This window comes from Stegostoma tigrinum, chromosome 32, assembly GCF_030684315.1.
Source record: "Stegostoma tigrinum isolate sSteTig4 chromosome 32, sSteTig4.hap1, whole genome shotgun sequence".
Lineage (NCBI taxonomy): Eukaryota > Metazoa > Chordata > Chondrichthyes > Orectolobiformes > Stegostomatidae > Stegostoma > Stegostoma tigrinum.
In genome coordinates, this window is record NC_081385.1 from 31,455,975 (window position 1) to 31,600,153 (window position 144,179).

A 144,179-nucleotide genomic window follows, 5' to 3' on the forward strand; every position below is an offset into this window, starting at 1 on the left:
GTTGGGAAAAGCCCATCTGGTTCTCTAATACCTTCTGGGAAGGAAACCGCAGGTCTACATGTGAGTCCAAAACCAGTTACATGATTGACTCCTAACGGTCTTATGGACAATGTAGCAACGCCTGTGAATGAATTAAAAACAAAAAGATTCTGGATCCGTTTCTTTCCAAACACACACAATGCTCTGAGAGTAAAACAAAAAGTTTCCCTATCCTTCATATCCCAGAGAATATAGGTTTAGCCCATCTTGCCTTTCCTCATAAGGCAATCCGCTCATTCTAGCCTAGTTAACCTTCTCCGAACTCCTTCCAACACATTCCTCTGTAAGTACACTGACGAGTCTTGTATCAGTGTGCCAGATGCAGTGTTACCAATGCCCTGTATAACTGATGCATTGTCTCCCTACTCTTGCATTCAATTCCTCTCACAATAAACCATAACATTCTATTAGCTTTCCTGATTACTTGCTGTATCTTTTGTTACATTTGTTATAATAACAAGTGTTATTGCTTTCTTGTTCGTTGACAAAACCTTGTGAGTTTCTTTTAGATTAGTTAGGGTCACAGTTAGATGTTAACCATTCTAAAGAATAAATTGGTTATATTTTCCACATGCGGCAATTCCTCAAACCACAGTGTTTACTCTCCATGCAAACATGTTCCAGACTTTTTCAGCTTCACCTCTTGGGAAATAAAGTGCAGCTTTCACAGCTTCTCTTTAAGCACTAAAGGTCTGTGGTATTTTGTATAAATATCAAGTCTCTCAAAATATTTTTAGCTTCTTTCTCAAACTGATGTTGGCCAAATTTTCTTCATTTTAACATTTTGAGCCTACAAAAGGCAATGTTATAGTCATACAAACTATGTCCTCTCACAGGTCCAGAGGAGTTTAAAAATTGCTTGGCAGACATTCACAAATCTATGTCTTGGCTAAACTTCCCATTCTAATTTCCTGTTCTGAAACCCACAATACATCCAGTTCTTAAATCAAAGCCCAGGCTTCCCATCAATGTTCCATTCAATGACTCAGCACAGAACATGTGCACAGCCAGTTTACATTCGATGACCTGGGTGAAGAATGCCACTTGATTGAAAGTGATTCAATCAATGTAAGACTACACAATGCAATATCTAACAGAGCTTTGTGTGTGTGACTCTGTGCTTCCACATATGTGTGTCTGTAGGTGAAAGTGTCTATATATGTTTGTATGTGTGTGTCTGAGTGTATGTGTGCCCCTGTCTGTGTGTGTGTGTGTGTGTGTGTGTGTGTGTGTGTGTGTGTCTGTGTTTGCGTGTCTGTCTGTTTGTTTGTGCGTGGAATTATGAATTAAACAGGATAAACATTTCTTGACACTGACTTAGTTGTACAGTTTCACTGTTTTCGGGTGAAATGCTCATTGCAACGCTGATGGATTTTGTACATCTCACACTGATTTCACCACAGCTTGCCTCAACCTGTAACCAGCTGATCACAGCCACTGTTTTTAATAATCACTTTAGTCCATGAAGGTCTCCAGTTTTAAAAGTCAGATGTTGGAATTTGTAGATCCACAGTCCATGTTTAACATTACAATTGTAACATCTTGCATCCCAAAATGTTTTTATCTCTAATCTGTTTGATCCAATGCCACCTGGCACACAGTTTGATCAGGAAGCAATTCAAATAATGACTCTTCACTTCTGGCAGAGTATCCGTGCATATATGTGTGTGTGTGTGTGTGTGTGTGTGTGTGTGTGTGTGTGTGTGTGTGTGTGTGTGTGTCTATGTGCTGCATAATCTCTGTGCCTGTGTGTTGTGTGTCTGTGTGCATATGTAGTGTGTCTGTGTGTGTTGTGCATGCCTGTGTGTCTCTGTGTCTGTGTGTGCGCATGTATGTCTGTGTGTGTATATGTGTGCGTGTGGGCATGTGTCTATGTGTGTTGTGTGTCTGTGTATGCGTGTGTATGTGTGTGTCAGTATGTCTGTGTATATGTGTGTGTATGGATGTCCATGTCTGTGTGTGTGTGTGTGTGTGTGTGTGTGTGTGTGTGTGTGTGTGTGTCCGTGTGTGTGCGCGCAGGTGCCTCCTGGGTTTTGTGCATAGGTACACATCCTTCATCTCTTTCACACCAAACTCCAATTATTTCCATCTATTGCTAACTCCCTCTATATCTATCTCTACCTCTACCTCTATCTGTCTCACTCTCCTCTGTCCGCTTACATGTGTTGTGTTTGGTATTAATCTTTTTAAGGATGTAAATACATTGGAAGCACTTTAGAGAAGTTACACACACACACACACACACACACACACACACACACACACACACACACACATACATACACAGACACAGAGATACACAACACACACAGACAGGCTAGACATGCATACAGACACAACACACACAGATGCAGAGATATGCAACACACAGACGCACAACACACATAGACACACACCCACGCACACACACATACTCACACACACAGACATACATGCACACACACAGACACAGAGACACATAGGCAGGGTCTAGGCCCGAAACGTCAGCTTTTGTGCTCCTAAGATGCTGCTTGTCCTGCTGTGGTCATCTAGCTCCACACTTCGTTATCTTAGATAGGGTGAGGTTGTTTCCTCTCTTGGAAGTTCTAGAAATAGGGAATTCTGTTTATAAATACATTGGGTGCCTGTCTAAGACTGAGATGTGAAGGATTTTTTTCTCACATTTGGTGGACAATCTTTGCAGCTTTGCTCCTCAAAAGGCAGTGAAATAAAGTCATGAATCATTAGTGAACTTAGAAAGTAGGAGCAAAAGTTGGGAAATTGGCCCTTTAATCAAAATGCTGTGTCATCTCCATTGGTCTAAGGCTTTTAGAAGAGGAAATGCAACTGGTGACCTGACCAGCTGTTTCCGGTTTGGCAGAAAATAAGGCTACACATTGACAGCTAAAAATACTGAGACACAGCAAGAGCAAATTTGATCCTCCAACATGGATGAGAAGTTTGTGCTTTAAATTCCACATTTCAATCTAACCTATGTTCTGTCTACAAAAATGACAATAAACTTCCTGTTTCTGGCTATTTCAAGACACTGCTATATTCGCACACCAACGTTTCTGTCTCAGGCCTAAGTCAGAATTTGAACTAAGTTTATTGTCACATGGCTCACATGAGTACTGTGAAAAATTTACAAGTCACCACTTATGGTGCCATCTTCGGTGCAAGGATACCTAGGTACGGATTCTTCACTTACAAATTCCTAGGGGAAAAATAAAACAAGAAAAATAAACAAATAAAAGATCCTGCATTACCAAACATAGGAATAAATTTAAAAAATAGAGAAATAATAAAAATGTTCAGAATAATAATCCTTCCACCCAAGTCCACGCTGGCACCTAGCCTCCTGTCCACACCAGGCCAGATGGTGCCTGGCTTCACCCTGAAGGTGCCCAGGCTGGGAGATCGTCTTGGAATCAACTCGAGGCTGGAATTCAACGGCAGACTGAGAGACTGCCACACCAGGGCCAAAAGACCACCTTATCCGGTCTGCCATCAGGCCAAGAATCTGAGTCCAAACTGAGGCCAGAAGTTCAGGACATCCCAAGGAAAAAAGAAGAGAAAAAAAACAACTCAAAAGAGGGAGGGAAAAAAGAGAAAATGTAGAAAAATAAGTGGAAGACGCTCTGGCTGAAGTGCCCTAGCCTATGCCAGCTTACTTGCTGCAGTGCTCTCGCAAAGCTCAATGCAAACTGGAAGAACAACACTTTGTAGGGACCCTGCAGCCTTCAGAACTCAATATTGAATTAAATACTTTTAGGGCCTCAATAATTTGCTTTACCCCACCCCCACACAAAATGTTATCTGGGATTTAGAATCGTAGAACACCCATAGTGTAGATAGAAGCTACATCTTGTCTGCACCAACCCTGTGAAGAGTATCCCACTCGGACCCACCCCCCTTCTCTATCTTTGTCATTCCATACTTCCCAAGGCCAATCCACTCTAACCTGCACATCTTTGGACTGTGGGAAGAAACCGGAGCACCCAAAGGAAACCCATACAGACAAAGGGATAATGCACAAACTCCACACAGCCTGAGGATGAAATCAAACCTGGATCCCTAATGTTGCAAGGTAGCAGTGCTGATCACTGAGCCACCAAAAGGACTTTAATGTTTGCTGAATTCAGTGCCTTCTTTATATCATACAAAGTGAATTAAATTGGTTAAAGACATATCAACTGTTGTGTCGAGGACTCAGTAAGAGGCTGAGATGAAATCACCCACAAGCTATTTGTAACTGAATATGGTTGCAACACTAAAAGGCTGTTAAATCTGCCTTTCCTACCACTTAATTGACTCCGAATTTGGCACAAATGTTTGATTCATTTTCTTTGGAGGGGGAGAGGTGAGAGAACCAAAAGTAATGTTTCCAGACTTGACTTCTCCTGCAGGAACTGCCTGTCAATAAAATTCAAATGCCCTTGAGGTTTTTGCAGTTCCTGTTTCTCTGTGCAAAGTGTGAAGCAGTGAATAAACGTGAATTGCTGCAGCAAATCAGCAAAGCAGAAGTGCAAGGTCATATTCTGCTAACATGGGTTCAAAGTCTCATCATTGCAGCTGGCTGAATTTAAATGCAGTATTTGAAAGTTGGTCTTGTAGCAGCGACCATGAAGCCATCATTGATTGTCACACGGCCCAGCTTGTTCACTAATGTTCTTTACAGAAGTTAGAGGATGAATAGTCACATAGCTCATCAAGCCTGCTCTGTCAGTCAACATGATCATGGCTAATCCTCTGTCTCCCACCATACTCCCATACTCTCCCCATACCCCTTGACACCTTTAGCTTCCAGAGGTCTATCCATTTATTTCCAAAATACATTTTGTGGTTTCACCTCCAAAACCTTCTGCATTAGAGAAGTCAGGAATGGAGGGGTGCCAAAGTAATTTCATGAGATTGGTAATTCAGAACTCCAGGTTCAAGGGGCATTGGTTTGAATGCCACTATGGCAGAAGGTGAAATTTGAATTCAATAAAAATCTGGAATTAAAAAGATACCCTAATGGCAATCACGAAACTACTCTCAAAATCTGGTTCACAAATTTCCTTTAGGGAAGGAAATCTCCCATCCTCACCCAAAATAGCAAACATGTGACTCCAGATGCACAGCGATGTGTTTGACTCGTTTCTGCTCCTCTGGGCAAGTAGAATGGGCAATAAATGCTAGCCTAGCCAGTGATCAAGTGTACAAATAATTTTTAAAAATCCACAGATCACCACCCTCCTCACTTCAGTTCAAATTGTACAGGGAAAGATGTTGTTAGACTTGAAAGGGTTCAAAAAAGATTTACAGGAATGTTGCCAGGATCGGAGGGTTTGAGCAAGAGACAGAGGCTGAATAGACTGGAGTTATTTTCACTGGAGTCTCAGAGGCTGTAGGGTGATCTTATAGAGGTTTTGGGACAGCACAGTGGCACAGTGGTTTGCACTGCTGTCACACAGCACCAGGGACCCAGGTTCGATTCTAGCCTCGGGTGCCTGAATGTGTGGAGTTTGCACATTCTCCTTGTGTCTGCTTGGGTTTCCTCCAGGTGCTCTGGTTTCCTCCCACAGTCCAAAGATGTGCAGGTTAGGTGGATTGACTATGCTAAATTGCCCTTAGTGTTCAGGGATGTGTAGCTTAGGTGGGATGCACTGAGGTTCGGTGTGGACTAGTTGGGCCGAAGGGCCTGTTTCCACACTGTAGGGATTCTATAACAACTTCTATTCTACAAAGTCATGAGGGTCCTGGATAGGATGAGTAGCCAACATCTCAGAATATTTCAAAGGATTTGCCATCAACAAATTCTAACCAATCAACAGATCAATATCTGACAGAAACATTCAATTCATCAGGACTTGGATATATCAGTCTTTCATTGAGAGCATTCAGTCTAGTTTGTAACTGCTTGCTCCATGAATACTGTTCTTTTCATCCACCCTGTAGATGTTCCCAAAATCTAAATCTCTGTTCTGTAATCTTTCTGTTTTAATCATTCACAGGATGAGGGCATCACTGGCTAGGCAGCATTTATTGCCCATCCCTAATTGCCCAGAGGGCAGTTAAGAGTCAACTACATTGCTGTGGGTCTGGAGTCACATGTAGGCGAAACCAGGTAAGGATGGCAGTTTCCTTCCCTAAAGGACATTATTGAACCAAATGGGTTTTTCCCCTGACAATCAACAATGGATTCATGGTCATTGTTAGATTCTTACTTCCAGATATTTAATGAATTCAAATTCCACCATCTACTATAGCAGGATTTGAACCTGGGTCCCCAAGATGTTCTCTGGGTCTCTGGATTAACAATCCAGCAATAATACCTCTAGGCCATCGCCTACCCACAATTTATGATAATCGATACTAAACATTTTTTTCACTTACTTTCTCTAAGCCAATCAGTGGCTTTTATAGCTCAACAAAATCCACCAACCCATTTGTCCAAACTAACCTTGCAACTAAAATGTCTCATTCTCTTAAACCATTGTGGTAAATCTCCTCTTTCCCCAATCTCTGTGACCCTGCAGTCCATCATAATGTGTGGTGATCCGCTTTGCACAGACCCAGATGCTCTATGTTTCTATGTCTGATGTCATAGCGCATTGGACCATGGCAGTTCCACCCTCTCCCTTCCCTTTCCCTTGCAGCCCAGTGTTTTCTCTTCAGCCAGTTATCAGGTTTCCTTCCGACAGCCTTTGTCACTTTAGTTTGAGCTAGAGTGGAAATGGAGGACAAGCTGCTGGGTATAATCCTGAGGATATCGAAACCCAATTAAACGCAGCTATTTTTCATTGTCAAAGGGAGGTGGATGCAATTCCCATTGATGAAGGAATGGTAATCCGTGTCCAAGTCAATAACATGGAAATGATGAAATCTCTCCCCAGTGTGAGCTCCCTGCTGTGACTCTTGGAGGTGTTGCTTTACCCATGCAACAGCTTCTCCTGGATTTCTAGATTGTTGGGATTGTACTGTAAAAACTCTAGGAATCTGTTGACCCATGAAGGTGTTCTTACTGAGGACACGAGATGCTCTCACTGCAGGACTCACCTTAGGTGATTCTCTCACCTCACCCGCAAATTCACACTGAGGAAAGGCTGTTCACCTGCTTTAAGTGGGGGAAAGGATTCACTCAGTCATTCTACCTGTTGACACACCAGCAAAGCCAGCCGTAACAGCAAATGTCAGGATCTACAGTTATTGCTACTGATGTTAATCGTATCCAGGACTGAAAATTTTTCACTCAGTCAGTGGGGGTTTAATCCTGATCTCAGTTTTCCCTGTTCATTCGCAGTGTCACCACAATGTCTCTCATAACATGTGAATATACCATTATGTTCACAAAACATCATTTTTAAATTGAAATCCACTTAGAATCAAAATTGAACAGAGGGTCAACAAAAAACTACCATAGTCCAATTCTGCAGCTCTATATTGACAGGACAAAGTCTGTTTTGTAATTGGAAGATGAGTCTCTGTAACGTCTGAATGTTGGGAATCTCAGCCTGATCTTTTTGATAGCCAGGCTGTTTATATCTGTGCGACATTTCAGGAATTCCTCCTCAAGGAACTTCACCAATTAATCTGAGATAATGGGAACTGCAGATGCTGGAGAATCCGAGATAACAAAGTGTGGAGCTGGATGAACACAGCAGGCCAAGCAGCATCTTAGGAGCACAAAAGCTGACGTTTCGGGCCTAGACCCGTCATCTGATGAAGGGTCTAGGCCTGAAACGTCAGCTTTTGTGCTCCTAAGATGCTGCTTGGCCTGCTGTGTTCATCCAGCTCCACACTTTGTTATCTCACCAAGTAATCACCTCAGACTCTGCTCCATGCTATGAATACTCAGCATCCATTGGTGCTAATTTACAGTGAATCACTGACTGACCTGTAGCTTATTGTTCCCCGTTTTATGAATTCACCATTAGAGCTGAACTGCTGGGTAACTCTGAATACACTCACATCTTTAAAAAGAAACTGCCCACATTTAATTCTTAAATTGTAAACAGCATTTATGGCATGATTTTGTAGGCTCATAGTGATTTCACAGGAAAGATTAAATCCTACATGCAGCATGGACGAATTTGAATTCAGAATATGGGGTTAATGGATGGATTCACAGCAGTGTGGAGGAACATCGGGATCTTGGGGTCCACGTCCAAAGATCCCTCAGAGTTGCTAACCAAGTTGATAGGGTTGTAAAGAAGGCATATGGTGTGTTGGCTTTCATTGGCACGGGAATTGAGTTTAAGAGCTGCAGGGTTATGCTGCAGCTCTATAAAATTCTAGTTAGACCACACTTGGAATGTTGTGTTCAGTTTTGGTTACCTCATTATAGAAAGGACGTGGAAGCTTTAGAGAAGATGCAGAGGAGATTTATCAGGATGCTGCCTGGACTAGAGGGCAGGTTTTATGAGAAAAAGTTGAGGGAGCTAGGGCTTTTTTCATTGTAGTGAAGAAGGATGAGAGGGGACTTAAGAGAGGTGTACAAGATGATGAGAGGCACAGATAGAGTGGATAGCCAGAGACGTTTTCCCTGGGCGGAACTGACTACTATGGGGGGCATAATTTTAAGGAATTTGGAGGCATGTATAGGGAAGATGTCAGAGGTAGGTTCTTCACACAGAGTGTGGTGGGTGCATCAAATGCACTGATAACAGTGGTAGTGGAGTCAGATACTTTAGAGACTTTTAAGTGACGCTTGCATATGCACATGCAGGATAGTAAAATGTAGGGTATGCAGGGTAGATCGATCTTAGTACGATAATAGGTTGGCACAATATCATGGGCTGAAGGGCCTGTACTGTGTTGTACTGTTCTATGTTTATGAAGTATCTAGACTGAGGTTTAGTGAACAGCAGAAATAGAAGCAGAAACATCCATTCAGCCCTTCCAGCTTGTTTCTCCTGTATTCTACCTCAGTGCTCCCTTCTCAAACTATCCTCATTTCCGATGTACAAAAGTCTGTCAATGCCTGATTTGGAAACACTAGGTGACTAAGAATTCACAGTTCCCTGGAACAGAGAATTCCACAGATTTACAGCTGTGTGAACAAAGAAATTGCTCCTCACCTCAATCTGAAATGATCACACCCTTATTCTGAGACTGCTACCCCATGTCCTAGATTTCCCAGCCAGAGGAAACATTTGCTCAGCATTGTTCCTGTCAAACATCTTCATTAAAAAGATAATTCAATTTGATCACTCTCTATCTCTATATCCCACAGTTTGGTGGTCAGTTAGTTCAGTTGGCTGGGCGCCTGATTTATGTTGTGGTGTGGTACCAACAGTGTGGGTTCAATTCCTTCACCAGCTGAGGTGACCATGAAGGACTGTCCTTCTTGACTTCTTCCCTTGCCTGACCGTCTGGTTAGCCACCACCATTTGTCTCTTTCTAATGAGAGGCAACCTGGTGTGCAGTAGCACTATGGTGACTTTTATTTTATCCCACAGAATATAAACCCTGTTTACTCAATTTCTCCTCCTCATAAATCCCCTCTTCCCAGGAACCAGTCTGGAGAACCTTGGTTACACTCACTCCAGCTTATGTCAGTCCAGTGATCGGAAACTGCTCACACAACGCCACAGGGGTTCACTCTCATTCTTCAAACTGCTTTGTAATAAAAGCTTACCTACTATTTGCTGTTTGGTTGCTGCATCTTCTGTCACTTTCTTTCATCTATGTTCAAGTGCACCCAGTCCCTCTGATGACACTTCCACACATGAGAACATCAGTTCCGAGGAAAGGTCACTGGACCCAAAACATTAACTGCGTTTTCTCCTCCAAAGATGCTGCCAAATCTGCTGAGCTTTTCCAGCAACTTTGTTTCTGTGACAGTAAAGATGCTGAGCCCTGGGCACAGTGAAGGTGCTGATCCCTGCCCTGGGCACAGTGGAGGTGCTGGGAGCAATTGTACAAGAGTGCAAACTAGAGTCAAAATCAGAAAGAAAAGTAAAATACTTAAGATGCTGCAGATCAAAGTAAAACAGAAAGTGGTATGGAAACTCCTCCAGTCTGGCATCTGCAGAGACAAACACAGAGTAAATGTTTTGAATTCAAAGTCACTCAGAGTCAGCTGAACTTGAAATGATAAATCAGCTTCTCATTTCAGAGAGGGTGTTTTCAGTTCAGTAGGATAGACTAAAACAATGGGCTGACTGTAACAACCTGAGATGGAGGTGAATCCTTTGTTGAGCATGCTGAATTGCTATCATTTAGTGTGAAAAGCTCTATATTTGAGAAAATTATACATAGATCACTTGAGGCTGCGTGGTGTCACAGAGGTCAGCACTGCTGTGTCACAGCACCAGGGACCTGGGTTTGATTCCAGCCTCGGGAGAATGTCTGTGTGGAGTTTGCACATTCTCCCTGTGTCTCTGTGTGGGTTTCCTCCAGGTGCACCGGTTTCCTCCCACAGGCCAAAAATGTGCAAATTAGGTAGATTGACTACGCTAAATTGCCCGTAGCATCTTGCGTGCAAAATGCAGGAATACAGTAGGGGGTGGAACTGGGTGGGATGCTCTTTGCAAGGTTGATGTGGACCCGATGGGACGAACAGCCTGCTTCCACACTGTAGGGATTCTATGATGATCTTTTTCCCAGGACAGACAAGTCTAAAAGTAGAGGCTGTCGGTTTAATGTGAGATGGAAAGATTTAAAAGAGGCCTAAGGGACAACATTTTCATACAGACGGTGGTGCGTGATTGGAATGAGGGGTAGCGGTGGAGGTTGCTACAATTACAACATTTAAAAGGCATCTGGATGGGTTTCTGAATAGGAAGGGCTTAGAGGGATATAGGCCAAATGCTAATAAGATGAATGTTAATTAATTAATCATATTATTGGTAACAATAATGTTAATGTAATTGCCAAATTGTGGCTAATCCTCAACATTTGATTAAACCAGCACCCCTGATTCATATGATAATAGTAACTGCAGATGCTGGAGAATCTGAGATAACAAGGCATAAAACCGGAATGAACACAGCTGGTCAAGCAGCATCAGAGGAGCAGGAAAACTTTATCAAGACCATTGTCAGTACATGAGCAGTAGTCAAGGGGTGGAAGATGTGACTATGAATCAGACAGAAAAGGAGTTCAAGAAGGTGCAGATGGATGAATCTCAATTCTTATGGTTGAACAGCATGTTCAGAGTTCTTGCAGTCTGTATCAGCATTAAACAAGGCTACCATAGCATTATGGTATGAGAAGCCAGTCAAGTGAAGAATGCAACAGGGAATGCAGTGGCTGCAGGTGACAGACTATTCAAAGGAATAAGAACAGTCCTGTGCAGCCAAGAGTCTGAAATGTGTTGCCTTCCTGGTGCCAGGGATCAATATATCAACTCAAAACTGGAGAGGAACTCGTGGTGGGAAAGGGGAGATCCCAGATGGGTAACAAAGACATGGGTAAAACAAAAAGGATGCTGGGAATAGGGAATATGAGGACCTGAATCAAAAAGCAGAACCTCAAGCACGGTAATTTCTGGACTACCACATGAATCATATGCAAATTCATATTGGTTAAATATGATTAGATTCCCTACAGTGTGGAAACAGGCCCTTTGGCCCATCAAGTCCACACCACCCCTTGAAGCATCCCACCCAAACCCATCCCCCTATAACCAACACACCCTGAACACTACGGGCAATTGAGCATGGCCAATCCACCTAGCCTGCACATCTTTGGACTGTGGGAGGAAACCAGAGCACCCAGAGGAAACCCATACAAACAGGGGGAGAATGTGCAAACTCCACACAGACAGTTGCCCGAGGCTGGAATCGAACCCAGGTCCCTGGCGCTGTGAAGCTGCAGTGCTAACCACTCAGCCACCGTGCTGCCCATAAGGACTATGGGAATTTAAAAGGGGAGTGAGATTGACTGGATTGTGTTGCTGATAGTGTTCAGTGACCAGTGATAGTGTTGAAAGTTTTCCCACCTGCAGCGGTGTCTTGGAATTTGGTACGAAACGTGCTGAATGAGAGACCAATGAAGGCATGTAGGCTTCACAGAAGTTTGTGAAACAAGTAAACCACAAAACTCCTCATGAAAGGACCTTTAAGGGAAAGGAAAGGCAATGGCCTAGTCGGATTTTTGAGAGACTATTAATTTAGAAACTCAGTTAATGTTCGGGGGACCTGGATTCAATGGCAGATGGTGGAATGTGAATTCAATACATCTGGAATTTAGAATCTACTGATGACCATGAAACCATTGGACATTGTCAGAAAAATTCATCTCGTTCACAAATGCCCTTCAGGGAAGGAAATTTGACACCCTCACCTGGTCTGGCCTACATGTGACTCTGGGCCCACAACAATGTGGTTGGATCTGAACTGCCCTCTGAAATGGCCCAGCAAGTCACTCGGTTGTATTAATCGCTATGAAGTCTCAACAAAGAAACGAAACTGTACGGATCACCTGGCATTGACCTGAGCACCAGAAAATGCATCAGCAGAAACAATCCTGTTAACCCTGCAAAGTCCTCCTCACTAACACCTGGGAGCTAGTGCCAAAATTAGGAGCGCAGTCTCACAGACTGGCCAAGTAACAGCATGACACAGTCATACTCACAGAATCATACCTTACAGACAATGCCCCAGACACCACCATCACCATCCCTGGATATGTCCTGACCCACCGGTAGGACAGGCACAGCAGAGAGGGTGACACAGTGGTATACAGTCGGAGGGTGTTGCTCTATGAGTCCTCAACATTGACTCTGGACCCCATGAAGTCTCATTGCTTCGAGTTAAACATGGGCAAGGAAACCTGCTAATTACCACATACCGTCCTCCCTCAGCTGATGAAACAGTGCTCCTCCACGTAAGAGAGCGCTTGGACAAAGCACTGAGGGTAACAAGTGCACAAAAAAGTGCTCTGGGTGGGGGATTTCAATGTTCACCACCAAGAGCTGCTCGGCGGCAGTACTACTGATCGAGCTGGTAGACTGGGTCTGCAGCAGGTGGTGAGGGAACCAACAATTAATATTAATACCTTAATAACAAACAATTACAAGAATATTAAAAACAAATTATTTCAGAATAATATTTTTGGAAGAGATTTTCTTTCTGAAATTCTCAGCTTTAGCTTCACTCCATGTGTACATCCCAATCTCTTTTTTTGCTACATAAAATCTTTGAGTATGTGTCCCCCATTGCTTTTTTACCTGTCTATGAAAATATTTAACCTGATTTGCTGATCGGACAGCCTGCAGTCATTTCCACTGCAGTACCACACTGGCAATGCACATTAACGAATCCTGCCATCCAACTCGTTGGGAGAAATAAAGTAGTATTCTCATCACAGACATCACAAGATTCCTGCACTGAGAGAATGCCCGCAGGTTAACGCTGAGACAGGAACAGATCCTGGGCTGAGATTGCGGGAAGAGGTTACAATCTCAAACCGTTACCGAGCTGCGAACTGCAACACGTACACGACGGTTAGGAAGAGTCACACTGGACTGCAAACATGAACTCAGCATCTCCCGGCACAGCTGCTGCTAACTTTCTGCAGGACGTTAGATAGTTATGACACATCACAACACAAGTCACACCACCGAACCCCAACCGCTCCCACACCTCCCAACACGATGGGAGCAGACCGCCTCCGCCTGCACTACAGAGCGGCCCGAGAGCCGCGCTCTCCCCGGAGCTGATGCAGCTGGCGGCAGTCCCTCCCGAAGCTTCACCTCCGGGTCTGACCGAGCCCGCATTGGGGGTGCCTGGCCACAACCGGACTCGCCTCACAGCCAACACTCCCCTCCCCAAACACTCCCTACCCCCAAAACACTCACGCCAACCCAACTCCTCCCAAAACACACTCTCCCCGCAAAATACACCCCACCAAACCCCACTCCCCCAACACACTCAAGCCAACCCAACTCCCACTAAACCACATTCCCTCCAAAATGCACACCCCCAAAACACACTCCCTAAAACACACACTCCCCAAAAACACACTCCCCAAAACACTCATGCCAACCCAATTCCCCACCAAAACACACACTCCCCCAACACACACCCCAACCAAACACACTCCCCCCAAAACACTCATGCCAACCCAAATACCCCCAAAACACACTCCCCCCCCAAAAGACTCATGCCAACCCAATTCCCCCAAAACACACACTCCCCGCAACACACACCCCAACCAAACACACTTCCCCCCAACCAAACTCTCCCCAATACACATCCCCACAAAACTCTCACCCCAGCCCAACTCCCCCCAAAACACACCCTCCCCAACACACTCACGCCAACCCATCTCCCGCCAAAACACATTCCCCCCAAAACACAGTCTCCCCAACACTCTTCTCCCAATACACTCCCCCAAGCAATCCCGCCCAAACACACCTCCCCCAAGACACACTCCCCCACAAAACACACTCCCCCCAACATACTCATGCCAACCCAATTGCCCGCAAAACACACACCTCAAAACACGCACCCCACCAAACACATTCCCCCCAAAACACACTCTCCCCAACACACTCCCCCAAAACACACACCCCCCCAACACTCTGACACCAACCCAAATCCCCCCAAAACACACTCCCCCAACACTCTCACGCCAACCCAACTCCCACCTAAACACACTTCCCGCAACGCGCACTCACCCCAACCCCCAACCAGGAAACCCCCTCAATCCCATGCCCCCAACCCCACTCCCCAAACCCCTACCACCCCACTACTCCACCCTCACATCACTAGAACCCCACTCACCCCTTCCTCCAACCCCACAGCCCTACAACCCCGCTCCCCCAACCCCACACTCCTACAACTCCACTCCCACAACCCCACACCCTAACAACCCCACTCCCCGAATCCCACACCCCTACAACCCCACTCCTGCAACCCCGCTCCCCCAACCACACACCCTACAATCCCACTCCCCCAATTCCACACTCTGACAACTCTAATCCCCTAACCCCACTCCCCCAACCTCACACCCCTACAACCCCACTCCCCCACCCTCACACCCCTACAACCGCACTCCCCCAACCCAACACCCGTACAACCCCACTCCCCCAACCCAACACCCGTACAACCCCACTCCCCCAACCCCTCACCCCTACAACTCCTCTCCCCCACCCTCACACCCCTACAACTCCACTCCCCCATCCTCACACCCCTACAACCCCACTCCCCCATCCTCACACCCCTACAACCCCACTCCCCCAACTCCACACCCCTACAACCCCACTCCCTCAACCCCACACCCCTACAACCCCACTCCCCAAACCTCATACCCCTACAGCCCCACTCCCCAAACCTCACACCCCTACAGCCCCACTCCCCCAACCTCACACCCCTACAACCCCACTCCCCCACCCTCACACCCCTACAACCGCTCTCCCCCACCCTCACACCCCTACAACCCCACTCCCCCAACCCCACATCCCTACAACCCCACTCCCCCACCCTCACACCCCTACAACCCCACTCCGCCCAACCTCACAACCCTACAACCCCACTCCCCCACCCTCACACCCCTACAACCGCACTCCCCCAACCCAACACCCGTACAACCCCACTCCCCCAACCCAAAACCCGTACAACCCCACTCCTCCAACCCCTCACCCCTACAACTCCTCTCCCCCACCCTCACACCCCTACAACCCCACTCCCCCATCCTCACACCCCTACAACCCCACTCCCCCACCCTCACACCCCTACAACCCCGCTCCCCCAACCCCACATCCCTACAACTAAGACTGTCCAGGAGATCGCAATCCCGTGCCCTTAGAGTCTAGAGCCATACAGAACGGAAAAAAACTCTTCGGTCCAGCCAATTCATGCCAAACCTAACCCAAACCAAACTAGTCTCACTTCCCCACTCCATTCTACTAGTATCCACCACATACTGTCGACCAACATATTTAACATTACAGTCGAGAATTTAGTTTCTTCTGAATAAAATGTGCATTCAAACAGGAAGCCAAGACAAACAAGCAGTAGTGTCTGCACACACAGTAGTATTCCCGGATGGAGCGTAAGTCCCTAAATGAAATCATCAACACTAAATTGTTTCACTGTTTCCCAGATGATTTGGGATTTCATTTAGGGTCTTTCTCCACAGTAGAGTTGAAATGGTTCAAAAGCTTTCCTCGTTTGCATTAGTTTTGTGACTGTTAAAAAGCGCAGCTCACTGAAACCAGGATTGGTGCAAATGCTTTCAGATTACTTTTCTGATTGCTCTCCTTTTTGTAATGCAATTGCATATCTTCCCTGTTTAACTCTACAATGTTCAAGTAAGTCCCTGACACACAGGAGATGAAGGTACCCCTGGTTGCATCACACTGTGCGATAATAATGCTGGGGTCTTTTGGCATTGGAAATATCCCAATGTTTGGCCTTGTGGCAGCAGTGAGTGTGCCCAGCATGGACTCCAGCGAGCCCTTACTTACTTTTCGGAATGAGCGCAGGACCTGGTACTGGAATCAGTTATTTCAGCAGAGTGCCGTGGGGGAGTTGGGGGACGGGGTGGTTGACGTTGGCAAAGTAGGCCCAGAGGCAAAAGATGGCACCTGGGGATCAGCGACTTTTGTCATCGGCTGTGCGTCCAGCAGACATCACAGTAATATCGATGAGGTGGGCCCAGCAGGCAGAGATGTGGCTCTGAAGTTGGCAGAGATGGCAGCGAGGCAGAGGAGAATCAGCCCAGAGGCAAAAGATAGCACCTGAGGATCAGAGACTTCAATGTTGGTTGTGTCCGGTATAGATGGCAGAGAGGCACTGGAGGGAGGAATGTTGGTACAGGTATCGATGATGAGTTGGCTCAGGACTGATGGATTCTCTTAAAGCTCGATCTTTCTGTTTCTTTCTTAAACTTTTCAAATGTCGCCCAATCATGACGACAGTGGAAAAGCTTTTCACTGTATTTTTTCCGGTTTTCTCAATGTAAAATACATGTAGCAATAAAATCATTCATTTCCTAACAGGTTGGAGTGTCCCCATGGGATGTGATAGCCACGGAGCCTCTGAAATGTCCACCTTCTTCCTCAACCGAGGATTCCCCAGCTCCGTTTTTGACAGGGCTCCCAATCGGGTCCAACCCATTTCCCGCACTTCTGCCCTCACCCCTTCCCTTCCTTCCCGCAACAGCGATAGGGTCCCCCTTATCCTCACCTACCATCCCACCAGCATCCACATCCAGAAGATCGTCAGATGCCATTTCCACCACCTCCAGCAAGATGCCATCACCAGACACATATTCCCTGCCCCTCCATTGTCTGCCTTCCGCAGGGACCGTTCCCTCCGGGACACCCTGGTCCACATTTCCATTACCCCCAACACCTCCCCACAGCCCTACAGCACCTTCCTCTGTAACAGGTGAAGGTGCAACACCTGCCCATTTACTTCCTCCCTCCCCATTATCCAAGGGCCAAAACATAGCTTCCAGGTGAACTTCACCTGCACTTCCAGGAACCCAGTCGACTGCATTCGCTGCTCACAATGCGGTCTCCTCTACACTGGGGATCTGAAGCGTAGACTTGGTGACCGCTTTGCAGAACATCTATGTTCTGCTCGCAAAAAAGACGCTGAACTTCCTGTTGCCTGCCACTTCAATGCACCACCTTGCTCCCTGGCCAACATCTCTGTTTCCGGCTTGCTACAGTGTTCCAGTGAATCCCATCGCAAGCTGGAGGAGCAACACCTCATTTTCCTCTTGGGGACCCTACAGCCCTCCGGACTCTATATTGAGTCCAATAATGTTAGGGCCTAAACTCCCCCATGCCCCAGCCCCCCACCCTACACACCAGGCCTTGTTACCACATAGCCTTCCACTACACACCCTCTGTTGTTAGTCACTAACAGTCCCTATTAACAACTACTCACCCTCCCAGCCTGATCGTTAGCAACTCCTTTATCTGTCCAACCGTCTTTCTCTCTCTTTGGGCTCTATCCAATCGTTTACTCCCTCCCCCACTCACCTCCCTATTTACTGCATATAAACTGACGTTTTCGCAGTCACCGTCGGTTCTGAGGGAGGGTCACTGGACCCGAAACATTAACTCTGTTTTCTCCTCCACAGATGCTGCCAGACCTGCTGAGCTTTTCCAGCAACTTCGTTTTTGTTCCTGATCTACAGCATCCACAGTTCTTTTGGTTCTTGTTGAGGTGTCTCATAACATGTCCAACAGGTTAGTTAAATATTTTGCTTTTGAATGATCCAGGCAAAATAAAACATTGTTACAACCGCAACCAACTACACAATCCAAACTGAATTATTACAATAACTAAGGCCTGTATACAGTATAGAGATAAATTGTGAGAGTATAATTAGATTAGAGATTAGAGTTTTGAGGGAGGTGGCTGTGGAAATAGCAGAGGCTTTCGTTGTGATCTTTCAAAAGTCACTGGAGTCTGGAAAAGTCCTAGATGATTGGAAAATTGCTGATGTAACCAACTTGTTTAAGAAAGGATCAAGACAAAAGATGGAAATTTTTAGGCCGATTAGCCTAACCTTGGTTGTTGGTAAAATTCTAGAATCCATTGTTAAGAATGAGATTTCTAAATTCTTGGAAGTGCAGGGTCCAGTTAGAACAAGTCAGCATGGATTTAGTAAGGGGAGATTGTGCCTGACAAACCTGTTAGAATTCTTTGAAGAGGTGACAAGTAGGTTAGACCAGGGATACCCAGTGGATGTTATCTATCTAGACTTCCAAAAGGCCTTTGATAAGGTGCCTCACATGGGGCTGCTGAGTAAGGTGAGGGCCCATGGTGTTCGAGGTGAGCTACTGGCTTGGATTGTGGATTGGCTGTCTGACAGAAGGCAGAGAGTTGGGATAAAAGGCTCTTTTTCGGAATGGCAACCAGTGATGAGTGATGTCCCGCAGGGTTCCGTGTTGGGGCCGCAGCTGTTCATGTTATATATTAATGATCTGGATGAAGGGACTGGGGGCATTCTGGCGAAGTTTGCCGATGATACAAAGATAGATGGACAGGCAGGTAGTACTGAGGAGGTGGGGATGCTGTAGAAAGATTTAGACAGTTTAGGAGAGTGATCCAGGAAATGGCTGATGAAATTCAACGTGAGCAAATGTGAGGTTTTGCACTTTGGAAAAAAGAAAACAGGCGTGGACTATTTTCTAAACAGTGAGATAATTCGTAAAGCAGAAGTACAAAGGGATCTGGGAGTGTTGGTCCAGGATTCTCTAAAGGTTAACTTGCAGGTAGAGTCCATGATTAAGAAAGCCAATGTAATGTTGTTGTTTATGTCAAGAGGGTTGGAACATAGAACATAGAAAAGTACAGCACAGTACAGGCCCTTCAGCCCACGATGTTGTGCCGTGGAATAATCCTGATCCAAAAATAAAATAACCTAACCTACATTCCCCTCAATTCACTGCTGTCCATGTGCATGTCCAGCAGTCTCTTAAATGTCACTAATGACTCTGCTTCCACGACTACCACTGGCAAAGTATTCCATGTGCTCACAACTCTCTGGGTGAAGAACCTCCCTCTGACATCTCCTCTATACCTTCCTCCTAGCACCTTAAAACTATGACCCCTCGAGTCAGTAAATCCTGCCCTGGGGAAAAGTCTCTGGCTATCGACTCTATCCATGCCTCTCATTACCTTGTACACCTCGATCAGGTCACCTCTCTTCCTCCTTCTCTCCAGAGAGAAAAGTCCAAGCTCAGTCAACCTCTCCTCATAAGACAAGCCCTCCAGTCCAGGCAGCATCCTGGTAAACCTCCTTTGCACCCTCTCCAAAGCCTCCACATCTTTCCTATAATAGGGCGACCCGAACTGGACACAATATTCCATGTGTAGTCTCACCAGGGTTTTGTAGAGCTGCAGCATAACCTCGCGGCTCTTAAACTCGATCCCCCTGTTAATGAAAACCAAAACACCATCTGCTTTCTTAACAACCCTACCCACCTGAGTGGCAACTTTGAGGGAGCTATGCACTTGAACACCAAAATCCCGCTGTTCCTCCACTCTGCCAAGAATCCTGCCTTTAATCCTATATTCAGCATTTAAGTTCGACCTTCCAAAATGCATCACTTCGCATTTATCCAGGTTGAACTCCATCTGCCATTTCTCAGCCCAGCTCTGCAAACTGTCAATGTCTCACTGAAGCCTGCAATAGCCTTCGATACTATCAACGGCACCTCCAACCTTTGTGTCATCTGCAAGGGTTGGAATATAAAGGCAGCGATGTGCTTCTGAGGCTTTATAAAGCTCTAGTTAGGCCCCATTTAGAATACTGTGTCCAATTTTGGGCCCCACACCTCAGGAAGGACATACTGGCGCTGGAGCATGTCCAGCAGAGATTCATGCAGATGATCCCTGGAGTGGTAGGTTTAACGTGTGATGAATGGCTAAGGATCCTGGGATTGTACTCATTAGAGTTTAGAAGGTTGAGAGGAGATCTAATAGAAACTTACAAGATAATGTATGGCTTAGAAAGGGTGGACACTGGGAAGTTGTTTCCGTTAGGCGGGGAGACTAGGACCCGTGGGCACAGCCTTAAAATTAGAGGGGGTAAATTTAAAACGGAAATGAGGAGACATTTCTGCAGCCAGAGAGTGGCGGTCCTGTGGAATTCATTGCCACGGAGCGCAGTGAAGGCCGGGACGTTAAATGTCTTCAAAGTAGAGATCGATAAATTCTTGATCTCACAAGGAATCAAGGGCTACGGGGAGAGTGCAGGGAAGTGGTGTTGAAATGCCCATCAGCCATGATTAAATGGCGGAGTGGACTCGATGGGCCAAATGTCCTTACTTCCACTCCTATGTCTTATGGTCTTATAACTGTTATTACATAATCTCTGTTTGGATGTAATGCTCGGCCCTGAGCACAGATTGAGCTATTGCACCTGAGATTGTCATTAATGACTCATGCCTTTAACCGTCCATGTTTACTTTTGTAATCCTAAAGTAAAACTAATCGCACTAAGCAAAGATGGTAATGATAAATAAACAGTTCTGTATCATGTTTTTAAAACTCTTAGTGATGTTGCAGTTGGGAAAGTGGGCCATTTAATAAACAAACTTTACTTTGTGAGAATCTGGAAAATGCCCTTTTACTGAGGTGTTTATGAGTGCCAATAAAACTCAGCAATGACTTCCTATTTTGTTTTCCATTATCTTTGGAATTTGCAGTTCTTCAGATATTGCATTTTTGAGTTTCAAAAATGCCATCATTATATCACTTTCAAGCAACTAATGCAGAAAAAGTCCTGAAATTTGGAGCACACGCTACATTCAGCATAACTCCAGTTTCCACAATGTTTTGCACTCGATTAAAAGATTTGCTGGCAAACATTGGCTGTCCTACTGAATGAATCATGTAATTGTGCTGTACTCCTGTTTGATTTCAGCCAGGACACATATCGTAAGCATCTAACATATTATATAAAAATGATTAGCCTACCTGTCAGAAGGGAGTGGATATTACTTTAATTTAGTTTAATACCCAGATGATTACATTGCTCAATTGCACTGGGGTATAGAGCATATGATTTTGATATATAAATATGTGAAAATACATCTTTATACATAGATAGTTTTGTGGTCAACTTAATAGTGGGGTTTATGTGAAATGGTTTTGGGACAGCTTGTCATGAAAAAAACATAAACAAATACAAGATTGACCTTAAATAATAACATTCTGGTTTCTCTTCACTGATGCTTCCAGATCTGCAGTTTCTCTAGCAATTTTTGTCTTTGTGTGACAAAACTTGTTTCCTTTTTCTCCCTTGCCCCCTCCAATCACTCTGCCTTCACACCCCAAATCTTCATTCTCAATACCCTGTTGTACTGACCTCCACAATCTAGGGGTCTGCCCACAGAGAGAGCCAGATCTCAACAGCACCCCCAACCTTGTCTCTATCACACAACTCAGAACCACAAAAATCACATTCACAACAAGATCTGTGCAAATATTGGGATGGCTCTGCTTTGAATAATCACCTTTAGGACTGAAATTTCACTTTGAGGGTGGGAAGCAGAAGCCAGACTGTGTGCCTCAAAGAACATCTGTTGTAAATCAAGACATGAAAATGTTTTGAGGCACCTCAGCGTGAAAAATAGATAACACAGTATGGAGCTGGAGGAACACAGCAGGCCAAGCAGCATCAGAGGAGCTGAAAAGTTGACATTTCAGGTTGGGACCCACTTACGATCTCAGAGTTAAACATGTTGGAGAGGGAACTTTATACTGATTGCAGTATTTGTAAGTTGAAGAGCCTTGCAATTGGGCTACACATCTGGTTTGGAATATTTTTGGCAAACATGACAACTCTTAAAATCTGAGATAACAAGGTGTAGAGCTGGATGAACACAGCAGGCCAAGCAGCATCAGAGGAGCAGGAAAGCTGACATTTTGGGCCAAGACCCTTCTTCAGAAAAGGCCCAAGCTGTTCATCCAGCTCTACACCTTGTTATCTCGGATTCTCTAGCATCTGCATCTCCGAAACTCTTAAAATCACACAAATTGAATTTTCTTGCAAGTCGTATATTGTTTAAGTCAAAACGTTTTTGCCTGAATATTTAATGAAGGAAGTAAATAGTCGGAAAGGAGCCAGGATTGTTTGCCACCCCACAGTCGGGGGAAAGCAGTCCTTCTACAAAGGAACCTGTATAAGGAAGCGGGGAGGTGAGGAGGGGTGTGGGGTAGGCCTATCTAGATTGTTGGCGCTGGATATCCACATCAGGCCTGTGGAACTGCGTCCTGTCACATTATCAAATGCAGCCTTCCAGTCTGTCCCCTATCACATAGCTTTAATAAAGCTGTTAACAATCCCGGCTTGGTGTTTAAATGTCCAGAGAGAACCCAAGCCCCAAACCTACATTCCCAGTGCCAGGAATGACTTTGGGAAACTGGCACACTGGCTGCTTCAGTTCTCCAGATTAAGGTTGGAGTTCTGCCTGTAATGTATATTTTTTCATTCTGGATTCTTTAAAAGATGGTGAACTGGAAAATTTCTCCCTGATTTTGAACATACTCTGAAAGGCACATACATACACACCCTCACACACACCACACATACACTCACAGACAAATACACACATTGAGACAAACACTCTCTTTCTCACAACACATACACACACCACACATACACACACACCCTCTCACCCACCACACATACACTCACACACAATATAAACACTCAAACAAGCACACACTCTCACACATATATTCACAGACAGATATACACACTCACAAACACACACATACATACACACACTCCCACACACACCACAAAGACACTCACACACCCCCACACTCACCACACAAACACACACACACACCCAAACACACCACACATACATACTCATCCTCACACATATCACACATACACACAAACATACGCATACACGTACACACACCCATACGCTCACACGCAAATACACACACTCTCACACATACATACACTCACAAACACACACATGTACAGAAGTGTCTCTGCTGCCAGTTACTGAAGTGGCCATTCTTAACTAATGCTAACTGGCAAAGGAAATCTGTGGATATTTTAGGGAAAGCATTATAGACGAGCCTGATGGTTCTTATGAGGCTACCTTTCAGCCAGGAGGCATGGGTTCAATTCCCTGTTCCAAGGGTATGTAATAATGTCAGGTTGATTAGAATTTATCTGTACTGGGAAGGCAATTGCCTAGTCATATTGTCACTGAGCAGGTAAGCCAGAGACCGTAACGTATTAGAGAGCTGGGTTCAAAACTCACCATGGCAGATAATTTAAAGCCAATTAAAAATCTACCGACAAGGCGCAGTGGTAGTGTCTCTATTCCTGAGCCAGGTTCAGGTGCCACCTGCTCCAGAGGCATATTGTAACATTTCTGAACAGTCGATTAAACTATATCTACTGACACAGCCGGCCGCCTTCCTTCACTTCATGGATCTTTAATTTCCGATAAAGTGACATCTCCAGAAAACTATTCTCGGAAGCAGCGCGCACCCACCTTCCCAATTACACCTTAATCAAATGAACAGGCACATAGGAGAAAACTCGCTCGTAAGCACCACGAGTCAAATATATACCCGTGCCAAGAAAAACAGGTCGAGATAGTCGTAATATCTGTTCATTGGTCTATTGCTGTGTGAGTCACTTCGAGAAAGCGGACACGCCTAAAAACTTTTGCTTAAAAACTGAGCTATCGTGATCTTCATATTTGCCGCAGGACAGCTGCACAGTGACCTTTTTCCGTAAGTACACGGACTTAATAAAAAAAAATTATTTGTGTTTAGAAATTTAATAACGAAAATTGCTATTCGTGACAAGGAATACAGTTTAGAGTCACTAAATCAATCACAAAAGGTAACAGAAATTAGATGTTATAACTTTCCCGTTCTTTCTGTAACGCGAGCTGTTTTGTATATGTCTGTTGAACGTGTTGCAAGTTCTCAAGCTGGATTGAGCCGGGCGGCTGAGCGGGACTTGTCCCTAGGTTTTGATCCAGTTTATAGGATGTAATGATAGACCGCAACGCTGAAGCCTTCCGTGTGCCGGACGCAGCGCAGTCCACACACACACACACACACACACACACACACTGTCCCTCGGTCGCTGTCTCTCTCTGTTGTCGGTCTGACGGGGCAGTAGATGAAGTCTTGTATGTGCTTCATTTCCCACACGTAACAATTCAAACAGGGACTTTATAAAATGCGCTAAGTCCCAAAGTCTCCATGTGTAGTAGGCAATGTTATAGCTGGCCAATGGTTTCACTGAAACAAAAACTGTAAATTGTGGGAGTCTAGCTTTGCAGAAGCATTCATGTTGAAATGTTGGTACAAATTTCTGTGTGGTATTCAGTTTGATGCGTCTGTGATTTAGACCATGTCAATGTAAATAACTGGACTCTGTTTCAGTTCCCTGAGAAGATACAGACCGACTTCGTGTGTTCTCAGCTTGAAGGTGCCAGTTTCTTGGATAGAGACGATGTCTCTGACCTCCTTGAGTCCGCGGCCATTCCTGATAGCAAAACTTTGATCACATCAAACACTCTCTCTTTGATAAAGGGGTCGAGCTGGAGGAACACAGCAGGCCAAGCAGCATCAGAGGAGCAGGAAAGCTGACTTTTCGGGTCTACACCCTTCTTCAGAAATAGGGGAGGGAAGGGTGATTCCGGAGAGAGGGGGAGGCAGATTGAAGATGGATAGAGGAGAAGATAGGTGGAGAGGAGGCAGACAGGTCAAAGAGGTGGGGATGGAGCCAGTAAAGGTGATGTGTAGGTGGGGAGGTAGGGAGGGGATAGGTCAGTCCAGGGAGGGTGGGCAGGTCAAGGGGGTGGGATGAGGTTAGTAGGTCGGAGATGGGTGGGGCTTGAGGATGGAGGTGGGGGTAGGTGGGAGGAAGGACACGTTAGGGAGGCGGGGACAAGCTTGGCTGGTTTTGGGAATAAGCTCGTCCCCGCCTCCCTAGCTATCCTTTCTCCCACCTATCTCCTACTCCCACCCCAAACCCCAGTCCCATCTCCTACCTATTAACCTCATCCCACCCCCTTGACCTGTCTGTCCTCCCCGGACTGACCTATCCCCTCCCTACCCACACTCACCTTTACTAGCTTCATCCCCGCCTCTTTGACCTGTCTGTCTCCTCTCCACCTATCTTCTCTATCCATCTTCGATTCGCCTCCCCGTCTCTCTATTTATTTCAGAATCCTCTCCCTCCCCTGTTTCTGAAGAAGGGTCTAGGCCCAAAACATCACCCTTCCTGCTCCTCTGATGCTGCTTGGCCTGCTGTGTTCATCCAGCTCCACACTGTGTTAGGTTAGATTTTCCAGCATCTGCAGTTCCCAGTATCTCTCTGTCTCTTTCCCTTGTTCCAACTTCCCTGGGAGTGTGTGGGGCTCCCCTGCACTGAGAATGCCCGCAGGTTAACGCTGAGACAGGAACAGATCCTGGGCTGAGATTGCGGGAAGAGGTTACAATCTCAAACCGTTACCGAGCTGCGAACTGCAACACGTACACGACGGTTAGGAAGAGTCACACTGGACTGCAAACATGAACTCAGCATCTCCCGGCACAGCTGCTGCTAACTTTCTGCAGGACGTTAGATGGTTATGACACATCACAACACAAGTCACACCACCGAACCCCAACCGCTCCCACACCTCCCAACACGATGGGAGCAGACCGCCTCCGCCTGCACTACAGAGCGGCCCGAGAGCCGCGCTCTCCCCGGAGCTGATGCAGCTGGCGGCAGTCCCTCCCGAAGCTTCACCTCCGGGTCTGACCGAGCCCGCATTGGGGGTGCCTGGCCACAACCGGACTCGCCTCACAGCCAACACCCCCCGCCAAAATACTGTCCCCAAACACACTCGCGCCCCCAAACACACTCACTGTCCCCAACTCGCCCCCCCCAAACCACAGTCATTCCTCAAACATACTCCCACAACCACACTCCTTCCCAATCCAACTAACCTCAACCACACTCCCCTTCAACCCCAGTTCCCCCACTCCATTCCTCCCAACTCCACACGCCCCAAACACCTCTATCCCCACCCCACTAACCCCCCAAACACACCCTCCATCAACACCACTCCCACAAAAACCACTCCCCCCGAAATGTACTCCCCCACCAACTCCACATCCCAAATTGTATTCCCCCAACCACACTTGCGCAAACCCCACTACCCCAAACCCACTCACCCCCAACTCTACTTCCTCCAATCCCTCTGTCCAACCCCACTAACCTCAACCCCCTGACCCAACCCCACTCCCTCGACTCCCACATCCCTAGCCACACTCTTTCCCCCCCACAAAACCAATCCCCCAACCCCAAACACCCTAACCCCACTGCCCCCCAACCCCACTCCCCACAATCGCATTCCCCACAACCACATTCCTGCAGCTACACTGCCTGCCCCACCACACACAACTCACTCCCACTGCCACCAACCACACTCCAACCAACCCCAGAACCCCCAACCACACTTGCCAAAACCAACTCCCCCCACTCACACTCCCCAAACCCCAACCCCAACACCACTGCACCCCAACCATACTCCCCGAGGTGCATTCCCCACAACCACTCACAACCCAACCCCACTGCCACCAACCACACATCCCCCCAACTCCCCTCCCACACAACCAAGCTTCCACCGCCAAGTGCATTCCCCCCCAAACACAATCCCCCCACCCCCACTCACCCTGTTTTCACACAATACCACTCCCCAGCACCATTAACCTCAACCCCGCTCCCCTTCAGCGCCCAAAACCTCGCCTCCAAACTGGCAAATTCTGTTATTATTTTGTGGTTTGACTTCCCCCTGACTATCCTGCTACTTTGAAGGACCAGTTCAAAATTAAGTATACTCTGCATTTCGCAGTGAGTCAAAATCCTGTAAATCCCTACCCAACAGCACTGTGGATGTCCCTATACCACCTGGACTGCAGTGGTTCCAGTGGACAACTAGCGATGGGCAATAAATGCTGAATCAGAAAACAGCTACAACATTTTAAAGACATTTAAACAGGTACAAGAATAAGAAATATTTGGAGGGACGTGAACCAAGTAGGGATAAGTGGAGTTACTTTAGTTTGGGATAATTGTTGGCATGGATAATTTTGGGATAATTGTTGGCTAGACTAACGGGCCTATTTCTGTGCTGGAGGACTCTATGGCTCTGTAATGCCGTCAGTATTGGAGGGGTGAAACCACAATGCTGTAGCCCCTAATCTGTGTTCTTTTAAGGGTAGTCCACTTGGAAAGATACTGTTGGAGAATTTAAACTTCATTTGCAGTCCAGGCTTGACTCTAAAGCTATTCTATGTGTGAGCAAGTGTCTTAAATATTTTATACAGATGAAAATTAAACAAGGTTGCAGCATCCAGGGTGAATATACAATGCCATATACTAAAATTGTAATTCTGATTAACTGTCTTTTCACTTCCTCCCTTGCATTCTCACTATTTCTTTTCTTATCCCTATCTCCAGTAAACATTTTTTGCATTATCTTTGTCATTCACTGCGTCAAATTTTCACCCCAAGATAGGCATACAGAGTTGAGAAGTGTTTAAGCCTCATTATTCAGTGCTATTTGTCTCCCACTCCCTTTCCCCTTCTTCTCTTATGCCCTCCTCTATCACAATCCACCCACTAATAGTGAACTGGAGACAGTAAGGTGTGCAGATGCTGGAAGCCAGAGTCAATAATTGTGGAGCTGGTAAAGCACAGGAGGTCAGACAGAGGAGCAGGAAAGTCAATGTTTCGGGCCGAAACCCTTTGTCAGGACTTGGGAGGGGGAAGGGAGCCCAGAAATAAATGGTTGGAGAGGGGTGAGGCCGGGGGAGGGGAGGTGAGAAGGAGGCAGGTGCATGCAGGCAGGGGATTATTGTGGTTTTGGGGTTGACACTAAAAGCGAGCTGTCGCCTTCCAGGGGCCTTCACTAACTTTGAGGTTAGGACCACATCAAGGAGAATGCAGTGCGCCACCTCAATAACTGAGCCTTTGACAAGAGGTTATTCGAGGGCACCATGCCATGGTTCTAGCAGCTGAATCACATCTTCCGAAGTCAATAATCTCACCCTAGGCCCTTCTGGTCACCCTGCTATAGGAATCATTGTGAAATTGGAAAAAGTGCAGAAAAAATTACCAGGATGTTACCCGCACTGAAGGGTTTCAATTATAAGGAGAGGCTGGGACCTTTTTCCCTTGGGTTGTAGGAGATTGAGGGGTGACCTTCTAGATGCTTATAAATTCATGAGGGGCGTAAATGAGGTGAATAGCCACGGTCTTTCCCCTAGGATAGGGGCATTCAAAACTAGAGGGCATAGCGGGTTTAAGGTGAGAGGGGAAAGATTTTAAAAAGGACCTGAGGTGTAACTTTTTCACAACAATGGTAGTGCGTATATGGAATGAGCTGCCGGAGGAAGTGGTAGAGGCAGGTACAATTATAATGTTTAAAAATATATTAGGAAAGGTCATGAGTAGGAAAGGTTCAGAGGAATCTGGGCTAAATGCAGGCAAGAGGACTTGTATAGCTTGAGAAATCTGGTCAGCATGCACAAGTTTGACTCAAGTGACTGTTTCTGTGAAATTGATAGTATCATCTTTTGTGTGGGGATTCCACAGAGGCATCAGTAGCCATCATTCCAAGGCATTTTCTTGGTTCCCTTGGATCAGCCATCACAGTTTACCGATTGGAGTGAAGATCTGAGGCGGTGTGTACTGGCAGGGAATGAAGCAGTCATGACAGTTACCAGGCAACTGATTGCTCACACGGAGAAAGTTCATGTTGTGGCTACAGACCATGCTGGATGTTAAAGTAAATGGAAGTCCTTTCTGTTGATGGGTATTATTGGCTAATTGCTGACTGCCCGGTGACCAAATGAATCCAATCAATGATGTCCTGTACTGGAGGGGATCAGTGATGGAGTGAACCAAGTGCCTTATGGCTCTGAAAGGTCCTCTCTCTTGTTAAACTGGTGTTTCTATCTCTGGCAAAGAGAGTATCAGTGAGATGCAGACATATCTATGCTGCTCCTAACCTTTGGAGGAGGTAGGAGTGAAGAAACTCAAGTAGACATTGATAGCCCATGGCAGGGCATTGGTGGCCAGCACTGCAAGAAGCTATGTCTGTGGCGATGTGGGCACAAGTGGCTGTGAATCATCCAGCTGGAGAATCACAGTCTCCTGTAACACTTCATGGTTCTTGGTCATTTCCAATTATCTCCGTCTTCAGCAGTCCAAACCGTGTGCTGAATGTTAGGCTGCTCCCGTAATCACTACCTGATGTTCATGATGTTAGCCTTGTTGTGAAGTGTGTCATTTCTCATTATCTCCACAGGGGGCCAAAAGCTGACAAATATCTTCCTGTTGCCAGCTGGAGTCCATCTCCTGGGCTTCTCTGCTTTATTTCCCCCACAATGGCAGGGAAAGGGAGAGAGTGTGAGCTATTTTTTGTGTTGACATCCAGCTGGCATGATGTTACCTTCTGATACCTAGGCACCAACCACTGGCAGCTTGCTTCCTACACCAGTTTTAATGGTTGTTTGGCTGTTAATAGCGGAAGGTCCTGAAATTTCCCATTGATCGACAATACAATACGCACGCCTGTTATTGACACAATGTACATTACTTTCAGTTTATTCAGTATCCTAGATCAGTGTCTGACAACAGACCACAGTACACTGTTGAATGACTTAAAGATGTGTAAAAACTGGGGAGTGATCCACATCTTATTGTTAGCTCACTATCCACCCTCACGTAAATGATCTAGCAGAACATACGGTACAGATTATCAAATCAATGATCATTGCATGTTGAGTAGGGAAGCCAGATTTTCACATTGCATTGTTACATTTTTGTGGAACATCAATGGAGAAGGGATTGCCATGCCCAGAACAAGATATAAGCAAATGCAAGCAACTTTGCCCAGCAACCATTGTGAAACAATTCTGGGGCACAGGACATTCTTCTTCAAAAACATAGGAGAATGAAAGCAGTGATGAGAAGGCAGAGGAGAATTACCGAATCTGTGCACTAGGCAGACTGTGTGAGTTAGAACCACATATAAATATGTGAATATCCACAAAGGTCTCTCACATGTGCAACCAACCCAGATAATACAAAATCAAAAACAAAAATACAAGATCATTCCTGATCAAAGTACTACATTATGAAGAAGCCGATTAATGAATGGCATACCAATCACCCATGAAGAGAGTATGGAAGAACACGATAATGATAATAATTGCGGAGTGATGACAAGTGCCAGCAGCCAGCACTGAGTCAACCAAATTGCCAAACAAGCACAGCACAGAACAATAGATACCTCTCCAAATCAGGACGAGTTGCTAAATGTTGAAAGGCTGGTCTTTAAAATTCTGTTTCCCTTATTTGTATAATTATCTAATTAACAACAAGTGTCTGTGTACATTCCCTGTTTGGAATAAGTTCTTTTCATTGGGGAAAAAGGGGGATGGTGTGCTGCATTCCATGACCAGTATGTCTTTAAGAGACATAACCATGACATCATCATGTGACCTGAGGGCACAAAGGTTTTATATTCCATCTTCCCCAGGGATCACTTAAAACATGACACACTACTGGAAGCATGCCGTTTAACGCTTACTATTGTAGCCTAACACCTTTGCGTGTATATATAGTTATAATAGGCATATGTTGAAATCCTCAATCCCACAATATCCATGTCCAGTTTCTTGTTTTATTGGAGATGGCATACACATTGCCATATCAGGTAAAATACCATAATCAGAGGCAAACTCATCAATACCTGCTTTGGGATTGCAAAATTCATCACTTGGTCTCTGCCTCTCTTTATCAGTCTCTCATTCTCTCTCTGTTGCCATGTTTAATTTCTCAATTTACTTGTATCCCAAAGATTTTTCAAGTCAGATTAATCAGAGCAGTCATAAATCAAGGGAAATGCAGGGCAGCTTACTTTCAGTCAGCGTGACCTACTGTATGCTGGAACACTGCTAGTCCATTAGAGAACTGGGATTCCTCCAAATAACTGGGGCATCCTACTGAGACAATCCTGCTAGCTCATTTAAAATAGAACTTGCATTTATATTGTTCCTTTCTCAACCTCCACAAATTAAACCAATCCCTTCTGCCTGCCGTTGGTTCATATTCATGTGTTTATCTAAAAGTTCCTTAAATGTCCCCATTGTATCTGCCTCCAACACTACCCAGGCAGCACATTCCAGACACCTACCATTCCCTGTGTAAAAAAACTTGCTCCTCACATTTCCTTTGAACTTTCCCCCTCACCTTAAAAGCATGTACCCTACCGTTAGACATTTCAGCTATAGGAAAAAGATTCTAATTGTCAACCGTAGCTATCCACCTAAGAATTTTATACACTTCTATCAAGTCTTCTATCTAATGTGTTCAGAGTGGTTCACAAATTCTAATTGTTCTTTAAATCTTTCACCTCTAGTTGAGTGATTAAATGGGACCAGTGGGTTTAATGCATCTTTGAAAACCTTAAGTTCATTTTCCACGTGTTTTTTTTGGAAATTTTAATACTTTGTCTGTAATTCCCTCATTGAGCATTCAGTTTACAAAATATCTAAAGTGCTCCACAAAAGTGACAATCTCCCTCTGACTCTTTATTTAATAGATTTCTGCTAACCAGTGGTACTAAACAGAAGGCACACTGCAGCATTTCATATTCTAAGGGTGAACTATGTTCATCAATCTAACCGCCTTGAAGTGAAGGAGAGGTTTGACACTTAGTCACAGTTTCTGGGTGAAACATACAGATCGGTGGGGCCGCCTGCAGTGAAGGGGTTTGATGTTTAGGAAATGGATGAGCTGCGAATCAAGAAAATTGCTTTGACCTGGATAATGAACTTCCATTCCCCAAGCGGGAGTAAAATTATCAGTGGAATTATAGCACAGGAAACTTGTGAATTTCCTGTGATTTCTGTCAATCTGCAATATCGCTTCCCGTCCTCTATCAAAAGTTTATTTTAGCGTAATCAAGCCAATGAGTGAACAGGCACGCCACAGTCAGACATTACACCCTCTTAGTCTCACATTAAACCAAAAAAATGTTGAATCATGTCACCAGTTAACTCAGTGTCATCCAGCTCAACATGCTTCCTTCTAAATATACAACATCTCATATCCATTCTGAAGGAGGTATAATTGATCAAGTTGGAAAGGTCTATCTATGAAGTCATAGTTTAGATCTGTCTGTCATATTCAAAGACGTAGAAATATAATTCATTGCATTTAAGTTGATGAGCAAATTATGTAATCTAAATTGAAACTAGTTTGCATTATGGTTGGCCACCTAAAGCAATTCTCGCGAAATTAAATGACAGATATCGCCGGAAGTGATATTACTCACAATAATTCTTGTTTAACCTCACTTCCATCAGATTTTAGTAAGTGTCTTGAGGTGCATTTAAACTTTCTTCTGAAGATTTCCACCAATCTAACAGGTATGCCAAATATCTATAATACAACAGATAAAACCAGGGGTGGATGTTTCCACCATTTTAAAATTAATCTGAGTAACATGGTTTTCCATTACTAAAGCTTACCTTTAGAAAACAAAATTTTGTCAACGAGATAGTTCCAAACAGTAAAACTGAAACAAACCAGTAAACAACAATGAGGAACTAACAGAAAATTTGACAATATCGTACCTGCTATGATTTATTTCCACTCTTTTAATTATAAGTAGGCAGCTAAATAAAGAAACCTTTTCAAGTATCATCGTCATTGAATTGAGAAATTTGGTTAATTATCTGCAGCTGTGTTGTCCAACATATTTGACATAAGCTACACTAAAAAGGGGAGTTGATTGTTTAGTGGCATTATTATTGCTAAACTATTACTCTGGGGACCCAAGTAAAGAACTGGAGACAGGTTCAAAGCCCACTATGACTGAAGGTGGAATTTGAATTCAGAAAGATAAAATCTAAAATTAAAATGCTAATTATGACTGTGAAACTATTGTCAATTGTCAGGAAAGACTAAACTGGTTCACTGATGTCCATTAGAGCCATCTTCACCTGTGTCTCAATATGTGGATGACTCTCAAGCCCATCTCCTCTAGGCAAGAAGGAATGGGTAATGAACACAGGCCTGGCCAGTGATGCTCATATTTCCATGAATGAATACACAAAGTTGGTCCCTAGCATGTGAAAAATTGATATTATTCATTTTTAGAACCACAAAAAAACTGTGTTGTGATAAACTTGCAGTGATGGCTAAAAATATGTCAATCAGTAGACTGCCATTATCCCCAACCTACAATTGAACAAGGAAATATCAGTCAGAGTGCTGTTAGACAGAATTATCAGACTATCAGAACATAGTTCAATTGCTAGGTTCCTGGTGTACTGGAAGCTGAACAGTGATTTGAGAGAAAAAATATTCAGATATCTTTTGCTGTCTCTTCCCTTTTCCCTTCAATACGTTTAAATGATGATTGCATTTAGATACAGGAAAGCTAATATTTCGGGTTCATACCGTTCATCAGGACTGTCCTGATGAAGGTTTGTAAAACTGAAAAGTTGACTTTCCTGCCCCTCTGTTGCCTAGTCAACTGTGTCCCTCCAGCTCCACACTGTATTGTCTGACTCCAGCATCTGCTGTTCTTGCTATTTCTGATTGCATTCAGATACTCGGAAGTGTACTGTGACAGACATGTGGGTTTTCAATTGTTCTTGAGATTTTCTTGGGAAACCTATTGCTTCAGGGCTGCTGATTGAGGATCTTGGTTTTGTTCAGCTAGTGGTTGGCAGGACATGCCAAAATAGTTGAGATGCATGCATGATGGGTAACACTAAGTGGCCACCAATGAGGATTGAAAAGTGCAAAAAACCATTGAGAGGAATAGGGAAATATTTGCATTAATAAAAAATTGCGGGAGGCCAGTTATTAGCTATCGATAGATTAATTGTCTGGATGCTATATGTGGAAATGGTACAGGATAGAGTGTAAGCATGACAAGAAAGTGTAGATGCCAATATGTAGAGTTTTGTGTCTCTTCTTTTCTCCAGACTCCTAATGTATTAATTCTGATAAAATCCTTTACACTAAAGGAAAATGCTTTTTGGAAATTAACTGGACACTGCTGTCAGAGACAGATGTGTCCAGAAGTGAGGGTGAGAGTGACTGTCCTCAAAATCAAAGCTATATTTGACCAAATGTGGCTTCCATCAGCTGTAATAAAACTAATGTCAGTGGCAAAACTCTCTGTTGGTTAGAATGATACAAAGAAAGATAATTGTTGGAAGTCAATCATCTCAGTTCTGGACAATCCTGCAGGAGTTCTTCAGGATAGTATCGTAGGCCAAATCATCTTCAGCTGTGATATGGATGACCTTCCTTCCATCATAAGAGCAGAAGTGGGGATGTTCGCAGATGATTACAATATGTTCTGCAACATTCGTGACTCTTCATATATTGAAGCACTCTATGTTCAAATGCCGCAAGGTCTGGACAAAATCCAGGCTTGGGCTGAAAAGTGGCTAGCAACATTTGTGCCAAACAAATGCCAGTCAATTACTATCTCCAATAAGAGACAATCTGACCATGCACCTTGAAATTCAATGGCATTGCTGTCACTGAATCTCCCACTTTCAACATTCTAGGGATTACCATTGACTAGGAACTAGCCATATATAAACAGTGACGACAAGAGCAAGTGAGAGGCTAGGAGTCCTGCTGGGAGTAGCTCACCTTCTAATTCCCCAAAGGCTGTCCACCATCGATAAAGCACAAGTCAGGTGTGTGATGGAATACTCCCCACATGGCTGAATCAGTGCAGCTCCAACAATAGTCGAAGCTTGATACGACTCAGAACAAAGCAACCCAGTTGACGCCACATCCACTCCACCACTGACGGTCAGTAGCAGCAGTGTGTACTATCTACAAGATGCGCTGCAGAAAATCACCAGGGCTCCTCGGACAACACCTTCCAAATGAACAAAAAAAATCAGATTCTAACCATCGACGTGGGGATGTCACTGCCTGGTCAGCATTTATTGCCTGTCTCTAGATGCCCTTGAGGAGGTAGTGGTCACATGCCTTCTTGAACCGCTGCCACCCACATGCTACACACAAGTACTACGAAAATGTTATTCCTAAGGCAAGGGACATTATACGAAGCCAAATTACCTTCAGGCACAGCTTGAGTATCTAATTACAGCAAAGTTACTCACCTTGACATTCATTGGAAAATAGCCACCTTTGCTGACGTGGGGTAATCATTGAAGGTAGGGGGTTCCTGGAATTGGTCGTTCAATTGAGTGGCATAAGTCCATTCTTTCTCATGCCCAGTCCTGCTCTACATGATGGCATCTTCGCTGGTACCCCAACTTTTGCATAATCTGTCAACTACCAGAGAAACAAAACCCAGCTCTCCAATTAGCACCTCATATCAATAGATTTACCAAGAAAATCTCAACAGCAGTTGAAATCTGGTGCACCTTTCATACTATACACCCATGGATATAAATGCAATCATCATTTACCCACATCGAAGAGAACAGTAACAAATGTTGACTAATTTTTTTTTGCTTCATTAAGCCAATGATTGCTTTCTTCAATTGGGAACAGCAGCAGCAATGGAGGGGTTCGACTCTCATTTATATTGAGTATTTAAAATTAGTATTTGTGTATTTAAAACCCACAGGTGCACCCACACCTGCTTGTCACCAATTCAGGATCTTTGCAGACTGAAATGTTTGACTTTTCACTTATTTATTTCTATTTTTGCATTAATACTGAGAAGAAACTGTAGTGCAGAGCTCCTTCTTAAACTTATTTATTTCTTTTCCTATTTCTGTTCCAAAAATTTTGTACTTAAGATGGTGCTGGGAATGGCGACATTGTACACTTTTCACTCTTTACTTGAGTACACATGACACTAAACCTAAATCAAGAAATCAAATCAAATGTTTGCCTGATTTAAATTTTTTTAGTGGTTTAAATGAGCTGATCCTGACATGTCAGAGATGTGATGAGATACGTCTAACTGCAGTCAGTATTGATCCCATTCTGATGAATACACTTTGCTACAGTGAAGACATAGGGATGTCTGGCATTCCTGAGATGTTTCTGAGATGCTCAATGTAGTGACAGGCTGTCCCTGCTGATAACCAGAACTGGTTTCATATGAACGAGAATGAACCATTCAGCTCCTTCAGCCTATTCCACCATGAGATCCTGGAGGATCTGCATTTCAACGTCAACAACCTGCCCTGGTTCTTTACTGCATTTTACTGATCAAAACTCTATCATCAGAGTTCTGAAATTTTCAATCGGCTCCAGCCACTGCAGATTTTTGATGGAGAGAAACTCGCAATCTTCCACGACACTTTTTGTGTGATATGCTTCCAGGCATCATCCTAGTTTTAAGGCTCTGCTTCCTTATTCTGGTCTCTTTCTCCCCCCGCCCCCCCAGAGAAAATAGCTTTCCTTTATTAACCTTCTTAAGTTCATTTAAACATTATAAAAATCTTAAACCTCTTGTATTCAAGAGAATGCAAATCTAGTCTAAGCAACCTAATCACACCCTCCAGCAGTAAAGTTAGTGACAGCAGTTATACAATCACTAAACTCCTTAGGCAGTACCTTCCATGCCCTCAGCCACTTCCATCAGGAATGACAAGAGCAGCAGATACATGGGGACACCACCTCCTGCAAGTTCCCCTCCGAAACATTCACCATCCTGACTTGGAAATATTTCAGCATCGAATACTTCAACATCATCAAGCAAGTTACTATGTAATTTGAATGATTCAACACAACACTTACTTAAAGATGAACTGAACGGAGAGTGTCAGCAGATTTGCAAAATGAAAATCATATCTCGAAAACCTGTTGGAAATTTTTGAGGGGGTGTTCGAAAAGGCCGAATACTGCTGATGTTATTTCATTGGACATTGTGAAGGCATTAAAGTCATTGTCACTTTTTAATGATAAAATCAGTGAGATTTTCACAATTCTGGCTAAGCCAGCATTTATTGCCCATTACACAGAAGGCAGTTAGCAGTCAGGGACATTTCTGTGGATCTAGAATTACATGTAGGCCAGACCACATAAGGACAACAGATTCCCTTCCCTAAAGGGCATTAGTGAAACTAATGGGATTTTTGTTCAAAACAGTTAATAATGGCGACTGTCACCATTAGACCAGCTTTTTATTCTAGATCTTTATTGAAATCAAATCTCATTTGCTACATTTGTATTCAGATCCAAATCACTAGAATATTAACCTGAGGGCCTTAAGCATTGGTCTGGTAACATTAGCATTATACCACTAACTCCACTTAAGAGGCCACAAAAAAAAATCTGTCAGAACACAATGAGTTGGAGGTACCCTGATACATGATAAGGAATTGGATTGTCGGTCGAAAACAAAAGCTGCAACATTTGGCTCTAATAGTGCTGGTGATGGCACTGCAGAGTAACTGGAACAGATTATGTTGACTGTCAATAGGGAAGTTTGAAAGTGTTTGTCATGTGGTGTTGGGCTTCGAGAAGGACATCAGAGGAGTTAACAGGTCTATCACATTTTTGGTTCACAATGTGAGCTACAGCTGCTATCCCTCATAGACTGCAGCATTATAGCAACATGGAGCACAGCTACAGCAAGAAGAAACTGTAAATGTCATTTAGATGAGGCATATAGATGTCTTCTCCTGGCAAGAGTCTTCGGAGCCATCTCCTCCCTTCACCTCAGCCAAAAGTAGTGTTCGAGCTGGCTACACTTCACTACACAGGTATATCTAGCCCCACTGGTTCCCTGGGACTTCTTGCAGTTGTCTGTGATCATATACGAAGGAGATAGAGAAAAGCATCAGTGAGTGTGCTTGGGTGATGAGCCTGCTGTAGCCTCATTCTTGAAAGTTTGTGGAATTTGCATTGATGTGGGAATGAGGTTAACGGCATTGGTTAGTGTGTGAGGTCAAGGTGAAGTATCTGAGTGTTGGGCATGAACCTTGTTTGCTGATGGGGTGTGATGGGCCTGTGACACTGAGTGAGAATGGTTGATGGTACTGTGAGTTAAATCGTTGACTTCACTATTCATGCAAAGTCTTTGAACTAGCTTCAGCAGGTCAGAGTCAAGTGCAGGCTCTCCAGAATAGTTCTGGGGTTAGGAGAATTAAACATGAGGCTACATGCAAATGCTAGATTTGTGTTGCCTTGAAGATAAAAGATTATGTGAAAATCTAACTGAGGTGTTTCAGACGATTAAAGAAACTAGTAGTTTAGCCACCCTATCTCTCCTGCTCGCTATCAAGGGAACCTTGAAATAAAAGCTAGGTCATCTGGATTAATATTAAGAGCCACTCCTTCACACAATGAGCAATGAAAATCTGAAACTCTGTCTCCCAAAAATTTATTGATGCTGAGTTTCATTTAAATGTTTCAAACCAAAAATTGATGGACTTGTTCAGGCAATAATACCAAGGCTTAAAGTACTAAAGTGCTTAGATTGAAATAAGGCACAGATCAATCTAATCGAAAGACAGAACGGACTGAGGGGGCTCAATGACTCTTCTTTGTGTAACTTCCTGATTGTTTAAAAAAATTATGCTATGGAAGCTTTTCAAGTTAAGGTGGGCTTTAGACTTCAACTTTGAGTTTGCCTTAAATTTAGGTTAGGATTAGGATTTACTTGGTTAGGATTATGGTTAGGTTTAGATTGGGATTGGCATTAGGTTAGAGTTAAGATTAGGGTTCGGGTTAGGTCTAGGATTGGGATTAGGGTTAGGATTTGCATTCAGTTTAGGGTTCAGGTTCTGGTTTGTGTTCAGATTAGGTTAGGATTAGGGCTCGGGTTAGGATTAGGTTTAGGATTGGGATTAGGGTTAGGATTTGCATTCAGTTTAAGGTTCAGGTTCTGGTTTGTGTTCAGATTAGGTTAGGATTAGGGTTCGGGTTAGGATTACGTTTAGGACTGGGATTAGGGTCAGCATTAGATTCAGTTTAGGGTTCAGGTTCTGGTTTGTGTTCAGATTAGGTTAGGATTAGGGTTCGGGTTAGGATTAGGTTTAGGATTGGGATTAGGGTTAGGATTAGATTCAGTTTAGGGTTCAGGTTCTGGTTTGTGTTCAGATTAGGTTAGGATTAGGGTTCGGGTTAGGATTAGGTTTAGGATTGGGATTAGGGTTAGGATTAGATTCAGTTTAGGGTTCAGGTTCTGGTTTGTGTTCAGATTAGGTTAGGATTAGGGTTCGGGTTAGGATTAGGTTTAGGATTGGGATTAGGGTTAGGATTAGATTCAGTTTAGGGTTCAGGCTCTGGTTTGCGTTAGGATTGTGTTAGAGTTAGGATCACATCACATTTTTTTAATACTGGGTGGAAAATAAACAAGTTGTCCCTTATGTTTATTTCTTCCTTTCCTTGAGCTTTTCGGTCACATTGCCTCTGCCACTTTTTTGGTCATACATTCAACATAATTATAACTGGAGATCATGTTAACTTTAATTCTTGCATTGTGGTTCATCTGGGATTGTATTCCTGAGGTTAGGGATAGTGTTAGGGTTCACCAAGGTGAAAGCTGGAACCTGAGCTTCATGGTGTTCTCATAAAATGATCCTCTGGCAGTGCAGCAGTCCCTCAGCACTGCAATGGATTGTCCAACTTGATGCCATGCACTGGAGTGAGGCTCAAACAAACGATTTCAGAATCTGCAGCAAGAGTGCAACCTCTTAGGCAGTGTGCAGGAGCTATTAGGAATAAAACAAACAACACAGCCAATACAAAGTACAGTTTATACCCAAATCTCTTCAGCGGGAACGGGTTTGAGTTGGCCCAGTTTCTAGTGATCTGCATGAAAGAAAATTGGATAAACACCACATTTTGACAGACAACTGACAGAGGGTGGGATATCTAACTTCTGATTCCATCTTGCGCTAATTAAACTGTGGAGGGACATGAATTGCACATGAAACATTGCAAAAGAAATATGGGCTAGTGTGAAGCCAGTTACAGCCAGCTCACATGTAATGTGTTAATAAATTGGTGACATTTTCCAATACTGGGCTACCTTGTTTTAGAACCAACCCTGGATTTAAATTCCTGGTATTATAATCCAACCACCTCTCTCCTCGAAATGTATTGCAGAGCTACATTTTGGTGGCTATTGATGTGGGTAAGGTACAAACGTTTTGCTAGTTTTAAGCCTGGCTTTCCACGAACTATAAATCCTGCTGCTTTCAATGATGCCTTAAATTTTAAATGCCAGTTGAGTAATTTTGTGCATTTCTCTGCTGTGTCTGTTAGAAAGAGAATCGAAGTGGAAATGTCAAAATTAAATGATGTAAGGATATCAACATATTCACAGATATCATGGTGAAATTATTTTCCGCAAACCCTTACTTATTTGTTTCATTTCAAATTATCAGCAAAATGGTATTAAACAATTTGAGTATATTATCACGAGGAAGTAATTTGCTTTCCTCCTTCTCCTTAATTTTGTTTATTCGTTCATGGGATGTGGACAGCATTGGCTAGGCCAGCATTTATTGACCATCCCCAATTGCCCAGAAGATTGCTGTATTTGTAGACCAGACCCCATAAGAGTGGCAGATATCCTTCTCCAAAGGGCATTAGTGAACTAAATGTGATTTTCCTGACAATCAACAATGGTTTCATGGTCAACCCTTAATTCCAAATTTTACTTTATTGAATCTGAATTCTAAGGTGGCATTGAAGCGTGTGTTCCCAGAACATTAACTGGCTCTCTAGATTAATAGTTGAAAGATAACACCACAAGACCATTGCCTCCACAAAATAGATAGCTCCTGTTGAAGCCTAAATATAAATTCTGTGAACATCTGAAATAAAGCAAGTACTGAAAATACTCAGCAGATCTGGCAGCAACTATGGCAAGAGAAACAGAGTTAATGTCTCAGGCCAAAACTTTTAATCAGAAGTGTAAAAAGCTGGAAATATAATATATTTGAAGCAAGTGGAAAGAAAACAAGGAGGAAAAAGACCTAAATGAAAGGTTGTGCATTGATGGTAAACAAGAGACGTTAATGGGTTGGAGGAACAGGGAATAAAGAAATGATAAGGTGAGTAAAGCAACAAATGACATTTCAAGATGTGGTATGAATGTCAGAAAGATAAATATCTATGTAAAGTCAAAAGCAAGAGAAACTAATTGTAAATTTGAAACTTGCAAAGGAAACATTACAAAATAAGGGAGAGATTACTAAAACCACTAAACTCGGTGTAGTATGTGGACACCGATAAATTGCCTAATGAAAAGGATGGTGCATTGCTCCAACAAAGCTCAACTTAAGCTTGAAAACGGCACCCTGTCTTTCAATTTACACTATACAGCCTTCTGAACTCAACACAGAGTTGAACAACTTCAGAAAGTGCTCTCTGCTATATATTGTTTCCTTACCTTTTACAGATTTGTGTTTTACCCTCACTTCTCTTCTGGTTTCTTATTTTGACAGGAGCTGTTCCTCATTCTTCTGTTAACACCTCCTCCAGGCACATTTTTTTATGTAAGACAAAAACAGAAGCTCAGCAGGTCTGGCAGCATCTGTGGCGAGAGAAGGAGAGTTAACATTTCAATTCCAATGACCTTTCATCAGAGCATCTTTTATGTTTTTTATGTACCATTCCCACTCCATTGACTTTGCATCACCAAACATTTTTTGTCATTTAATTTCTCCTACCTCCCACCCTATCAGAGATTTTTCTTTTTTGCTTCTTTTCCATCTTCACTGCCTCCTTGTTTAAAATCTATTATATAAAACCTGTAATATATTATAGTTCTGATTGGACTGAAAAGTTAACTCTATTTTTCCTCTCTTCACAGATCAATTGAATATATTTCTTTATTTTAATTTTTTTCCTAAGTGCCTTTGAGATGCTTTCAAATTACTCCGACTTATCACTGTATTATTTCATTTCCCTATAATTCCCTTTGTCTGATATGATTTGTTCCTTTTACCACTGTATTGTAGAATAGTGGTTATGTGACCAGACTAACAATCATAGAGGATGTAACTTCATGCTCAGGGCAGTCTGAGTAGTGCTGTTATTCCGTTGCCTTGTGCCTCCATCGCTCACAATGCAGTGCCACATATTGGATCTCTGCTTTGATATTTAACCTAGGCATAAACTAGAATCATAGAATCATTAAATCCTTACAGTGCAGAAGCTGGCTGGTTGGCCCATCAAGTCCACACCAACCCTTCAAAGAGTATCCCACCCAGCATCCCTCATGATATTATCGTTTGTCTGTTAAACAAGAGACCATGGCAGATGCTCGAATTTGAATTCTATACAAAAAAAATCTGGAAGTAAGTGTCTAATCATGGCCATGAATCCATGATGTTGATTGTTGAAAACGGCCATCTGGTTCACAAATGCCCTTTAGGGAAGGAAATCTGCCATCTGTACCTGGTCTGGCCTACACATGACTCTAGACACACAGCAATGTGGTTGACTCTTAGGCAATTAGGGATGGGCAATAAATGTTAGCTTAGCCAGCGGTGCTCTCATCCTGTTAATGCATTCAAGAAAAAGATCCACTCCCCTATCCCTGTGAGTCTGCATTTCCCATGGCCAATGCACCTAACCCACTCATCTTTGGGCAGTGGAAGGAGACCCACGTAGACACAAGGAGAATGTGCAAACTGCACACTGATAGTCACCCGAGGGTGGAATCCAACATGGGCCCCTGGTGCTGAGAGTCAGCAGTGCTAACCACTTGGCCACCATGCCAAAAGTTGACACACGAGGAAAATGCATCTCAGCAAAGGTATCAGATCCCATCAGTGCCTTCAGAAGCATTAACCACAGTGAAACAACAATGTGGGGTGAGGCAGAAAAAGTCATTCTGAAAATTACACTTACACATCCACTTGAATGAGTTTTTAAATATTGTGGAGATTGTAAACTGATATAATTTCTTATGATCAAGCCAAAACACAAAAATAGCCATGACTTATTGGTGTTTGCAATGGGTTTATGCTGCCTATGAATCATGAAACAGCCATTCCTAATCAAACATGGGAAATCTTCTTAGTGAGGTGAGAAACAAGATTTTAAATAAGACAGGTGAATTACAAGGGAAAGGCTGAAACGGTTCTTTAACATACATCCCCTCCACCCTCCCAACTCACATTAGACAGTCAAAAACTAGTCCTGGTGCTCCCTCTGGCCATGAAAAATGTGATGTAATATCTAAATTGATGATTGGTATTATGTACCCCAGTGGGTTGAGGATGCTTCATTGCTGCTGAAATAACTCCACAGAGACTGCGATTCCATCATCAAGTAACCCTTCATTTACACATACATTATAGCTGGACTCTGGCCATCCAGCTCACAGCCAGTCCCTAGAATGAGGAGAATCCCTAATACTCCTGTTATATCTGTCAGCCAGGACTCCTTGATCAGCCCCAGGCTAACAGCCCCAAACAGGCAACTCATACTCATTGAGATCCACCTGGCCAATCTCATTGCATTCACTGTGTACTAAGAGCAATATATTGTTGGTCAGTCTCAGAGAATCAAGGCGTATGGGACTGAACAGTAAAATGGAACTGAGATGAAAGGTGTAGTCACAATGAGGGGCCTGATGACCTGTTCCTGGTTCAGTTTGTTATGCTCTTGTCACATCCTCAGGCAGCTCTTGCTTGAAGAAGTTTTCTGCATGTATTGCTGTTCTCCTCAGATCACTACCATTTGGAAAGAGGACTAACTCTTAATGTCTACAGTTAACATTGAATCTATTTCTGGCCTGGCATATCTCGAGATTGTGAACTCTCCTACCTTATGCAATGGAAACATTTTATTGAAATAAACACATTCTCCTTTCACCATCTGTTAATCAAATCACTACCAAGTGTTTCTCTAAACTATAGGAGCCTGACTGTTTCAGCTGGGGGTTTCTCCTGGGGATTAATCCTGTAATCCTCCTCTGAACCTTTTTCCACAGTCTCAACATCATTCACAGTCAACAACAGAGATTCCCAAAGTTGGGATAGGACTTCAAGTGAGGCCAATAGTTGAAATTCCACAGTGATGGCTGCCTTGTAGATCTGCTAATGTAGTTCCACAGCCTATCTTTTCCCTCATCCCTTGGTCTCAGATCTTCTAGCCCCTCACACCACACCCATAGTTCTCACTAAGGGGTCATGAGGATTTCCAAGCCTTAAAAAAATGGGACACACTGGAAAAACATTTGGAAGGCACTGGTCTCCAATATATGAAGTATTCCACAAATATCAAATATCCATAACTATCATGCTAGCCTATGTCTTACTTGTGTTGATCTTCCAATATTGTATTAAATTGTATTGTACCTTCCAATATCGTACCAAAATCTGCCTCGCTAACACATCCTCAAATATGATACTATAAATCTCTCAATGTGCAGGTTCAGACTTACTGGTGTTCAATTATCTCTGAGAACATTAAATTTAGTTTCTTGAAAGTGAAAGTGCTACAGAAATAATATTAAGTAACATTGAAATACCCCTCATGTTTTTGACCAAACTTCAACTACACCCAAAAACGGTAATAGTCCTGACTGTCTGTGTATGACTGCATCAGACTTTAACAAGCTGGGCTATAGCAAGGAATACTGAAGAAACTACACCCATACTCACAGCTAGACATAATTCACTAGGACTCCTTCACTCGTGATGACTGGTGATTCATGCAAATTAATTATCATGCAATCCCCTCTCCTGCCTCCCAATTCTCCCTCTTCCCCCACTCCCCTCACCAATTCCAGCAGCTATTTAGTCCCTTGGGAGAGGCAATTTGACAGAGACTAGTCAGGGACAGTAAGGGGGAGCAGCACTATAGAAATGTCCTGTTCGATGATCCCATCCCTTGCCCTCACCAGCCCAGGGAGATCTCCCACAGCCGGGGCTGCATTTTCATGTTGGAGTCAAGAAACAGGAGGCAGGAGTGTTACAGAGTCTTCAACCCACCCCCGACGATTGTAGCATTGGGGCTGTTGGGGGGCAGAGAGGGGTGACAGAAGGGTAGAATCTTGATTGGGACACCCCTTTGGTCAGAAAGAATCATTGCCCATCCAATCAGGGTCAGCAATTAGCCTCTGAAAGGGATCAACATGAGATCATCCATCCGGAGAGAAGCAGCCAGCTGCGATACAGGGTATGTAGCTGGCTGGATGCATGAAGTCATCGGGGTGAGCAAGGAATTCTTCAATATAGTGGCCTTTGGCCGCACCCTCTTGTGGTCAGGCTGGGAGGACCTGTGGACTTACCTGAAGCAATAGCACATAGGCATGCTGGCAGAAGTCCACCTCCAGGCAATTAAACTCCCCCCATCTTCCCTTTTCCTTTGCAATGTGCCAGAAAACCAGCAAGTGATGGAAAATCCTGCAGAGGCCAGCACCTTGACAAGTCCAAGGCCACAACAGTCAGAATGGTTGCTATCGGATACGGGGGGGTCAGGAAACCGCCAATGCCAGCATGTGCCAGTCTTTTGGGTCCTACCCACTTCCATTCCCAGCCTTGGAGGGTCTCAAAATTCCTGTCCTGTTTACTATCCATCAGGCTTCATTCTGCATGCAATAACATCTGACTGTGTTACCATGGCAACATGCCAGAAATGACAAAGTTATCCATGATAAAAGTTGCTTTGTAATAATTTTTCTCTATTCTCCTAGGGGATGCACACTGAAGAGGATTTGAGTGCAAGGTACCTTGACATTGTTATTATTAGTTAAAATTATTATGAGAACAATGTAAGGACATGGATTGATTTTTTTTTTAATGAAGCATTGGTGCATTGTTAATTTAATTCAATGTCCAAAACATTGAACCAATCCCAGCAAGATTAAAAGACTTGCAATTATACAGCCCCTTTCTTGATCCCTGGAAGTAGGGAATGCAAATGAAATGCTGGCCTTTATTTGTAAGGGGATAGAGGATAAAAGTAGGGAAGTCTTGTGAAAACTCTACAAGGCACATGTTATTACCACAACTAGAATACTGGAAAGTTTTACCCCCTTATGGAGGAACAACATACTGGCGTTGGAGGCAGTCCAGAGAAGGTTCACCAGGATGACCCCAAGTTTGGAGGGACTGACTTTGAGTAGGTTGGGCCAGTACTCATTGGAGTTTAGAAAAATAACAGGCAACCTTATTGAAACATGCAAGATTCTTAAGGAGACTTGACAGCGGAGATGTGGAAAGGTTGTTTCCCAGGGTGAAAAAGTCTATGATCAGACAGTGTAATCTCAGAATAAAGGGTCGCCCATTTAAGACAGAGTTAGAAGGAATTTTTTCTTTCAGAGGGTAGTGAACTTGTGAAATTCTTCACTGCAGAGGGTTGTTGAAGTTGAGTTGTTTAGTATCTGCAAGGCTGAGACAGATGTTTAATCGGAAAAGCACCAAAACTGCTGATGCTGAAAAACACAAAATACTGGAAAAACATAGCAGGTCCGGTAGTATCTGTGGAGAGAGAAACAAAGTTAATAACACCTCTTCAGAACAGTTGTTTAATCAGTAAGGCAATCAAGGATTATGTGGGAAAGACAGGAAGCTGGAGCTGAGGATTATCAGTTCAGCAGTGATTTCAATGAATGGTAGCGAAGACTCGATGGGCTGAATGGCCTATTTATGCTCCAACATCTTATGGCCTGATTATCTTTTAAATCTTAAAGCATTTTATGAGGAAACATGGTTTGAATTTTAGTTGCTGCTATTATGTAAGAAATTTAGCAACACTTGCAGTCAGCAAGCCAACACGTAAAATACTGAAATAAATGACTTGAAGGAGTTTGGAACAAAGAAAATCTTGTTAAAAACAAAACTGCTTCCCATTAAAACGAATAAACAGAAAATCTCTATGGGATTTTCTTCTGGAATTGAATGTAAACCTGACAAAATGTAAAATTCATCCTTTCTTGCTTTGAGATTTATCAAATTTGTCTCCTCAGCTAACAAACTTCTAACTTTGGAAGAGGGTGTGAAGAGATTGCCAAGTTCGGTTACTTGGTATGTCAGGATATAATTACATATATAGAGAGTAGACCTCAGCCTGTTTCCTGGTTTCATCTGCTTTTACTACAGTTTGATTTCATCTATTTTACAGGACTTCTGTGCAAGAACAAGGTTGCATGGGGAATCCTCAGGCAACTTATAATTCTACTCAGTAAGTAAATGGCTTTGAATTTGTTATGGTAGCGAAGTAGAGTGTGCCTACACCAGAGCTGCCAATTCTGATTGGATCTATGACTAGACATTTCATCAACACGACCAACAATGACCTAATCTGACAACCCACCCATGCTTCCACCATTGTTTCTACAGCCTCCCCACCAACATTGAACTTTCCAATGCATCAACATCCCAAATCGATTGTAAATTGAGCAAGTTAACCAACAGAATGATATTAATATAGAAACATAAAAAGTTTGTTTCTATAAGGAATTGATCATTGTTCCTTCAAAGCCTACTCGGCCATTCAGTGTGATCATGGATGATCATCCAATTCATCCCTAGTTTCTGCTTTGATCCATTTAGCCCCAAGAACTATATCTAACTCTTTTTTGAGTATATTCAATGTTTTGGCCTCAACCACTTTCTGTGACAGTGAATTCCAAAGGTTCACCACTGTCTGGGTGAAGAAACTTCTCCTCAACTTCATCTCAGAACAATTAAACTTCTAATTCTGTTTTCAGTATGTTTATGACCCATAAGAAAATGAGAAATATCGCATTTTAAATGGAGGGATCATTGATGCGTAGATCCGTTCATTCTCATTGGGAGAAACATGGGTAAATAACCGACAGCTAGTGTATATTTGCCACAGATCTTGTCTGAGGCATATATTTGAGTCCTTTGTTGAAGTAATATCATGGTGAAAGACCGAACAGTAAATGTACAGGTGGACTTCAAAGATATTTGTGAAAATGCCACAGCAATACACTTACTGAGAATATTGACGCACGTAGTGTGAAAAAGACAACATTAACTTGGTTTCGTAATTGGTGAACAGAAGTGAGGCAGGGAGTAGTGAGTGATAAAGGAATATTTTTTCTGACTGGTGAGAAGTAGGCAGCAGGACCCACCCCCCCACCCCAGGGATCAGTATTAAGATTGCTGCTTTTCTTGTTTCATCCAAATGGCCCCCCAGGATTTGTGATCGAGAAGACAACTTTGAAATTTGCAGAAAACAGATAGTGAGACAGTGGTCAGAAATGCCCTAGAGTAGGGCAATCATCTAACATCACCCCTTCCCATCCCCAACCCCTCCTGGGACTGTAGTTACCTACAGTTAAAATATATTGGGGAAAGGATTGGGCGGAGGAGAAGGGGGGGGGGAAAAGATCTGCCAAGAGAGGCCATGGAAAGGTCCCTCATGGAGGATGGCCAATCAGTGAGGTGTTGCCCAGTGTACATATATCACAGGAATAGTGAGGTAGAGAAGCCAGAAACAGGAAGTGGAGCAGAAGGATCTAAACAGCGATTTGTTCTGGGATGGGGTGGAGGCACACTGTGCGATTTACCCTTAGGGACAGAGTCAGGTAGGTAATGGTGTGGTGGGGGCAACATGTAATTTGCCCTGGGGAGCGGGTGGCTTGACATAGTGTGATTTGCCCCAGACCCCACACCCAACAATGGACATCTCTGACAGTATTAGGATTTTGAACAGCCTAATGGAATGAGCAAATGCAAATGTATGGAGAAGCAGTTTAAAATCATAGGCATTATTTTACCTGGAGTATGAGAGTGTAGGAGTGCATATTCATAAACCTTGGTTGATAAGAGAGTTAAGAAATCAATTGAGATGCTTGGTTTACTAAATTAGGGCATTGGTGATAAAAGCAAGGAAGTCATTGTAAACTTTTACAGGTGTCTGCTGAGGCGTCAGATGGAATATTGTATATAATTCCAGGTTCAACATTTCAAGAAGCAGCATCAAAGTCATGCAGAAGATACAAAGGAGGTTGAACTGGGATTATGCCAGAACTGAGGGAGTCTAGTTTGGTAGAAAGACTAGAAAAGCTGGACTTGTCATTAAAGCTGAGAAGACTAATAGATTAGATTAGATTAGATTAGATTCCCTACAGTGTGGAAACAGGCCCTTCGGCCCAACAAGACCACACCACCCCTTGAAACATCCCACCCAGGCCCATTCCCCTATAACCCACACACCCCTGAACACTACGGACAATTTAGCATGGCCGATCCACCTAGCTTGCACATCTTTGGACCGTGGGAGGAAACCGGAGCACCCGGAGGAAACCCACACAGACACGGGGAGAATGTGCAAACTCCGCACTGACAGTCGCCCGAGGCTGGAATCGAACCCGGGATATTAGTGTTAATGGATGAATTTAAAATGATTTACAAAGTAGACAGTGACTGTGTCCACTGGCATGTGAGCATAACCAAAGATTATAGGTTCAAAATGTTTGACAAGAGGAACAGAGGAAATGTTGGAAGAGAATTTTTACACAGAGGAATATTGAGACATTAACTAATAATGTTAGTTAAAACATAATAATGTTATGTTTTAGGCACATTTTGTTGCTCTTTCCTAATTGAATCGCTTAATTAACTACAGGGAACTGATGATGCATAATAATGGCATCCAAGGAAATTTGGAAACATTTCTCAACTGTCTCCATGTCGCACTTCAGTAAGTACAATAATCTAATGGGGGTTAAGATTTGCTCTGGCTAGTTTACAATTACTATTAATTAATTAATTGTTTGAAAAAATATACGTAGGATGTGGGTGTCGCTGTCAAGCCAGCTGTTATTACCTATCCCTAATTGCCCTTGAGAAGGTGCTGGTGAGATGCTTTCTGGTACCACTGCTATCCATTTGATGACTTACTTTGAGTTTTTCACTCTTAAAGCCTTAGCACCTCACTTGTTCTGATCTTGTACCTTATAATGTGAAGACAGATACACAATATTTGTTAAATATTCTGCCATTTAGTTATTCTGCATTATAGTTTCTCAGTCTCTAAGGTTCCCAGGTCTATGTTCACTTTTCTCTTCCTTTTTTTATATTTCTAGAAAAACTTACAAACCGTTTTCAATTACTGAACAACTTACTGTCATTGTATTCTTTCTGTTTTATCAATGATTTGGTCATCATCCATCAGGATCTCAAGCTATCCAAATCCATGGGCATACTAATCTTCTTGGTTTCATTATAAATATCCTTTTTTAAGCTGCTATTATCCTTAACTCCTTCAGTTACCCACTGATTTAATTACTATGCATGGAATTATTTACTTCTCAGTGGAAGGTAAATTCATTGAAAGCTATGAAATATTTATTTAAATGTTTTTCATTGCTCAAATACCATATCACTTAATGTATTGCTCTTGGCTACTCACATCTAGCAATTGTCTTTATTTAATCGAATACTTTTGTACGTACTTTTGACTTTATGTATATCACTCTCAAACTCCACATAGAACTTTGTAAGGTTATGATCACTATTTCTCACTAGTTCACTGCTATGAGATTATTAATTAACTGTCTTTTATATAAATCTAAATTAGAACAGGGTCAAACAGATTAGTAAATTGAATGTGTGTCTCAAAGAATAGTGTTGGAAACAAAGATTTTACTTCATGAGGCACAGGCACCAGTAGTGGGGACTGGTATTTTATTAGGATATGCTCAAAATGCTTCTCCAGCCACAAGATTAAGTTTTAACTGTGGCCCTAGATAGGCACATTAGCCTTTGGAACTAGCAAGCACAACTGCAGACAACAGAAATTGCTGGAGAAAGGTCTAGCAGCATCTGTGGAGTGAAAGCAGAGTTAACGTTTCAGGTTCCATGACCCTTCTTCAGAAAACACTACAGACAACAATGTCCCCATCCTTATCTTTTCTCCACCCAACTAGAGCAGCCATCTATACATTGGGGTAATGGTCGGCTCCTTCATCAGCCTTTCAAATGTTCCCATCATCCATACAAAAGAAGCAGAAAGCTCATTCCCTTTGCCGTGTGTTAAAAGCCAAAGTTCCTCCAGTATCTGTGATCCCCTCACTGCCTGACCTACAGCCACAGCCTCCTGTCCATCACCATCAAACAAGGGCATCATCTAATAGGTACGTGGGCACGACTACTTCCTGGCTTAGAGTGTTGAGGTAACTCTCTCGTTCCCCAATGCCTCATCTTGTGTGCACCTCGGAGTACAGCTCAATAACTCCAAGTTACATTTTATCATAAGAACATAAGAACCGAGAGCAGGAGTAGGCCTTCTGGCGCATCAAGCCTGCTGTGCCATTCAGTAAGATCATGGCTGATCTTTATATGGACTCAGTTTCACATTAACACCCACTCACCATATCCCTTAATTCTTTTACTGTTAAAACATCTATCTTTATCAACAGGTGTTTCGTTCAGATGTCCAGCACAGCATTGTTCTCTGCAAATTCCAATGTTCTGCAGTTCACCACAGTTCCTGCCCTGCCATCCTCATTTTAATCACCCTGAACAGACATTCTATGCGCACATCTGGGGCAAGCAGGTCTTGAATGAGATCAATGAGATCACTAATTAATCCTGTCTTGATGTACAAAAATGGCATAGGGTCAAACAGATTACGGAGTTAAATGCGTGTCTCAAAGAGTAATATGGGGGACATAGGTTTTAATTCATGTGGCATAGGCACTAGTACTGGGGACTGGTATTCCATTGGAATGTGCTGAGACCAATGTCCTGACAAATTCTATAACTAAGGCTACAGAGCAGACTTTCACTTTTAAAATCCAGTCCCATACTCCCCCAGCATGATCTCATTCTTCATCCGTATGTGGGTTCCTAAGTGGATCACAAAAACTGATTCGCGCACTCTTACTCCAAACACTTCTCCAGCTATGAGATGGTGATTTTAACTACGGGTATCATTTGTGCCACAAATGACTAAAAGGTATAGTCACATCCAAACTCCAGCACACAGTTTCAGCACACAGATGCTGTCATCCACTAGCCATAAGATTAAGCACAAAAACCAAATTCTGTTAATTTGTAACCGTCATTTAAGAAACATTTAGATACGTGGATGGGATGGTAATGGAGGGATATGGACCAAACGCAGGCAAGTGATAGCGAGTTTTGAGAAGATTTGTAGCTCAGGTTGAGGTTCTGGATGTGAGTTTGCTCGCTGAGCTGGAAGGTTAGTTTTCAGACGTTTCGTCACCATTCTAGGTAACATCATCAGTGAGCCTCCGACGAAGCGCTGATGTTATGTTCCGCTTTCTACTCATCTGGTTAGGTTTCCTTAGGTTGGTGACGTCATTTCCTGCGTTGGTGATGTCATTTCCATAACCATATAAATAGAAAGCGGGGCATAACACCAGCACTTCATTTATCTGGTTAGGTTTCCTTGGGTTGGTGATGTCATTTCCTGCGTTGGTGATGTCATTTCTATAACCAGATAAATAGAAAGCGGGACATAACACCAGCGCTTCGTCGGAGGCTCACTGATGATGTTATCTAGAATGGTGACGAAACGTCTGAAAACTAACCTTCCAGCTCAGCGAGCAAACTCACATCCAGCAGGCAAGTGAGCCCAGTTTAGTTGTGAAAACTGGGCAGCATGGGCAGGTTGGGCCAAGGGGCATGTTTCCATGCAGTAGACCTCTATGAACCTATAACAAACAAGAGCAACATGTCTTGCCCTCACCATAGGGACATGAAACCATTCGAAATGTTTCTCCTGTTTTTAATCAGGGACCCTTTACTAGTTAAATGAACACTTTACAGTTTAAGGTAAACACTATACTACAGAAACACAGCACTGGCCATCTTATTTTATTTTCTATTGACCTATTCAATCAACATTTATAATTTATTAAAATATCTGAGTATTTAATAAATATTTTAAAATGAAATCATTAATTCTGGACAGTTTCCTTGGTGATGTAGCCAGCATGCAAAGCACCAAACTGTTAGCCAGTTTCACAAATTAACCCACCCATGTAGTTTCCACAAGTTAAACAATTTCTGGGCAGCACATTTTGCTATGAAATCACAGTTTGTCAGAAGTAATTAAGTAAATTAGCTTAAGTTTTAGCCCTTTAGCTGACTCAATCATCTAGTTTTATGATACAGGCAGATTAAATTAAAATTCACTCACAGCAGGCAAAAAGCAAACTTTCTTTCTCCTTCTGCAGTTAATTATTAATTGCATTAACGTCTCCTCTTTTGCCCAATGATGTTTGTAATTAATTTTCTTTAAACGTGCTCTGCTTTTCACTCACCCACCAGAACGCTGACATAACAAATTGGCTGATATCAACCATGATCAAAATCATTAGCATTTCAATCAATAATAGTTTTGGGGGCTAATTTATTAGCCCCGTATATAATCCCCTGTTACCCTCAGATGCAATTGTTTGTGGTGACAACAGTTGACTGTTCAGCTAAAAGCTCACTCTTGCCGAACAGAGCTAAGTAAGAGCTGTGCTGGAGAATCAGGAGGAGTACATGTAGGATGTGGTTAGCAGATGTAATGCTGTGTACAATAAAGAACAGTTACAACTGTGATGTCATAGCAAAATGTGCCGTTCGGAAAGCTGTTTAACTTGTGGAAGTTACACAGTGTTGTTAATTTATAAAACTGGCCTACTGATATAGTGCCTTGCATGCTGGCTATGTAATCTAGGAAATTATCCAGCATTAGTTTATGATTTCATGTTAAAATGTGTCAGTGGAAATATTCACTCAATGGTAATGTTGAACTCAGAACACTACACCATTATGTAAATGGAAACTTAGAAACTAGAAGCAGGAGTAGGCCATTCAGTCCATCAAGCCTGCACCACCGTTCAATATGGTTGTGGCTGATCATAGAATCCCTACAGTGTGGAAACAGGCCCTTCAGCCCAACAAGTCCACAACAACACATAAAGCATCCCACCCTGACCCATGCCCCTATAACCCACCTAATTTAGACATCCCTGATGCACACTCGGGACAACTTAGCATGGTCAATCCACTGAGCCTGCACATCTCTGGACTGTGGGAGGAAACCGGAGAACCCAGAGGAACGCCATGCAGACATGGGGAGAATGTGCAGACTCCACACTGACAGTTGCCCAAGAATGGAATCAATCCTGGGTCCCTGGTGCTGTGAGGCTGCAGTACTAACCACTGAGCCACCATGCAATCTCAGTGTCCCATTCCTGCCGTCTCTGCATACTCCTTGATCCCTTTAGCCATCAGGGCCATATCCAATTCCCTCTTATATGTAATGAACTGGTCCCAACAGCTTTCTGTGGTAGAGAATTCCACAAGTTCAGAACTCTGAGTGAAGAAATCTTTCTTCACCTCAGTCCTGACTGGCTTACCCCTTATTCTTAGACTGTGACCCCATGTTCTGGACTTCCCCAACACTAGGAACATTCTTCCTGCATCTAGCCTGCCCCATCCCATCAGGATTTTATAATTTTCTATGAGATCCACCCCCCCCCCATTCTTTTAAATTCCAGCAAATACAAGCCCAGTCGATCCAGTCTTTCTTCATATGTCAGTCCTACCATCCCAGAAATTAGTCTACCGAACCTTCGCTGGACCCTTTCAATGTCCTTCCTCAGACCTGGAAACCAAAACTGCACACAATACTCAAGGTGTGGCCTCACCAATGCCCTGTATAACTGCAGCAAGATGTCCTTACTCCGATACTCATATCCTCTTGCTATGAATGCCAGCATGCCATTAGCTTTCCTCGTTGCCTGCTGCACCTGTACGCCAACCTTCAGCAACTGTTTCGCCATGATGCCCAGGTCTTGATGTACCTCACTTTTTTCCTAAACTGCCACCATTCAGATAATAATCTGCCTTCCTGTTTTTGTTTCCAAAATGGATAACCTTACGTTTATCCACATTATATTGCATTCGCCAAGTATTTGCCCTCTCAGCCAGTCTTACCCCACAGCATCCTGGCATCCTCCTCACAGCACACACTGCCACCCAACTTAGTGTCATCTGCAAATTTGGAGATATTGCATTCAGTTCCTTTGTCCAAATCATCAATGTATATTTTGAACTGCTGAGGTCCCAGCACTGAAACCTGTGGCACCCCACTTGTCTGCCACTCTGAAAAGGACCCATGCATTCCAATGCTCTGCTTCCTGCCTGCCAACCAGTTCTCTATCCATGTCAATAATGGTAGTGGGAGCTTTAATTTTCCTTACTAATCTCTTGTGTGGAACCTTGTCAAAAGGTTCAAAATGTGGAATGACATTTACAGTCTGATATGCTCTTCAGAAGGTTAACGGTATTTCTCAGTGTACAAGATGCTGTCAGATCTATTATATGTCTCCAGCATTTTCTGCTAATTTCAGATTTCCAGCATCAGCAGTATTTGCTTTCTTCAAATTTCTTTCTTCTTTCTACCTTCAATTTAGATGTAATATTCACTCATTGATTGCGTCCATCACTAAACAGGATCTTTGTGAATGTCTGGTCTTCACTCAAAGCATATATCTTTGTGTCTTGTGACTTCCAAGGCTCGTTGTTGGGCCCACTGTTGTTCATCATTTATATGAACAATTTGGACAAGAAAATCAGAGGCATGGCTAGTAAGTTTGCGGATGACACAAAAATTGATGGTAAATGCAACAGGATCTTGATCAACTGGCCAGAGGGCCAAGGAATGGCAAATGGAATTTAATTCTGATATATTGCATTTTGGTAAGACAAACCAAGGCAGGACTTACACAATTACTGGTAGAGCCTTGGAGATTGTTGTCAAACAGAGAGACCTAGCAGTGCAGTTACATAGTTCCTTGAAGGTGGTGTCACAGGTAGAAGAAGGCATTTGACACATTCACCTTTTTTGGTGAATATGTTGAGTAAAGGTGTTGGGACATCCTCTTACAGCTGTGTAAGACATTGGTAAGGCCACATTTGGAATACTGCACACAATTCTGGTTGTCCTGCCATAGAAAAAATGTTGTTAAACTGGAAGGGAGACAAAAAAATATTACGAGGATGTTATCAAGACTGGAGGGTTTGATTTATAAGAAGCTGGGACTTTTTTCTGTGGAGTGTAGGAGATTGAGTGGTGACGTTATAGAGATTTATAAAATCATGAGAGGCGCAGACAGTGTGAATAGCCAAGGTCTTGTCCCCAAGGTAGTAGTGTCCAAAATTAGAAGCAACTTGATAATTATACTATGGTTTCATAAATGCCAACTACTCCTAAATGAGCAAATGTTGCTTTTACAATTGTACAATTGTAGGATAATTTGTGTTGACACTGACTAAGAAATAATGTCACTATGCTAATAAGAAGGTTTAAGATGAGAGGGGGAAGATTAAAACGTGACCTGATGGGCAACATTTTCACACAGAGGGTGGTGCGCATATGCAACAAGCTGCCAGAGGAAGTGGTAGAGGCAAGTACAATAACAACATTTAAAAGACTTTTGGACCAGTACATAGAGAGGAAAGGTTTAGAGGGATAGAGGCCAAACACAGGCCAGAGAGAGAAAATCAGTTTAGGAAACCTGGTCAGCATGAACAAGTTGGGCCAAAGGGTCTGTTTCCATGCTGTATGACTCTATGACTTAATACTGATAAAATACTGAACTGCCCAAACAAAAATACTTACGGTTTAAGGAAGCGCCTTCTTCACGAGAATGCTTTTGAATGCTTACATGAAATGTCTACACCAAATGCAGACCACTGTTCAAACCATGGCCTAAAGCCACCTGCACATGCATAGCTTCAAGTGCCTGGGCAAACAGCTTCTGTGATATTGATGTTAGCATTTAAACATCAGATCCTGGGTACACCTGATAAAAGACACATTTTGTTGAAGATTTTCATATTGCATTCATCAGGCCAATTTGAAAGAACACCAATTCAAGGGGAAAACCAACATTTAAACTATCGGAGAGGAGAGTGCAGATTGTTTGTGAAGTGGAATCTAATTGTTCGAATCGTTGCCATGGAGGATTGTACCCATTAACGATGATTGATTGAAAACTTAAACAAAGCCTGGTAGTTAACTATCAGACCAGTTGACTGATGGGATAGGGCCTTTCCCTGAAAAATGAGCCAGCAAATGGCTGTCAACTATTTTGTTCAAAGCATGTATATGTCTTCTCCCTGTCTCTAATTAACAGGTACCCCTTGTTCTAATCTACGCAATTTCCAATACACAGTAGTGACAATCATAAATAGGTTGTCAGTGCAATTATTCACTCATTGAGAATTATCCAGCAAATACTTTCCAGTCTTTCAGCATTACCCCTTAATATTTATGCTACGGTTCCATAAATGCCAACTACTCCTAAACGAACATTGCTTTTACAATTATACAATTGTAGCATAATTTGTGTTGATATTGTCTAAGAAATAATGTCATGACACTAATAAGATCATTCATCTATAAATGTCATAACTTCCTACCCATTTCTCTTTCCCCATACCTATACTTCAAAAAAACAGAATAGAATCTCAATAAATTAGATCCCACTTTCAGCATCCATTGCTTTTGCATTTGATGCACTATGTTTCTAAGGTAATAGTAGCCATTCATGACTTGCCTAAGTACTTTAAGTATCATCAGTAATTTTAGCTCTTCATTTACATTACTATTTAACAGTCAGAATCTTTTTTCCCAGAGTTGAAATGTCTAATAATAGGGAGAATGCATTTAAGGTGGGGGGGCATAATTGAAAGGAGATTTGAGGGGCTGGTTTTTACATAAAAAGTGGTAAGTGTCTGGAATATGAAGGTGGCAATGCAGGCAGATACAATAGAGGCATTTAAGGGACATTTAGATAAGCAAACGAAAACGAAAAGAGTGTAGGGATAGGGACCATGGTCAGCCAGAAAGGATTTGTTTAATTTGGTGTCATGTTCAGCACAACATTGTCAGCCAAAGGGCTGGCTCCTGCGCTGTACTGTTCTATGTTCTGAGACATGTCAAGCTGAAACTAAGTCCAGACTTCTTATGGTGAATATAGCCGGCCAATGAATAATGAACTCCAGATTCTGAACTGTTATACTGGTGTGTACAGTGGATCTTGTGGTTTTGTGCATGCACAGATGGTGCCCTAACTAGCTTTAAAGATAGTCTCATAGTCATACCACATGGAAACAGACCTTTTGGTCCAACTAGCCCGTGCTGACCATAATCCAGAACTAAACTAGTCCCACCTGGCTGCGCTTGGCCCATATCCCTACAAACATTTCTTATTCACATATTTATCCAAATGTTACAACTGCACCCACATCTACCACTTCCTCAGTATAAAAAAGTTGCCCCCCATGTCATTTTTAAATCTTCCTCTTCTCACCTAAAAAATATGCCCCGGTCTTGAAATCCCCCACCCAAGAAAAAAGATGCCTACCATTCACCTTATCCATATCTGTCATGATTTCATAAACCTCTACAAGGTCACCCCGCAAACTCCTACACTCCAGTGAAAAACGTCCCAGTCTATCCAGCCTCTCCTTTATAAGTCAAACCTTCCATTCCTGGCAATATTCTGGTAAATCTTATCTTAAACCCTCTTCAGCTTAAAAACATCCTTCCTATAACAAGAGTGACCAGAACTGGTCACAATACTGCAGGAGACGTCTCACCCACATCCTGTACAACCTCTTCCAATTGTCTGTTGTGTTAAAAGTTGTATGTCTATTTCCTTGGGGTTTAAGGGTGAAAGCTACATTAAAGTTACAATTAGTTGTGAGAATTCTCATGGAATTCAATCTAATGAAATTCAATGAATTTTGGTGCAGGTAGCACCAAAATGCAGTTGAGGGGGAGTTCCAGGATTTTGTCCCAGTGACACTGAAGAAACAATGATATATTTCCAAGTCAGGATGGTGTGTGACATGGAGGTGAGCTTACAGGTGGTAGGGTTCCCATGTAATTGCTGCCCTTGTCCTTCTGAACTATAGTGGTCAAAGGTTTGGAAGGTGCTGTCAAAGTCCTACACAGTATCTGAGGAATTGCAAATGTTCTGAACATTATGCAATCATCAGTGAACATCCCCACCTCTGACCTCATAATGGAGGGATCATCATTGATGAAGCAGCTGAAGACATTTAAGCCTATGTTGCTACCCTGAGGATCCCCTGCAGAGATGTCCTGGAGTCAAATGGCCTCCAAAAACCACAACCGTCTTCCTTTGTACCAAGCATTACTCCAAGCAGAAGTGGGGACAACCCCTCACAACCTGATACCCATTGATAATGAAATGTAAGGCTGGATGAACACAGCAGGCCCAGCAGCATCTCAGGAGCACAAAAGCTGATGTTTCAGGCCTAGACCCTTCATCAGAGAGGGGGATGGGGTTAGGGTTCTGGAATAAATAGGGAGAGAGGGAGAGGTGGACCGAAGATGGAGAGAAAAGAAGATAGGTGGAGAGGAGAGTATAGGTGGGGAGGTAGGGGATAGGTCAGTCCAGGGAAGACGGACAGGTCAAGGAGATAGGATGAGGTTAGTAGGTAGGAGATGCAGGTGCGGCTTGGGGTGGGAGGAAGGGATGGGTGAGAGGAAGAACAGGTTAGGGAGGCAGAGACAGGTTGGACTGGTTTTGGGATGCAGTGGGAGGAGGGGAAGAGCTGGGCTGGTTGTGTGGTGCAGTGGGGGGAGGGGACGAACTGGGCTGGTTTTGGAATGCGTTGGGGGAAGGGGAGATTTTGAAGCTGGTGAAGTTAACATTGATACCATTGGGCCGCAGGGTTCCCAAGTGGAATATGAGTTGCTGTTCCTGCAACCTCGGGTGGCATCATTGTGGCACTGCAGGAGGCCCATGATGGACATGTCATCTAAAGAATGGGAGGGGGAGTGGAAATGTTTTGCGACTGGGAGGTGCAGTTGTTTATTGCGAACCGAGCGGAGGTGTTCTGCAAAGCGGTCCCCAAGCCTCCGCTTGGTTTCCCCAATGTAGAGGAAGCCGCACCGGGTACAGTGGATGCAGTATACCACATTGGCAGATGTGCAGGTGAACCTCTGCTTAATGTGGAAAGTCATCTTGGGGCCTGGGATAGGGGTGAGGGAGGAGGTGTTGGAGCAAGTGTACCATTTGCTGCGGTTGCAGGGGAAGGTGCCGGGTGTGGTGGGGTTGGAGGGCAGTGTGGAGCGAACAAGGGAGTCACAGAGAGAGTGGTCTCTCCGGAAAACAGACAGGGGTGGGGATGGAAAAATGTCTTGGGTGGTGGGGTCGGATTGTAGATGGCGGGAGTGTCGGAGGATGATGCGTTGTATCCGGAGGTTGGTGGGGTGGTGTGTGAGAACGAGGGGAATCCTCTTTGGGCGGTTGTGGCGGGGGCGGGGTGTGAGGGATGTGTTGCGGGAGACGCGGTCAAGGGCGTTCTCTACCACTGTGGGGGGGAAAGTTGCGGTCCTTGAAGAACTTGGACATCTGGGATGTGCGGGAGTGGAATGCCTCATCGTGGGAGCAGATGCGGCGGAGGCGGAGGAATTGGGAATAGGGGATGGAATTTTTGCAGGAGGGTGGGTGGGAGGAGGTGTATTCTAGGTAGCTGTGGGAGTCAGTGGGCTTGAAATGGACATCAGTTACAAGCTGGTTGCCTGAGATGGAGACTGAGAGGTCCAGGAAGGTGAGGGATGTGCTGGAGATGGCCCAGGTGAACTGAAGGTTGGGGTGGAAGGTGTTGGTGAAGTGGATGAACTGTTCGAGCTCCTCTGGGGAGCAAGAGGCGGCGCCGATACAGTCATCAACGTAACGGAGGAAGAGGTGGGGTTTGGGGCCTGTGTAGGTGCAGAAGAGGGACTGTTCCACGTAACCTACAAAGAGGCAGGCATAGCTGGGGCCCATGCGGGTGTCCATGGCTATATCGGAGCCACCTCTTGCTCCCCAGAGGAGCTCGAACAGTTCATCCACTTCACCAACAACTTCCACCCCAACCTTCAGTTCACCTGGGCCATCTCCAGCACATCCCTCACCTTCCTGGACCTCTCAGTCTCCATCTCAGGCAACCAGCTTGTAACTGATGTCCATTTCAAGCCCACTGACTCCCACAGCTACCTAGAATACACCTCCTCCCACCCACCCTCCTGCAAAAATTCCATCCCCTATTCCCAATTCCTCCGCCTCCGCCGCATCTGCTCCCACGATGAGGCATTCCACTCCCGCACATCCCAGATGTCCAAGTTCTTCAAGGACCGCAACTTTCCCCCAACAGTGGTCGAGAACGCCCTTGACCGTGTCTCCCGTATTTCCCACAACACATCCCTCACACCCCGCCCCCGCCACAACCGCCCAAAGAGGTTCCCCCTCGTTCTCACACACCACCCCACCAACCTCCGGATACAACGCATCATCCTCCGACACTTCCGCCATCTACAATCTGACCCCACCACCCAAGACATTTTTCCATCCCCACCCCTGTCTGCTTTCCGGAGAGACCACTCTCTCTGTGACTACCTTGTTCGCTCCACACTGCCCTCCAACCCCACCACACCCGGCACCTTCCCCTGCAACCGCAGGAAATGCTACACTTGCCCCCACACCTCCTCCCTCACCCCTATCCCAGGCCCCAAGATGACTTTCCACATTAAGCAGAGGTTCACCTGCACATCTGCCAATGTGGTATACTGCATCCACTGTACCCGGTGCGGCTTCCTCTACATTGGGGAAACCAAGCGGAGGCTTGGAGACTGCTTTGCAGAACACCTCCGCTTGGTTCGCAATAAACAACTGCACCTCCCAGTCGCAAAACATTTCCACTCCCCCTCCCATTCTTTAGATGACATGTCCATCATGGGCCTCCTGCAGTGCCACAATGATGTCACCCGAATGTTGCAGGAACAGCAACTCATATTCCGCTTGGGAACACTGCAGCCCAATGGTATCAACGTGGACTTCACCAGCTTCAAAATCTCCCCTTCCCCCACCGCATCCCAAAACCAGCCCAGTTCGTCCCCTCCCCCCACTGCACCACACAACCAGCCCAGCTCTTCCCCTCCACCCACTGCATCCCAAAACCAGTCCAACCTGTCTTTGCCTCCCTAACCTGTTCTTCCTCTCACCCATCCCTTCCTCCCACCCCAAGCCGTACCTGCATCTCCTACCTACTAACCTCATCCCACCTCCTTGACCTGTCCGTCTTCCCTGGACTGACCTATCCCTTCCCTACCTCCCCACCTATCCTCTCCTCTCCACCTATCTTCTTTTCTCTCCATCTTCGGTCCGCCTCTCCCTCTCTCCCTATTTATTCCAGAACCCTCACCCCATCCCCCTCTCTGATGAAGGGTCTAGGCCCGAAACGTCAGCTTTTGTGCTCCTGAGATGCTGCTGGGCCTGCTGTGTTCATCCAGCCTCACATTTTATTATCTTGGATTCTCCAGCATCTGCAGTTCCCATTATCACTGATACCCATTGACTCCAGTTTTGTCAGGATTCCTTGATATCACACGTGTTCAAATACAGCCTTGACGCCTGCGGCAGACACTCTTCCCTATTATGAAATGGAGACAGATGGTCAAACTAAAGCAGCCTCTCTATCTCCATATTCGCAACAAAGTAAAAAATTAAACCACCCCAAATAATCACTCCGATGGTTCCTAACCAGTGATTTGAATAGCTAATCCTTAACTTTGTGAATAATAATTTTCCAGTATTGTATTTCAAACAAAAACTTTAATAATTTATTAAATACAAATTAGCATTAGAAGACAGAAAATCAAACAGCACAGTTTGCTGATTAATGTTTATACTTTAAACCCAAAATATTTGTTTTCAGCCTCTATTCAAAGAAATAGAACACACACACAAACACAGTTATGGGATAATTAACAGAAAATTACAAAACTGCCAGATTACTTTCACAAAGTTTTGTCTTGCAGGGATTAATGTGGACTTCTTGACTGCTTTTTCTGAAGTTGATCAGGGTCGCCTTCCCAGTTCATCCAGGCAAAGACATAATCCATCAAACTCAGCTATCTTCTCTTTGGGCTTTTGGAAGCTGGTGTGATGGATTAGGCAGGGAGTTTTCAAATCTTCATGCCGTCTCAGCAGTAGTCCAGATCCACCTCCCAAAAAACATCATTTAAAAAAACTTAAATTCTGATCCCTCACTTATAGAATGATCGACTCTCCCCATAGAACAAATGCTATTCGCTTGAACATAGGGTTTCTTTCAGATTTGCCAGAGCCACCTCCCAAGTACAGACCTCATTAATAGCCAACTTCTGCTATCTGTTCAAACATTATGCTTTTTCCAGGGTCACTGTATCTATTACAACCTTTCAATCAAGACTCGGGCTGCAATTTATCCTCCACGCCTGGCCTCACAAACAGAAAAAGCTTGCCGATCTGTTATTTTCCTTTCACTTCAAGCTGTCCCAGAGTCCATCAGTCAATTCCAGCTCGCAATTCAAAATTATGAAAGAATAAAATGACAAAAGATCAGCAAGGTTCTAACATACCTCAACTGAGTTCAGCTCTTTTATCCATGTTTACATGAAAACTATAAGGAAGCTAGGAGGTTGGCAGAGTCTAAACTGAGTGTCAGCAAGCAGGTTTTGATGAACAGAGTGCTGCTTGGGTTGCATTCAGCACAACTAAACCATTTTCTTATTCTTAGCCCTTATGACCTCTTACACAACTTTTGCCTCCTGTCCTGCTATCCATTCTCTCCTTGCGTATCTGCCCTCTTTGCTATCTCTCTCTCTTTTGTAGGTTCCACTTCCACCTATCTGCTCACTGTCTCCTGTCAAACCCCCTCCCTTCAGCATAAATACCATGTTTACCTAGCTGCTAATAGTTCTGATGAAAAGTCACTCTACTCAAAATGTCAACAGATGCTGCCAGACCTGCTGAGTTTCTCCAAAAATCTCCGGTTTTGTTTCAAAAGTACTTCAGTGGTTGGAACACATCCTGAGTTCATGAAAGGCACTATATAAATGTAAGTCTCTCTTTAATAATTTATTACTGTGATCCTCAATGAAGCCCCTCCTTCTTAACACAAATGGTTGGCATAGAGGTGGAATAATCTAATCACAGATGTCTCTGACTAGGACTTCCTGCTCGGTGGCAGGCAATGATCATCAATAATATTCCTCCATCCAATATATAACCCTTAGCTCTGTAAGTAACTATTATTCAGGATACAGAAAGATGCCTGATCTGAGCTCAGTTAACCTAATCATTACCATTGGCGCTGCAGTTACATCAGTATAGAACTTGGAATTCAAAACAAAGCTTCTGTTCTCTTCCTGAACATTTGTCTAGAAAACAAATGCCACAGAGAAGTATATTTTGCCATCTTACGTGTGCCAATGCTAAGCCAAAGCCATTGTGTCATTCTCATCCTGAAGCCCTGTATATTGCTGGCATTCTAATATTTATGCCTTAAAAGATGCAATGGTCATTGAATTGTACCAGGCCTTTGGCTCCAGCAATCACTGCAACAAACTGTAACTGACCTCCCTCCATCCTCATTCTCCTCCCAACAAGTGGCCTTTACAACAAAGTGAACGCTTATGGAGTGTACAAACTTCCCTCTGGTCTGAAGGGGCTGACTGTTTACAGTGGGAGAAGATTTAAATAAAACGTTTCTACTTGGTTTTAATTAGGGAAACCGATGATCAGGATAAGGAAGAGAGCAATGTTGATGGTCATCAGCGAGAGTTCAGCATGCTTGTGTTGATTCATTCCATGAGGTATCGTAATTTTGTCACACTTCTCACAATCAACTGACTCTAGTTACGCTCTGACTATTGACTGACTTGTTTCTGGGACCAAAAAGTAAGGCTTTGCTACCATTTGCTGTTGGCTTGACATTTCACAGGAAAGCAAATTAAATCATTTTATATTCTCACATTTCACTTCCTGAAAGTGGCATATGGTTGATATTGCCATTTGAACAACTTGGAGAGTTAGACTCAGGAGTTAATGTTGTCAATTCAGATAGCCTCCATTGTTCACTTTGATCTCCGATCAGATCAACTCCAGATCTTCTTGTCACTACTCTGCCAAGGCATTGCATTTTATCTTTTTCTTTTTTATTCATTCACGGCATGAGGTATTCGCTGGCCAGGCAGCATTTACTGCCCATCCCTAAATGCCTAGAGGGCAGTTAAGAGTTAACCACATTGCTGTGCATCTGGTGTCACATATAGGCCCGACCAGGTAAGGATGGTAGTTTCCTTCCCTAAAAGACATTAGTGAATTAGGTGGGTATTTCCAACAATCGCCAATGGATTCATGGTCATCATTAGACTCTTAATTCCAGATATTGATCGCATTTAAATCCACCATCTGCCCTGTCAGGATTCAAAACTGGGTCCCGAGAATAATATCTGGGTCTCTGGATTAACAGTCCAATGATAATACCACTCGACCATCGCCTCCACTATTGCATTTTATCTTGGACTATCTTTGGTAATAGGCCAAAATCAGAAGATGTGCAGGACTTTTGTCACTACAGCAGATTTAGAGACCAGCCAGGTTGAAAACCTGAAACTGGTGAATGTGCAATGGGTGAATGTGGAATGATGAGACATCCACAGAACATTGTGATAACAGTATCAAATGATTATGTGAAGAGAGAGGGAACTGACTAATGTATCTGTGACATTTTGTAAATAATCTTCTTGGAAAACGCCTCAGTCTCAGAAGACTAATTGCATTTGACCCCATACAATGCTATCTGGCAGTCCTTCCCATCTTGCCATCCATTTCAAACAAGTGATATTTTTGCCTGTGGCTGGAAGAGCGGAGGAAAGAAAGATTGAAACAATTTAAAAGGGTCAGATGCAAACTGAGAGAAAGGCACTTCAATCCTTTTGCCCAATACAGATGCAGACTCCAGAATTACATGGTTGAAGCAATTTGATCTGAACTCAGAATACGATTGACCAAATTGGTGGAAGCACAATTAACAATTAGGAACCCTGGTGGTGCAGTTGGTAACATCTAATTCAGAAGCTCTGGTTCAAGTCCCAGCCCAAAACTTGATGCAAGAAGGAAGGTGTTTTCGTAACACAGGCAAATAGGATGAATATCAACCTGTAAATCCTTCAACACTTGCCAATGGTCAACAGTAAAACTGGGGGAGATTCCTGACCATGTGGTGTAATGGAAAGTTGAAAATGGGAGTCTTTCCTGTCACTAACATATGTCCAAACTAAAGCATTTATGTAAAAAGTACATAATACCACAACAAATCCAACTCACCACATGAATTACAACAAAACACCACCATGGTTAACATAATTAGAATAGAAGAAGACATTTTTATACCTATAAAATGGATGTGTAAATAGCAAATGATTCCAATTTAGTGCAGTTTTATAGAAAGAACAAGATGACCTGGCAACAATAAAAGACTGAAAGGAAAACAGTGAAGAAGAGGTAGAGATTGCTAATTTTAACGAATTGCCAACGTTACTTTTTTAAGGCCTTGATCACCTGAGTACCTAATTTATGTGAGGCTAAAAGTGACAACCAAAGAAGGTGAGCTCAATATTTACAGAACACATTACACATTGTATTACAGTGACCAAAACTACATGGATATATAGGAACTGGAGAAGTTGTAAAAAGATTTAGAAATGACACTAGAGTGGATAATTTAAATTATTGGGAAAGATTAAACAGACTTGCGTTCTTTTCTTGAGAAAGAGAAGGTTGAGGGGCATCTAATAGAAGTCTTCAAATGTTGAAAGGCTTCAATAGGATAGATTTAGAAAACGTAGAACAAAGAACATATTAAAATAGAACAGTACAGCACAGGAATGGGCCCTTCATCCCAGAATGTTGCTCTGAATATGTCGCCAAGTTAAATTAATGCCTTCTGCCTGCCCTTGTTTCATATCCCTCCACTCCTTGCATAATCATGTGCTTATCAAAAAGTCCCTTAAAGGCCCCTGACATATCTGCTCCACCACCCCCAACAGTGCGTTCCAAACACCAACCACTCTGTGTTGTAACTAATGTTTCATCTGGGGTGAGTCAAAAGCTAGCAGCTAAAAGGTTAAGATTGATATTGATAAATAATTTAGAAACTGCCTCAAAAAAATAGTCTGACTCTGGAATAGAAGATTTTAAGGATAAGCTGTAAAGGCATTATACAGGAGGAAGGAGTGGCAGCTTATAATAATGAGGGGAGATGAGCTAGGGCTGGAAAAGAATTATGAGTCATACAATCCAGCATAAAACCAGTTACTGTAAACATCAAATATTCCTTTGTGCGAATTAAAACAGTCACAAGACCCCATAGTTTGATTGATTATTAGTTGTTTATGAGAGTCCCTCAGTTTGAGAATGACATATGTAAGAACCTGGGCATGGGATCTGTTAACATGGGGAGACTGTTGGTGCTGCAGCTAGGAGGATAGTAGACCAAGAATCTTCCCTGCCTGTTCTGGGTAAATCAAAAAGATTTATAGATTAACAATCTACACGTTCAGACACAACAAGCATCACCTTCTATGGCCATCAGGTCCTGAGGTGGGATTTGAGCCTGAAGCTCCTGGTCTAAGGCTAAGGCATTACCACAGTGCTACAAGATCTCCTTTCATTTGGATGTAATCTGTCACTTGTATTGCGAATGCTCTCTAGAATCACCCCCACCCTCTTGAATTCCTCCTATTTTAAAGCCAAGTTTGATATCCCTAATCATTACTTTGTAAAATAAGCTCAAATGCTCTCCTACTGTTTTCAACACAACCTTCCAGGCTGGGTTTCATTATACCAACTTGAGAAAGGATTTTTCAAGGTTGGGACGCACAGTTTGTAAATCTGCGGTATTGAATAATCCAATCCACTAAATCAACAGTTCGTCTCGTGTGCGATCCTCTTTTGTGATCACTATGGTTATCATCTTGTTGTCCGCGTTATTGTAACAAATACTTTATCTCTGTCTTTTCAGGATAATTCAGCTGTGTCCTCATACACCTCGGCAAGAATACTCGGCTCACTTTGTCCAACTTCTCCAAAATGCTATGAGGTAATTGCGGTGAGGCGCTTTAGTTCATTCTGTGCCAGTATCAAGTGGGACAGTTCGGGTCAACAGCTAATGATATGAGTCACGGAGAGCGAGACTCTTGCACCCAGACTAAGTGCACAAGGTTTCGGTTGGTCAGCACAGGGTGAGGAGTCAGCTGCGGTCCGCTGAGGACCTTGGCGGCTCGGTGGTTAGCACCGCTGCTTCACGGCGCCAGATTAGATTCCCTACAGTGTGGAAACAGGCCCTTCGGCCCAATAAGTACACACTGCCCCCTGCAGCACCCCACCCAGACCCATCCCCCTATAACCCACTCACCCCTGAACACTACGGGCAATTTAGCATGGCCGATCAACCTAGCCTGCACATCTTTGGACTGTGAGAGGAACCTGGAGCACCGGGAGGAAACCCACACAGACACAGGGAGAATGTGCGAACTCCACACAGACAGTCGCCCGAGGCGGGACTCGAGCCTGAGTCCCTGATGCTGTGAGTCTGCAGTGCTAACCACTGAGCCACCGTACCGCCAGGATGTGGAGTTTGCACATTCTCACCGTGCCTGCACGGGCTTCCTCCCACAGTCCAAAGGTGTGCAGGCTGGCTGGATTGGTCATGCTAAATTGTCCAGGGACATGTATTTAGGTGGGCTTTCGGGGGATGGGTCTTCATCAGAGAGGCCTAGGCCCGAAACGTCAGCTTTTGTACTCCTGAGATGCTGCTTGGCCTGCTGTGTTCATCCAGCTTCACATTTTGTGATCTTGGATTCTCTAGCATCGGCAGTTCCCATTGTCTCTGATCACAGCTAACGTTTCGAGTATGGTGACCGTTCCTCAGGGGATCCGAAACATCATCTCTGCGTTTTCTTTCACAGATGCTGCCAGGCCTGCTGAGCTTTTCCAGCAACTTCTGTTTTTTTGTTACTTTCGTTTGTGTCCAGCTTGTCTTTCTCAGAATTGTTTACAACGACAATTGCAAATGGAAATCACCTCCCTGACACCAAATCATTCAGCTTATAAACTTCCGATCGTTTTGAATTCTTGAGTGTTTTTCCCGATGTTTTGGCAGATTGCCACGCTGATGTTCTTCTCATCGCAACTCAAATGGTATCAAAAACAACCATAGATAAACACATCAACGATGATGAATGACATCTTTCTGATCAGAGGAAGCATTTGAAAAAACAGCATCACATACTTACATTGTGAAGCTTTCTGTGAATAAACAATCTTCAATTTTTTTATTGAGTCCAAATCCACAAGGGACTTTCAAGTAAAATGACAACACAGTTCTTATCAAATGAAATTAAACCAAATTCCGACCCTTTAATGTATATAGTTGTGTATATATTATGAATATGCCTTAAATAAAACTTTCTAGCAGAGATAATAAAATGTGAGGCTGGATGAACACAGCAGGCCAAGCAGCATCTCAGGAGCACAAAAGCTGACGTTTCGGGCCTAGACCCTTCATCAGAGAGCCTTTTCACTTTGTTAGCACTCAACTAATTACTCGGAGATTGTGTTAACAAGTAAACCTTGTGCTCCTGAGATGCTGTTTGGCCTGCTGTGTTCATCCAGCTTCACACTTTGTTATCTTGGATTCTCCAGCATCTGCAGTTCCCATTATCACTGATACAATTTCAACCTTAGGTGTTTATCTTTTGCCGGTTTATTGAGAGTGCCGGCTATGTTTAAGGTGCCGGTTAAAACAAAGTTTGCTTTATAAACGAATATTGGAAAAAAGGAACTTGAGAATTGAGAACTGAAACGTGTTGAATTGGGGCTATTCTGATGCCACACAGCTGACGTGTTGCCAGGATCGAGAACTTAGACAAATTTAGCCCAGCAATGCTTGTGAAGGTGTCCCTGCCGCGGTGATATTAAAAGAACCATAATAGCTGGTAGTTTAAATATTTTCACGATCTGAAGGGAGTATTTTTGTATTGGGGTTAGTTTTTTGGAGGGGTCCAACGTTTGCCTGAGAGTGGCTAAGCCTCACAGGGATGGTAGAGGAGGAAGTGAGCTGTGGTTAGCGATATCACTGTAACAGAGATAGCAAGTAGCAGAGGGACTGAAAAATGGAACAATGCTGTGAAAGGACAGGCTCACTCCCCCGTTCTCTGACTAGTTGAAAGTGCTAGGAAGCATAAAAAAAAGTGATTAGAAGCTGCTTGTTAGAATGCTAACCAGGTCCGTGTGCACACCCATTAAACATTTTCCTGTATTACCGGCCCCATCAATCATCTGAGAATCCCTGCAGTGCGGAAACAAGCCCTTCAGCCCAACAAGTTCACAGTGACCCCCTCACCACCCAGACCCATCCCCCGAAAGCCCACCTAAATACATGTCCCTGGACAATTTAGCATGACCAATCCAGTCAGCCTGCACACCTTTGGACTGTGGGAGGAAGCCCGTGCAGGCACGGTGAGAATGTGCAAACTCCACATCCTGGCGGTACGGTGGCTCAGTGGTTAGCACTGCAGACTCACAGCATCAGGGACTCAGGCTCGAGTCCCGCCTCGGGCGACTGTCTGTGTGGAGTTCGCACATTGCGAGACTGGAGTCTGAGATAACACAGTGTGGAGCTGGAGAAACGCAGCAGGCCAGGCAGCAACAGAAGAGCAGGCAAGCTGACATTTAGGGTGGGGAATCCTTCTTCAGAAAATGATCACAAGAATTCGACAGTGTTGTCAAGTTTGAACTGTGTTATGTACAGTTCTACAAACCCAACCTCTGCCCTCTTTTGCCGCTGCGGTGCTTCTTCCTGCTCAATGCCGACTCCAGAAATCACTGCATCCCAAACGTGGGGTCCCTTTAAGGCTTGCCCTAAGTAGGTTCAGGCCAGCATGGAGTGGTGTTGACTTTGTACAATATTCAAACCCCTGCCAAGACATTGCAGCTCCTCACCCACCAGTCGGCACAAGGCTGCACACAGCTACCAAGAGAGCAAACGGGCAGTGAGGCGTTTCTGTGCTGCCCACCTTGTAAGTGGCAATCCAGTTTTGTTTCTGACTTTTTTTTACATCTCATACGGTGCTTTTAACACTTTCCAAGGCACAGACCTGTTGGGAAATTATAGCAGCAAGCAACGTTAGAAAATACGTGGAAAGACAGCTGAGCAAAGATTTCAAATATGTGAGTTTCTAAGAACACCTTAGAGGATATGATCAAGGTAGGTGCAGGGTGTGCGTCGCTGTGCTTAGGGTTACTAATAGCCGATCAGTCAAATTAACAAGTGCAGAAGAGGCTAGAATTTAAAAAGAGGGGTGCGCGGGGTTAGGGCTGAATGAGATTACAGAGGGTGGGTCCATGGCGGGATTTGAAAACATGGGTGAGGATTTCAAAAGGCAAGACATTGTTTAACCAGAGGTCCGTGGTGTTTGGTGAGCACAGGAGTTGTTGTATTTGGGTCTGAAAGTGTTAATACTCCTTGGGACTGTCATAAGCACACTCACTGTGATGTCATAAAGACTGGTCGGAAGTATAAGGATCTAGAAGGAATCAGGATTAAGACCTTGTAGTCCGCTCAATCATGTACATCACAGCACTGTAATGTGTAAACAGTTGCTGAGATGCAACGAACCAAAACTTGTTTGTGACAAGGATGCGTGAGACCAACTCGCTGTGTGTTAGAATAGGCAACTACGCAGGTAGGATTGAACAAAGTCATTGTCAATGTTTTCAGTGGCAGAATAGCTGAGGCAAGGAATCTAGATTTTGAATAACTGACGAAACATTAAGATTTGCAAACTGCCTTATACTCACTGATTGTCCAGAATCAAACAAAAACTGTCTCTTATATGCCAGACAGGATTTTCCAGGACATTCTATATTGTTAATAAGTGATAAGTAATAAGTAACTTCAGTTTTTAAAAAATACATCACATTGAGTGATGAGTCATTAGCTACACCATCAAGTGATTTGTACTTTTATGACCCTAACCTCCAGCATTGGTTTGATCAGCTATTGTGGATACAGTCATACAGCTGTACAATGCTGAAACAGACTCTTTAGTCCACTCATCCATGCCAACCAGATATCCTAAATTAATCTAGTCCAATTTGCCAGCATTTTTGGCCCATATCTCTCTAAACCCATCCTATTCATTTACCAATCCAGATGTCTCATAAATGTTGTAATTGTGCCAGCCTCTGCACTTCCTCTGGCAGCTCATTCCATACACACACCACCTTCTGTGTGAAAACATTGCCCCTCAGGTACCTTTTACATCTTCCCCCTCTCACCTTAAACCTATGCCGTCTATTTTTGGATTCCCCTGTCCTGGGGAAAAGGCCTTGACCATTCACCTTATCCATGCCCGTCATGATTTTATAAACCTCTACAAGGTCACCCCTCAGCCTTCAACCATTCAGGGAAAACAGCCCCAGCCTATTCACCCTCTACCTATAGCTCAAAACCCCCATGACTTGAGTGCTGCCAGGAAAAGTTATTGTAGCCCTCCCTGTCTCTCAAAGCCTCTTTGTCTGAGTATGAAGCCCTAGTGAGAATTGGGTTGAAGAGAAAACTTGCGTCCAGTGAGATATCAACAAGTTGTGAAGAAAAATGTTTACACTTGTCAGACGATAGTCACCACAGCTAAAGGTGTTGCCTCTGGGTACCTTGGAGTAGATTCTTAGTCTAATCATCCCACTAATGTCCAGCCCTACATCAGCAAATCAGCAAGCCATTGCGCTGACAATTTTAGTGTTTGGCTGAAGACATAACCCTTGTGATTGAAGCAGTGTGTGAGTTTACAAGAGAATTTGGTAGCAATCTTGGAAGAAAGGAAGGCCATTACTACCATCCATTGCCCCACCATCATAAGGACATCAGCAATAGGAGCAGGAGTAGATGGTCTGACTCCTCCAGCATGCTCCACCATTCAATAAGATCAGGACTGATTTTTTTTGTTTTGTGGACTCAACTCCACATACCCACTCACAATAATCCTTAATTCCTTTACTGTTCAAACATTTACCAATCTTTGCCTTAAAAGCATTCCTCAACTGCTTCAGAGATAGTAGGAACTGCAGATGCTGAAGAATCTGAGATAACAAGGTGTAGAGCTAGATGAACACAGCAGGCCAAGCAGCATCATAGTAGCAGGAAAGCTGAGGTTTTGAGCTTAGACCCTTCTTCAAGAAGGGTCTAGGCCCGAAACGTCAGCCTATACCTCAACTGCTTCACTGGACAGGGAATTCCACAGATTCACCCTTTGGGTGAAGACGTTCATAATTATGCAGAACTACACTAGTTGCATCAATGGGGTGACTGCTAGACTAGAGATTGGGTTTGCTTAAAAAAACTCAAGTCAGATGTTTGATGGAGTATTTGCCAGTCTCCAGGGTTGATGACATTCCTCCTTAATCATGGGTTCAATATCCCTGTCGAGTACTGGCATTTCATTCTTAGGGACTACTAGAGAATAGCGGGAAATGCAGTATTCCCAATGTTTTCCATATATTTGGAACAAAATGTAATCTGAACCAGTCACAAGATCTAAGCGTGTTAAAGGGCCTTCTGTGGCTCAGTCGTTAGCACTGCTGTTTTGCAGTACCAGGAGCCCAAGTTCAGTTCTGCTCTTGGGTAACTGTGTGAAGTTTGCACATTCTCCCTGAATCTGTGTGGGCTTCCTCCAGGTGCTCTGGTTTCCTCCTACAGTCTAGGGATGTGCAGATTAGGTGGGTTGGCTATGCTAAATTGCCCTGTAGTGTCCAGAGACGCCATGGGAAAGGTAGTGCGACAGGGATCAGTGTGGTTCTGGGTGGGATGCTCTTTGGAGGGTCAGTATGGACTTGATGGCCTGTTTCCAAACTGTAGGGATTCCATTGGCTCAGATTTTAGTCAATTTTTGGAGGGAGCTCTGCACTTCTTTATCTGATGGTGTCCATTGCAAATTGTCAGACTTGAAGGTTCGCTGAACTCTCAATTAGTTCAGGAGTTTGTAAATAACTATGGCAGAATTATTTATTGCGATGCAGCATAGATGAAATTCCAAGAAATACAATGGTGATCTTAATGTCACTGTCCCACGAAGATCCCATCACATTTTCTCCCTTCATCTCTTTATGCCAACTTCAGGTTTTGGATATTCTCTCTGAGAAAATTTAGAAAGGAGAGCATGGGATAATTACAGAATGATATGCACCAGCTCTCTAACAGAGCTACTTAGCTGGTCTCACTTGCCTTGCAAACAGAAACTCAGCAGATCTGCCAGCATCTGTAGAGAGAGTCCAGTGATCCTTCATCAGAACTAGATCATTGGTCACTGGACACAAAAGAGAGAGCTTCTCTCTCTACAGATGTTACCAGACCTGCTGAGTTTTAAAAATTTCATTCAGAAGATAAGGGTGTCGCTGGATAGGCAGCATTTATTGCCCATTCCTAATTGCCCAGAGGCAGTAAAGAGTCAAACACATTGCTGGTGCTGTTAGGCAAGTAGGGGAGTTTGATTTCACATTACTTGCAACTTGTCTTAAGACTTGAAAGCCCTGGGTTCAATTGATTGATCAGATCTATCTGAACATTCAAGGCAGGTTGGGGGTGTTATTGACTGTAGCTCAATTTGTAACGTTAGATCAGAAGGTTTTGGGTTCAACTGCTGCTTCAGAGCGGAGTGAATAATCTGCATTGGCATTATGACTACAGCACCACCCCACAGTCTGACAGTATAGATGTTGGAGAAGCCTTTTCTTTCGTTTGATGAGGCCTCCATCCCATTTGGCAGTAATTAGAAGAAGAGGAGGACAGCCAATTCTTACCTCATTGGTCATTGTGGGAACTTTTTGTGCACAAATTAGCTGCTGCCGTTCCTACATTACAAGAGTGCTCAATTCAAACAAAGTGCAAAAATATAGCCAACATGCAGAATTATGCATTCAAATGGCAAATGGTCCAGACAAATCACAAGACAAAAATGTTAGAGTATAGTCTAAGAATAATATTACCAATCAGATGTTTTTCTCCTTCCCAAACCTCCAAGCCTACGGTGCTCACTGAGTAGATAGCATAAGGCTGCTGTGTCACCGTGCACTTCTGCCTTCAGGACAGGAAGATTAGAAAATAAAATGCAGCCATCTACTTATTTAAGAAAATATTGCATTCTGAAGCCCTAGTAAAGAGAAAATCGAAAACTTTGAAAGGCACTGCCCTGAAGCTGTTGCCTGTGCTCTCAACATCCTGATGTCAGTGCTGTCAGTGATCAAAGGAGAAGAGTCCAGGAACTTTATCACAGGAAGGACAGAATGATATGGAGCTAAAATGGTTAAATTTATGAGGAAAAGTTACACAAGTCCCTTGAGTGTAAACAAGATGAATATCGAGGTTTGTAAAAAGACAAGGAATCCAAGAGAGATATGAACACATTTATGCAAATTGTACCAGAATAGGGACTGGTCAGAGATTATAAAGTATGAGTAAGTATTTACAAAATAAAAACATGTCATTTGCACCATGCTAGTGTTGATGTTCCACTTGATCCTCCTTCAGCACTTTGTCTCTAACCTCATTAACATACCGTAGGAGCACATTAGTGCAGATGTGGAATCTATACTAAAAAACACAATTATTGCTGGAGATCATAGCAGGTTCTATTAATATAACCTTTCCTCCTTATGAATTTCCCTGATCATCCCCAAAGCTGTTTCTGAGCTATTCACAGCCAATCCTTGTGGAAACAGAGATAATAAAATGTGAGGCTGGATGAACACAGCAGGCCAAGCAGCATCTCAGGAGCACAAAAGCTGACGTTTCGGGCCTAGACCCTTCATCAGAGAGGGGGATGGGGAGAGCGAACTGGAATAAATAGGGAGAGAGGGGGAGGCGGACCGAAGATGGAGAGTAAAGAAGATAGGTGGAGAGAGTATAGGTGGGGAGGTAGGGAGGGGATAGGTCAGTCCAGGGAAGACGGACAGGTCAAGGAGGTGGGATGAGGTTAGTAGGTAGATGGGGGTGCGGCTTGCGGTGGGAGGAAGGGATGGGTGAGAGGAAGAACCGGTTAGGGAGGCAGAGACAGGTTGGACTGGTTTTGGGATGCAGTGGGTGGGGGAGAAGAGCTGGGCTGGTTGTGTGGTGCAGTGGGGGGAGGGGACGAACTGGGCTGGTTTAGGGATCCAGTAGGGGAAGGGGAGATTGTGAAACTGGTGAAGTCCACATTGATACCGTTAGGCTGCAGGGTTCCCAGGCGGAATATGAGTTGCTGTTCCTGCAACCTTCGGGTGGCATCATTGTGGTAGTGCAGGAGGCCCATGATGGACATGTCATCTAGAGAATGGGAGGGGGAGTGGAAATGGTTTGCGACTGGGAGGTGCAGTTGTTTGTTGCGAACTGAGCGGAGGTGTTCTGCAAAGCGGTCCCCAAGCCTCCGCTTGGTTTCCCCAATGTAGAGGAAGCCGCACCGGGTACAGTGGATGCAGTATACCACATTGGCAGATGTACAGGTGAACCTCTGCTTAATGTGGAATGTCATCTTGGGGCCTGGGATAGAGGTGAGGGAGGAGGTGTGGGGGCAAGTGTAGCATTTCCTGCGGTTGCAGGGGAAGGTGCCGGGTGTGGTGGGGTTGGAGGGCAGTGTGGAGCGAACAAGGGAGTCACGGAGAGAGTGGTCTCTCCGGAAAGCAGACAGGGGTGGGGATGGAAAATTGTCTTGGGTGGTGGGGTCGGATTGTAAATGGTGAAAGTGTCGGAGGATGATGCGTTGTATCCGGAGCTTGGTAGGGTGGTGTGTGAGAACGAGGGGGATCCTCTTAGGGCGGTTGTGGCGGGGGCGGGGTGTGAGGGATGTGTTGCAGGAAATACGGGAGACACGGTCAAGGGCGTTCTCGATCACTGTGGGGGGAAAGTTGCGGTCCTTGAAGAACTTGGACATCTGGGATGTGCGGGAGTGGAATGTCTTATCGTGGGAGCAGATGCGGCGAAGGCGGAGGAATTGGGAATAGGGGATGGAATTTTTGCAGGAGGGTGGATGGGAGGAGGTGTATTCTAGGTAGCTGTGGGAGTCGGTGGGCTTGAAATGGACATCAGTTACAAGCTGGTTGCCTGAGATGGAGACTGAGAGGTCCAGGAAGGTGAGGGATGTGCTGGAGATGGCCCAGGTGAACTGAAGGTTGGGGTTGAAGGTGTTGGTGAAGTGGATGAACTGTTCGAGCTCCTCTGGGGAGCAAGAGGCGGCGCCGATACAGTAACTTGTGGAAACAGGTTTATCCAGTCTCTGAGGAAGGAGATTACTTTTGAATTGCGGACTCTGATTTATGAAGGGAGCCATTTGTCTATGCAGTGAACACGACACAGAGGTTGACAAAATGAGTGAGGTTGGAGTGTAATGGGCACAGGCAAAGGGTAATGGCCATGAGTAAAGTCTATTTGGAGAGGGAAGGAGGTCTGTCTGGGGAAGGGAGAGAGGAAGTCTGACTGTGCAGCATTGGAAAAGGGCCAGAAGGCTCAGCTACAGGCATCCACTCAGACAGCCTGAGCGACACTGCTGGATTATAGTGAATGAAAGCCGTTTAAAGATGGCATCAAGACCTTTAACTCTAGAAGGTAATGGTAGGTGGTGGCATCAGGATCCTGCCCATCCCACCAAGGTTTGCCTTGCTTGTTAGTGCCCATCTCCGTAATGAACTGACAAGCACGTTAAAAACCTGCAGGGCTAATGTAGCCTGACACTCACTCCCATGCTCACCACCACTGGAACAGAAGATTCTCTCCATAATTTTAAAGAGCACAAAAGGCCGTAGAGTTATAAGGTTAAACATCTACCATACTTGTACAGATCAAGCCTGTCTTTCCAATCTAATATAAGTTATTAACTGTGACTCATGCAGTGTTTTATTTTTATAAGCTTATTATCAGCAGTTTATTATCTGCATTCATGTCCCATTTTTTTCTGCCGTAGGAGGTGTGCATTAAGCTGCCAGTCAAATATTCAGATATTGAATGCGGTTACCAGTCATCTGCATCACTACACTATCTGCACAGCTAAGGGTCCCCCAATCCTTAAAAAATGCCTCCAACAAAAAGCCATTGACCCAGGTTTCGTGACCTACAGCTGACCCCTTTAAGTTGTAGCAGTCTCTGAAGATGCATGTTAAATATATGGTCAGGAAATCTTTGCCTAATAGACGTCATTTCTTTGCAGATCTGAACACATTTCTAACTTGCATCAAACCCTAAATGGGTAGGGGGTCTTAGTTCTGGATAGGCAGCCTTTTCATGAGCATGCAGGCCATTTGACATGTGAAAGGGCTTCCAGGTAGTTATTGGTCAGAACTCAAGCTCAAGCTGCTAAAAATGCCCAGAGTTGGTTTGCAAACTGTCAGCATGCCCAATTAAAATGTGCCACCCACCTTGCTTTCGGCATCTGTGGGGCACCACAATGTTCCCCACCACCCTCCATACAAAGATGGAAAATGGTTCACTGTAAAGCATCTGAAAGATGCTGAATGAACGTCACTGTAGCACAGTGTTAGTGTCCCTACTATCTGGATGAACTACAGCTCCCATTGCCTTGTTAAATCGTTCTGTATAATCTCCCTATCAGTCCTTGCAAAACCCAAAATAAGACATGTTTAAATAAATAGAATTTATTTGTAACAGTTGGGAAAGAGAGATTACATCCAGAGATACAGTCCAATTGAATTTATATTTTGGGGAATTTGGAGGTAGTGTGGGAATTCGGTGCAAAGGGGAAGGGGTGCGATTTGCTTGCTTTTTTTTGGATCATAGTTAGTCTGGTCATTTTACGGGGTAAATTAAAGCCCAGGATTGAGGGCCAACACATCTCAGGAAAACCATCAGTTCATTAGTTGATAATAGCTATTAATTTCACTATCTATGATAGGCTACGTTCAGACTGAAAGAAAATAGAAGAAACATTTACAGATTACAAATGAAAAGATCAGTAGGAAATTCTTAGAAAATGAAGTTAAGAACTAAGTATATAAAATGGAGAAGCAAGGCCAGGTGATGCGGTGTATCTGTATGATCTAGGAGTTGGTGGACCCCATTGTGGTTCGCTGTGACCACATCTGTAGTAAGTGTTGATTGTTTGAGGAAATCTGGCTCACAGCTGATGAGCTGGAGTCTGAGCTTCAAACACTGTGACATGTTAGGAAGGGGAGGGTTTCCTGGAGACTGTGTCTCAGGAGGCAGTCACACCTCTTAAGTTAACTACCTTAAATTTGGTCAGTGGTCAAGGACAGGAGGGTGTGTCTACCAGCGAGGCAGGTAGAGGGATCCAGAAGGTAATGCTGAAAGAGCCTCAGCCCCTGACCTTGTCTAACAGGTTTGAGATTTTTGCTCCCTGTGTGGGTGAGAGGGGGGTGCTGTAGGGAGGATGAGCAAACAGACCATAGCACCCTGGTAGAGGGAGCCTTTCAAGAGGGGGGAGAAAAGAAAAATGGAGTTATAATCGGGGATAGTATAGTCAGGGGAATAAACACTGTTCCCTGTGGCCAAGATTGAGAATCCCAAAGGCTGTGTTGCCTGCCTGGTGCCTGGATTCAGAATATTTTGTCTGGGCTGCAGAGGAACCTGGAGTGGGAGGGAAAAGATCCAGTCATTGTGGTCCACGTAGGTACCAACAATATCGATAGAAAGAAGAACAAGGTTCTGCTGAGGGAATATGTGCCCCTAGGGGCTAAATTAAAAAGCAAAACCAAAAAGGTAGTAATCTCTGGATTACTGCCTCAGCCATGGGCTAATTGGCACAGGATCAAATGGGTGGCTCAAAGATTGTTCTGGGAGAAACAGGCTCAAATTCATGGGACATTGGCACCAGTACTGGGATATGGAGGGAGGGGTTCTAATGGGACAGGCTCCATGTGAATCATGCTGTGACCAGAATCCTGGCAAATTGCAAAACTAGGGCTGTGGATAGGACCTTAAACTAAATCGTGGGTGGATGAGTTCAATTCCTTGAAACTTGTAGAACAAAGTTAAAGTGGGGGAGGGATCAGCATAGGTTATTAAAGTTGCCAGAATAGGTAATTGGACAGAGAATATGGAAAAGATCAGGAATGTAACCTCAGGCACAACAGACCAGGGGACAACAATGAGAAAAGAATGGGCAGTTAACACAGACCTGAGGGTGTATATTTAAATGCACGCAAATATGAAACAGCGTAATGGGCTTGAAGCACAGATTGAAATTGGTGGATATGATGTGGGTGTCACAGAGACGTGGCTGCAATGAGATCACGGCTGGGAACTAAATATCCAAGGATATATGTCCTATTGAAAAGAATAGGCAATTGGGATGGTGTTGTAATGTTAGTCAGAAATGAAATTAAATCAAAAACGAGCAATGATAGTCAGAAAGCATAGCAACTGTGAGGTTAGAGTTAATGAACTTCAAAGGAAAAGGACTCTGATGGGAGAGATAGATTCTCCAGCATCTGCAGTTCCTACTGAGATAACAAGGTGTAGAGCTGGATGAACACAGCAGGCCAAGCAGCATCAGAGGAGCAGGAAAGCTGACGTTTTGGGCCTAGACCCGAAGTCCCCATTTCTGGATTCAGTGATGCATAATGAGGCAGACTTGATTAGAGGACTTAAAGTGCAAAAATCCTTGGGGGCAGTGACCATAATATGATAGAAGCCACTGTGCAGTTTAAGAGGGTGAAGTTTGAATCAGATATAATGCTATTACAATTGAATAAAGGTAACTACAAAGGCATGAGGGAGGAACTGACCAGAGTTGATTGGAAGGGAACCCGGACAGGGAAGGTGGTAGAGCAGCAATGGCAGGAGTTTCTGCCATAATTTGGGAGGCACAGCAGAAATTCATCTCAAGGACAAAGAAAATATATTAAAGGGAGGACAAGGCAATCATAACTGACAAGGGAGATCATGGACAGCATAAAAGCAACAGAAAAAATATTAAATGTGGTGAAAATTAGTGGAAAGTCAGAGGATTGGGAAGCCTTTAAAAAACCAGCAGATGGTAATATAAAAGAAGATTGCAATGTTTTTTTAAGATAGGATAAAATGTAAGAGAGGCAACAGTGAACATTGCTGGAAAATGAAGCTGGAGAAGTGGTAACACAGAAGAAAACATGTCAGAGAAACTGAATAGGTATATTGCATTTTCACTTTGGAAGACACCAGCAGCACACCAGAACTTTGAAAGTCAGGTATCAGAGGTACTTGCAGTGGCTTTCACTAAGGAGATGGTTTTGGAGAAGCTGAAAGGTTTGAAGGTGGATAAATCAACCAGGCCAGATGGGCTCCGCCGCAGAGTTCTGAAGGAAATAGCTGAGGAGAATGTATTGTTTTGTTGGTGATCTTTCAGGAATCACTGGAATCAGGGAGGCTCCCAGACGACTGGAAATGGCTAATGTAACACTCCATTTAAGAAGGGAGAGAGGCAGAAGACAGGAAACGAAAGTCTAGTTAGCTTGACTTTGGTCATTGTTACGATTTTATAGTCCATGATTATGGATGAGAATTCAGAGTACTGGAAGTGTGTGGTGAAATTGGGTTGAGTCAGTATGGCTTTGTTGAGGTGAGATCATTTTGACAAACTGTTGGAAATCTTTGAGGAGATATTAAGCAAATTCGACAAAGAAAAGCCAGTGAACATGATCTGCTTGGATTTCCAGAAGGCCTGTGACAAGGTGCTGCAAACGAGGCTGCTAAATAAGACAAGAGCCCATGGTGTTCAGGGCAGGATACCAACACAGATAGAGGGTTGGCTGACTGGCAGAATGCAGAGGTAAAGGGGTCTTTTTCAGGATGGCAGCCAGGGTCTAACGGAGTTCCACAGGGGTCAGTGTTGGGACCACAACTATTCATGTCACATATTAACAATCTGGGCAAAGGAACTGAGGGCATTGTTGCTAAGTTTGCAGATGACACAACATAGGTGAAAGGGTAGGTAGTGTTGAGCAAGCAGGGAGACAGCAAAAGAACTTGGGACAGTGTAAGTTCATTTTCATGTGTGTCTGATTTACTTGCTTACTTGGTGGGACTCACTTTACAATAATAATAAGACACAGTTTATTATCATCAAAACACAAGATACATGCAAGCAACTCTTTAAAACCCATCTTTCCCTCTAATTTCCTGATCTGATTGAAGCTTACGAAATACTGAGAGGCTTGGATAGAGTGGACATGGAGAAGATATTTCCACTGGTGGGAGAGACTAGGACCTGAGGGCACAGCCTCAGTATGAACTGAGCTGAGGAGGAATTTCTTCTGCCAGAGAGTGGCTAGTCTGTGGAACTCATTGCCACAGAGGGCTGTGGGGGTCAAGTCATTGAGTGTATTTAAGACAGAGGCAGAATGTTCTTGAATGGTAAGGGGATCAAGGATTATGTGGAGAAGGTAGGAGAATGGGGTTGACAAACATGTCAGCCATGATTGAATAGCAAAGCAGGCACCATGAGCCAAATGGCTTAATTCTGCACCTGTATCTGCTTATCTTAAGTTTAATGATAGGATCAGTCGGCAACTCCAGTACAAAGTGCGCTATTATCTATACTAACAATCAACTTATCATAATTGTTGTGATTCACAGTCATGAGTCAGAACTGATTTATGCTAACTTGAAGTTACACTGCATTGTCTCAGTGATGCATCACATTTTTATCAAGAAAAGAAATATGTTCAAACCTTGCAGCTTTTTGGGATTACTCAACAGTTTGGGAAGTTTCTTCACAACAATGCCTCAGTCATTCAGTGTCAACTTTCCAATTAACACTTTCTTCCTGTAGTAAGGATTGTTGTGATAATTAGAAATGTGGCGTTTTTGCATTTGGCCTGATGAATACAAGATGAAGAATTGTGGCAGCATATCCTTCTTTTTGGCAATATTCAAGTTCTCTACTACTAAGTGACTATTCCTATATTTCTTAGTTCTACCCACAGAGTCTCCACTACATAGATATCACTTCTCGTATCATCACATTAATGTCACCCTCAATTCCTCGCCTCTAGCAATTCCAAATCTTTCCTGCAGATCTTATGTCCTGGTGAGCAGTCCTGACCAGCTCCCAGTCATGGTCCAACACTAACATGTCATACCCTGTAAACTGACTTTTGTACCTAAGATTAATCTTGATTTTTTTCCTAGATTTTCTCTGTGCTTTTGTAAGGAATGCTTAATCAGGCTTTATGCCCTAATCTGTCCTGATCTAACACTTTATGCATACATTCTCTCTCTTGGTTTAATTACTTTCCATCTTTTAGATTTCATTTTACTTGTGCAGCCCGAAGTACAATTTCAAATTGGTGTTCTACACTATGTTCTTTTTCCCATTTTGACTCCTAGTTCAAACAATTAGTAGAAATTAAGCATGACTTATCTTGTACAACTTGAGCTGTTGCCCCAATAAGACTAGCCCGTTCTTTTAATATTTATCCCTCTGGACTGTTTCTCTTTCTGATTGGTCTCCAATTCCAGCCCAGTTCAGTGGATCAGAGAAAACAGTCTTTAGTTTGTCACACCCTATGTTCATGTCACCACCACTACACCACGTAAAATACAACATAACTGAAATACTTGTTGAATGAAACAACAATGAACTTCAGATTTTACTGGAATACCAAAAGACAAAATTAAACAAACTTCTTTCACACAAATAGTTATCAAAGTTTTGATGAAAAACCACAAGTGATCTTGGAGGCAAAGATGATTAATGGATATTAACAATAACTTGCATTTCTACAACATCTTTAATGGAGTAAAATGTCCCAAGGTGCTTTATATGTGCATTATAAAACAGGATGTGAAATCAACTCAGATAAAAGTACATCAAAACACATGGCCAAAAATGATTTTAAAGACATATTAAAGAAATAAAGCAACTTTTTTTCTTTAGTTATTCATTCATAGGATGAGGGCAACGCTGGCAAGGCATCATTTATTGCCCATCCCTAATTGCCCAGAGGGCATTAAGAGTCAACAATATCGCTGTGGGTCTGAAGTCATATGTAAGCCAGACCAGGCAGTTTCCTTCCCTAAAGGACATTAGTGATGGGTTTTTCCTGACAATTGACACATATCATCATTAAACTCCGAATTCAAATTCCACCATCGGCCATGGTGGGATTCAAACCTAGGGCCACAGAACATTACTGGGGCCTCTGGATTAACTGTCCATCAATAATACCACTAGGCCATCCCCTCCCTAGAAGGGTTCAGAGAGAATTCCAGAGCTAAGGGCATGAACAGCTGCAAGCACAACTGTTAATAGCAAGGTGATTCAAAGAACAATTGCTCTTGAGGAAGGAAAAAGTTTTCCTATCTTTCTAACCAACCTGTTCGGATATGTTATTATATACCTCTGGAGCAAGTGGGACTTGAACTCAGGCTAGGGGTAGGGACATTACCACTGGATGGACATGTCAGGATTGAATTCTTGCTGAGTTTTGTTACCATAACACCAGAATACACAATTATCATCTGTAATAACCACATGAGCAGAGCTTTAACAAACTCATTAAAGCTATGCCTGCCTCTTTGTAGGTTACATGAAACAGTCCCTCTTCCATAGCTACACTGGCCCTTAACCCCAACTCTTACTCTATTACATTGATGACTGTAACGGCGCCGCCTCGTGCTCCCACAAGGAGCTCGAACACTTCATCCACTTCACCAACACCTTCCACCCCAACCTTAAGCTTATCTGGACCATCTCTGATACCTCTCTCTCCTTCCTGGACCTCTCTGTTTCTATCTCTGGCAACTACCTAGAAACCGATATCCATTTCAAGCCCACCGACTCCCACAGCTACCTAGAATACACCTCCTCCCACCCACCTTCTCGCAAAAATGCCATCCCCTATTCCCAATTCCTTTGCCTCCACCGCATCTGCTCCCAGAATGAGGCATTTCACTCCCCTACATCTCAGATGTCCTCATTTTTCAAGTACCGCAACATCCCTACCCTTGGTGTTCGAGAACGCCCTTGACAGTGTCTCCCGCACTTCCTGCAACTCATCCCTCAAACCCCCTCCCCACAATAACAACCAGAACAAAACCCCCCTCATCCTCACATACCATTCCACCAATCTCCAGATCCAACACATCATCCACCAACACTTCTGCCATCTGCAATCCGACCCCACCAAAGACATTTTTCCCTCTTCACACTTATCTGCTTTCCGGAGGGACCAATTTCTCTGTGACTCCTTTGTCCACACCACACTCCCTCCCCAGCCCCTCCACACCTGGCATTTTTCCCTGCAAGCGCAGGAAGTGCTACACCTGCCCCTACACCTCCCTCCCAACCCCATCCGAGGCCCCAAGAAGGCTTTCCACATCAAGCAGATGTTCACCTGTACATCTGCCAATGTGGTATACTGTATCCACTGTTCCCGTTGTGGCCTCCTCTACATCAGGGAAACCAAGTGGAGGCTTGGGGACCGTTTTATGGAACAGCTACGCTTGTTTCGCAATAAACAACTGCACCTCCCAGTCATGAACCATTTCAACTCCCCCTCCCATTCCTTAGATGCCCATCCTGGGCCTCCTACAGTGCCATAATGATGCCAACCGAAGGTTGCAGGAACAGCAACTCATATTCCGCTTGGGAACCCTGCAACCCAATGGTATCAATGTGGATTTCACAAGCTTCAAAATCTCCCCTCCCCCTACTGCATCCCAAAACCAGCCCAGCTCATCCCCGCCTCCCTAACCTGTTCTTCCTCCCACCTATCCCCTCCTCCCACCTCAAGCCGCACCTCCATTTCCTACCTACTAACCTCATCCTGCCCCCTTGACCTGTCCGTCCTTCCTGGATTGACCTACCTCCTCCGTAACCCCCCCACCTACAATCAACTTTACTGGTTCTATCCCCGCCCCTTTGACCTATCTGTCTCCTCTCCACCTATCTTTCTGTTATCCATCTTCAATCTGCCTCCCCCTCTCTTCCTATTTATTTCAGAATCTCCTTCCCTTTCCCCATTTCTGAAGAAGAGTCTAGACCTGAAACATCAGCTTTCCTGCTCCTCTGATGTTGCTTGGCCTGCTGTGTTCATTCACTTCGACACCTTGTTACCTCAGATTCTCCAGCATCTGCAATTCCTACTACCTCTGAAACAACCCGTGAATATTCAGTCAATTCATGCCAATACCTCTCCAGCATAGTTTATTTCTCAGTTCACAGCTCAGAGAAGGAAATCAGGTACTTCACACTTTACAATTCCAACAACATCACAAAGCACTCTGTTTAGCAAATATAAATGCTGTCCTTACTCGCCGTCCTAACTCACTGAGGTGCATGGCTGGAGTGACTGAACATTTCCACAGAGATCTCACAGGGTCATGGTGTGAGGGGACACTGACAGAGGTAATGACTGGTAAGGCCATGGAACATTTTGAAAATGAGCATTTTAAAATCGGGACAGCTTTTAACCAAGAAACAGTGTTAGGTCAGCAAGCACAGGGGCAATGGAGTGTTTGCAAAGGAATAATGTAACAGGTGAAAGGGATTGTTCAAGGAAAAGGGGTCAAATCAGATAGCTTCAGATAGGAGCAAGATCAACCCTGTCTTTATCCAGTACACACAAATGTATTTTCGGAAAGGGACACAGAACCACAATAGGTAGTGTGAATTCAGGCTTTTATGCCAAGGAATTACAGAGGCAATAAAAACAAAGTTGCTGGGAAAGCTCAGCAGGTCTGGCAGCATGTGTGGAGGAGAAAACAGAGTTAACGTTTCGGGTTAATGTTCTGAGGAAGGGTCACTGGACCCGAAACGTTAACTCTGTTCTCTCCTCCACACATGCTGCCAGACCTGCTGAGCTTTTTCAGCAACTTTGTTTTTGTTCCTGATCTACAGTATTCACAGTTCTTTTGGTTTTTATTTAATATCAGCGGCAGTGCTTGGGGTCTTGTAGCAGTACAGTTAAGTCAGTGCAGATGAAATGCTACATTTGGAATATTTTTCATCTACTTCAGATACCAAATGAGTGGTTGAGAGCAAACATTTATTTACCAATGCTCTCGTACCAGGCAGAAATAATGTTGCATTTAGATATTTCTAAACAGATCTCCTCCTATGCACAATGCACAGCAATTAAAGAAGCCTAGAACTTTAACCACAAGAAGAGGCTCATTGATGACTCAGCTTCTGAAAATCTTTCATAATTTTGGAAACCCCAAAGATTATGTCAGTGAAAGAAAAACTGTTTATTCAGCCTTATTACTTTTGGAGTGCCAAGAAAAAAGAAGACAAATTCATAAAACACCATTTAGAAACTAATTCCTATAGTTCTTCAAACTTGCTTTATGTCTGTAGAAAGGCTGTTTGTACCTCTAGTGCACTATCTGGCTCACTATATTCATATAACCTCCACTTCTGCACCAAGTACATTTTTGCGGTATTTTGTAATCCACCTGTTCAAAGTTATTACGCACCTCTGGAGCTGGTGGGACTTGAATCTAGGCCGCCTCATTCAGAGGCAGGGACAGTACCTCTGTGTCATTAAAGCCAAGCCCTACGGTAATTGAACTTCTCGTTTGCTGTAGTGAGATTCAAACCTATGTTCCTAGCACATGAACCTGGATTACCAGTCCTATGGAAAACTGTGACAACTATCAAACACCTATCACATCATACCTGGTATCAAAGTGATCTGCTAAAAAATGTATAGATTTTCAGAGATATAAGAGAGCGAGGTACTTAAAGAAAACAGTTAAGAAAAATCACCTGTGTACAACTTTGAATTGCTGGGTGATTCAAAACACCTGCTGCTGTGGAAATTTATAGAACATAGAAGATTACAGCACAGTACAGGCCCTTTGGCCCTCAATGTTGTGCTGACAAAGGTGATATGAGACAGATTTGGCGTATTTACCCTACTCAGTAGCAAAACAATGAAAATTCTACAGAAGTAATTTTAAAAACCTGAACATATGAGTTGCAATCCTGCTTTCAGTGATGTGAAAGGAGTGCTAAAAGCTGGCCTGTGCTGAATCTCACCATGGAGAAATTTGAAAAGCTTCTTTGTAGCCCATAGATATTTGGAGAAATGCAACTGTACCATCAGTGACTAAACAGGGATTGAACCTGGTGTATTCTGTACCACATTCTAGTCATCTAGTCAAGTGTACAAGAAACTTGTTATACATCAGCTGGAGTATTGTTTACAGTTGTGACACCACGGAAAGATGTGAAAGTATTGGAGAGAGTGTGGAAGCGATTCAAAATATGGTTCCAGGAATGAGAAACTTCAGTTATGGGGATAGATGAAGAAGTTGAGACAGTTCTTCCTGGACAGATGAAGGCTGAGAGGAGATTTTATGCAAGTTTCAGAATCATGAGCAGGCTGGATCGAGTAGATAGGGAGAAACTGTTCCTCTGGTAAAAGAAAAAAGAATGAGAGCGGCATAGATTTAAAGTGATGTGCAAACAAAGCAAGGGCGATGTGAGGAAAAACCTTTTTCACCCAGCGAGTGGTAAGAGTATGGAATGCACTGCCTGGAAATATGGTAGAGCCAGCCTCAACTGAGGCATTCAAGAGGGCATTGATATGCAGGGACATGAGCAGAAGGCAGGAGATTGGCACTAGGTAACAGAATGATGGGCCAATGGGTCAAATAGCCTCCTGCTGGACACTAATGATTCTGTGATCCAGTTGACAGAGCTAACTGACCCACCCTGTATACAGTAGGACCACTCCAACAGCAATGTGACAATGGCCATCTGTTTCAGTGATGCAAGTTGAGGGATATTGATTGGTCAGGACAGTTTTCTTTCAAAAAGTCTAAAAGAACTGCAGATGCTAGAAATCAAAACAAAAGCAGAAATTGTCTGAAAAAACTCAGCAGGTCTGACAGGGTCTGTGGAGAGAAAGCAGAGTTAACATTTCAGGTCTAGTGACCCTTCTTCAGAATCGATTGTACCTAGGAAATGGGTGGTGTATATGCTGAAGATTGGGTGGGAGGAGAGAGGAGGAGTAAATGATAGACCCCAAAAGGAGACAGAGACAGTTGGACAGACAAAGGAGTAGTTAATGTTTGGCCTGGGGAATGAATAGCTGCTAATGGGGATGATTAGTGGCTGACAATGGGTTATATCTGGTAGCAGCCCATGTGATGAAAGGCCTGGTGTGAAGGGGTTGTGGTGAGGACATAGGAGAAACTGCTTAAGCCCCATTATTGCTGAACTGAATATTGAACCCAGAAAGCTGCAGAGTTCCCAATTGGAAAACAATACTGCCAGACCTGCTGAATTTTCCCAACAATTTCTATTTATGTTTCACCTTTCTTTAAGACTGCGTTGTGGAATTGTTCGTGCTCACCCACACAGAACAGACAGGCACTCTGAGCGTGTGATCTTCCAAGCCTGTTCTTATTGATAGTGTATCCCTGAATACAGTCTTTCTGGATGCAGCATTTCTCATGAATTAGCTTCAAATAAGGCCGATAACGAAAGTGAAAATGATCAGAAGTGAAGACTTAGGACCCCTCAGAATGTTGGGGAAACCCGTCAAGGGCATCATTTGAGCCATGGGTTTGGCCTTTCCTGCAGTACCTGGCCTTTAAGGCCTGGGGTCTCTGACCATGCTGGAACCCTGTCCCTGCCCCATTGAGCAGGCAGTCTCCTTAAGGGGCTGGTCAACACCACTAGTGGCAAAATCGCAGCACTTTTGCTAAGTTGCCCCTGATTAGTGGCTTTACTTTCTCAATTAGCTGCCCCTGTCTGAGAAATAGCAGCTCATACTCCCAGCCTACTCCCTCGGAAAGCTCCTTGCTAACAGGGATACATCTAGTAGTTGTCCTAGTTGGAAAAATCTTCAGGGCCTGCCTGGAGGGAGGGTTTAATTGGAGGTTGGCCAACATTCTGATTCCCAATAACTGCCAAAAGAGAATCCCCCTCGTCCTCACATACCACCCCGCCAACCTCCGGATCCAACGCATCATCCTCCGACACTTCCGCCATCTACAATCCGACCCCACCACAAATGACATTTTTCCATCCCCACCCTTGTCTACCTTCCGGAGAGACCACTCTCTCCGGGAATTCCTTGTCCGCTCCACACTCCCCTCCAACTCCACCATACCCGGCACTTTCCCCTGCAAACGTAGGAAGTGCCACACGTGCCCTCATACCTCCCCCCTCACCCCCATCCCAGGCCCCAAGAAGGCTTACCACATCAAGCAGATGTTCACCTGCATATCTGCCAATGTGGTATACTGTATCCACTGTACCCGGTGTGGCATCCTCTACATCGGGGAAACCAAACAGAGGCTTGGGGACCGCTTTGCAGAACACCTATGCTCAGTTCGCAATAAACAACTGCACCTCCCAGTCACAAACCATTTCAACTTCTCCTCCCCCTCCCATTCCTTAGACAACATGTCCAACCTGGGCCTCCTGCAGTGCCTCAACGATGCCACCTGAAGGTTGCAGGAACAGCAACTCATATTCCACTTGGGAGCCCTGCAGCCCAAAGGTATCAATGTGGATTTCACAAGCTTCAAAATTTTCCCTTCCCCTACTGCATCCCCAAACCAGCCCAGCTTGTCCCCTCCCCCCACTGCATCACAAAAACAGCCCAACTCGTCCTCGCCTCCCTCACCTGTTCTTCCTCTCACCTATCCCCTCCTCCCACCTCAAGCCGCACCCCCATTTCCTACCTACTAACCTCATCCCACCGCCTTGACTTGTCTGTCCTTCCTGGACTGACCTATCCCCTCCCTACCTCTCCACCTACACTCACCTCTACTGGCTCCATCCCTGCCTCTTTAACTTGTCTGTCTCCTCTCCACCTATCTTCTCCTCTATTCATCTTCGATCTGCCTCCCCCCTCTCCCTATTTATTTCAGAACCCTCTCCCCTCCCCCTTTTCTGATGAAGGGTTTAGGCCCGAAACGTCAGCTTTTGTGCTCCTATATCGGCTGGAAAATTTTTCACCGGAATGTAGCAGGTTGAAAGGTGAACCTACAGAGGTTTAAAAAATCATGAGGGGTATATATAGGGTTAATGGTAGGTGCCTCTTTTCCTGGGATAAGCAGCATATTTTTAAGGTGAGAGGAGAGAGAATTAAGAAAGACATAAGGTGGAAAATTTTACATACAGCAAGTGGCTCATGTGTGGAATGAATCCCCAGAGGAAGTGACGGATGTGAGTACAGTTGTAACATTTAAAAGATATTTGGATAGGTACATGAATAGGAAAGGCTTGCAGAGAGATGGGCCAAATGTGGGCAAGAGGGACTAGTTTAATTAGGATTATGTTTGGCATGGACTGGCTGGACTGAAGAGTCTGTTTCCATGTTGTATGACTACATGACTCTGTATCTTGAATTCTCTTCAACTTTGCAGTCCACTGGGATTGTGTTCACTGTTACAGTCTTGTTATGCAAAACCGGGGGAGATATATCTGCTCACAAGACTGACTGTATTTTTAAGGTGTGTCAAAGCAAAATATTGCAGATGCTGGAAATCCGCAATAAAAACAAAGAATCTTGCAAAAACTCACCAAGTCTGCCAACATCTGTAGAGAGAGAAACACAGGGTTAATGCTTCAAGTCAGATATGATTCTTAAGAGCTGCTTCAAATGCTGCAACACCTGATATGTTTTGCCAGCATTTTCTGTTTTGATTTCATGTTATGTAGGCATCTGAATGGGTACCCGAATTGGAAAGGTTTCAGAAGAGGATATTGGCCAAGTGCTGGCAAATGGGACCAGCTCAGATTGGGATGATGGTTTGGCACAGACAAGTTAGACCGAAGGGTCTGTTTCATGGAACATGGAACATAGAACATTACAGCGCAGTACAGGCCCTTCGACCCTCGATGATGCGCCGACCTGTGAAACCAAGCTGACGCCCATCTAACCTACACTATTCCATTACCATCCATATGTTTATCCAATGACCATTTAAATGCCCTTAAACTTGGCGAGTCTACTACTGTTGCAGGCAGGGCATTCCACACCCTTACTACTCTCCGTGCTGTACAACTGTGACTCTAAATGGGGCTAGATTGCTTTAAGATATCTGGTCATTGTGGACGAGTTAGATGGAAAGGTCTGTTTCCATGCTGTATAATTCTGACTCTATGTGGACGGGGATAGCCATCTTGCAAATCCCTGATGAGTAGAACTTCTTCAGTAACTTGGATCTTCATAACTAATGTGTCGCTGTGTTTCAGTGGTACAGAGGAAGGGATATAGCCCATCTAGACTGTAGCCGCCCAGTTCATGTGCCTCCTCCGCCACATTATTTTCCCACTCTACCACTAACTTCGAGTACAGACCCTCGGTAATGCACTGTTACGCCCACCTGGATTTAATGGTCAAGTCTCTAGAGAGGGCCCTGAAAGTGTCTCACCTGACAACTTCAAAAAGAATGAGGATGGGCCATTAGAAACCAATGAGTGGTCGTAGAACTAGCTAAATGTTACTGCCTTCAGTAGAGAAAGCAAAAAGGACTAGAAAAAGCTGGAGGAGGGGGAATGAAACTTTGTCCTCTTCCAATAAGCCTATTTGGATAATAAGGCTCAAAATGTTTGGAGTGTGAGTTGGTTGTACTCAGCCCTACCTGTTATCAGCTCAAGGCCATCAGAATCCACAAATGCATCCAGGGTTCATCAATAGCAGCAGCATCAGATGAAGTGCCTCACTGCTGAGGTGCGCCTCCAACTGTTACTCCCTTTCAGTTCCCCTTCCTGTGATGTAGAGGTTTTTTGTGTGACTGTGTAAATGTTGCATCATTTTACATTGCCTCTGTACTTCCTGTGACTTCAATGGAAAAAAAGCAAATTTCCAGCAATGCTGAATTACCATCTCGTCAACCCTTCAAAACTCCTTTACCTTTCCTTTGGTAATTATTACATTAGTTTTCATGGGCAGGGCTTGTCTGTACTGCATTCTTAGAGGCTGTATTGTCTAATGAGACTGCTAATAATCTGACTCCCTTGCATCTCTATATTGTCCTTAACTTAGAGCAAGAATCTCTCACTCTCTGTAGTACTATAGACTCTTCATTTATGCTATGAGAGACATCATAAACTGAATACAGTTCTGTAATACAACATTCCTCAAGGCTGCTTTGTGTGTTCAGTCTGCCGTGCCCCTCTTGAACTGTCCTGATCTGCTGCCAAGCTCTTCTGATGTTAGAGCCACCTTATCAGTTATGTTATTGTGATTACGTTAATCATTATATTATTTTCCTCTTATTATTCTATCCTTCCCCCCAACATAAATTATGGGAGCTGTGTAATTCTGAGTAGTACATAGAGATGGTGATTCCCTGACATTTCATGCAAATATTTTGGAAAAAGTAGGAAATCCTTTATACCTTACCTTGAGTTAAAAAAAATGTAAACTGTTCCAAGCCAGGGCACTAAAGCTGTTGTCAAGCGTATAATCAACATGAACTCTTCATCCTTTAGTTAGTGTTTAATTGTCATTTAGGTTTCTGAAAACCCAGCTGCTCATTTATATTGTACGTGCTCCTAAAGTCTCATGTTTTCCTTCCAAGGTCTTTGAATTACTTGAATGAACGCAGACGTCGGGTTTGGTGAGTTACTAAGTATAAAAGACATCTCTTTAAAAAGTCAAGGCCTTGCAAATTCCTTAGAGTTGCTCATAGGAGGATAGGAATGGGAGCAGGCCAATTATCCTTCTCCACCATTCAGTAAGATCCATGACCTAACTCCATGAGTTGTTGCACCATTTCATACAATATCTTTGGTAACAAAAATCTTAACAAACAAAGATGTAACGTTTGCAATTCATCCATCATCAATTGTCATTTGTGGAAGAGTGTTCCAAAATTCTGCTGCTGTTTGGAGTCCTTCTTGAATTCAGTGCTAAACAGTCAGAGTCTTAACTTTTGATTTTGTCCTCAGTGATAATCTCCCCAGCCAGCAGAAATAGTCCGTGTCTATCTACCTTACCTGCTGTAGTTAGTATTTCCCAAAACTTCTGGGGAGTTGGCAGTGTAATTGTAAATTTGCTAGACCAGCATTCCAAAACAGCAGGCTAATGCTCGAGCAACATAGGTTCAAAACTGACTGTAGTAAATGCTAAGTTTTGAATTCAGTAACAAGGGAATTAAAAATCAGGCTAATGATAACCATTGCCAGTTGTTATAAAAGCCCATCTGGTTCACCATTGGCCCTTAGAGAAGAGAAATCTGCCATCTTAGCTGGTCAGGCCTACATGTGACTCCAGACCCCATTGTATTGTGGTTGACCCTGAAATAGCTGAGGGATGGAAATTAAAAACATGCTAAAATTGTGATACCCACATCTCTTGAATAAATAAAACAAAAATAACCATATATCCTTGCCTGTTTCAAGAATTTGAAACCCCCAATTTGCATATATTTCCTCAAAATTTAGCTCTTGGAAGTCTAGGACTTCATGTTTGTTATTGGCAGAGGGCCCACCTTCACACTCACCCCTGCTCTGGCCATGCTCTGAAATTCACAGCCTCCCTACCATTTGTAAATAATTAGGGGTCAGTTGAACTTGTCAAAAGGTGATTTAGTCAACTGTTTTAGTCACCCCTTCAAAAAATTCCATGAAGTTTGGCCTGTACAGTCACACTAACATCAATATGATAGAAACAGTTCTAACAGCAACACCTTGCATTTGTAAGAACAACTTGAATTTAGTGAACCCTCACAAGGTATTTCAATAACTGCCAAATCAAACCAAGATGAACAGTTGACTAAAGGAGGAGACATAGGACAAGTAACCAAAAGCCTAGATACTAGCCTATGGTGGCTCAGTGGTTAGCACTGCTGCCTCACAATACCAGGGACCTAAGTTCAATTCTCACCCTCAGGTGACTGACTTTGTGGAGTTTGCACATTTGCCCTGTGTCTGTGTGGGTTTCCACTGGTTTCCCCCTACTGTCCAAACATGCGCAGGGTAGGTGAATTGGCCAGCAGGAGTCTGGGTAGAATGTTCTTTGGAGAATTGCCTTGAACTGTTGGGCCCAATGGCCTGTTCCCACACTGTAGGCATTCTACTCTGTGAAGGCAGATTTTAAGGAGTATCACAATGGAAGAGTTTTAGGGAGGCAATGTCAACTTATGACTGTGATGCCTGCCAAATGAGGAAGGTAGGCATTTTGGGCTGTTGTATTGGCTACAATAGGAGGAGCACCGAGATCTGGAACCTGCTTCTTTGTTGAAGTCTATTCATTCGTCAGCGTCAATTTTTAGGCCATGTCTAATTGCTGTTGAGATAGACACAGAACCACAGAGGGAACACCACATAGGAGTGAGGGTAATTTTTTAACGTTGCTCAAATGTAGGAGGTAATGTGGGTAAGCAAGTGTAGAGTGATCAGTGAAAAGTACTGGATAAAAGCTAGGATAAGTAAGTTAACCAATTTAAATGAGTCAGAGTGAGAGTAGGAACTGCCGATGCTGGACAATCTGAGATAACACGGTGTGAAGCTGGATGATTTTCTGAAGAAGGGTCCCGACCCAAGACGTCAAGCTTTCCTGCTCCTCTGATGCTGCTTGGCCTGCTGTGTTCACCCTTCACACTGTGTTATCTTATATTAACTGAGTCAATTAGTTTTGCAGAGAAACACCTGACCAAGTTGTGGTGGTCGATCAGGAGCAACTCCAAAGAATTTCCAGGCCAGATTGTCAAATGTTTAGAGTGGATGCCAAATTATTTTTATCCATCTGTCTTTCAGGAATGATCCGTATCCTTCCATGAACTAGAACATGAAGCTGACATCATGTAACAGTGTTTACATGCTTTTAACTAATTTTTTAAATGTTTTACAGCATAGAACAACTGTGAACATGAAATTTTTAGTTGTGCTTTGAAAATTTTTTTGACTTAAATTTCTTTATACTGTCAACACCAAAGATGTTTCTATCTATAAGCTGCACTGATTTCAATCTTGAGCTTTTGTATCATTTGTCCTTTGATATTAACGTTCTTTCAGTTCGTATAAGCCCCTGTAATTGCACATTATGTTAGTTGAACAGGGAATGATTTTAGACTGAATGTAACGTTTCACCAATTTATCTACCTCCTTCCTGGTGCTTTTTGTATTTCTCCGTTGCCCTCCACCTCATCCATGTTTAGAAGAATGAAGAGTATCTCAGAAACACATATAAAATCCTAACAGGATTAAAAAGGGTAGGTGCAGGAAGGATGACTGGGCAGACCAGAAACAGGAGTCACATTTTAAGAATAAGAGATGAGCAGTTTACAACAGAGATGGGGAGGAATTTCGTTACCCAGACAGTGGTGAGTATGTGGAATTCTCTGCTTTAGGAAACAATTGAGGCCAAAACATTGAAGACTTTCAAGAAAGTTGTAGATATAGTTCTTGAGACTAAAGGGATCAAAAGGTATGGGGAGAAAGCAGAAGAGTTAAATGATCAGAAATGGTCACATTGAACAGCAGAGCCAGCTTGAAGGGCTGAATGGCCTACTTCTGCTTATATAGTCTATGTTTCTGCCCTCCTAATGGATGGAAATCACCGGACCCAGTGTTGATTTAAGCCCAGTCCTTCTACCTGAGCCCAGTGGCCCTGTGCCTTAACCAAACATAGTGATCCATCCCCCTCTTGTAACCACAGCACAATAGGCCGGCAGTTATTAGGCTGATACCACCACCTCCACCAAAATCCCCTCCCTGACAGAGCCCTGGTGCAGACTCCTGCTGCAGGAGTAAGGAAGCTCTACCATGATGCCAGTCTGCACATGTGCAGTTGGTGGGGAGGGGAGGGTGGTTAGGATGGAAGCAGTGGCGTAGGGCTAATGTCACTGGAGTGGAAGAAACTCAGGCAAATGGTGACATCAGTGTAACTAATGGGAGTTAAATTCAAATACAGGGGGTCCCCAATTTGTAAACATCCATTTTACAAATGCTCATACTTACAAACATCATCCCATACACAGGGGTGTAGTTTTAAAGATCCAACGTGCAAATGTTTCCTGCACTTACGAACAGCTATTTTATCAAGGACTGCACTGTGTTTCAACTTATGTGCCCAGTGACTTGCAGACCCAGGGACTGTCCGTAATACAGTTTGAAACTGAAAGCTAGACTTAGCAATGGTGACCACGAGGCTATGATCAATTGTTGTGAAAACCCATCTGGTTCACTAATGCTGTTTAGGAAAGGAACTGTGCCTGGTTTGGACTACAAGTGTCTCCAGGTCCACAACAATGTGGTTGGCTCTGAAATGGCCTGACAAGTATCAAAAATAGGAGTAGGCTATTTTACCCTTTAAATCTTTTCCACCATTCAATATGATCATGGCTGATCATCCAACTCAGTCCCTTGTTACAGTTTTCTCCTTCCCTTTAGCCCAAAGTACTTTATCTAACCCCTTGTTGAAAACATTCAGTGCCTTGGCCTCAACTGCTTTCTATGACTGTGAATCCCACAGGCTCACCACTCTCTGGGTGAAAACATTTGTCCTCATCTCGGTCCTAAATGGCCCGCCTCACACTCCTAGCCATCAGGAGCATCCTTCCTGCATGTGGGAAATAAATGCTAGTCTTGACCTCCCCATCCCTTGGGGGGGAAAAAATGAAGCATTGCTGCTCTCCTGACTCACCAACTCATTCCCCGCTGCAAACACAGCTCCAGAGGGGGCCAAGGAATTTAATAAACATTATCGAGGGCTTTCGGAAAATACATCGCTACCTCATCCAATTGGACATTCATCACACTAATCCATATCAGAGTGCAACTGTGGAAGGCATCACAGTCAGGCAATTCTGTTCTAGCTCTTGGGACATGTTTGTTGCTAAATTTGTTGGGGGGTGGAATTGGAGTGGGTTGGGTGGGTGATGGGGTGACATTTAATTGGCATTAATGCAGGCAACACCCTTGTGTCTGTCCTTAAAAGTTACTCATAGCCCATTTCTTACATTAAAACAGTTTCAAAACTATTTTGAAAAAATTGGAGTTTGCATTCTAAATAAATCACACTACAATGCACCTTTACCATTTTGTTTTGATATCTTCAAATCTGTCCCACAGTTGCACAGCAAACCCAGATGAATGTCTCCTCATAGAACTCTCCACTGGAGAAAACAGACAGTTTTCCAATTAACTGCTCACCAAATGTGACAAGAGTGTATGTACCATACAGTCTCAATATTTGTACTGAGCAAAATTAATGTCCTTTTAAAGTAATTTGTTGTTAAAATGCTGCTAAGGAAAATGATACAAATGCTGAAGAGAATTTGTAAAATCATGTCTATTTTTCTGTTTCTGTCTTGATACCTATTTATTCAGATAAATTCTGTTCTTTAATTAGAAACTTTGTTGTACATTCAGCTTCTCCAAATAAATGAAAAAAAATACACTTGTTAAACACTTGATATTTGTGTCTAAAAATGTGATTATTTAAACTTTGTGTCCTTCTGACTGTCTTTGTATTGTTGGCAAATATGGATGCATTTCTCTCTGTCCCTTTAACTGTTATTGATATAAATTGAAAATATGTGACCCCAGCACTGACCCATCTGACAGTCTGCTACTCACAGCTGGCAAACTTCAAAATGCTTCCTTTGCCCCTGCTTATTGTCCATTAAACAATCCTCCATCTGAGCAAGTGTATTGCCCCACAGTTCCATGAGTCTTTAAATTTTGAATTAGCCTTTTGTGTGAAGTCTTGTCAATTCCTTTTGGAAATCCAAATAAATTACTGGAATCCTTTTTATCAATACTATTAATTACAGCTTCAAAAACAAGCACTAAAATTTGTTGTGATTATGTCAACTGACCCCAGTTCAGAACTTAAAAGATAATAAAAACCATTAGAATCATCCAGCTTTAATGTAGTTCTCCTGCTGGTTCACACTGATAGAAAGCTGATTGCTTACAAAACATTAGCCCAAGCTTAATCTTAAATTAGATAAAAATAAATCTGGAAAAGAATCAGAAAAGCATAGTCTAGAACACTGGATTTGCATTTGATGGCTAGTTTCAAAGCCCATTCGGCGTCATTTTTACCATTTATAACGCTTTTTGCTCATGCAGGTGGCTACGTGAGTGACTCACCGGCATTAATTCCCTTCAGTAGTTAGCTAATGACCTCTGAAAGGCTTTCACTAAACCAACACCCCAATGCCTGTTTCCTGGCAGACACAGAAGTAGTTTCCTGGCCAGGGTTGGCCTGATGATTTGAGGGGCAAGCTCCAGTTGCCCCAATTTGAGGACAGTGCAGACCACACATGGTCGACAGGAGAGTGGCCTCTGAAAGTGACTCCTGGCCCTTGTCTCCAACCCCACAAACATCTCTCTCCCTTAATCCATGAGAAGAAGAGAAAATATGCCTTCTCAGCCCTAGATCCATCAAGGAATAGGTTTTAAGGGTAGACCTTAGGACCCAATTCTGCAGAGGAGTCATAATGTGAACTCAGTTTCTATGTCCACAGATGCTGCCAGACCTGCTGAGCCCCAGCGTTCTCTGTTATTGTTTCAGATTCCCAGCATCTTCACTATGTTGCTTTTATTTGATGATAGGACCCAGACATTGCTGGCCACTGATTAGTTGACAGTTCCTGGCAGTCTGGTGTGTTATTTTGCTGGGGGTAGTTGGCATGTCAGTTGTCAATATGATCTTGGCCTCATGTCCAGAATAAAAAGGGAAACATTGCATCTTTACACTCCCATGTTGTCTCTAGAAAGTTTTTAATTCTATTGTCTACTTACAGGAATGAAATTAGAAACTATTCACTGTTTAAGCAATAACTTGACACTGCACTGTTTAAGTCAACCGCCTTAGTCCGTGGTCTCAAAACCTTTTCAAAAGTCACACACATCTCACAAGGCTCTCCACAAACCTCTGCTCTGTGCTATTCAGCATTGCTGATTTATATTTAATAAGTTTAATTTTGAAGATTTTTCAACCATTCTGACAAATTACCTGGAAAGTTAACAAAGTTTCTCTCTCTAAGATGCTACCAGGCTTGCTCAATGTTTCTGTCACTTACTGTTTTCATTGCGATCAGAAAATGGCCTTTATTTCTCCCCATTCTTACGTAAAACCACTGAAGCTTATGTGGTTCCCAGCTAAGATTATCTATCAGCACAAATTCAGGTTGGGACTTGCCTGATTTTCTATGTGGGGAATAACCTACAGTTTATGCAATTGGGGATTGTTGCCATCACCCTCACATCTCCACATCACTCATTGGTTTCATATAGGTGCTGGAGGTGATTTTGGCTTCTAGGAACTGCGACATTGTGCCAACAGAAAAGAGTTACCAGTGGCTAGGTTGGTGGCACTCTCACATCAGAGACAGAATGTCGAGATTCCATTCCAGAGACTTGTATGCAAGTTGCCATTCCCATGCAGTACCGAGGGACAGCTACACTACCAGAGGGTGCCGTCTTTCAGATAAGATTTTAAACTGAGTGCTGTCTGGACATCGAGATGATAGCATCGTTTCAGTAGAAAGACAAAGGGACTTTCTCCCTGGTTAACAGTCACCTCACAGCCAGCTTCACTTTTGCAGTTTCTCTTGTCAGTAGCACATTGCTGTTTATGGAACATCATGCTGTGTGAATTGATCCCGTATTTGTTGCATTATCATTATGATCATGCATCAAAATCATTAAGGTTGACTGTGATATGCCTTGGGATATTATAAGAATAAGCATTTTTTGCTCCAAGACAGGAGGTGCACAACCGTCACTGCAAGTGTTGGTTAGGTCAGTACATTACATTTAAGCTTCCAGTGCGCTCTGAGATTGTTTGGCCCAATGGTAGCAATTTTCCGAGCCACTAAATGACACAGGCAGCAGCAAGTCGATTGGCAAGATTCTTGACATCCTGACAGCAAATCTGATTTTCCAAACGCATTTTGAATGGTGAGTTGCAAGAGGCCTATTTGCGTGGTGCTTTCTTACCCAATCTCCCCTCATTGACAAGAAGACTCCTCTTCTCCCGGCTGTTGGATAGAAACAAGAGCAACAGTCCCATGATATGGAACTCAGAGTGCGTACCTGGTGACTCCAGCTCAACCACTTGCTGCTCTGAGCCCCAGTCTTGGACAGCAATCACCAATGTCTCAGGGCCTGCTGCTTGGGCAGCAACTGCTCACATACCCCCATCCACAGAGGTTGGCATTGGGCAAGTATCAATCTCTCAGGACCTTCATGGCATATTTCTGATCCACTTACAGTGCAGTGCTGCATGTTGGAATACACCAACAGCTATCGTTGCAGTATTGCCATGACACTTTGCAAGCACCAATTCATGATTTGCACCAGGGCTTCTCACATGCCTTCTTAACACGCCCTCCCTTTGTGCCTACTTCAATACTCATGGCACTTCTACCTTGCAATATCTTTTTGCCCTGTCCATCCAGGGCTTAAAGGCTCGCTGTCCCTCAGTCTTGCCCTGCAGTTTAACACAGATGCAAAGTCAGACAGCTTATTATGGTCATCGACAGTCATCAGTTGGGTAAGAAGGTGGATGTTGTACAGCCCCATACTACATCAAGTGTCACACCCCGCACTCTGAGACAGCACCTTATTCATCAAACACACTGCACATGGCCACATCTCAAAGTCTACAGGATGTAGTCCTTACTCAGACCAAAATAGACAGCTTCAATCAGGGGGTCTTGGCACAGAAAGCCAAGGACAGCACCCACTATCAGTTCAGGGGCTTGGACACAGACAATCAGCAACTTGCACAGGTCACAGTCTGGAAGGACTACAGACACTCCCATAGGTCCAATGCAACCAATCCAGGAAGTCGTGCTAAGTTAGTTGGGGAGCAAGACACAGACCAGTCAGGGCTTCAGCCACTCATCAGTCAGGGCGGTGGGACATGGTCAATTTATTTTGGGGACCAGCTCAGTGAAAGTGAAGGGGGCTTTTACCAGGGGGCAATTCTGCCGTACAGAAGTTGGGGAAGGCAGCTCTGGGGATTGGAAGCAGCATGCTGGGATGCAGGGGGGACAATAATTACAATGGGGGGGATCATGGCAACATATTCAATAATTACAATGGGGGGGGTCATGGCAACCACATGGTTTACTGTGGGAGAGAAGAGGCTTATCAGCACCTACAACCACACTGACTTCAAAAGTGCAGCCCAGTGATATGACTAACCTACATTGGGAATTGGGAGTAAAGTAGCAGCCCCTTAGCCAGGGTTCTAAGGTGGAATGAGGATACAGGGTTCTTAAAAGCAAAACATTTGCAAAGAACCTCGGTATTTGCAATTGAGTGTAACCGCCCTGCCATCAGAAACATAAATTTCAGGTCCCTTTCCCTACGTGCACAGTGAAGGGCACCCCCTCACTGCCAGCTTTTGACCAGGTGTGTGCTCGGCTTTAAGGATAGCACCATTGCCAAGAATCCATGGAGGTCCTGATGGACAAGGACTCTACTTTTGGCGAAGGCCACAATGGGATGATAGTGGTACTATGGGGACGTGGTACATAGATAACAGAACAGTTTTTGGAGAAGACCTGGTGAAATCTCGCTCGGACTCACCATGAGAAATCCTCCAAACATGCCAAAATTGATGTTTAGCTGGTATCTAGTAAAATTCAGCCCATGCAACATGCCTCTTTCAAAGACCTTGTCAAATGTCATACAGCACAGAAACAGACCCTTTGGTGCAACTAGTCCACACCAAACATGTTCACAAACTAAACCAGTCCCACTTGCCTGCATTTGGCCCATATCCTTCCTTTCATATTCATGTACCTTTCTAATTGTCTTTTAAATGTACTCACATCCAATGCTTCCTCTGGCAATTAATTCCACACACTAACCATTCTCTGTGTAAAAATGTTGCCCCTTGTGTCCTTTTTAAATCTTTCTCCTCTCACCTCAAAAATATGCCTCCTAGCTTTGAATACCCACGCCCTATTCACCCTACCCATTCCCCCCATGATTTTATAGACTTCTACAAGGTCACCCCTCAAGCTTCTATGCTCCAGTGAAAAAAAAAATCCCTGTCTTTCCAGCGTATTTTTATAACTCAAACCCTCCATTCCTGGCAACATCCTGGTAAATCTTTTTTGAACCCTCTCCAATTTAATAATGTCCTTCCAATAACAGGGTGACCAGAACTGCACACAGTACTCTAGAAAAGGCCTCACCAACATTCCGTAGAACCTCAACATAGCGTCCAAATTTCTGTACTCAAAAGTCTGAGTAATGAAGGCAATTGAGCAAAATGCCTTCTGAATATGTCTACATGTGACACAAACTTCAAAGAATTATGTACCTGAACCCCTAGGTCTCTCTGTTCTACTAGACCATGCAGGTAATTAGGACTAGATGTGAAATGCTGCCTATGATGCCCATATCTGACGAAATAACCTAGGTACTTGAAGATGTCGGTGAATACCTCCTCCAATTGGTCCACGCAGGATCTGAGTGCTCGGCTGGGGACACTGCCCAGGCCCATCACTTTCCTTGGGTTGATTCCCAGGAAGACTGATCGGACTTCTGAAGCGGTGACAGAGAGAACAGGTGTGGGTGGAGCCTTGTGCGGCAACATTACACATTTTGCACTGTGCTCCCGTACTTGAGTACATGTTAATAAAATCAAAACCAAATCCAAGTTCTCAAAGGGTCACGCTGAAATATCATGGCATTGGAATGGGCATGTAACAATGTGACAAGTTTCTTTTTGTATTTTCTAATCATCCCATTCAGGAATGTTATTACACACCTCTGGAGTAATGTAAGACTTGAACCCAGGCCTTTTGGCTCAGAGGCAGGGATGCTGCCACTGTGCCACAAGAGCCCTTACAGTGGCAAGCCTTAACAAACAAGCTTGGGTTGCAGTCAAAAGTCCCGCCCCTGGGGATGCTTGGACTCGGTGGACTGGACCGTGTTCAGTGGAAAACCTAGACAAGTATGTCAGCACCATCACGGACTCCATAAACAAATGCCTGGAGGACTGTGTATTATATAAGACAAATCCGAGCGTTCCCCAATCGTAAACTGGGATGAATCAGGAAATCCACTTCCTACTGAAGACCAGACATGCAGCATTCAAGTCAGGTGAACCGGACCATTACAGAAAATGTAGATATGACGTCCACAAAGCCATCAGGGAGGCCAAGAAGCAGTACTGGACCAAGTTAGAGGCCCAGACCTACCAAACAGCCTTCCACTGTCTATGGCAAGGCCTAAACAATATAACAGGATACAAAATGAAACGCTGTAAGACAGCAGACAATGACACATCCCTCCCTCACATGCTTAATTCTCTCTCCGCTCAGTTTGTGCAGAATACCATCAGCGTGGCAAAGTCTGCCCTGACAGCCCCAGACACACCTGTTCTCTCTGTCACCGCTTCAGAAGTCCGATCAGTCTTTCCCGGGAATCAACCCAGGGAAAGTGACGGGCCTGGATGGTGTCCCCGGCCGAGCACTCAGATCCTGCGTGGACCAATTGGAGGAGGTATTCACTGACATCTTCAACATCTCCCTCCTCCAGGCCAAAGTCCCCAACCTGCTTCAAGAAGACCACCCAAGAAAACACATGCAATGTTCCTTAACGACTGCCACCCAATAGCTCTGATCTCAATAATCATGAAGTGCTTTGGGAGGCTGGTCAAGGGCCAAATCAACTCCAGTTTCCCAACCTGCCTTGACACCTTACAGTTTGCCTACTAATGTAACAGATCCATTCAGGATGCCATTTCCCTAGCCCCACATTCAACCCTGGAACATCTGGACTACAAAGACATCTATGTCAGACTCTGCTCATTGACAACAGCTCCAGCTTCATCACCATTATCCCCTCCAGGCTGATCTCAACAACGTGTAACCTTGATCTCGGCTCCACCCTCCACAACTGGGTCCTCAGCTTTCTGATCCATAGGTCGCAATCAGTGAGGACAGGTAACTGCACCCCCTCCACAATAACACTCAACACTGGAGCCCAACAAGGATGTGTCCTCAATCCCCTACTGTACTCCCTGTACATCTACGACTGCGTAGCCAAATTCCGAACGAACACCACCTACAAGTTCACTGACGACACCACCGCCGTGGGACAGATATCTAAACGATGAGTCAGAATACAGAAGGGAGATAGAGGGCTTGGTGACGTGGTGCAATGAAAACAATCTTTCTCTCAACGTCAGCAAAACTAAAGAACTGATCATCAACTTCAGAAAGAAGAGGTGAGAACACGCCTTCATCTACATTTTGGTCGGCACAACATTGTGGGCTGAAGGGCCTGTTCTGTGCTGTACTGTTCTATGTTCTATGTTCTACATCAATAGAATCCAGGTTTGAGACAATGAAGATCATCAAGTTCCTCGGACTGAGAATAACCAACCACCTGTCCTGGACTTACCATGTAGAAGTGACTGTCAAGAGGCACAACAATGCCTCTTCTTTCTCAGGCAGCTCAATAAATTTGGCATGTCCATAAAAACCCTCACCAGTCCATAAAAACCCTCACCAACTTCTACAGATGCACCATTGAAAGCATACTGTCCAGGTGCATGCTCAGGACCATAAGAAACTACAAAAACCCGTGTACACAGGCCAGACCATCACAGAGGCCAACCTTTCACCCACGGACTCTATTTACATGGCTCAATGACATGGAAAGGCAGCCAACATCATCTCAAAGGCCCATCACACCCTGTAATGACCTCCTACAACCTCTTCCATCAGGCAGCAGATACAGAAGGCTGAGCACAGGCATGAGCAGGTTCAGGAACAGCTTCTTTCTGGCTGTTATCAGACTGTCGAATGAACTCTAGCCTCAAATAATGTAACCTGCAATGTAACCTGTATGCCTCTAAGTCTTTTTGATCTGTACGTCCTTTGCTTGCTGTAATCTACCTGTACCCTCGTAAACAAAGCCTTTCACTGTATTTCGGTACACATGACAATAAATCAATCAATCAGGTTGAGATAATTTGTAGTGGCTAATATGGGGTCTCATCTTGCATGCTGAAATGAGGGGGATTGAGAGATACCTCATGACAGTATATTCAGGGAGGAAAAGTAGAGGTGGGTGGATCAAAGGACTGGAAAGGCAAATGAAGAGTAACATTACAGCTTCACAGAAGGGCGATATTCTAGAGTTTATAAACAAAATCTATTTGGCTAAGGATAAGGAAGAGAAAATTGCTGTGTGATAGCAATAGACTCCAAAATAAGAATAAAAAGCTTAGAGGAACAAAACTAAAGGCAAATTTCTGAGGAACCTAAAAATAACAGAACAGTGATTTTGTTCCATTTATTTATGGAATAATCCATCAATTATTGTCTGTTGCTAACTGTCCTGGAGAAAGTGGTGGTGAACAGCTTTCTGAACATTACAGCCCATTTAGTGAAATAAAGAGATGTCGACGATTTTGGTCCAGCAACAGCAAAGATATATTCCCAAGTCAATATGTGCAATTTGCGGAGGAACTGGAAATGACTTTCGCAGTTCTTAAATAAAAGCAAAAGAGGAAGGGTTCTGAGGAACAGTCACTTGACCTGAAATGTTAACTCTGATTTCTTTCCACAGTTGCTGCCAGATCTGCTGAGCTCTTTCAGCAATGTCTGTTTTGCTTTCAGCATGCAGTTCTTGTTCTTTGAAATGATATAAGTCTTGGGGTTGGAGAGTACTGTCAGATGCTTCCTGGTGATTTGATACAGAACGTTTCGTAGCCAATGATGAAAGGAGTGAATGTTAAATACGTTGAATGTAAAGTTAATCAGGCTGTCTGCTTTGTTCTGGATGGTGGGGAGTTTCTTATTTTTAAATCATTCATGGGAGCTAGGCATCACCGGAGAAATCCAACACTTAATACCCATTTCTAACGGCCCCGAGGGCAGCAAAGAGACATCCACTTTACTGACAGTTTGGAGTCACATGTCAGTCAGACCAGGTAAGGTTGGCAGATTTCCTTCCCTAAAAGGCATTAGTGAAATAGTGAAATACAACAATCAACAATGATTACATAATTCCCATTAGCCTAGCTTTTTATTCCAGATTTTTTATTGAATTCAAATTTCACAATTTGCCATGGAGGTTTTCAAATCCATGACCACCAGGACAATTAGTGCTGTTGGTGCTATGTTCAAATGAACATTGCGTCACTTGTGACTGGGGAGATGGAGGGTGGACTTTGCAGAGTCACATGATGAGGTAGTTTTTAAAAATTTCCCCACCACAGTTCTCACCGTCATCATTGGCGGTCCCTCACAAGTGAACATGACTCTCTTCTGCCCTCAGGGTGAGTCTGTAGGTGGCTGTACAGGTACCGCAGCTCTGTTACACTTGGAGCAGGTGGTGGTCACAAGAAGCTGTGAATCATTAATCATTGTTAATCACTCTGGAAACTGTTAGATAATAAGAGGTATTACTGGGCACCATGGGTAAGTTACAAGGGACGTTGGGGACAATTTGCTCCCATGGCCTCATGTTGATTAATCCCATGATCAATTGGCAGCCCCTGGGTGTCAACAGTAGAGGGACAGAGCTGCCCACCAACTGCATGCTGCACTGGAGGGCATCGTCATTGCCACCCGTTCTCGGCCAACCAGCCTTGAGGTAGGAGGTGGGTCAACTGTATTCAGCAAATGGAGTTTGATGCTTCACCAACTTCTCTCTCAACAATTGCGAGCTTTGCTGCTTCTGGCGATAGGGAAAAACAAAATCTCTCATGGGTGGGAGATATGTTCCAGGTGGTGGTGTCTCTAATTCTAGACCAACAAGTTCAAGACCCAATTGCTCCAGAGGTGTGTAACAACATCTCCAAACAGGCTAATTGGAAAAGATTTCCAGCTGCTGGATGGAAAACTCTATTGCTTCCTTCCAATAAAATAAGAGAATGTCTATAGTTAGGGCCCAGTATGCAAATAATAATCAACAAGGATTTTAAATGGAGCTTGGTGTGACTGTTGTGCAATGAGGTGGCCATGACCCCCCTCAGGTTTCACGGTGCTGTCTCTCAGCTCTACTGCTGCGGAGAGGGATGGAGCTGGCAGGGAATTAGGCTGTGCAGCAGCTTTGAAAGGCATGAGCCCCTCCCAAGTCCCAGGGTGAAATTGACATGTTGTGACTATGGGCAGAGAAGGTCAGAGGGATGTATCCAGTATGAGAGATAATAGGAACTGCAGATGCTGGGGAATCCAAGAATCCACAAGGATTTTAAATGGAACTTGGTCTGACTGTTGTGCAATGAGGTGGCCATGAGCACCCTCAGGTTTCAACACAGTGTGGAGCTGGAGAGACACAGCTGACCCGGCAGTATTAGGGGAGTAGGAGAGTTGATGTTTTGGGTCAGGACCCTGCATCAGAAAAATGAAGGAACCGGACCCTAAACGTCAACTTTCCTGCTCCTCTAATGCTGCCGGGGCTGCTGTGTTCCTTCAGCCGCCCACTACATTGTCTCTAACTCCAGCATCTGCAGTTCTTGCTATCTCCACTAACCACTCAGGTTTCGTTGTGCTGTCTCTGAGCTCTACTACTGTAGAGAGGGATGGAACTGACAGGGAATTAGACTATGCAGCAACTTCTAAAGGCATGATCCCCTCCCAGGTCGCAAGGTGAAATCAACATGTTGTGACTATGGGCAGAGAAGGTCAGGGGAGTCTATCCAGTATGAGAGACAATAGGAACTGCAGATGCTGGAGAATCCGAGATAACAAGGTGTAGAGCTGGATGAACACAGCGGGCCAAGCAGAATCGTAGGAAGGAAGCCTTCCTGCTCCTATGATGCTGCTTGGCCTGCTGTGTTCATCCAGCTCTACACCTTGTTATTTTGTATCGAGTATGAAGCAGTTTCGCTATCAGGCAAGGAGGGTGCACAGTCCACAATGCCACCCCCAATCCCATCTGCCCCCACCCCCCAAACTCCTGGTCTGTTGAAAATCTAGGGAAAGGCCATTTGTTAAAGGGACCTTGCTCGTGATGACCATATCCACAAGATGCAGTGGTGGCGCAGAAATTGGAAATTTATTATTTCAAAAATATACTTTGTTCATAAAATATTTGTATATAAATACATTGTCACTAAAGAAGCATGGCTGTGTAGAGTAGGATAGGAAGAAATCACACAAACATTGGAGTCTGACTCCATCCAGCAAACAAACAAAAGGCATCTCTTACTTGTACAAGACTATATTTACATACATTTGAGGCACTGGGATGGCCTGATAACTGAACTGACCTCTATTTAACTTCAGAAAGATCTTAGACAATCGTAATGACACTGAATGATTCCGGGTGGCATGGAAACCAGTAATTGAGGTTTTTCTGGTGTGTTCGGAGACGCTGTTGAGGGTTTTTGATACTGTATGTGTGCTCAAAGAATGACATAAAGTTAAAAATAAACTTTACTTAATTAGTTTCCCATGGTGGCGGCACATTTGAATCATGGGGATTTTTGTTCATTACAATATAACTCTGAACAAATGAAATCTTGTCCTTCTTTTAACAGGTCTTCTATGAGTTCATGAAGCCTATCACTATCACAGTTCACAATCCTCCCCAGTTTGGTGCAGTATCCAAAAGTTGAAATTGTGCCCAGTTCATCCCAAGTCTAGTTCATTAATATAAAGCACAGAAAGCAGTGGCCCTATGGGGAATTCCACAGTGTGTCTAATTGTGAACATTCCTATTCACTGTTTGTCTCTGTTTCCTATCAGTCAGCACATTCCCTCTGCATACTGTCTCTATCTCACTCGCCTGTCCCTCTCTCTTTCTCTCTCCCCATAGTGTCACTATCTTTCTCTTTCTACACCGTCACTATTTCTCTCTCTCTACATTACCACTCTCATTCTCTCTCTCTCCACACTGCCACTATCGCTCTTTCTCTCTGTCCACACTGCCACACTCTCTCTCTGTTTCTCTCTCTCTCCAAGCTGCCACAATCCATCTCTATATTGTCTTATAAAACATAAATATTAATCTTCTTTCTTTTGTAAATCCACAACAATGAGTAGGGTGAGTTTTTTTTTAATACATGTTTTATTGAGGTCTGTTTCTTGACTTTTTTTAAAATATAAAACATAGATACCCAGTTATCCCGGAGCAGTGCTTTTAGAGCAGTTTACACTGTGTTATTTTCTGGGTCTGTAGACTGTCAAGGTGCAAAGATGGCCTGTGGTAGAGCGATGTGTTCTTCCTGTCAGATGTGGGCGATTAGGGAGAGTTTCCATGTTACTGATGATCATGTCTGCAGGAAGTGGGTTTGGTTGTGAATCCTATCGGATCACATGGATTGTTTTTGCAGTGGCAGTTAGAGGCAATGAGGAATTTACAGAACCAGGAGTGTGATGGACAGCAGTTTCAATAAAGTGCAAAAGCTGCAGACATAGTCAGGTAACAAAGTGTGAAGTTGGATGAACACAACGGGCCAAGCAGCATCTCAGGAGCACAAAAGCTGATGTTTCGGGCCTTGACCCTTCATCAGAGTGAAGGGTCTAGGCCCAAAATGTCAGCTTTTGTGCTCCTGAGATGCTGCTTGGCCTGCTGTGTTCATCCAGCTCCAAACTTTGTTATCTTGGATTCTCCAGCATCTGCAGTTCCCAGTATCTCTGATACAGTCAGGTAGATGGGTTCCTTCTGGGAATGGTAAGAGAGGTGGGCAGGTAGTGCAAGAATGTCCTGTGGCAATCCCCATCTCAAACAAGTAAGCTGTTTGGAAAATGTCAGGAATGACAGACTCTAAGGGGAATGTAGCACTGACAGCCAGGTTTCTGGTACCAAGACTGGCTCTAATGTAACGAGGGTATGCCAGCTTCCAAGTGATTAATTGTGAAGGAGAACTCTCTCATCAGACGCGCAGGCAGACTTTCCTGAGGTCAGCAACGAGGTATCAGAATGGTGCATTGCCTACCTGGTGCCAGGGTCAAGGATGTCTCAGGGATAGTGGAAAACATGGTGGACAGCACGGCAGCTTAGAGGTTAGCACCGCTGCCTCACAGCACCAGGGACCCGGGTTCAATTCCACCTTTGGGCGACTGTCTGTGTGGAGTTTTCACATTCTCCCTGTGCCTGTGTGGATTTGCTCCAGGTTCCTCCCACAGTCCAAAGATGTGCAGTTTGGGTGGATTGGCCAGGCCAAATTGCCCATAGTGGTCAGGGATGTGTAGACTAGATGGGTTATAGGGGTCTGGGTGGGATGCTCCGAGGGTCAGTGTGGAGTTGTTGGGCAGAAGGGCCTGTTTCCAACAATAAGGATTCAATGATCCATATTCTCAAAGTGGAGAGTGACCAGCAAGAGGACATAATAGACATTGGAATTAACAACATAGAAGGAAACAAGGTTCTGAGGAAACAATATAGGAAATTAGACAGGGGGTTAAAAAGCTCGTCCTTGAGTAGTAATGTCTGGATTACTTCCAGTGCTATGTGCTGGTGAGGGTAGGAAGAGGAGGGTAGAGCAGATGAATGCGTGGCAGAGGAGCCAGTGCAGGAGAGAAACATTCACATTTTTGGATCATTGGAATCTCTTTTGGGGTAGAAGTGACCTGTATAAGAAGGATGGATTTCATCTGAGTTGGAGGGGAACTAACATTACTGGCAGGGAGATTTGCTACAGCTGGCCAGGAGGATTTAAACTAAAAGTGGGGGTGGAAACCGAGAGATAGTGAGAAAAGGGATCAGTCTGAGGCTGGTGCAGTCCAGAAAAGGAGCAAGTCAATTGTTCAAGCCAGGCAGTAGTGAGGCAGCGAACGAGGTAGGACAGATAAATTATACTGAATTTACTTCAGTGCAAAAGGCCTGACAGGTAAGGGCAGGCAAATTCAAGGTGTGCTCGGGAACAAGGGACTGGGATGTCATAGTGATTACAAAGACATTGCTCAGGGATGGACAGGGTCGGCACCTTAATGCTGCAGGGTTTAGATGCCAAAGAAAAAAAATAGAAAGGGGGTGCAAGAGAGGAAGGGGACTGGCACTTTTGTTTAGGGATAACATTACGGTCATACTTGGGGAGTAATTTTCGGCAAGTACATCCAGGCAAGTTATTCGGGTGGAACTGAGAAATAAGAAAGGGAATTCATTGTATTGAGGCTGTAGAATAGACCCCACCCCAACTCGAAAAAGGCTGCAGGAAATTGAGAAGCAAATTTGTAAAAAATCTGACAATTATCTGTCATTATCTATAAGAATAGTAAGGCTTTCAGGGGATTTTAACTTTCCAAACATACACTGGCACTGCTGTAGTGTTAAATACTTGGATGGAGATGTATTTATTAAGAATATACAAGAACATTTTCTTCTTCAGTATTTGAGTGTAACTAATAGCAAAGGAGCAAATGAGGCAGGTAGGTGACTGAAGTGTCAGAAGGGGAGCACTTTGGTGCCAGTGAGCTTAGTTAAAAAATTGTTAGACCTTATCCAAAAGTTAAATTTCTAAACTGGAATAAGGACAATTTTGATAGTACTAGGCAAGAACTTTCAAAAGTTGATTGGGAATGGCTATTCCCAGGTAATGAAAAGCAGGAAATCTTCAAAAGGAGATTACCAGAGTCCAGAGACAGTATGTTCCTGTTAAGGTGAAGGCCAAGGCTGGTAGGATTAGGGAATGTTGGGTGACTAGAGAAATTCAGGCTCTAGTCAAGAAAAAGAAGGAAGCATATGTCAGGTATAGACAGCAGAATTGAGTGAATCCCTGGAAGAGTAGAAGTAAGTAGGAGTATACCCAAGAGGGAAATCAACAGGACAAAAATGGGCCATGAGATAGCTTTGGCAAATGTTGTTAAGGAGAATTCAAAAGGATTCTACAAATACTTTAAGGACAAAAGAGTAACTAGGGAGAGTATGGGGCCCTTAAAGATCACCGAGGCTGCCTATATGGGCAATTACAGGAGCTGGGTGAGACACTAAACGAGTATTTTGCAGCAGAGTTTACTGTGGAGAAGGATATGGAAGCTAGAGAATTTGGAGAAATAAATAATGATATCTAGAAAAGTGCCTATATTACAGAGGAGGAGGTGTTGGATACCTTGAAATGCATAAAGGTAGATAAATCTAGATTCGGTGTACTCCAGAACTTTGTGGGGAGCTAGGGAAGTGATTGCTGGGTCCCTTCCTGAGATATTTGTGTCTTCAATAACCACAGGCAAGGCGCTTGAAGACTGGAGGTTGGCTAAGGCGATGCCATTATTTAAGAAAGGTGGTAAGGAAAGGCCAGGGGACCATAGACCGGTGAGCCTGTCGCCAGCGGTGGCTATGTTTGCAAGGGGATTCTGAGGGACAGGATTTATGCGTATTTGGAAAGGCAGGGACTGATTAGGGATAGTCAACATGGTTTTGTTCGTGGCATATCGTGACTCACTAACTTTATGGAGTTTTCTGAAGAAACAGCAAAGACGATTGATTAAGGCAGAGCGGTGGATGTTGTCCGTATGGACTTTAGCAAGGCATTCAACAATGTTTTGCATGGAAGACTGGTTAGCATGGTTATATCACATGGAATACAGGGAGAGCAAGCCATTTGGATACAAAATTGGCTCGAAGGAAGGAGACAGAGGGTGGTGATGGAGGGTTGCTTTTTGGACAACAGGCCTGTGGTCTGCGGTGTGCCACAAGGATTGGTGTTGGGATGCTTTTTGTCATTTATTAAATGATTTGGATGTGGAAGTAGGAGGTATGTCTAGTGTGTTTACAGATTTCTCCAAAAATGGAAGTGTAGTGGAGAGCTAAGAGCTAAGGACTACCTTAGTGTACAATGGGATCTTGATCAGATGGGCCAATGGGCTGAGGATTGGCAGACAAAGCTTACTTTCGATAAATGTGAGGTGTTACATTTTGGAAAAGCAAAGATGGTGTTTGGTACCTTTGTCTTTAGTCGTCAGTGCAATACACAAAAGAGCTGGGAGGCCATATGGTGGCTGTAGAGCACATTGGTTAAGCCACTTGTGGAATACTGCATTTGAATCTGGTCTTCCTGCTTTATGAAAGATGTTGTGAAACTTGATCATGTTCAAAAAAGATTTACAAGTGTATTGCTAGGGTTGAGGGGTGTGAGCTATAATGAGGGACTGAATAGGTTGGGGTCATTTTCCTTGGAGCGTTGGAGGCTGAGGAGTGATCTTATAGAGGTTTATAAAATCATGAGGGGCATAGGTAGGATGAATAGACAAAGTCTTTTCCCCAGGGTGTGGGAGTCCAAAACTAGAGGACACAGGTTCAAGGTGAGAAGGGAAAGATATAAAAGGGGCCTAAAGGGGAACTTTTTCACACAGAGGGTAGTGTGTGTATGGAATGAGCTGCCAGAGGAAGTGGTGGAGGCTGCTACAGTTTCAACATTTAAAAGGCATCTGGATGGGTGCATGACTAGGGAGGATTTAGTGCAGTATGGGCCAAATGCTGGCAAATGGGACTACATTTATTTAGGATTTCCGATCAGCATAGACACATTCAACTGAAGGGCCTGTTTCTGTGCTCTACAGCTGTATGCCTTACAGCATGAGGGACCTGGGTTCAATTCCACCTTCAGGCAACTGTCTGCGTGGGTTTCCTCTAGGTGCTCTAGTTTCCTTCCACAGTTCAAAGATGTGCAGGCTAGGCGGATTGGCCATGCTAAATTGCCCACAGTGTTCAGGGATGTATAGCTGGGGTGGATTAGCCATGGGAAATACAGCCTTATAGAGTAATGGGGTTGGTCTGGGTGGGATGCACTTCGGAGGGTTAGTGTACTCAATGGGCTGAATGCTCTGCTTTCACACCATAGGGATTCTATGATTCTGTCTCTCTCTGTCTCTACCTTTTGGTATGAGAAAGCATCAGGCCGTGGTGACATGGTAGTTCACATTTTCACTGTAATCTTTCATTTTCATTCTCGGTTATTCACTTCTGTGATGTTTTGCAAAGAACAGGTAATGTATCCACAGAGACTGTCCAAATGGAGAAAAGGATTGGAACAATCCCTCGCTCACAGCACTGTGGGTGTAACCCACCTCCTCAGGGACTGCAGGCCTTCAGCCCCACCTCCTCAAGGACAATATGGGATGGACATGAAATACTTGTGGAGACAGCAGCTCCCACATCCAGTGAAACGATCACACCAATCAATAAAGATGATTTGAAACCAAACAGGAATTCAGTTTAGTCATTGGCAAACTATGACTGATGCAGTCGTGGCTAAAGGGGAAGTGATTGAAACATTGTGGAGGCTAAATATCGATGAAGAAAAGACATTCCTGAGATTTCCCGCAGAGGATCAGACCAGATCCATTCGTCGATAGTGAGGGAAGTAAAAGTGGATTTTGAGGAGATTACCTGCTGTAAGTTTGTTGTTACAGGTGTTTAAGAACTGGAGCATTTCAAATGTTACACATTTCTTTGAAACAAGCGTGTAACGATAAGCCCGACATGCTGATCAGTTGTAAAATATTCCAATCACAGAAGTTAAAACGGTAATCTGGTACATAATTAATAGTCACTGAAGCAAATGTGTACGAATTACAGAAAGCCATCACAGATATGAAGCTATTTGAGTTTTGCTAACTTGTTTGAGTTTTTGATCACAGTGTAGAGAAAGAGAGAGAGATGGTGGGACGAGGAAGTGAATTACCAATATCGGCTAAACAGGTTAGGCCTTTATTCATCTGAATTTCGAAGAACAAGTGAGGAGGCTTAACAGGGTAGATATAGTGAAGGTGTTTCCACTTGTAGGGAAGTCTCAAACTAGGGCACAGTGGTTCTGTGGTTGGCACTACTGACTCACAGCACCAGGGACTTGGTGCTCTGATTTCATCCTACAATCCAAAGATGTACAGGTTAGATGGATTAGCCATGCTCTTCAGAGGGTCATTGTGGGCTGAATGGCCTGCTTCCACAGTGTAAGGACTCTGACTCATTGTTAAAAAGTAAAGGTTCATTTATTTAAAACAGGAGGCAAAGACTTTTATCCTCTGGGATAGTGAATGCCTGAAATTGTCTACCATAGACAGTTGTACAGTCTAGATCAATAAAGATATTTAAAGAGGAGGTAGATTGCTTTTTGAAATATCAGGGAGTTGAAGACTATGAGAAGCTGGTGCAAAACAGGAGCTGAGGCTTGGGACAAATCAGCCACGGCCTTATAGAATGACAGGGCAGGCTTGAGTATCCAAAAGGCCTATTCCTGCTTCTTTCTCTTAGTGTTTGAAACGAGACTGAAATGAAGACTGTTCCCATTTAGTTTATTGGATGTGTGCCTGATGTGGTCGTGGTTGATGTTTACAGACTGACAGTGTTACATCTCTCTCTGCCTCGGCCTCTCATTGTCAGACAGACACTGTGTTGGAACTTCCCCAGTTACTGAACAGATCCCTTCACTTCAAAACCACTGAAAACAAATTAAAAAGAAGCCTGCAACTATCATAAAAAAAAGACTTGCATTAACTAGCTTTGAACTTATTGATAATGTTACTTTTGAAAACCATGAATGTGGGCATGAATGTAATTCCCTATAATATCTGTTTGTTTCAATGTCTGCAATTGAATGAGATCAGAAATAACACCAGAAAATGATGCTGAAACTCTTATTGGATATCATCTCTGAAGACAGGAACAGTGTGAAAGTTTTGAGTCCAACAGCTCTTCAATCAACAGTATTTTTCTTTATGATCAGAGGAGCTGTGTTGCTTTTAATGATTTGATGGGTATTTATGAGATGAAGGAGGCTCTCCCTGTGGATGTGAATGATATTAGGAGTGAGTGAGACTTGCCAATTGGCACATACGCTTGGCAAACCCTCTTTGAACAGGTTAGTGCAGGAGGGGGAAGGAAAGGGTAAGAAATGAAGTGAAGCAGAGTGAGGTAGGAGGGCCATAAGTTGTGAGAGGGTAAAGGAGGTGGATGAGGAGGAGGATGAGAGGTCAGGAGGTAAGAGACAGTGGTGAAGAGGAGGGTAAGACATGAGAGGGTAAGGGAGTTGGAGGAGGAGGATGGTGAGAGATGGAAGGGTGAGGGGAGGAAATATTGGCTGAAGAGGAGGAAGCCTTTCTGGAATGAGGGAAAGCAAGAAAGGCATTAATTTTTGGGAAAGGTTGGGTTTTTCTCTATTCATTCATGGAGAGTATCAGGGGCTTGAACAGCATCTCTTTGCCCCATCCTTAATCACTCTGGAAACTGTTAGAAAATAAGAGGTATTACTGGAGGCCATGGGTAATTTATAAGAGATTATGGGGGCAACTTAGTCCCATGGCCTCATGTTGATTAATCCCATGATCAATTGGCAGTCCATGGGTGTCAACAGTAGGGGGACAGAGCTGCCCACCAACTGCAAGCGGCACTGGAGGGCATCGTTGAAGCCACCCATTCTCAGCCAACCAGCCTTGAGGTAGGAAGTGTGTCAACTTTATTCAGCAAATGGAGTTTGATGCTTCACCAACTTCTCTCTCAACAATTGCGAGCTTTGCTGCTTCTGGCGATAGGGAAAAACAAAATCTCTCATGGGTGGGAGATATGTTCCAGGTGGTGGTGTCTCTAATTCTAGACCAACAAGTTCAAGACCCAATTGCTCCAGAGGTGTGTAACAACATCTCCAAACAGGCTAATTGGAAAAGATTTCCAGCTGCTGGATGGAAAACTCTATTGCTTCCTTCCAATAAAATAAGAGAATGTCTATAGTTAGGGCCCAGTATGCAATTAATAATCAACAAGGATTTTAAATGGAGCTTGGTGTGACTGTTGTGCAATGAGGTGGCCATGACCCCCCTCAGGTTTCACAGTGCTGTCTCTCAGCTCTACTGCTGCGGAGAGGGATGGAGCTGGCAGGGAATTAGGCTGTGCAGCAGCTTTGAAAGGCATGATCCCCTCCCAAGTCCCAGGGTGAAATTGACATGTTGTGGCTATGGGCAGAGAAAGTCAGGGGGGTGTATCCAGTATGAAGCAGTTTCACCATCAGGCAAGGAGGGTGTGCAGTCCACAATGCCACCCCCAATCCCATCTGCCCCCAACCCCCAAACTCCTGGTCTGTTGAAAATCTAGGGAAAGGCCATTCGTTAAAGGGACCTTGCTTGTGATGACCATATCCACAAGATGCAGTGGTGGCGCAGAAATTGGAAATTTATTATTTCAAAAATATACTTTGTTCATAAAATATTTGTATATAAATATATTGTCACTAAAGCAGCATGGCTGTCTAGAGAAGCATAGGAAGAAACCACACATACATTGGAATTTGACTCCATCCGGCAAACAAACAAAAGGCATCTCTTACTTGTATAAGACTATATTTACACACATTTGAGGCACTGGAATGGCCCAATAACCATGAGGATCCCCACTTAACTTCATCAGAAAGACCTTAGACACTGAATGATTTGAGTCAGCATGGAAATCAGTGATTGAGGTTTTGCTGGTGAGCTGAGAGAAGCTGTTAAACCCTGATACCGCATGTGTGTTTAAAGTATGGAGTAAAGTTAAAAATAAGCTCTACTTAGTCAGTTTCCCAAGGTTGTGGTACATTTGAACAATGGTGATTTTTATTTGTTTCAGTTTAAGTCTTAACAGGTGGAATCTTGTCCTTTGTTTATTGCTGTTACCATCTTTCTTTCGTAACATTTTCAATGTTCACAGGAATCACGTAAGTGAGATGCAAAGGAGAAGTTGACTTGCTGATGGCAAGTGTTTATGTTTAGATTCTTGTACCATGGAGAGGCAGCTGCACTCCAGCTGCCACATTTCATAGCCAATCAGAAAACCTTCCACCTTATCAATTCATATAGCCATACCAAAAGGTTAACAGATCAAAACTGAATCTGAAACTAACACAGGGGAAGGTGTTGGTGTAGTGGTATTATCACTGGACTGTTAATCCAGAGGCCAGATAATGTTCTGGGGACCTGGTTCACTCCCGCTGTGGCAAATGAGGGAATTTGAATTCAATAAATATCTGGAATTAAGCATCTAACAATCACTGTGAATCCATTGTTGAATTGTTGGGGGAAAACCCATCTGATGCACTAATGTCCTTTAGGGAAGGAAACTGCCATCCTTACCTCGTCTGGCCTACACGTGACTCCAGACCCACAGCAATGTGATTGACTCTTAACTGCTCTCTGGGCAATAAATGCTAGCTGGCCAGTGATGCCCTCATCCCAGGAATGAATAAAGGGGGAAAAAACACTAAGTGCTGAGGTGGGCCTTGAAACTGGAGGTTTGTGCCCAGAGGTAAGGAGCACTGAAGGGAATTACAACAACTCACCTCAGCATTAAACTTAATTTGCCAAATATCTGTATATTTCAATAGCTCACCTATATTGAAGCCTATCACTACCACAGTTCATAATCCTCTCAGTTTGGTGCTATGTGCAAATGTTGAAATTGTGTCCAGCACATCCCAAGTCTAGGTCATTAAAATAGATCAAGAAAAGCAGTGGTCACATGGGAAATTCCACTGTGCAACTTGCATTTTTGTTCACTGTTTCCTGTCACTCAGCAAATTCTCTCTCCATGCTATCAATCTCTCTCTCTCTGCCGTCACTGTCCCTCTCTCTCTACACTGTAACTATCTGTCTCTCTCCACACTGTCACTATCTCTCCTTCCCCATGCAACTATCTCCCTCTATGCTGCCACTAACTCTTAGATTCTGTGAACTTTACAAACGTCTTGCCTGATATTGCATAAGGCATCTTCTGCAAATTCATTAACACCACAGTAACCATATTATCATTACCAGCATTCTTCATTACCTCATCAAAAACTCAAATAAGTTAGTAAAATACAAATTGCTTCAATTCTGTGATAACAAAGTGTGGAGCTGGATGTACACAGCAGGCCAAGCAGCATCATAGGAGCAGGAAGGCTGATGTTTCAGGTCGGGACACTTCTTCAGAAATCGGGGAGAGGGAAGGGGGTTCTGAAATAAATAGGGAGACAGCGGGAGGTGGATAGAAGGTGGATAGAGGAGAAGATAGGCGGAGAGGAGACGGACAGAACAAAGAGGCAGGGTTAGATCCAGTGAAGGGGAATGTCAGTGGGGAGTTGGGGGGATAGGTCAGACTAGGAAGGACACACAGGTTGGGGAAGGCAGGATGAGGATAGTGGGTAGGGGATGGAGGTGGGGCTTGAGGTGAGAGGAATGGTTAGGGAGGCTGGGACAAGCTGGGCTGGTTTTGCGATGCAGTAGGGGGAGGGGAGATTTTGAAGCTTGTGAAGTCCACATTGATACCATTGGGCTGCAGGGTTCCCAAGGAGAATATGAGATGCTGTTCCTGTAACCTTCAGGTGGCATAATTACGGCACTGCTGGAGGCCCAGGATGGAGATGTCATCCAAGGAGTCGGGGAGGGGGGGGGAGTTGAAATGGTTCGCGACTGGGAGGTGTCGTTGTTTGTTGCGAACAGAGAGTAGGTGTTTTGCAAAGCGGTCCCCAAGCCTCCGCTTGGTTTCCCCGATGTAGAGGAGGCCACAACGGGAACAGCGGATACAGTATATCGCATTAACAGATGTGCAGGTGAACATCTGCTTGATGTGAAAAGTCTTCTCCGGGCCTGGGATGGGGGTGAGAGGGGGTGGTGTAGGGGCAGGTGTTGCAGGGAAACATCCCGGGGTGGTGGGGCTGGAGGGGAGTGTGCTGTGACAAGGGAGTCCCGGAGAGAGTGGTCCCTCTGGAAAGCCGATATGGGTAGAGAGGGAAAAATGTCTTTGGTGATGGGGTCGGATTGCAGATGGCGCAAGTGTCAGAGGATGATGCGTTGGATCTGGAGTTGGTGGAGTGGTACGTGAGGACGAGGAGGATTCTGTTTTGCTTGTTATTGCGGGGAGGGGGTGTGAGGGATGAGTTGCGAGAAATGCAGGAGACATGGTCAAAGGTGTTCTCGACCACTGAGCAGGAGAGGTTGCGGTCTTTGAAAAATGAGGACATCTGAGACCCACTGATCCTGTTGTGGCCTCCTCTACATCGGGGAAACCAAGCGGAGGCTTGGGGACCGCCTTGCAGAACACCTACGTTCGGTTCACAATAAACAACTGCACCTCCCAGTCGCGAACCATTTCAACTCTCCCTCCCGTTCCTCAGATGACATGCCCATGCTGGGCCTCCTGTAATGCCATGACAATTCCACCCAAAGGCTACAGAAACAGCATCTCATATTCCACTTGGGAACCCTGCAGTCCAATAGTAACAATGTGGATTTCACAAGCTTCAAAATCTCCCCTCCCCCTACCGAATCCCAAAGCTAGCCCAGCTCATCTCCACCTCCCTAACCTGTCCGTTCTCCTACCTATCCCCTCCTCCCACTTCAAGCCCTATCCCCATCTGCTACCTACTAACCTCATCCCACCCCCTTGACCTGTCCGTCCTCCCTGGACAGTTCTATCTTCTCCCTACCTCCCCACCTACACTCACCTTTACCGACTCCATCCCTGCCTTCTTGATCTGTCTGTCTCGTCTCCACCTATCTTCTCCTCTATCCATCTTCGATCCACCTCCCCCATTTCTGAAGAAGGGTCTAGGCCCAAAACGTCAGCCATCCTGCTCCTCTGATGCTGCTTGGCCTGCTGTGTTCATCCAGCTCTACACCTCGTTATCTCTGGTTTCAAATCATCTTTATATACTGGGTGGTCATTTCACTGGATGTGGGAGCTGCTGTCTCCACAAGCATTTCATGTCCATCCCATATTGTCCTTGAGGAGGTGGGGCTGAAGGCCTGCAGTCCCTGAGGAGGTGAGTTACACCCACAGTGCTGTGAGCGAGGGATTGTTCCAATCCTTTTCTCCATTTGGACAGTCTCTGTGGATACATTACCTGTTCTCTACAAAACATCACAGAAGTGAATAACCGAGAATGAAAATGAAAGATTACAGTGAAAATGTGAACTACCATGTCACCACGGTCTGATGCTTTCTCATACCAAAAGGTAGAGACAGAGACAGAATCATAGAATTCCTACAGTGTGGAAGAAGGCCATTCGGCCCATTGAATCGGTGCCAACCCTCCGAAGTGCATCCCACCCAGACCAACCCCATTAACCTATAACACTGCATTTCCCATGGCTAATCCACCTACCGTTCACATTGCTGGACAATATGGGCAAATCAGCATGGCCAATCCACCTAACCTGCACATCTTTAGAATGTGGGAGGAAACTGGAGCACCCGAAGGAAACCCACTCAGACACAGGAAGAATGTGCAAACTCCACACAGACAGTCACCCAAAGGTGGAATCTAACTGCTGTGAGGCAGCTCTGGGCCACCACAGCACTCATAAATACACACAGTTAGAGATACAGAGAGACAAATCAGCAGATATAGAATAAAAGACAGGATTCTTGGGTCTTGAAGCTCCGTTTCCTGCTCAGGTAATGGAATTAACATTTCTTCTAGACACTGCAAAGTGGGACCATTCACAAAAATTGGGTTTAATTGACTTTAAGTTTTCAAATCTTGAAAGTAGCGGTTTTAGATAGCAGTTAAATGTGTGTTGAGTACTTCTGAAGTGAACCAGTGGCTTATACACATATATACTATTATTAGAACATAGAACTGTACAGCACAGTACAGGCCCTTCGGCCCACGATGTCGTGCCGAATGTTTGCCCTAAACCTAAGGTCTATCTAACCTCCACCTCTACCTTACACTCTCATCCCTATGCCTGTCTAATAGCCACTTAAATGCCCCTAATGAGGCCGACTCCACTACCCTCTCAGGCAATGCATTCCACGCCCCTACCGCTCTCTGAATAAAGAATTACATCTGACGTCTCCCCTACATCTACCTCCACTCACTTTAAAACTATGCCCCCTCGTATAGCTACCTTCACCCTAGGAAAAAGTCTTTGTCTATCCATTCTATCTATACCTCTGAGGTATATGTAAAACCTCTATATGTAAAAGATTGTTTATGAAAATTGGTTCCACTAGAATAAAAGATAAAAGTCTACAAAGGAGATCATGATTCTATTTGTTGACAGATTTTATAGGGTGACTCAGAAGAGTAAGGTTAAGATTTTTAAAATGCACAGAATAAACGATCTACAGCTCCCATGTGTGTGCTTTGCAATTAAACAGAAAACCATAAGGTGTCTAGGGAATAAGTTACAAGCTTTCAGAAAGAAAATGACAGCTTGTATAGTCAAATAAGAAGGGAGATAAACATGTGTAATGAGGCATGCGACAAAAATAAATGGATAGAGACAATATTAGAAAAAGACACTGAGTTACGGGCAGAAATGTAAAAAGGGAACTGTATATTCAAGGGGTGCCCTGAGAGAATTAACTTGTCAAAAAAAATGTTGCCTGCCCTGAAGCAGACCACATGGTTGGTTTAAGAGGAAATTAAAAGCCTCCAGCAGCACTTAGTCAAAAGTTTGCAAAGATAGCTGCTTTCTCTGGTCATCAGACAAATGACCTCGATATCAGCTAAGGGTTAAAAAAAAACACCTTTCTGCTCTGCCTTTCTTGTACAAGATTTAACTGAAACCTGCAAAGAAAGAGGGATAAAATGGAGGCAGAGATTACAGTCTGAAATGGTTAAACTCAATGTTGAGCCAAACAAAGACTGTAAAATTCCCAAAGGTGTGCTGTCCCCAACTTGAATTAAATTTGAATTGTTCCTGAATTTGAATTGAGATTTATTGGAACAATACAGGATGATGATACCAAATTAGAAGCAAGGCAGAGCATTGAAACAACAGGTGACTTGAAGCTCAGACTTACACTCGTGAGGTGAATGCAACAGTCCTGCAAAACAGTTGCATTTGGCATTATCAGTGCACAGCTGATCACACTGTGTACACCAGTCAGAAGTATTTGCATCATCGGTAAACTATTAAGTATGTTAAAATGAAGGACTGCTTCACTGGGATCGTGGATGGTGAGTGTAGAAAATGCAAAAGTATACCTCCTGCACTAACACAGGATATTGTCATGGGAAGGGAAGGAAGGTTTTGAGAGTGATTAAGGGGTGGACCAGGTTCGTACAGAGAGAACAGTTCCTTTAGAATGTTGAAAGGCAAGAGCAAGAAACATATTTTATGCTGTTACGCTTTTACAACTCGAATGGTCAGCAAATCAGATAAATGTTATGCTCCATGGGAGCAAATTACTGCAAATGCTGGAATCTGTACTGAAAACAAAAATAAAATGCTGGAAATCACAGTGGGCCAGGCAGCCTCCATGGACACACTGCAAGCTAACATTTCAAGTCTAGATGACTCTTTGTAAGTGCAATGTTATGTTTTCTCTTATTCCCAGTATTTTCTTGGGTTTTTATCTGACAAACGCTAGTTGCATTCCAGAAAGAGGGCCTATAAAAAAGCTTCAAAAACTTGTGTTATCTCAAAGGGGCCAACAGGTACGAATTGAGAATTCACTGATAATGGTTACCACAACCTTCAGAACATTGCCACAGCAGCAGCAGTGAAGTGCATCTATCCTTCCGGCTACACTACCTTCTCACACTGCCACAACCCTTGTCATTATCCCTTACCTGGTCTGCACTACATGTGACACCAGACCCTGAGTTATGCCACTGACACCTTAAATGCCCTTTACCATGGCCAAGGCTGATCACTCTGTTGTTTGAAACTGAAGTTGTTTGAACAGCCAGAAAGGAATGAAACTGAGTAAACTACCTGGCATCAACCTAGACACTGCAAAAGATATCGGTGAACCCAGCCCTATGAAATCCTCCTTGGAGACCAAGTGCCAAGAGTTAGACAGCCAATGGTTTACTAATATCTGAAAGGGAAAGCAATCTCCCAGTCTGGCTGACTTGTGTCTCCACACCCACAGAAATGTGGCCAACTCTTAACTGCCCTCTGAAATTGCCAGACAGAAGCCCCCGCCCCTGCTTTCCCGTTCAAAGGCAATTACAGACCAGCATCAAATGTCTCCTTGTCAGCGCACACCTCAATCAAAAATATTAGCATTACTAAAATAATTATGTTGCTCTCCCACAGAAGTCATCAACATCATTGAATGTTGCATGGCATGTGAGGTGGAAGGGGGATGATGATGGAGTTAATTCTATCACCAAGCAATTGGGGGGCTCCCCTCTCCAAAGGCCAAAGAGGCTGAGACAACACAAGTCAGGAGTGTGATAGAACACTCCCCACTTGCAACTTCAACAATACTCAAGAAGCTGGGAACCATCTGGGTAGCATGGTGGCTCAGTGGTTAGCACTGTTGCCTTAGAGTGTAGGGACCCCAGTTCGACTCCAGCCTCCGCCGACTGTCTGTGTGGAGTTTGCACCTTCTCTCCGTGTCTGCATGGGTTTCCTCCGGGTGCTCTGGTTTCCTCCCACTGTCCAAAGGTGAGCAGGCTAGGTGGATTGGCCATGCTAAGTTACCCATAGTACTCAGGGATGTGTAGGCTAGTTGGGAAATGCAGGGTGAGCGGGATGGGTTGGGTCTGAGTGGGATGCTCCTCTTCAGAAGGTTGGTGTGGACTCAATGGGCCAAAAGGTCTGCTTCCACACTGTAAAGATTCTATAATTCATCCAGAACAAAGCAGACTTCTTGTAATAACACCTGTACCGTCGCCAGGTGGGCTAATCTTAGAGACACACTTCCCATTCTCTTTCTGTCACTTGCATTCGGTGCTCTCTTTGCTTGCTATGGGTGAAGGACAGGGCCCATAAGTGATTGCAGTGGTGCTTGTTCATCTGATAGAAGGTTTTTGAAGAGAGAGTCTGACAGGAGGCAGGAAATTACACAATGATGAGGGAGAATGATTGGGATGTGATGAAATGCACAAAAAGAAAAGAACGGAGATATTTGGAAGAGTCAACTTCTGTGCAAAAGAGCAAATCACATTTGAAAACATATCCATTAGGAATGCTTGAACATGACCTTTGAAGTAATGAGGAGAGGTGTGGCAATTCAAGTGTGCCAAATTGTAGTAAGTAAGAAAAATGGGAAAAGGTTTCTACTCTTAAGGCATTCAGCAATCCAGGTACAAACTTTACCCAACTTTTCCAAATTTAGTTCATGATTCAAGTTTCCAATCAAACTCATTTACACAATTACACAGAAATGATCCCTCAGGCAGTACAGTTGGGCAATGTTTCAAAATGTAATTTCTTTGCTTACCCATTGAAAATTATTGCTTGACCTTTTTAAGATTGGTGATGTGACGAAAGGAACCAAATTTATTCATACATTTGGAAATGGGTTTAATAACAAAAATAAAACAATCTTTCTAAGAGTTTCTAGTGCACCACCCACAAACAACCAAAATGAGTAAGTGGATAAGTCTTCAAGTGGTCAACTTCTTAGTAAATTAAATGTTTTCTTTAATATTTAAAAGTTTGAAAGATCTGCAGGAGTGGTCCTTGAAATTCCATCACCTTTCTCTCTGGTTTGGACAATTCCGGATAGATAATGCTGGAAATCCCGGCAGACAAGTGACAACCCTTTCCTGTACAAACTAAATGCAGGAAGACGTTGTACAAGTACACTTGTAACTTTTGGTGATACAGAAACTATGTAGCTATTCTTCAACAGATAGTAATAGGACAAAGTAATTGGGCAAGTGTTAACTTTGAGGTGATAACGAGTATGCTGAGTTGTGATATAGACAAACAGGGATCAATTATTGTGCTACTTTGCCAATCTTCCAAAGATGGGAAACTTGTAGAGCACTGGCCCACAAGCTAGACTATGAAGGAGTTGACATCTGTCTGCCTTCACCCTCCAGAAAACTGAGCTTATCCAAAACGCTGCTGTGTATGCCCTAGGCTTGCCAATATCAGTTAGCTCCCAGTCCCATAACACCTCATTCTCATGTTCAAATCCCTCTCTGACTTTGAGGATTCCACATTAATTCTAACAAAGTTCCAAGATTACAGCACTCCCCCAATGTTGCCCTCTTAAGCATCACCCACTTTCCACACCAGGCATTAATGGGCATATTCTTAGATGCCTAGGCACTAAACTCTAAACATCTTCATCGCTTTCCCCACTCTTTTAACAGCACTCCATCATGCCCATCTCTCTGGCCAGGAGATCAGAGACTAGAGCAAATAATCAGAAGTGTGGAAACTAAAAAGTACAGAAAGCAGTGTGTGTATGAAGTTCCTCCCTCTTCTGTATCAGATAATAAACAAATCCTCAAAACAATTTTGACTGAAGAATGCATTACCCAAATCGAAAGAACATGAGGTTCCCAATAGTTGAATAGCAATTCTTTTCCTCTTCCAAAAGTTCCCAATATCACAATTGCCAGTCCTCAGCCAATTCAATTCACTCCATGTGATATTAAGAAATGATTGATGGCATTGGATACTGCAAGGCTATTGGCCCTCTCAACCTTCAGCAATAATCCTGAAGTAATGTGCTCCAGACTTGATGCACCCCTGGTCAATCTGTTCCAGGACATCTATAACACAGGCTTCTGCCCTACAATATGGAATATATCCCACATATATCCCTGTACACAAAAAGCAATAAAAGTACAACCTGGTCAGTTACCAACCTATGAGCCCACTCAATCATCAGTAAAGTGATGGAAGCTGTCATCAACAGGTGTCATCAAGCAGCACCTGCTCTGCAATAACTTGCTCAGTGATGCCCAGTTTAGGTTCCACAAGAGCCGTTCAGTCCCAGACCTCATTACAGCCTTGGTTCAAACATGGACAATAAAGCTGAGTTTCAGAGATGAGATGAGAGTGACAGACACTAAAACCAAGATTGCATTTGATTGAATGTGGCATCTAGGACCCTAGAATTAATCATAATGAGGGGAAATCTCTCTACCAGTTGGAGTCATGCCTGGCACATAGGAGGTTGGTCATGGTTGTTGGAGGTCAGTATTTTCAGCTCCAGGGCATCTTTCCAGGAGTTCCTAAAGGGAATGTCCAAGGTCAAACTATCTTCCTCTACTTCACCAATCAATATCCTGTGAGTTATCATTGACCAGAAAGTGAACTGGACTAACCATATAAATACTATGGATACAAGGACAGATCAGAGGCTAGGAATACTGCAGCAAGTAACTCACTTCCTCATTCCCCAAAACCTGTCCACCATCTACAAGGCACAAGTCAGGAGTGTGATGGAATAGACTCCACTTGCAGCTCAAACTCAGAAATTCAGAAGCTTGACACTATCCAGAACAAAGCAGCCTGCTTGATTAGCATTACATCTATAAACATTAAATCCCTGAACCACTGACGCTCAGTAGCAGCAGTGTGAACTACCTACAAGATGTACTGCAGAAATTTACTAGGGTTCCTTAGGCAGAACCTTCCAACTCCATAATCACTACCACTAACAAAAGCTTGTGTTTTCAAATACCCTGTTGGACTATAACCTAGTGTCATGTAATTTCTGACCTTGTCCACTACCATTTAGAAAGACAAGGGCAGAGATACATGGGAACATCATGACCTGCAAGATGCCCTCCAAGCCACTCACCACCTTGACGTGGAAACAGGTCATCATTCCTTCATTGTCATCGAGTCAAAATCCTGGAACTCCTTCCCCAGTGGCCTTGTAGGTACTTACACCAATTAGATTGCTGTGGTTCAAGAAGGCAGTTCACTGGCACTGTCTCATGGACAACTAAGGATGGGCAATAAAAGCAGATCCAGCTAGCAATGCACACATCACTTGAATGAATGAAAAAACATTAAAATCAAGAAAAAAGTCTGACATTTATATAATCACAACCTCAGTGCATCCCACATTGCTTTACATCCATTGAAAAACATTTGAAGCTCAAGTCATTGATATAATCTAGGAAAACACAGCAATCATTTTGTAAGGTCCAGACAGAACTGTGATAATGGCCTGTTTAATGTAGTGTTATTATACATAGGGTCTTCTTCAAAATAGTGCCAAGGGATCTTTTACAGATAGCTGAGAGAACAGCTGAGAGGGGAGGCAACAGCCGAGTGGTATTATCACAAGGCCATTAATCTGAAACACAGGTAAAGTTCTGGGGACCAGGTTCAAATCCCACTAAAGCAGATGGTGGGATTTGAATTCAATATAAGCCTGGAACTAAGTTTCTAATGAAACCATCGTCGATTGTCAGGAAATCCCATCAGGCTCACTAAGGTCCTTTAGGAAAGGAAACTGTTCCTTACCTGATACAGCCCACATGTGATTCCAGGCCCACTTCAATGTGGGTGGCTCTCAACCGCCCTTTGGGCAATTAGGAATGGGTATTAAATGCAGACCCTCATCCTGTGAATGAATAAAAATGTACTTTGCCATCCCAGCAGAGGGTAAACTTCATCAGTCAAGGAGCATGAAGAAGTAGACGATCCAGAATTCCCACCTGTTCCCACATTTTGGCTGTTTTAGGAAACATGGTGAGCCATGGCCCATTGCAAATGAAAACTCACATCAGAACCTCATTGCTGCTGATCCATTTTAGAAAGGCTGGGTTTGAAATTTTATCCAATGTGGGTGAGATTCTGAAGCCACGTCAAATCAATCTTGAGTGATGTCTGTTGTGGAGTCAGGGAACTTTTGATGGACAACTGCAAAGGTTGTTGCCAACTTTTCATAGCAATTTTAGATGATGCGCTGTAATTTGAATATGTGTTTAATGCAGTGAATAATCATAGAACACTGTCCAGAAAACATTAACTGGTCGCACTGTGAAATTGCTGAAGTGTTTTGTGGAATCACCCAATGAATAAAATTCTCCTCTGCATTCAACAATATTGAGCCCTGTCATTTGAAACCGGTAATTTAATGTCTACATTGATTCACGGTCTAACTATGTTTCCAGCCATTTGAAGCAATACAGGAACTGGCTATATTCATTATTTTAAATGATTTTAACCTATTCTTGGCATGTGTTGACACAGCTATGCTTTGGAATCCCATAATAAATATTCAGATGAGTTACAAACTCGCTAATTGTTTCAAGCCAGAGGTTATTGATACAGCTTTCAAGGGTGGCTCAGAGCTATGTTTTGCTTGATGATTTTAGGATTAAAGTCTTTGATGTGATTTTTGAATGGCTGTTTATTCTTTTAGTGCTATGGTCACTTAAGAGGGTGGTACTTTTAAAGTGAAGTTTGAATGGTTTCATTCACAGATTTATGAGCTCCTAAAAGCATTAAGGTATATTTGTGAAGTTTATGGCTGGTTTTTTCTTTACTTTGACCAGTTTCTGAGCATTTTAAGAATTCCCAATATTACTATACTCTGTCCATAATGGATACTGGCTGGCTGTTCGACGAGACAGAGTAGAGTATGCAGAAGGCATAGAACTAAATATGGCCAGAAGGATTCAGTGCTTAACACTCATGGATGGAGCTGAACTGATGTCCCAATGTTTGGATGTGGGCCTTGTAACTTGTCACCCTCACCTTCATTTCTGCTTCCAGAGATGGTCATCTTTAAACCACCTCAAAGGGAAAAATCTGGCCCAGGGTATCATTTAACAGCAATTCCAACAGTGCCATGCTCTCTCCGTGCTGCACTGTTGTGGCTGCTTGGGATTTGTTTTGCTGACACTATTGATTGACATTTGTTTCTACAACATTCTGACTCAGTGAGTTATCCACTGAATCATAGCTGACACTAGGACGCTCTTAATTAAGAGTATTTGTTTTGAAATACCATTTAAAAAAGACTTGGATGAATGTTACAAGTGCAGGAGAGAAGATAATAACCTCTTTTGGAATTCAATGGTGTCTTTCACATTTTCCCTACTTCTGCTTTAATTGTGTTGGCATCTCAAACAAACAACGCTCGCCAACTCTTTTGATGAAGAGAAGAGTGTAACGCAGTTAATTCAACCACAGTGTATTCAACTCTCATGTAAACCGAAGCGAAATGAAGCAAATAAAAAACAAATTTAGATCTTTTCCACTTTCATTCACTTGATCTTAAGTGGAAATGCGCAGCATCTCATCTGCTGCAAATTTTCACTTTTATTTTACTGGAATGTCGTACTGTTGCCTGTAAAAATGGATTTTTTTCAAGTTTCCAAAAACCTTGCATTTCTTTCAAAGAATGGACAACTTCCTATAATTTTGAGCTTTGTGGCAGTTATACAGAAGTGAATCAGTACCACAGAACACAAATCAGTGAATCAATATGTTCTGCTTGATTTTGCAAACATACCCTTGGTCGGAAAGTCCCTTTGTTGGGCGACCTTTTCCACACATCTGTGTTGCTTTGACCATTGCAATATTCCCTCCCCATTGTTATGGAGTAGACCAGGCCCGTTCAAAATATTTTAAGAAGGTTGCCTCGATGCTTGCATTTTCTTATTTTAAAGGCAAATGTATGGTGTCTGTTCTTGGTGCCATGCAAATGGACAAAGTACTTGACATTAAGGAAAACAATTTATTTAAATACTATAATTACAACACAACCAAAGAAAGAGGGATTTAGAATAACAACTCTATTGCAAATTTAACAGAATAAAAGATACAGTACTTATTACTGATTAACTATTCCAACACAGTAAAATCCCATAATTACGCACCCCACGCCGGCAAAAAAGGAAAATTCAGTCACAAACATGCAGTTCGCCAATCTAGGAGGAAAAGATATTAAGAGAAAACTCAGAGAGAGTGGCAGCTGGGAGACATATACTAAAGCTTGCAACTCTGTTGAGATCCCAATAGCTTCTGATGCTACAGAAAAACCAAAACCCAGAAATCATAAGATAACAAGGTGTAGAGCTGGATGAACACAGCAGGCCAAGCAGCATCAGAGGAGCAGGAAAGCTGATGTTTCGGGCCTAGACCCTTCTTCAGAAATGGGGGATGGGAAGGGGCTAAAATGTAGCAGCTACTGAAAGGCAGTTCGAGAATGATATGTCTACAGAGTCAGAGATAACAAGGTGCAGAGCTGGATGAACACAGCAGGCCAAGCAGCATCAGAGAAGCAGAAAGCTGACGTTTTGGGCCTCGACCCTTCTTCAGAAAAATCTGAAGAAGGGGCTAGGCTTGAAACATCAGCTTTCCTGCTTCTCTGATGCTGCTTGGCCTGCTGTGTTCATCCAGCTCTGCACCTTGTTATTTCTGGGTCACCAGTTTGACCCTTTTATCTCCCTCTTTGCAAACTTCTTGAAGGTTCAGTGACCTGTGTCCAATATTAGCATCAGGTGGCAGGGGTGCAGGACGATCCAATCAGGTGACTATTTCCCATATTCGGAGGTCACATAACATGATTTTGAATCTTGAACTGTCAAGTGTTGTTCCTGTTATACTAGGCTTCTGGCCTGCTACTGAACTGGGTGTCACCATATCTGCATAACATTCTCCTAAAGAAGCAAGTTCACTGGAGGTGTGGTGTAAACAACAATTCATTCTGAAACAAAAACCAAAAGAACTGCGAACGCTGTAAATCAGGAGCAAAAACAGAAGTTGCTGAAAATGCTCAGCAAGTCTGGCAGCATCTGTGAAGAAGAAAAAAAATCAGAGTTAACGTTTCAGGTCTATTAACCCTCCCTCAGTTCAGTTTTTGTTCTCAATTCATTCTGAAACAACATGGCTGTTAGCACGTAGCTAGGCAGTTCCAGGCATGTCTGGTTTTTACAGTAAGTTGATTGTCCAAATCCTAGCTGTATGTATACTGTGTGCCTAGCCCTGTAATATGCAAATTGAGGAGATGGGTAAGGGTTAAAATTGGCTTCCATATTCTGAGTATTTTTTCTTTATTCATTCACAGGATGAGGGTGTTGCTGGCTAGGCAGCATTTATTGCCCAGAGGACAATTAAGAGTCAACTACATTGCTATGGGTCTGGAGTTACATGTAGGCCAGACCAGGTAACAATGGCAGTTTCTTTCTCAAGCAAGGTCTAGGCCCGAAACATCAGATTTCCTGCTCCTCTGATGTTGCTTGGCCTGCCATGTTCATCCAGCTCTATACCTTGTTATCTCAGATTCTCCAGACCTGCGGTTCTTACTATCTCTGTCTACACAGTCACTTTGGGTTGAGGCCAGGATCAAGAAAGGAGCAGTCACTTTGTTGGTGTATTTTTTACAGACCCCGTAATAGTTGCTGAGAAGTGGAGGAGCGGATTGGGAGGCAGATACTGGAAAGCGGCAGAAGTCACAGGGTTGTAGTCCTGAGTGACTTCAACTCCCCAAATATTGATTGGAAACATTTTAGTTGGAATAGTTTCGATGGAGCGGATTTTGCCCAGTGCATTCAGGAAGGATTCCTGACACAGTACATAGACAGACCAACACAAGGAGAGGCCATTTTGGATTTGGTGCTTGGCAATGAACCGGGCCAAGTGTTATACATGTTGGTAGGAGAGCATTTTGGTGATAGCGATCATAACTCTGTTACTTTTACAATAGTCGTGGAAAAGGATAGGTACACACAGCAGGGTAAGGTTTATAATTGGGGGAGGGTAATTATAATTCTGTTAGGCAAGAACTAGGTAACATAAATTCGAAACAAATGCTGTCAGGGAAGAGCACTAAAGAAATGTGGAGATTGTTTAAGGAATGCATACTGCGCGTGCTCAATATGTCTGTCCCTAGCAGGCAGGGGAGATGCGGTCAAGTGTGGGAACCTTGGTTCTCAAGAGAGGTCGAATGATGAGTTAAGAGGAAGAAGAATACTTACGTAAGGTTTAGGAAACAAGGATTGGAAAAGGCCCTAGAAGGGTACAAGTTACCCAGTAAGGAGCTGAAGAAAGGGCTTAGGAGACCTATAAGGGGGCATAGGAAAACGTTGGCAGATAGGATCAAGGAAAACACCAAGGCTTTTTACACATATGTGAGGAATCAGAGACTGAACAGAGAAAGGGTAGGGCCAATCAAGGATTGTAAAGGGAATTTGTGTGCGGAGCCTAGAGAGATAGGAAAGGTCCTTAATGGATATTTTTCTTCGGTATTCACAACTGAGAGGGACCTGGTTGCAGGGGAGGAGAGTGTGAAATAGGCTGGTAGGCTAGAGGAGGGTGATGTTAATACGGAAGATGTACTAGGAATTTTGCGGAGCTTGAAGATAGCTAAGTCTCCCAGGCCTGATAGGATTTGTCCAAGGATTCTATGGGAAGCGAGGGAAGAGATGGCAGGGCAGACGGCAATAATCTTTTCATCCTCACTGTCCATGGGTATACTGCCGGAAGATTGGAGAGTGGCAAACGTCTTTTCCTTGTTCAATAAAGGGAACAGGGATAATCCCAGAAATTACAGACCAGTTACCATTACGTCAGTGGTGGGAAAATTATTGGAAATGGCTCTGCGAGAAAGGATTTATGATCACTTGGAGAGGCACAGTTTGATTTGTGATAGTCAGCTTGGAAGTGTGAGGGGTAGATCATGCCTCACAAACCTTATTGAGTTCTTTGAAGAGGTGACCAAACATGTAGATGAAGGTAGAGCAGTGGATGTGGTATACATGGATTTAAGTAAAGCGTTTGATAAGGTTTCCCAAAGTGGGCTCATGCAGAAAGTAAGGAGGCATGGGATAGGGGGAAATGTGGCAGATTGGATTCAGAATTGGCTGACCCTTAGAAGACAAAAGGTGGTAGTGGATGGAAAATATTCAACATGGTGCTCAGTTACGAGTGGTGTACCACAAGGATCTGTTCTGGGTTCTCTTCTATTTGTGATTTTTGTAAGTGATTTGGGTGAAGGAGTGGAAGGGTCGTTTAGCAAGTTCACTGACAATACGAAGAGGGGTCACATTGTGGACAGCGCAGAGGGCTTTTCTTGGTTACAAAGGGACATTGATTGGATGCAGAGCTGGGCTGAGAAGAATAATGAAGGATGAGAGGTGACTTGATAGAGGTGTACAAAAAGATCAGAATGATAGATAGAGTAGGGAGCCAGAGACTTTTTCCTAGGGTAGAGGTAGCTAATATGAGTGGCCATAGTTTCAAAGTGCGTGGAGAGAGACATAGAACACAGAATAGTACAGCACAGTACAGGCCCTTTGGCCCACGATTTTGCGCCAAACGTTTACCCTAAAGCTAAGGTCTATCTAACCTCTACCTCTACCTTATACTATCATCCCTATGCCTATCTAATAGCTGCTTAAATGCCCCTAATGAGGCCAACTCCACGACCCTCTCTGGCAATGCATTCCACATCCCTACCACTCAATGACTAAAGAACCTACCTCTGATGTCTCCCCTACATCAACCTCCACTCACTTTAAAACTATGTTCCCTTGTAATAGCTACCTCCACCCTAGGAAAAAGTCTCTGGCTCTACTCTATCTATCCCTCTGATCATTTTGTACACCTCTATCAAGTCACCTCTCATCCGTCATCGTTCTGAAGAGAAAAGCCTGAGCTCTCTCAACCTTTCCTCATAAGACCTTCCCTCCATTCCAGGCAACATCCTGGTAAATCTCCTCTGTACCTTTTCCAATGCTTCCACATCTTTCCTGTAATGAGGTGACCAGAATTGGGCACAATACTCCAGATGTGGCCGAACCAGGCTTTTGTATGGCTGGAGCATAACTTCACGGCTCTTGAACTCAATCCCTCTGTTAATGAAAACTAACGCACCATACGCCTTCTTAACAACTCTATCCACCTGGGTGGCAGTTCAGGGAACTGTGAATATGAACCCCAAGATCCCTCTGCTCCTCCATACTGCCAAGAATCTTTCCGTTAACCCTGTATTCTGATTTCAAGTTTGTCCTTCCAAAATGAATCACCTCACACTTTTCAGGATTAAACTCCATCTGCCACTTCTCAGCACAGTTCTGCATCCTATCAATGTCCCTTTATAACTAAGAACAGCCCTCCACACTGTCCACAATGTGACCCACCTCTGTATTGTCCACGAACTTGCTAATCCACCATTCCACCCCTTTATCCAAATCAATTCACAAAAATCACACATAGAAGAAGACTCAGAACTGATCCTCGTGATACACCACTCATAACTGAGCACCATGTTGAATATTTTCCATCCACTACCACCTTTTGTCTTCTAATGGTCAGCCAATTCTGAATCCAATCTGCCACATTTCCCCCATCCCATGCCTCCTTACCTTCTGCATGAGCCTACCATGGGGAACCTTATCAAACGCCTTACTTAAATCCATGTATACCACATCCACTGTTCTACCTTTATCCACATGTTTGGTTGCCTCTTCAAAGAATTCAGTAAGGTTTGTGAGGCATGATCTAACCCTCACAAATCCATGCTGACTATCACAAATCAAACTGTGCCTTTCCAAGTGATCATAAATCCTAACTCCCAGAGCCCTTTCCAATAATTTGCCCACCAGTGACGTAAGACTAACTGGCCTGTAATTTCCGGGGTTATCTCTGTTCCCTTTATTGAACAAGGGAATGATGTTTGCCTCTTTCCAATCTTCCGGCACTATACCCATGAGCAGTGAGGATGAAAAGATCATCACCAAAGTCCCGCAATCTCTTCCCTCACTTCCCATAGAATCCTTGGATAAATCCCATCAGGCCAGGGGGATTTATTTATCTTCAACTTCCTCAGAATTCCTAGCATATCTTCTTTACTAACATCAACCTCCTCTAGCCTACCAGCCTGATTCACAACATCCTCCTCTACAACTAGGTCCCTCTCAGTTGTGAATACTGAAGAAAATATTCATTAAGGACCTCTCCTATCTCTTTAGGCTCTGTGCACAAATTCCCTTCACAATCCTTGATCGGCCCTACCCTTTCTCTGGTCATTCTCTTGTTCTGCGTGTAAGTGTAAAAAGCCTTGGAGTTTTCCTTGATCCTATCCGCCAAGATTTTCTCATGCCCCCTTATAGCTCTCCTAAGCCCTTTCTTCAGCTCCTTCCTGGATAACTTGCATCCCTCTAGAGCCTTTTCCATTCCTTGTTTCCTAAACCTTACATAAGCATCCTTCTTACTCTTAACCAGTAGTTCAACCTCTCTCGAGAACCATGGCTCCCTCAGTCGACCGCATCTTCTCTGCCTGCTAGGGACAAACATATCGAGCACACGCAGTGTGCATTTTTTAAACAATCTCCACATTTCTGTGGTGGTCTTGCCTGACAGCATCTGTTCCCAATTTATGTTACCCAGTTCTTGCCTAACAGAATTATAATTACCCTTCTCCTAATTATAAAACTTACCCTGCTGTGTGTACCTATCCTTATCGATGACTATCAAGAAAGTAACAGAGTTATGATCGCTATCACCAAAATGCTCTCCTACCAACAGGTCTAGAACGTGGCCCAGTTTGTTGCTAAGCACCAAGTCAAAGATGGTCTCTCCTTGTGTTCATCTATCTCCATACTGTGTCAGGAATCCTTCCTGAATGCACTGGACAAAATCTGCTCCATCTAAACTATTCCAACTAAAATGTTTCCAATCAATATTTGGAAAGTTGAAGTCACCCATGACTGCAACCCTGCGACTTCTGTACCTTTCCAGTATCTGCCTCCCAATCAGCTCTTCCACTTCTCTACAACTATTAGGGGGTCTGTTAAAAAAAACCCAAAAAAGTGACTGCTCCTTTCTTGTTCCAGACCTCAACCCAAACTGACTCTGTAAACATATCATGCTCGAACCTCGTTTCAGGAGCTGCTATACTGGCCCTGACTAGCAATTCCACTCCACCGCCTCTTTTTCCACCCTCCCTATTTCTTTTAAAGCATCTAAATCCCGGAACTTCCAATAACCATTCCTGTCCCTGAGTTACCCAACTTTCTGTAATGGCCACAGTATCGTAGTTCCAAGTACCGACCCACGCTCTAAGTTCATCCGCTTTATTTATGATACTTCTAGCACTGAAGTATACACACCTCAAACCATCTCGGTGTCCGCAATTATACTTCATCGACTGCATTTCTTTATAAACCACCTCACTCCCTGTTGTGTCTGTTGGAAGGCTGAATACCTCATCCTCTGAATTATAAATTTGGTTCCCTACCCCCTCCCAAACTAGTTTAAACCATCCCAAACAGCTCCAGCAAGCCTCCCTCCCAGGATATTTGTGCCCTTCCGGTTCAGGTGCATCCCATCCTTAGTGTACAGGTCCCACCTTCCCCAGAATGTGCTCCAATTATCCACATAGTGGAAGCCCTCCCTCCTACACCAGCCCTGTAGCCACATGTTTAGCTGCACTCTCTCCCTATTCCTTACCTCGTTATCATATGGCACTGGTAGTAATCCAGAAATAACTACCCTGTTTGTCGTGGACTTCAGTTTCCAACCTAACTCCTTATACTCGTTTTTCACATTCTCAGTCCTTTTTCTACCTATGTCATTGGTACCGATGTGTACCATGGCTGCTGGTTGCTCACCCTCCCCCTTAAGGATCTTGAAGACACCATCCGAGATGTCATGGTCCCTGGCACCCGGGAGGCAACATACCATCCTTTCATCTCCTTCACGTCCACAAAACCACCTGTCTGTGCCTCTTACTATCGAGTCCCCGACTACCATTGCTCTCCTATTCTCCCCCCTTCCCTTCTTTGCCACAGGGTCAGGCTCAGTGCCAGAGACCTGTCCGCTATGGCCTTCACTTGGTAGGTTGTCCCCCCCCCAACAGTATCCAAAACTGCATACTTATTATTGAGGGGAACGGCCACAGGTGATCCCTGCTCTGTCTGCCTATTCCCTTTCCCCTTCCTTACAGTCACTCAGCTGCCTTTTTCCTATGCCTTGGGTGTGACCACCTCCCTGTAACTCCTCTCTATCACTCCCTCGGCCTCCCAAATGATCCGGAGTTCATCCAGCTCCAGCTCCATAACACGGTTTGTGAGGAGCTGGAGTTGGGTGCACTTCCCACAGGTGAAGTCAGAGGGGACACCAGCAGTGACCCTTACCTCCCACATTCTGCAAGAGGAGCATGCGAATGCTGTAGCTTCCATTCCCTCTACTCTAGATTTCTAGAAGAAGAATTTAAAAAAAGCCTTACCTTACCGACCCTCCACACAGTCCTCTTTTGGTTGGAGGAGGAGGACGGGTGGGAGACACTACACGTGTAGTGTTTCCAGTTTAGCCAATGCCTGAATTTATGTGTTTCCTTCTGGCTCGCGTTCACTCCACACACCCACCGCTGGAAACAAGAAGGCCGCTTGCTGCACGATGTACGTTTTTATACAGGAAGAAACAGAAACCACCTTACCTTCCCGTCAGCACTCTGGCTCACGCTACCGCCGCTGAAAACAAGAGGAGACCATACAGGCGAGGCGTCTGAGGTAGGATCTTCACTCAGAGAGTGGTAGGGGTGTGGAATGCATTGCCGGAGAGGGTAATGAGTCGACCTCATTAGGGGCATTTAAGCGGCTATTAGACAGGCATACGGCTGATATTTTAGGTAGGGGTGGAAGTTAGATTGACCTTAGGATTTGGATGAAAGTTTGGTGCGACATCATGGGCTGAAGGTGCCTGTACTGTGCAGTACAGCTCTATGTTCTATGTTCTACTGCAGAAATACAACACATGTGATCCTTAAAGTAAGTGTGGAGCTGGAGGAACACAGCTGGCCAGGCAGGATCAGAGGAGCCGGAAAGTTGACATGTTGGGTCAGGGCCCTTCTTCAGAAATAGGGAAGAGAAAGGGAGCTCAGGAATAAATAGAGAGAAGAGAGGTGGGGCTGGGGAACATAGGTGGGATGGTGATAAGTGAGTGCAGGTAGGGAGTGGTGGAGATTGGTCAATAGGATGGGAGGGATAGATAGGTGAGACAGAAGATGGACAGGTTGTGTCAGGTCAAGGAGGCGGGGATGAGAGGGAGCTTCAGACATGGAATAAGGCCGGAGGTGGTGAGATTTTTAAACTGGTGAATTCTATGTTTAGGCAATCAGGTTGTAGGCTCCTGAGGCGGAATATGAGGTGGTGTTTATTGAGTTTGTGTGTGGTGTCATTGTGACACTGGAGGAGGCCCCGAATGAGCCTGTCACCCAGGAAGTGGAAGGGGGAGTTAAAATGCTTGGCTACTGGAAGGTGTTGTCGTTTGTCGTGTACAGAGCGCAGATGTTCTATAAAATGATCCCCGAGTCTCCGTTTGGTTTCACTGATGTAGAGGAGGCCACGCCAGGAGCGGCAGATGCAGTAGACCAAGTTGACGGATGTGCAGGTGAACCCCTGTCTGATATGGAAGGCTTGTTTTGTGCCTTGAATGAAAGTGGGGAGGGGGGGGAGGTGGAGCACTTTTTGCGATTGCAGGGAAAGGTGCCGGGGTGGGTGGAGTTAGTGGGGAGTGTGAAGTGGACAAAGCAGTCACGGAGTGAGCAGTCCGTGTGAAAGGCAGCTAGGGGTAGGGAGGGAACTATCTCTTTAGTTGTGGCGTTGGATTGTAGGTTGCGGAAGTCCCAGAGAGAACTGAACTCCAGAGATGAGGCGACATGAGAGTTACAGCCCATGATGTTAAGGTTGCAGTTAGTTGAGTGTGACATCATGGAACCCTAGCAAAACTGGGAGTAAAGGGAATCGGGGGTAAACTCTCTCCTGGTTAGAGTCAGACCTAGCACATAGGAAGATGGTTCTGGTTGTTCGAGTTCAGTCATCTCAGCTCCAGGACATCTCTGCAGGAGTTCCTCAGGGTGGTGTCTCGGCCCAACCATCTTCAGCTGCTTCATCAATGACTTTCCCTCCATCATTAAGTGAGGAGTGAGGACGTTCACTGATGATTGCATAATGTTCAGCACCATTCACAAACTCCTCAGATACTGAAGCAGTCCATGTTCAAATGCAACAAGATCTACATAATATCAAAGCTTGGGGGGGACAAATCTCAGGAACTGAAATGTTAGCTCTCCTTCTCTCTCCACAGATGCTGCCTGACCTGCTGACATTTTCCAGCAATATTGCTGTAAAAACCCACATTGGTTCACTAATATCCTTTTGTGAGGAATATCTGTGATCCTGGTCTGGCCTACAGGTGACTCCAGATCGACAGCAATGTGTTTAACTCTCAACTTCCTGCTGGGCAATAAATCCCACAAATGAAAACAATCTCAACATCAGTGAGCCAATTATTCGTGAGGAACTGATGCTTCTTTCTGTCATATTACTTATGATTGAGAGTTGACTTGAAGGCTAGTAATTGGCTGGATCGACTCTTTTGTCAGGGACAGGTAATACCTAGGCCATGTTCTACTTTGCTGAGCTGATGCAAGCACTTTAGCGATCTAATGATCCTGGAATGTCTTGGCTAAGAATGTGGTAAGTTCTGGAGCACAAATCCTCAGTATAATTGCCAGCATGCCTTCAGGGCCCATAGCTTTTGCAGTATTCAGTACTGCCAGCTGTTTTTTTTGACATTGTAGGATGTGAACTGAACTGGCTGTAGAGTGGCATGCTGGAGGCTTTAGAAGCAGCCCACGGTACATCAGGACCCTTTAGTCTTATCCTTTGCACTGATGTGCAAGGCTCAGCCATAATTGGATTTTCATTAAGTTGCTTGTTATTTATCTAGCTATTTACCATCACTCATGACTGAATCCAGCAACTGCTGCTGGCATGTCCGCCTGCACTCTTTGTTGAACCACCTTTGATCCCTTGCCATAATGACATTGAAATATTAAAGAGTTATGCTGGCTTGAGAACACAGATTTAGGTTAAAAACAATACTGTTGCTTCTGATACAAAGTGTGGAGCTGGATGAACACAGCAGGCCAAGCAGCATCTCAGGAGCACAAAAGCTGATGTTTCGGGCCTAGACCCTTCATCAGATGGGCCCAAAATGTCTGCTTTTGTGCTCCTAAGATGCTGCTTGCCCTGCTGTGTTCATCCAGCTCCACACTTTGTTATCTTGGATTCTCCAGCATCTGCAGTTCCCATTATCACTGCTGCTTCTGAAGAGCCTTAATGCCTTGTGGCTGTCCCATTTTGAGCTATTACAATGGTTTGACGGTTATTCCAAATAGCACTGTTATAGTGTTACACAACATGTTGGTGTGTGAAGGTAGGACTTATTCTCTGCAAAGATGTTACGGTGATCAGTGCTAACTGTCCAAACAGATGCACCGACAGCAGATAGTTTGGTAAAAACAAGGTCAGTCAGGTTTTTCCCTCTTGTTGTTTCCCTCATCATTTGCCGTAGTCCCACTCTGACAGAAACATCCTCAGGACTTGATTAAGTCTAATGCTAAAGAACTTCTTCTGGTGATGGACACTGAAGGCCCCAACTGTAGTACATTGTGAGTCTTGTATATAGGATCAGTGCTTCTTCCCAGCTCACACTGACTCATCAGACAAGGGAAAGCAGTAGTTGATCATCAGTTGATTTTCTTGTCCACATTTGACCTGCTGCCAAGAGACTTCACGGGATTGAGTCTGTGCAGAATAAGCCCAGGATCACCATCTCAACTCAGGGTGGCAGTGTCTCAGTGGTTAGCACTGCTGCCTCACAGCACCAGGGATGCATTTCAATTCTACCTTAGATGGCTGTCTGTGTGGAGTTTGCACATTCTCCCTGTGTCTGCATGGGTTTCCTCCAGTTTCTTCCCACAGTCCAAAGGTATGTATGTTAAGTGGATCGGCCATGTTAAATTGTCCTATATTTTCCAGGGATGTACAGGCTAGGTGGATTAGCCAGGGGAAATGCAGGGATAGGGTACTGGCATGGGTTTGAGTGGACATGATGGGCTGAATGGACTGCTTCTGCACTCTAGAGGTTCTATGATTCTACAATGATTATTCTCCACACCGCGTTTGGTGAAAATGCCAAGCAGGAGTGGTGATGGAGGAGTCTGGGATATTGGCTGCAATTAAGGTATTGGTACCTAGGTCCCCGACAGGCGGTTACTTAATTAATCAGTTTTGGCAAAATCCACACATGATTGTTTGGCAGTCTTTGCAGGGTCAACAAGGCTGAAATGTCTTTGTCGTTTCAAGCCTCTAGAAATTTTCCAAGTAATCGTCCTGTTTTAATCTTATTCAATGTTTCATTGATGAGTTTTCCAAGGATGTCCGCTCATAGTGCTGCTGTACTTTCTCCTTACATTTCCACCCAGCCCTGTGACAGGAGTTCCCAAGGCTCATGGTAATTTTAAGAGGAACAACCATATTTGACATCCAAGAACATTGCATGTAAACTGAAGAACACGGATGATTACACAAAAGAGGAGGCCCTTGAGCCTGCCCTGCCATTTAATTAGGTCATAGCTGAGCTATACTGTGGCTCAATTTTCCACCTTTGCTCCATTTCCCAATTCCTTCACTGAACACATAAACCCTCATCTGGGTATTGAAAGGTCCACTAGGCCCAACATTTTAGAGTCATAGAGCCATACAGCACAGAAGAGGCCCTTAAGCCCATCTGGTCTGCTCTAACCTATCTATACTAATCCCAGTTTCCAGCAGTTGGCTCATAGCCTTGAATGTTATGATATTTCAAGTGTCCATCCATATACCTTTTAAAAGGTTATTGAGGTTTCCTGCCTCATCCATGCTCCCAGGCAGTGCATTTCAGGCAACATACATTTCTATACATGCTATTTATTTAATTTAATATTTCAGGCAAATTTTCCTTTCTCAGATGCCTGAATGGCATCTGGTGTCATTACTTTCAATCTCAGATACAAATGATTTCAATACTAAGTGACTGTGCTGCAAATACAGCATGCTTGTAATTAGTGTTTGAATTAACTCCTGTAACTGTTTCTCTCACATATTCCATCATGGGTGATGATAGACATCCCTGAATGGGTTAAACTTGAATCTTTTAGAGGCACATCTTAGCTAGTTTGTTACCATATTGTGATAGATGAAGACTTTTAACATGGCTGCATCACTTCCTTGCCCCCATCCAGCAAAGATTTCTCTATAAACGCTTTGGTGCCACTTTATCTCAAAGAAAAACTCCATGTGATATTGAGTTGCCATCACTGTTATGGATATGAAAACCAAAACGGCAGGTTTAAAGAAAAAAACTGAAAATTCACTTCTTGAGCATTCAATGGATTAATTGTAAATGAGCAATTGTCAAGTTTTAATTTCATTCTGTCAGGAAGGGGAAACAGAGAAACATAAAATTTGAAACAAACACAGAGTGCTGGAGAAACTCAGCAAACCTGGCTGTATCTGTGGAGACTGAATCTGAGTTAATACTTTGAGATCCAACTGACTTCAATTAAGGAATCCCAAAGATCCTTTCAAGCTATTCGAAACGCAGGCAAGTTACGTCTAGTGGCTT

General features: G+C 43.8%; 1 protein-coding gene across 1 annotated transcript; it reads left to right on the top strand.

The window, feature by feature from the left end:
• The first annotated feature begins 16,397 nt into the window (after positions 1-16,397).
• On the top strand, positions 16,398-98,559 carry LOC132206162 (uncharacterized). The gene is made up of 10 exons (XM_059639048.1): positions 16,398-16,682; positions 22,796-22,884; positions 24,237-24,306; positions 46,109-46,140; positions 47,539-47,598; positions 50,017-50,091; positions 64,990-65,076; positions 68,289-68,366; positions 93,801-93,839; positions 95,980-98,559. The coding sequence occupies exons 1-10, from the start codon at positions 16,398-16,400 to the stop codon at positions 96,005-96,007; spliced, it is 843 nt and encodes a 280-aa protein (XP_059495031.1). The 3' UTR covers positions 96,008-98,559.
• Positions 98,560-144,179: the final 45,620 nt, after the last annotated feature.

Bases quoted from the DNA above. Each gene is read 5' to 3' on its own strand.
- LOC132206162 (XM_059639048.1), top strand. From the start codon at position 16,398: ATGGACTCCAGCGAGCCCTTACTTACTTTTCGGAATGAGCGCAGGACC. The intron at 50,092-64,989 runs GTAAGTACAATA...GGTTTTAATTAG, and splicing joins TGTCTCCATGTCGCACTTCA to GGAAACCGATGATCAGGATA. The intron at 93,840-95,979 runs GTGAGTTACTAA...TCTGTCTTTCAG, and splicing joins GAACGCAGACGTCGGGTTTG to GAATGATCCGTATCCTTCCA.